Source organism: Cnephaeus nilssonii (genome assembly GCF_951640355.1).
Source record: "Cnephaeus nilssonii genome assembly, chromosome: 5".
Taxonomy (NCBI): domain Eukaryota; kingdom Metazoa; phylum Chordata; class Mammalia; order Chiroptera; family Vespertilionidae; genus Cnephaeus; species Cnephaeus nilssonii.
Genome location: NC_137076.1, coordinates 22,919,600 through 23,063,778, shown reverse-complemented (window position 1 = coordinate 23,063,778; position 144,179 = coordinate 22,919,600). Strand labels below are relative to the sequence as shown.

General features: G+C 41.0%; 5 protein-coding genes and 2 pseudogenes across 7 annotated transcripts; 6 read left to right on the top strand and 1 right to left on the bottom strand.

The window, feature by feature from the left end:
* Positions 1–4,892: 4,892 nt before the first annotated feature.
* LOC307100186 (olfactory receptor 7A5-like) lies at positions 4,893–5,813 on the top strand (the record flags this gene model as incomplete). The annotated part of the gene is made up of 1 exon (XM_079772538.1): positions 4,893–5,813. The coding sequence occupies one exon, from the start codon at positions 4,893–4,895 to the stop codon at positions 5,811–5,813; it is 921 nt and encodes a 306-aa protein (XP_079628664.1).
* A 15,626-nt stretch (positions 5,814–21,439) lies between these two features.
* On the top strand, positions 21,440–22,393 carry LOC307100531 (putative olfactory receptor 7A2; the record flags this gene model as incomplete). The annotated part of the gene is made up of 1 exon (XM_079772995.1): positions 21,440–22,393. The coding sequence occupies one exon, from the start codon at positions 21,440–21,442 to the stop codon at positions 22,391–22,393; it is 954 nt and encodes a 317-aa protein (XP_079629121.1).
* Positions 22,394–25,007: 2,614 nt separating this feature from the next.
* Positions 25,008–25,572, top strand: LOC307100530 (DCN1-like protein 1; annotated as a pseudogene). The gene has a single exon. The product of its transcript is annotated as a DCN1-like protein 1 (transcript).
* Positions 25,573–41,360: 15,788 nt separating this feature from the next.
* LOC307100529 (olfactory receptor 7A17-like) lies at positions 41,361–42,329 on the top strand (the record flags this gene model as incomplete). The annotated part of the gene is made up of 1 exon (XM_079772994.1): positions 41,361–42,329. The coding sequence occupies one exon, from the start codon at positions 41,361–41,363 to the stop codon at positions 42,327–42,329; it is 969 nt and encodes a 322-aa protein (XP_079629120.1).
* A 9,664-nt stretch (positions 42,330–51,993) lies between these two features.
* LOC307100184 (olfactory receptor 7A5-like) lies at positions 51,994–52,917 on the top strand (the record flags this gene model as incomplete). The annotated part of the gene is made up of 1 exon (XM_079772536.1): positions 51,994–52,917. One exon carries the CDS (start codon positions 51,994–51,996, stop codon positions 52,915–52,917), a length of 924 nt encoding a protein of 307 aa, XP_079628662.1.
* Positions 52,918–61,904: 8,987 nt separating this feature from the next.
* On the bottom strand, positions 61,905–63,542 carry LOC307100653 (GA-binding protein subunit beta-2-like; annotated as a pseudogene). The gene is made up of 2 exons: positions 62,476–63,542; positions 61,905–62,088 (listed from the first exon to the last, which is right to left on the bottom strand). The product of its transcript is annotated as a GA-binding protein subunit beta-2-like (transcript).
* A 15,008-nt stretch (positions 63,543–78,550) lies between these two features.
* LOC307100528 (adhesion G protein-coupled receptor E2-like) lies at positions 78,551–138,354 on the top strand (the record flags this gene model as incomplete). The annotated part of the gene is made up of 18 exons (XM_079772993.1): positions 78,551–78,617; positions 80,760–80,915; positions 107,063–107,116; positions 111,273–111,422; positions 113,383–113,439; positions 113,803–113,937; positions 116,124–116,173; positions 116,299–116,376; positions 116,770–116,947; positions 128,853–128,960; positions 129,148–129,368; positions 129,552–129,731; positions 132,263–132,460; positions 132,733–132,968; positions 135,703–135,769; positions 136,176–136,267; positions 137,958–138,126; positions 138,208–138,354. The coding sequence occupies 18 exons, from the start codon at positions 78,551–78,553 to the stop codon at positions 138,352–138,354; spliced, it is 2,343 nt and encodes a 780-aa protein (XP_079629119.1).
* Between the last annotated feature and the right edge of the window lie 5,825 nt (positions 138,355–144,179).

Sequence of the window (144,179 nt, the reverse complement as noted above, 5' to 3'; positions counted from 1 at the left end):
TATAATTAATAAATATTTTAATATGTTTTTATTGATTTTTTTTTTTTTTGAGTAAGAGAGAGAAACATCCATGACAGAGAAGTATTGATGGGCTGGCTACTGCACACTGCCTCCTGGGGATCGTGCCTGTGACCTGGGAACTTGCCCTTATCAAAAATCGAACTAACAACCTATAGGTGCATGGAACAATGCTCAACCACGTGAGGTACACTGGCCAGGGAAATTAATAAATATTTGATGAGGCTGTAAATGACAGCTCTTAGCTGGTGATATAAGTATAAAATTCCTCATTATTTTGACAAATGTGTCAGGAACCCAAAGAGTGTGGTGCCCTGGATTGCACATCAAAGAGCCTAGCTCTGCCATATTGAAAAGGAGAATAACAGGGGAACCAAGATGGCAGCATAGGTAAACACCTGTACTTGCTGCTTCTCACAACCACATCAAAATACAACTAAAAGACAGAACAACTATTATCCAGAACCATGGGAAAGCTGGCTGAGTAAAAATTCTACAACTAAAGAGGTAAAGAAGAAAGTGCATTGAGACTGGTAGGAGGTGTGGAGGCGCAACATGAGCTGGCATTCAGGTGCACTGCTTTTTTAATCGGAAGGGAGATACAAGCTCCTGCTTGCTCTAAATTCCAGTTCCAGGCAAGACTTGAGGGGATCCAGACACAATCAGGGAGAAACTGGACTGTCTGGCATGGGGACAGGAATGTGAGGGCACCTTTCTTTCAGATGGAGGTGCACGCAGCAGTCATGGTTCCTTCCCCGGGGAACTTTCCTGTGCAGGGCTAACTGGCAGCCATTGCTGTTTGCTCCACCCTGGTGATTCCCCGAGACCCTGCCCCACCCAATTTACAACCCCACCCAAGATTTGTGCAGCGGCTTTTGCATATGAATGGCCTGTCTTTTCTCAACCTAAAACCTGTCAAACAGGAAGCAGCTGGGTCAGGGAGCCCCAAAGCAATCAACCCAGCAACAGCAGCTTGCCTTCCTACACAGCTGGGCCTCGTCTGGGCACTTCCAAACCCAATACAAAGTGGAGGAATCTGCAGATCTCTTTGTAGCTCCTGATGGGTGACACCAGGCAGTGGCTGACTTTGCACCTCCTTGGAGATCCAAGAGCCAGTATACCCAGTGGGAAGTGTGAGACCATACCAGATTACAACTCTTTACATCCATAAGTAGTAACACACTCAATGGGCAGATTCAGTGAGCACCAAAGCCCCACTGAAGCAAGTCCTGCCCATAAGGGTGTCTCCTGCATAGCAGCTCTCCCACTGTAGTCACAGCTGGTCCCCACAGCCAATTGGCCTGGAGGTCAATCCCTCCCAGTGATACCAACAGCAATCAAAGTTCAACTACAACAAGACTGTGCACACAGCCCACAAAGGGGTGCACCAAGAGTGCCCACCTCAGGTGACTGGGGAGGCTGAGCCACAGGGCTCTGTAGGTAACCTACTACACAAGGCCACTCTATCTACTCAAGAAGACTTAGCAGCTACCCAATACATAGAAACAAACACAGGGAAGCAACCAAAATACAGAGACAAAGAAACATGTCACAAATGAAAGAAATGGATGAAAGCAAACTACTGGATATAGAGTTCAAAACCATAGTTATAAAGTTACTCAAGAATCTTCTAGAAACCTCTGAGGAACTTAGTCAGACCTTCAAGGATTTTAGTGAGAATTCCAGAAAAGTGGAAAAGGACCAGTAAGAAATTAAGCATACACTGATTGAAATAAAGAATAACAGAGATTCAACAGTAGACTAGAGGATCCCAAAAATCAAGTCAAAGATTTGAAGTTTGAGGAAGCAAAAAACACCCAACTGGAAGAGCAAAAAGAAAAAAGAATCCAAAAATATGAAGATAGTGTAAGGAGCCTCTGTGACAACTTCAAGTGTACCAACATCCAAATTATGGGGGTGCCAGAAGAAGAGAGAGAGCAAGATACTGAAAACCTATTTGAAGAAATAATGACAGAAAACTTCCCCTACTTGGTGAAAGAAATAGACTTACAAGTTCAGGAAGCGCACAGAACCCCAAACAACAGGAATCTAAAGAGGAACACACAAAGACACATCATAATTAAAATGCCAAGGGCAAAAAAACATAGAGAGAATCTTAAAAGCAGCAAGGGGAAAACAGTTAGTTACCTACAAGGGAATATCCATACAACTGTCAGCTGATTTCTCAACAGAAACTATGCAGGCCAGAAAGGAGTGGCAAGAAATATTCGAAGTGATAAACAGCAAGAACCTACAACCAAGAATACTCTACCCAGCAAAGCTATTATTTAGAATTAAAGGTCAGATAAAGAGTTTCACAGACAAGAAAAAGCTAAAGGAGTTCAGCACCACCAAACCAGTATTATATGAAATGCTGAAGGGTATTCTTTAAGAAGAGGAAGAAGAAAGAAAAGGTAAAGATAAACAATTATGAACAACAAAGTGACAACAAATACATATCCATCAACAAGTGAATCTAAAAATCAAATAAATAAAAAATCTGACAAACAGAACAAACTGGTGAATGTAATAGAATCAGAGGCATGGAAAGGGAGCAGACTGACAATTCTTGGGGGAAGGGGCTGTGGGAAGTGCGGGAAGAGATCGGACAAAGAGCTTACACCTATGGACGAGGACAGTGGGAGGGCGAGGGCCTGGGGTAGGGTGGGAACTGGGTGGAGGGGAGTTGGAGGGTTGGGGGAATGAGTAACATCTGTAATAATCTGAACAATAAATATTTTTTTAAAAAAGAAAGAAAAAAGAAAAGGAAACTAGCAATTTTCCAGAGACATAAGGTCAGTGTCCCCCCAAATCAGACTTCGAAGAAAAAGAGAAGTCAGGAATGGGGTAGGGTAGTAGGAGTTTCGACCTCTAGAAAGCAGAAGAGATCAAGACAAAGAGACATAAAAACTAAGTATTCTTGACTTACAACCTGGTCACCTGGGATTAGAGAATCATTAGGAATATTTTGTTCTGTTTATTCCAGAGGCCCAAAGGGAAATCATTTGCTTAGAAGTTGGAATAACACAAGGGAAATGTGCCTGATGAGCAGGTATGGAGAGAGCTGTAAATACCTCTCTGGTGCAATTCCTCAGCTTGTACAACGCTGGGGGACAGCACATGGCTGTTGCTTTTGATTCCTAAGCTGGTTCAGGGACTGATGCTTCACTCCTTCCTGCTGTCTCGTGTGGGGACAGAGCTTCAGTCTCATCATCAACCATCCAGGGAGCAATTCAGACTTCCACACAGAGACCTTCTTCTCAGAGACCCATCCAGGTGAGCCTAGGAGGCCAGTAGATACATCAGGAGAGGGTCAGTGAGGATTGAACCTGAGAATTTTAACCTGAGTCACCTGAGAGCCCAAACAGTGTAAGAGCTCACTGTGTTGGCATTTTGGGTTAAGGAATTAATTTGTAATTAATTTAGGTAACACAGTAAGAAAGATGTGTTTGTTGGAATCTGCATTATAAGGACCATAGTTGACAATGAAGTGATAAGAATGGGAGTCAAGTTGTATGACACTATAGAATGAGTGAGATGCATAAAATGATTGCAGTAAAATTAAAACATATCTGAGATTTATTTTGGGGGAAGAAGGTAATAGAAAATTAGGTGGGGAGAACAGTGCAGTGTAGTGAGAGTGTTTGTATTAAATTTCAAAGATGGTGTGCATTTGAGCATGTTTTGTGTTTATTGAAAAGATCCTGACCAGTCAGGGAGTTGGTCCCTTGCAGGTGCAATTTGTGAGACATTCATTGCAGTATCTTCTCTCATGCTGGGTATTCACATGAAAACAAGTACTTAATGAGTCTGAAGAGGAATACTAAATAGTTTTAGTTTGAATTAATTACTTTATTATTGGCAAGGCTGCATATATTCTTGGATTTGTTACTCATTTACTTTCTCTATTGGAACAATTGGCAGGAATTTCTACTCTACACTCAACCTTTTCCCACAGTGGTCATGCATTCTCCACTTTTAAGGAGAAATTTTGGCATGCAATTGGGAAATATAAATTGAGGACTGATCAAATTCTAGGCAAAGATACAGGGTGCTGAGAAAAAAGTCACTATAGTTATGTAGATGGAGAAATAAAGGTCACCCATTGTACCTTAAATCTTAATGCCACAGAGGCAGCATAGTCAGTTTACATTTATGCAGTGAGGCCTTCACTGTACCAGCTGGGAGAGGGTGGTAAATATTTTCAAATCTAATTAAAATTTCTTTTCTACCTCATGTGTGTTTTTAATATAAAATGCCCTTACTCAAGGAAGCTGAGTGACCATCTTCCTCAGCGCCTTTATACTGGCTGTTCCTTCTCCCTGGGAAACACTTTCCCTCTTAGTCTCTCGCTCAGTCTTCATTGAGGTGTGTGTTCAAGTGTCAGCCGTTGGCAAGTCTTGGCTAAACTCTATAAGAAAGAACATCCTCTATTCACTCTCTCCATTTGATGTGATTTACTTTTCTTTATAGCATCTTCACCATTGGACATATTATATTATCATGTTTACTTGATTATATTATTGCTCCATCATTAGTTTGTAGAATTTTGTTCTTAAGCATCCCATACCCTGAACATTGCCTAGAACATGGTCAATAGTCAATATATATTTCTCAAATGCATGAACGATATCCTCAGTAAAACAGCAGTTATACATTATGTTTAAAGAACAGGTTGATGTTAGAAAAGGAAATCCTAATGAGAAATGACAATAGAGAAACATTAATGAGGACTAGATCACACAATAGAAATGGAAATTATTTCCCTGACTCTAAAATATAAATGTGTCATTTATTCTCAGTTACTAATGATCGCTAATGTGAAAATTAGTTATTGATTTTTTTTTTAATTTCCTGGTAGTCACCTCCAACACATGGAAAGACGCAATGGTACACAAATTTCAGAATTTCTTCTTCTGGGACTTTCACAGGCGCTAGAACTACAGCCCCTCATATTTCGGCTTTTCCTCTCCATGTACCTGATCACTGTGTTGGGAAACCTGCTCATCATCCTGGCCGTCAGCTCAGACTCCCACCTCCACACGCCCATGTACTTCTTCCTCTCCAACCTGTCCTTGGTAGACATCTGTTTCACCTCCACCACTGTCCCCAAGATGCTAGTGAATATACAGACTCACAGCAAAGTTATCACCTATGAAGGCTGCATCACACAGATGTATTTTTCCATACTCTTTGCAGTGTTGGACAACTTTATCCTGACTGTAATGGCCTATGACCGGTTTGTGGCCATCTGCCACCCTCTGCACTACATGGTCATCATGAACTCCTGGCTCTGTGGACTGCTGGTTCTGCTGTCCTGGATCATGAGTGCCATGGTTTCCTTGCTACATAGCTTAATGGTGTTGAGGCTGTCCTTCTGCTCAGACTTGGAAATCCCACACTTTTTCTGTGAACTCAATCAGGTGGTCCAACTTGCCTGTTCTGACAACTTTCTTAACATTATAATGTACTTTTCAGCTGGACTGCTAGTTGGTGGTCCCCTTGCTGGGATCATTTACTCTTACTCTAAGATCATTGCCTCCATATGTGTAATCCCATCATCTCAGGGGAAATATAAAGCATTTTCTACCTGTGCGTCTCACCTCTCAGTTGTCTCCTTATTTTATGGTACAAGCCTTGGAGTTTACCTCAGCTCTGCTGCTACCCACAATGCACACTCAAGTGCAACAGCCTCAGTGATGTACACTGTGGTCACACCCATGCTGAACCCCTTCATCTACAGTCTGAGGAACAATGACATAAAGAGGGCCCTGCAAAGGTTCCTTGGCAGGTAAGCTTTTCAAGGGCCAACTGTACGAGGCTGAAGAATTGCCCAGGAATGCAGGTTTCAAGCATCAGAGTCAGAAGTCTGACACAAATTAATCCAGTCATTGGAACATAAGAAATTGGAAATACTCATTTATCTCATGGGTTAACATGAATTACTTTAGTATAATTTATTCTCTTATTACATATATCATTACAAGTGATTTTTCAATTGTTTTCCTGAAAGAATAGTCATGAATTATACTACCCCTAGGGACAAAACTATACTTGGCTACTAGTCATTTACATAATTTTACTGTAGAAGAAAATCTGAGACCACAGTTTTCACTTATATGTTCATCATTATTTCCTATAGCACCACCTTTACTGCTCTTCTTGATATTGTAGACTTTAACATGCTAGTATGTTTTATAGCTGGTCTCCTGGTTTTATAGACTTCATTCTGTTATTCAACTGTGTGTCTACATGCTTACCTTAGCCACTGGCAAAAATTGACTACTCAATACATGTTTCCAGGAAGTGTTTGCATGGATACATATATTTTAATAAATAGAGTGATCTAATATGGTTAGAGTCAGAGATGACCTTAAATGTGATGAAGCAAAAAACAGTCATACAATTTATTACTCTACAAAAATATTTTTCAGGCTGCACGTCATTAAAGTGTGGAATATTGACCTGGCCCAATGGCTGGTTAGATGGAGCATCCTCCTGTACACCACAAAGTGTTGTGTGTTTGATTCCAGGTCAGAGCATATATCTAGGTTGTGGGTTCCATCCCAGGTGGGGTGCATGCAAGAAGCCAATCTTTCTCTCTCACATTGATGCTTCTATCTATCTATCTATCTACCTATCTATCTATTCTCTATCATCTATCTATCTATCTATCTATCTATCTATCTATCTATCTATCTATGTCTACCTCTGTATCTATGTCTCCCTTCCTCTCTCTCTAAAAAAATCAATAATAAAATAATAGTAAAGATAAAAAATAAACTGTGGAATATGATGTCCATGTATAAGTTTCCTTATTTATTTGGGTGAAGAATTACGTGGATTTTGTTTTGTTTTGTTTTGTTTTTTATTCTTTTTTTATTTTTTTAATTTCTTTATTGATTAAGGTATTACATATTTGTCCTCATCCCCCCAATCCCATCACACACCCCTCCCCATGAATGCCCCCACCCCCCTGTTGTCCTTAATAACCACTGGTTAGGTTCATATACATGCACACAAATCCTATGGTTGATCTCTCCCCTTTACCCCCACCCTCCCCTACCCTCCCTCTGAGGCCTGACAGTCTGATCCATGCCTCCTTGTTTCTGGGTCTGTTCTTATTCATCAGTCTGTGTTGTTCATTATTTCCCCTAGATGAGTGAGATCATGTGCTATTAGAAAATACACTTATAAGAACTGAAAATGAGACAAGCAATAATGGTTATGCTGACAGGCAAATGAATCAGTCTGTAGTGAGTTTCTTTCTGGGCCAACAGTTCTTTTGAGACCCGATTTCAATGACCAACAGTTCCTTATGTATACATGTCAGCACTGACATTTCAGTTCTGGATGGTGGACAAATGGTGGTAATGCAGGTCCGACTCTCTCTGGTTTGGTCCTGGGCAACCTGCAGTGATGCACAGCTGCTAACTGCTAGTATGGCAAGGCGACATCAGCGTCTTCCATCTCTGGACTGATTCTCTTCTGTCTTCATGGCTGGAGTAGTCCTGTCGATTCCTCTCTGTTGCTGGAATTCACATGGTCTCAGAGTTGTTTTCTGAAAATATACAAACATATTCTCGACCAAAAGTTAATAAAGGAATATTTTCTATAAATTTGACTTTGGATCCTATTTCACTTTTTGCCCAAATGATTTTCCTCTGGCTTGTTTTGACACCTTGTTTGTTTGTCATGGGTGTCTTGCTTTTATCCTTACAATTAATTTTCTAAAGTATTAATTTTCTACATGTAATTTACTTACAGGATATTTTTCCTTACATGATATTCTTCTACTATCCCCCCCTTTTTTGATTTAAATGTTAGGAGACTTTTGAAAATTTTATAATGTAGTCTTGATGGCTTTTAAATTTTAATTTTTTGCACTATAATATTACTGTTTTAGGTTCATTACATGGTGCACAATTTTATCATGAGATGAACTACCAATAAAAATTTTAGTTAACACTTTAGGAACACCTTATTGTCCAGTACAATTAATTTTTCTAGAATATTCTCTTGTTTCAACTAGCCAATTTAAATTTGCCTGAAAACTTGACTACTATTTTACTGTCAAATGTATTACTCTAACAACAATCTTATTTTACCCTGTAAATATTAGTGGAAAGGATTATTTGCCTTCTTGAGTAGGTCCTGAGCATTCCTGGTGGTAGGCTGGATTTAGATATCGTAAACCCACTTCCCCACACCATGGGTACAAGACAACTCAAACAATTCTTGTTGGAGTGAGAGGGAAGCTGCTGTCGGCCAAGTCTCTGTCGGTCACCTGAGTCCTGATCTGAGCAGGGCATGGGAAGCACGAAGCAGCCAAGGGGGCAGGAGACCTCCCTCAGAAGGGGCTAGGGTTGAGGCCCCTGCAATGTTGGGGGGGTGAGGGTCTGTGCCCCACCTCTGTTGATCCCCAAATTCTCTCCTGATGGCCCCTCTGCGACTGTACATGGATTGTTTTATGTATGTGTTTTTGAACTATTTTCCTGTTTCTGTTTGAAATTTTTCAATACGCTTCATACAAATGTGACTCCTTCTAAGTGCTCTAAATTAAATATCTCCCCTTTTCTAAATTTTTCTCAAATCCACCAAATGGGGCAGTGAGCAAACAATCTAAATATCATATATTTACACTTAGGAATTCCTCAGGAATATCTTCAATCTTTATAATCAAAGGATGAATCACACATGCCTGGGAGGACCCCGCCCCCATGGGAAAACTCACGCAGGGCTCCTGAAACTTGCCCACATCTCTCTGCCTCTCATAGGCCAGAGCTGATTCCTCAGCGGCACCAAGGGCTGCCCCACACTGTGCATGAACTGGAGCCCATGAGAAGAGCCATCTATCCTCCATTGACTCTGAAGCTGGAGAAGGCGGGAAGAGGCCCAGAGGACACAACATGATCAAGTTTAACTTGTTGCAGAAGGATACCCCTGGTTTATGACCTTCACACAACCTAGTGAAAAACCAGCAGTAAGTTGCCTGTCTCAAAATGACTGGAAGTTAGATATTCTAATGGACAAATTTATTCCCCAATCCGGAACTATATATATGAGACAGTGTAAAAGGATCATTGGACAAGAAGAAGTTAGAATATCTATGCACTAGATACAAAGATCCTGAAGGTAAAAATAAAATTGGAATAGATGGCATACAGCAGGTCTGTGATGATCAGTGCGTGGAAGTTCAGAGCAGCAACACAGTGCAGGTTCTCCAAACAAGAGTTCATGCAGGGCATGACAGAATTAGGAAGTGACAGCACAGAGGCCCAGATACCCAAGATGGAACAGGGATTGAAAGGACCAGCATGATTTAAGGATTTTTACCAGTTTACATTTTTTTTATCCAGTTTACTTTGACCAAAGGACTTGTATGCATGCATATTAGCATAACCAATGGACACAGACACAAAGGAGGTGGGGCTTGCCCTCTAGGATGGGAATGGCAGGGGGGCGGGAAGTGGGGGTCAATCAGAGACAATAAAAAATAACGACTGTGATGCATCTATACAATGGAATACTACTCTGCTGTAAAAAAGAAAGAACTCTTACCATTTGCAACAGCAGGGAAGGATCTGGAGAGCATTATGCTAAGTGTAATAAGCCAGTCAGAGAAAGATAAATATCAAAAATCTCACTCATTTGTGGAATATAATGAACAATATAAACTGATGAACAAAAATAGACCCAAAGTCACAGAAGCACCGAATGGACTGTCAAACCTCAGAGGAAAGGCAGGGAGGGTGAGGTGGGGAGAGATCAACTAATGAACTCATATGCATATATTCATAACCAATGGACACAGACAATAGGGTGGTGAAGGCCTGTGGGGAGGTGGGGCCGGAGAGGGTTGGGAGAGGTTAATGGGGGGAAGGGGAGACATATGTAATACTTTCAACAATAAAGATTTTTTAAAAATATAGAAATCAACCAATGTAATGCATGACATTAATAGAAGGAATGGGAATAAAAATTCATGGTCATTTCAAAAAGAAATATTACCTAATAGAATGGACTTTCCTAAAGATTCAATCAGACAATTTCTATAAACTGATAAGCTCAGGTCATGTGACATAAAATATCTAAATGTATCTCTAATAATTAATAAACACTTTAATATGTTTATTGAATTTTTAGAGAGAAAGAAAAACAGAAACATCTATGAGAGAGAAGCATTGATGGGACTGTCTCCTGCACAACCCCTACTGGGGATCAAGCCTGAAAAACGGGCATGCCAACAACTTATAGGTACATGGGACAATGCTCAACCACCTGAGGCACACTGGAGAGAAAAACTAATCAATATTTTGTGAGGCTCTAAATAATGCCTTTTAACTGGTGATATAAATATATAATCTCTAATTATTTTGACAAATGTGTCAGGAAGCCAAAGAGTGTGGTACTGAGGATTCCATGTCAAAGGAGCGTAGTTCTGCCATATTGAAGAGGAGAATGGCAATTCTCTAGAGATATCAGGGCTGTGTCCCATCTCCAATCAGACTTTGAAGAAAAAGGGAAGTCTAGTAGGTCTTTCAGCCTCTAGAAATCAGGAGAGATCAAAACAAGGAGTCATAAAAACTGAGTACACTTGACTTACAACCTGGTCTCCTGGGATCAGAGAATCATTAGGAAAATTTTTCTTTCTGCCTATTCCAGAGGCCCAGAGGGAAATCATGTGCTTAGATATTGGAATAACACAAGGGAAATGTGCCTGATGAGCAGGTATAGAGAGAGCTGTAGATATCTCCCCTGTCAGTTCCTCAGCTTGTACATGCTGAGGGACAGCACATGGCTGTTGCTTTTGATTCCTAAGCTGGCTCAGGAACTGATGCTTCATTCACTCCTTCCTGCTGTCTCATGTGGGGCAGAGCTTCAGTCTCATCATCAACCATCCAGAGAGCATTCAGACTTCCACATGCAGACCTTCCTCTCAGAGACCCATCCAGGTGAGCCTGGGAGGCCAATGGGTAAAGCAGGAAAGGGTAAGTGAGGATGCAACCTGACAACTTTTACCTGAGTCACTGTGTCTAATCAGCCTAGCCCAGAGACAAGAGGTGTGCAGGGCTAGAGGCTCAGGGGAGGATGTGTTGCTTTCCAATGCCTTTCAGTGTTGCTGGCTACCTGCATAACTTGGCTCATTCCTTCTTCCATTTTCAAGCCAGCTGTGTAGCATTTTCAGTCTCTCTGAGTCCAATTCTTTTGTGTCTCTCTTCAACATTAACAGAACCACTGTGCTTACCTTAGTCCCACCTGGATGAGCCTGGCTCATCTTCTATCCTAATGTCAGGTGATTAACAAAACTGTTCCATTTGCAACCCTAATCCTCCCCTTGCTAAAAGATATATCATATTTGTGTGCTTAGAGGTTGGAGAAACAAGAGAGAAATGTGCCTGCAGAGCAGGTGTGGACATTTATAAATATCCCCTCATCTCCAGTCTCCCATCATGTATAAACTTAGGCTGGGAGGGCATGGTTATGTTTATTTCTCACTGTTATATTTTTGTTTGTAGCCCCAACTCTGGCTGGGGACTGATGCTGTACACCTTCCTGCTGTCTTGCCTGTGAACAGAACTTTAGTCTCTATCATCATCTATTCAGGGAGGAATTCAGACGTCCCCACAATGACCTTCCTCTCATAGATCTTATCCAGGTGAGTCCAAAACCCAGCTGACCCTGCATGAGAGAGAGGGTCACAGAGAATGGAAGCCAAGAACATTTACCTGTTGTCATCTGAGAGCTCATTCTACTTAGTCCAGAGGCAAGAGATTGCTGTTTGTTTGCTTGATTAATTAATGTATTTATTTCAGTGGATATATAAGAATTCATAGTGTGACTGCTCCTCACACTTTTGATGGTCTTTCATACTCGTTATCATTACATTGCAATCATAGCAATGCTATTAAAATATGTTTAAGTTATGAAATTCAAGCTGTGAATCTAATCGGGGTGATTTCCCCCCTCTTCCCAAGAGACATTGACCTATGTCCTAACAGATTTGTGACTGTCATACTAGAGAGGGGTGGGTGAAGGCAGGGATGCTGTAAACAACCTGCAATTCAAAGGACAGACCTCACCGAAACCGGTTTGGCTCAGTTGATAGAGTGTAGGCCTACGGACTGAAGGGTCCCGGGTTCGATTCCGGTCAAGAGCACATACCTTGGTTGCGGGCACATCCCCAGTAGGAGGTGTGCAGGAGGCAGCTGATCGATGTTTCTCTCTCATCGATGTTTCTAACTCTCTATCCCTCTCCCTTCCTCTCTGTAAAAAAAAAAATCAATAAAATATATTATTTAAAAAAAAAAAAAGGACAGACCTCAGCACAGGGAACAGTCTGTCCCAGAATGCCAACAGGGCTTAGGCTGAGAAACTCTGAGTTAAATAGCATCACTATTTGGATAGTATCATGTCATTTGCGAATAATGACAGTTTTTCTTCCTACTTTCCAATTTGGATGCGTTTTAAGTTTTCTTCTTCTCTGATTGCTGTGTCTAGGACTTCCAGTATTATGTTGAATAAGATTTGTGAAAGTGGACACCCCTATCTTACACAGGTTCTTAGGGAAAATGGTTTTAGTTTTTGTCTTTTGAGTGTGATGTTTGCTGTAGGTTTGTCATATATGGCCTTTTTATATAGAGGTACAATCCCTCTATTCCCACTTTGCTGAGAGTTTTTATCAAAACCTGGGTTTTGTGTTTTATCATATGCTTTTTCTGCATCTGTTTATAGGCTTCTGCTATTTTTGTCTTTCAATTTGTTTATGTGATGTTTGACATTTATTGATTTGTGAATATTGTACCAGCCTTGCATCCCTGGAATAAATCCAATGTGGTCATGATGTATGACCTTTTTAATATGTTGCTGAATCAGATTTGTCAATATTTTGTTGAGGATTTTAACATCTATGTTCATGAGGGATATTGGCCTGTAATCCTCTTTCTTTTTCTCATTTTGGAATTATGATAATGCTGGCCTCATAAAAAGAGCTTTGGAAGCTTCCATCCTCTTAAAGTTTTTGTAATAGTTTGAGGTCGATAGGTGTTACTTCTTCTTTGAATGTTTGGCAAAACTCCCAGAGGAAGCCATCTAGCCCAGGGCTTTTGTTTCCTGAGAGTTTTTTTGTTTTGTTTTGTTTTGTTACTGTTTCAATTTAATCAGTTGTTATTGGTCTATTCAGGTTTTCTGTTTCTTCCTGATTCAGTTTTGGAAAATTGTATGTTTCTAGGAATTTGTCCATTTCGTCCACATTGTCCCGACTGTTGGCATGTAGTTGTTCATAGTATTTTTTTACAATCCTTTTCTCTGTGGTGTCAGTTGGTACTTCACTACTTCTGTTTGTGATTTTATTTGGGTCCTTCTATTTGTTTCTTGATGAGTCAGGCTAAAAGTGCATCGATATTGTTTATCTTTTCAAAGAACCAGCTCTTGGTTTCATTGATATTTTACATTGTTTCTTTGTCATTTATTTCCACTCTGATTTACTCTGAGCTTTCCTTGCTGTTTAATTTCTAATTTTTTTAAGTTGTAGGGTTAATTTATTGGAAATTTTTCTTGGTTCTTGGGGTAGGCCTGTAGTGCTACAAACTTCCCTGTCAGGACTGCTTTTCCCGGTTTCCATAGATTCTGGGTTGTTGTATGTCCATTTTCATTTGTTTCCAGGAATTTATTTTTCCTTGATATCATTGGTAGTCCATTCATTGTTTACTAAAATGGTATTTAGCCTCCATGTGTTTGAAGGTTTGGGGGTGTTTTTTTGTAATTCATCTGTAGTTTCATGCCATTGTGATCTGAGAAGAAGCTTGATATGATCTCAATCCTCTTGAACTTGTAGGGACTTATTTTGTGTCCTAACATGTGGTCTATCATTGAGAATGTTCCTTGTGCACTTGAAAAAAAATGTATATTTTGCTGCTTTGGGTGGAATATAATTAATTAAATCCATTTGTTCTAGTGTGTTATTTAAGGTCGCTGTTTTCTTATTGAATTTTTGTCTAGAAAATCTATCCACTGATGTCAGTGGGGTGTTATAGTTCCCTACTATGATTGTATAGCTGTCAATCTCTTCCTTTAAGTCCTCTAAAAGTTATCTTACCTTATAATAGAGAAACATGCAAATTGACCGCACCTCCGCTATGCCCACGATTGGGCCGGCAGGAGGCTGGGGGCGGGACTCCGGGTGGCATATCTGCCGTTGAGAAGATCAAGATGGCGGTGCCCAGTGGCCGGGCCCATGCCGCCGCTCCCCGGGGTGCCTGGGGCAATCGGCACCCCGGGGGGCGTGGCCGGACCCATGCCGCCGCTCCCGGGGGTGCCTGGGGTGATCGGCACCCCGGGGGGCGTGGCCGGGCCCATGGGCACCCCGGGGGGGCGTGGCTGGGCCCATGCCGCGGCTCCCGGGGGTGCCTGGGGCGATTGGCCACCTAGGGGGGCGTGTCCGGGCCCCTCCCGCCCCTCCCGCCCCTTCCGGGGGTCCCGGGGTTGATCGTCCACCTGGGGGGGCGTGGCCCGGCCCCTCCTGCCCCTCCCGGGGGTTCTGGGGGTCGATAGGCCACCTGGGGGGGCGTGGCCCGGCCCCTCCCGCCGCTCCCGGGGGTCCCGGGGGTTCCAGGGGCCGAGGCTTTCCGGGCCTTGGGCACCAGCGGGGAGCCTGCACCGATGGCAGGAAACCACTGGGGGTCGGCTCCTGTGATCGGTAGCAGGGACGCTGGGTGCGGTGAGCCCAAGGCCAGGAAAGCCTGGGGCGGAGGCTTTCCCGGCCTTGGGCACCAGTGGGCAACCTGCACGGATCGCAGGAAACCACTGGGGGTCGGCTCCTGCGATCCTTAGCAAGGATGTTGGGTGCCGCAGAGCCCAAGGCCACCGCCCGGGGCCAAGCCCCGACCCTGAAAAAGGCAGAAGGCGGTGGCCACAGCCAAGGCCTGGGTCCCTGGTGCCGGCAGAAAACTGGTGCAGGCAGCCAGGTGAATGAAGGTCTATTGCACGAATCTTCGTGCAAACGGGCTACTAGTTTTTATATATTTGGTTTTCCCTATATTGGGTGCATATATGTTTAACAGGGTTATATCTTCTTGTTGTATCAATCCCTTTAGTATTATATAGTGACCTTCCTTGTCTCTTGTTATGGCCTTCATTTTGAAGTTTATTTTGTCAGATATGAATATTGTTTCCCAGGCTTTATCTTCATTTCCATTTGCATAAAAATTTGCTTTTTCCATCCATCAATCTCATCCTGTGTGAGTCTCTTGTAGACAGCATATATTTGGGTCATATTTTCTTATCCGTTCAGCTACCCTGTCTTTTGAGTCAAGCATTTCATTCATTTACACTTAAGGTTATTATTGATAAGTACCAATTTATTGCCATTTTAATTCTTTATGCCTATGTTTCTCTATTTCTTCTCATTATTGACGTAGTCCCTTTAACATTTCTTCCAATGCTTGTCTGGTGGTGTTAAACTCCTTTAGCCTTTTTTCTTGTCTGGGAAGCTCTTTACTTCATAATTGATTTTGAATGAAAGCCTTGCTGGATAGAGTAGTGTTGGTTTCAGAACCTCGCTTTTCATTACCTTGAATAAGTCATGCCATTCACTTCTTGCCACAGTGTTTCTGTTGAGAAATCAGCTGAAAGCCTTATGGAAGCTCCTTTGTAGGAAACTATTTATCTCTTGCTTCCTTTTAGATTATTACTCTGTCATGAACCATTGCCATTTTAATAGTATGTGTCTTTGTGTGGTTCTCTTGAATTCATCTTGATTGAGATGCTGTACTTCCTGAGTGTGTGTGAATTTTTCTTTTAACAGGTTATGGAAATTTTCTATCATTTTTTATACTAACTAGATTTATATCCTTTTATCGCTTTCTTTTCCTTCTCTACTTCTATGATGTGTATATTGTTACATTTGAAGTTTTCCCAAATTTCCCTTAAACTATCCTCATTATTTTAAATTCTTTTTTATTTTTGTTTCTCTGCATCATCCAGCTTAATTTTTATTCCTTTCAGTGTATTCTTAATGTCACATATGGTGTTCTTCATTTCTTTTAAATATTTATTGTTGAGAGTATAATGCCCTCCTTTTTTCCCCATTGACACCCTCCACTGGGTTCTTGCCCTGCCCCTGGCCTTCACCACCTTATTGTCTGTGTCCATAGGTAAGGCATATATGCATATAAATACTTTAATTAAAGTTTTCCCCTCCCCCTTCATCTCTTCCCTCTGAGATTCATCAGTCTGCTCTATATTCCCATGCTTCTATTTTATTCATCAGTTTATTTAGATTCTATGTTTGTTATTTTTATTTTTAGATTCTTGTTGATAGACATGTATTTATTGCCTTTTTATTGTTTATACTTTGTATCTTTTTTCTCTTTTTCTTCTTCCTCTTCTTAAAGAATACCCTTCAATATTTCATGTAATACTGGTTTAGTGGTGATAAACTCCTTTTGCTTCTTTTTTTTTTTTTTTTTTGTCTGTGAAGCTCTTTATCTGATCTTCAATTCTAAATGATAGCTTTGCTGGGTAGAATAATATTGGTTGTAGGTCATGGCTATTCATCACTTTGAATATTTCTTGCTACTCCCTTCTGGCCCGCAAATTTTCTGTTGAGAAATCAGCTGACAGTCATATGGGTGCTTCCTTGTAGGTAACTAACTGCTTTTTTAAATCTCTCTTTGTCTTTAATGCTTGGCATTTTAATTATGATGTGTCTTGGGGTGAGCCGCTTTGGGTTCCTATTGTTTGAAACTTTTGTGCTTTCTGGACTTGTAAGTCTATTTCTTTCACCAGGTGGTATTCTTCATTTCTGAATTGTTCTTATTCATGGTTTCTATGTCCTTTTTCATGCTGATGTGGTTCTCACTCAGTTCCTTGTAGTTCCCGTTATGTTCCTTGTAGTTTTCACTAAGTTCCTTGAGCATCCTTATAACTATTACTTAGAACTCTATGTTGATAAATTGCTTGCCTCCATTTTATTTAGCTTTCTTTCTGGAGATTCCTCCTTTTATTTCATTTGGGAATTGTATATTTTTTCCCAAGCTATTTCTTTGTGTTTGTTTCTATGTATTAGATAGAAATGTTATGACTCCCAGTCTTCATGGGGTGGTCTTTCAAAGGAAGGGTCCTGTAGGGCCCACTGGTGCAGCATCCTTTATCTCCTGAATTGGATGCTCTAGCAATGTCCCTTGTGTGTGTGTGTGTGTGTGTGTGTGTGTGTGTGTGTGTGTGTTGGGGGCTCTTCTGTTGTAACTGGGTCTTGATTGTTGTTGGGCCATTTCTGGGTAGGATCCATCCTCAGGCTGCCTGACTGTGAGGCTCAATCCCAACAACATTGTGTGAGCTTTTTTAGAGGTGCTGATAAAAAAATAAATAAATAAAACACAGAAAGTAAACAAAAATATACAAAGGAGCCCAACAACAAAAACAACTACAAAAGAAAGAGAAATGTAAACAAGAATAATAAAAGAAGAAAATTAGAAGAATACTATAAGAAAAAATGGAGGGAAAGAGTGTGAAAGGAAAGAAGGGAGAGAAAAAATATGAATAAAAAATACGGAGAAAATAGTGAAAAGAAAAGAGGGAAAAATAAGTGAAAGAAATAAAAAATTGAATTAAAAAAGAAAGAAAAATAAGAGATGTGAAAAAGAGAGAGAGAGAGAAAATAAAAACAAAGCAATATCAAGGAAATAATGAAATTAAAAAAAAACAAAGTGGAGTTCATCTAGGCAGATTTTAGTGCGCTCCTGGGATCTCCCTTTGTATCCTTCTCTTATGTTGCCTGAGGATGACTGTTTTGTATGTTGATTCTGGGCCTCCTGGTAGAGACTTTGGTGCTAGCCAACGTCAGAAGCTGCCCACATTTGGTTCTCAGCAACCTATTTGAAGCTTGAAGTGACCCCCCTTTTGTGGTTCCTGTACTGCACTTCACTGCAGAGGAGGGACCAGGCTGCTCTCCAAGGTCAGCTTTATAGTAGTGTGGGCCTCAAAGGTGGGTCAGCAAACATCCCATCTTCCCTTGTCCCGCCTACATAGGCCCACTTGCTATCAGATTTAGTCACTGAAAAAACTGTTTCTGAAAGGGCTGTTGGCAGAATAGGGAAGATGGGACCTCTGTATCTCCCATGAGGGGGAGGTGCCATTCAGACTTTAGAGAAGATGGTGGGTGTGTTCCCCTATCCCAGAGCCACACACCTGAGACTCTCCCAGAATACAGTGTAACCTTGGTTCTCAAACTTAATTTATTCCAGAAGGCTGTTTGACAAGAGATTTGTTTGAAAACAAAACCATTTGTTCTCCATTAGAAATAATGTAAATTGAATTACTTTGTTCCAGAGCCCCAAATGATTTCTGTTTTAACCATATTATATAGAGTACATATCTACAGTACTGTATAATCTACAAACAAGTACTTCTTTTCTTAATGTATTGAGGCATCCTTTACTAGCCTTAAAGGAATCACTGTCAGCACTCATTCCAGCGATGCAGTATTCATTTTTTCACATATCATTGCCTCCAAAATGCTGACACAGGCTAACTACTTTTCTTTATCCAAATCAACAACATTTTTTCTTACCTCTTCAATTGCCTATGATCTTTGTTTTGTGAGTACTTTCATGCCCTTAGCAACATCAGCACATCTGATGGCCTCTTTAGATTTTAAAATTGTGCTAATCATCCATTTCACCACCAACAAAAGCAAAAAAAAAACAACAAAAAACTACATGAAAATATTCACAGTACAGTAAACTTGACTCTCATTCTCTCATTTGTTTGTGTCTTGCAAGACGCTTTTGATCATGCACAAAATTTGTTTGACATTCAAGACATGGTTTCTCTAAACAACTTGGTAAAGTACTGAATTGTTTGAGTTGGGAGACATCTGAGAACCGAGGTTAGACTGTATTTCTCTAACCTTGCAGGGTGAATCCACTCATAGGCAGGCCAGTGGGGTCTGCTGGAAGTCAGTAATTTCTATCAGCTCTTCCATGAGGGGGAGGTGCCAGTCAGGTTCCCAGGAAAGTTTGGAGAATGGCCTCACCCCAAAGCCAGTCACTGATGCTTCCTGAGCATGACCAGGCCTGTAGGTTGGGCCTCTGCAGCTGAGGAGAGGGGCTTGCACCTCTCAGGAAAAATGGCTGCTGCAGAATTGGGGAGGATGACTGAGCACTGGTATCCTGGAAGCTATTCTCCATGTCTCTCCCCAGTGCTTCTAATCCCAGACTCTTCTCAGGTGACTGCAGTCTGCACCACCCTCCCTCCACTGAAGCCAGGCTGCGTGGCTGTTAACTAAAATTCTGTGATCTGACCCTTTAAAAAACAAAGTGGCTTCCTCTGTGGAAAACAGTATGGAATTTCCTCAAAAAATTAAAAATGGAATTCCCATTTGATCCCACTCCTGGGAATATATCCTAAGAAATGAGAAATAACAATCAGAAAGAATATATGCACCCCTATGTTCAAGGCAGTGCAATTTACAAAAGCTAAGATTCAGAAACAGCCCAAGTGCTTATCAGCATATGAGTGGATAAAAAAGCTATGGTACATTTACACAATGGAATACTATGCAGCTATAAAAAAAGAAAGAACTCTTACCATTGGCAATCATGGGGATGGACATGGAGAGTACTATGCTAAGAGAAATAAGCCAGTGAGAGTAAGACAAGTATCACATGATCTCACTCACATGTGGAATCTAATGAACAAAATAAACTGACAAGCAAAACTGATCCAAGGACATAGAAGCATGGTACATACAGACTTTTGAACCTCAGCGGGAAGGCAGGGGAGGGTGGGTGAGTGGGAACAGACCAACTAAAGAACTTATAGGCATACTAGAGGCCCAGAGCATGAAATTTGTGTACGGCGGGTGCGGGGGGGGGGGCAGCAAGGGGGGATGTCCCTCAGCCCAGCTTGCACCCTCTCCAATCTGGGACCCCTCGAGGGATGTCCGACTGCTGGTTTAGGCCCAATCTCAGGGATCGGGCCAAAACTGGCTGTCGGACATCCCTCTCACAATCCAGGACTGCTGGCTCCTAACTGTCCCACCTGCCAGCCTGGTTGCCCCTCACTGCCCCCCCCCCCCACATGCATGGTCGCCCCACGCAGCCTGTTGTTCAGTCATTTGGTCATCCCTCACTAACCCCCCTGCTGGCCTTGTCACCCCACAAAATCTGCTGTTTGGTTGTTAATATGAGGGCGTCCTGACCAATTTGCATATTACCATTTTATTAGTATAGATATGCATAACCGATGAACACAGAGAATACGGTGATGAAGGACTGGGCTGGAAGACAAGGAGCAGGCTGGAAGAGGTCAATGGGGGAAACAAGGGAGCATATGTAATACTTTCATCAATAAAGATTTTAAAAATAAGAAATATATAAGTAAATAAAAACAAAGTGGCTTATCTCCAGCAGGCTCCATCACCCTATGCTGGTAGAAGCCCTGCTGCTTTTCATTGATGGATGCTATGTGGGCAGGTGTTCCTGGCTCTGGCCCTGGAAGCTGGGGAGCCCAGCCTGGTGCACAGGCCTCACTACTCTCAGGGGGAAACCCCCACAGCTGAGATATCCCTCCTCAACTTGGCCTGCCCTGTGGGAGTGGTGCCAGCCCCTCCGAAACCACAACCTTCCTGTCACTCTCAAGGTGGTTTCTACCCTTCCTTCTTTAAAAGTCTCCTCTTCAGATAGTCTTCAGTTGGTAATTCAGGGTGAAGAATCCCTAATTTAGTTTTATTGCCAGTTTGGTTGTGGGAGGAGCTGCAAGAATAATCCGCCCACATGCTGCTATCTTCAAACTCCCGAGCCTTCATTTTCTAAAACACCATCTTCCTCAGGGCCTTTGTACTGGCTGTTCCTTCTCCCTGGGAAACACTTTCCCTCTTAGTCTCTCGCTCAGTCTTCACTGAGGTGTGTGTTAAAGTGTCAGCCATTGGCAAGTCTTGGATAAACTCTATGAAAAAGAAAACCCTCTATCCACTCTCTCCAATTGATGTGACTTACTTTTCTTTATAGCATCTCCACCATCAGATTTGTTATATTATCATTTTTATTTGATTATATTATTGCTCCACCATTAGTTTGTAGACTTCTGTTTATCAGTGTCCTATACTCTGAACAGTGCCTAGAACATGGTCTATAGTCAATATATATTTCTCAAATGCAGGAAAGATATCCTCAGTAAAATATCAGTATACATTACATTTGAAGAACAGGTTGATATTACAGAAGGAAATTCTAATGAGGAATGCCAATAGAGATACATTAATGGGGACCAGATAACACAACAAAAATGGAAATTATTTTCCTGATTCTAAAATATAAATGTGTCATTTCTTCTCAGTTACTAATGCTTGCTAATGTGAAAATTAATTATTCATTTTTTCCTTTTGTCTTTTTTTTTTTTTGGTAGTCACTTCCAACACATGGAACTAGGCAATGGTACACAAATTTCAGAATTCCTTCTTCTGGGAATTTCACAAGCACTGGAACTGCAGCCCCTCATATTTGGGTTTTTCCTCTCCATGTACCTGGTCACTGTGTTGGGAAACCTGCTCATCATCCTGGCCGTCAGCTCTGACTCCCACCTCCACACGCCCATGTACTTCTTCCTCTCCAACCTGTCCTTGGTAGACATCTGTTTCACCTCCACCACCATCCCAAAGATGCTATGGAACATCCAGACACAGAGCAAAGCCATCACCTATGAAGGCTGCATCACCCAGATGTATTTTTACATCCTCTTTGCAATGTTGGACAACATAATCCTGACTGTGATGGCATATGACCGGTTTGTGGCCATCTGCCACCCCCTGCATTACATGGTCATCATGAATCCCCAGCTCTGTGGACTGCTGGTTCTGGTGTCCTGGATCCTGAGTGTCCTGAATTCCTCACTAAATAGCTTAATGGTGTTGGGTCTGCGCTTCTGCTCAGACTTAGAAATTCCCCACTTTTTCTGTGAACTGAGTCAGGTGGTACAAATTGCCTGTTCTGACACCTTTATTAACAACATTACAATGTACTTTTCAGCTGGACTGCTAGGTGGTGGTCCCCTTGCTGGGATCCTTTACTCTTATTCTAAGATCATTGCCTCCATATGTGTAATCCCATCATCTCAGGGGAAATATAAAGCATTTTCTACCTGTGCGTCTCACCTCTCAGTTGTCTCCTTATTTTATGGTACTAGCCTTGGAGTTTACCTCAGCTCTACTGCTACCCAAAATGCACACTCAAGTGCAACAGCCTCGGTGATGTACACGGTGGTCACACCCATGCTGAACCCCTTCATCTACAGTCTGAGGAACAATGACATAAAGAGGGCACTGCAAAGATTTCTTGGCAGGTCAGCTTTTCCAGGGCCAACTGTACTAGGCTGAAGAATTGCCCAGGAATGCAGGTTTCTAGCCTCAGAGAAAAAAATCTGACACAAATTAATCCAATCTTTGGACCATGAGGAACTGGAAATATTCATTTAGCTCATGGGTTAACATGTATTACTCATTTATAATTTGGTCTCTCATGACATATATCATTCCAATTAATTTTTCTATTATTTTTCTGAAAGAACAGTCATGAATTATACTACCCCTAGGGACAAACTATACTTGGCTACTAAGGTCATTTACATAATTTTATTGTAGGGGAAAATCTGAGACCAAAGTTTTCACTTGTATGTTCATCAATATTTTCTATAGCACTACCTTTACAGCTCTTCTTGATATTGTAGACTTTAACATGCTAGCATGTTTTATAATTGGTCTCCTGGTTTTATAGTATTCATTCTGTTATTCAACTGTGTGTCCACATGCCTACCTTAGCCACTGGCAAAAACTGACTACTCAATACATGTTTCCAAGAAGTGTCTACAAGGATACATACATGTTAATAAATAGTGATCTAATATGGTTAGAGTCAGAGATGACCTTAAATAATATGAAACAAAAAACAGCCATACAGCCCTAGCTGGTTTGGCTTGGTGGATAGAGCATCAGCCTGCAGACTGAAGGGTCCCAGATTTGATTCTGGTCAAGGGCATGTACCTTGGTTGGGGGCGCATCCCCAGTAGGAGGTGTGCAGGAGGCAGCTGATCAATGTTTCTCCCTCATTGATGTTTCTAACTCTCTATCCCTCTCCCTTTCTCTCTGTAAAAAAATCAATAAAATATATTTTTTTAAAATAACAGCCATACAATTTATTACTCTACAAAAATATTTTTCATGTTGCACATCATTAAAATGTGGAATATTGACTTGGCCCAATGGCTCAGTTGGATGTAGCATCTTCTTGTACACCACAAAGTGTTGTGTGTTTGATTCCAGGTCAGAGCACATATCTAGGTTGTGGGTTCGATCCTAGGTGGGGTGCATACAAGAAACAGTCAGTCAATCTTTCTCACATTTATGCTTCTATCTATCTATCTATCTATCTATCTATCTATCTATCTATCCATCCATCTACCTACCTACCTATCTATTGTCTATCATCTATCTATCTATCTATCTACCTCTGTATCTATGTCTCCCTTCCTCTTTCTCTAAAAAAATCATAATAATAAAAGGTCACAGGTGTCATGACCAAAATGACCAAATGACCGGGGCACCATGAAATGCATGGAGCACCTCTCATTCCCTACCCCACGGCCCACAGGCTCTGATTGCAACAAGGCTGGTGGCCGGCAGGAGGGTGGGGCAGTGGGCTGGTGAGTGTGATGAGGCAGGCGAGCTGAGGTGCACGCAGGTGGTCGGGGCCAAGCATTTTTGTGCACTGGGCCTTTAGTCAATAATAAAATAATAGTAAAATAAAAAATAAACTGTGGAATATGATCTCCATGTGTAAGGTTCCTTATTCATTTGGGTGAAGAATTACATAGAGTGTTTTTTCTGAACTATTTTCCTGTTTCTGTTTGAAATTTTTCAATGTGCTTCATACAAAAGTGACTCCTTCTAAGTGCTCTAATTAAATATTTCCTCTTTTCTAAGCTTTTTTCAAAGCCACCAAATAGTGAGAAAACAATCTAAATATCACATATTTACACTCAGGAAGTGCTTTACACTCAGGAATATCTTCAACCTTTATAATCAAAGGATGAATCACACATGCCTGGGAGGACCCTGCCCCCATGGGAAAACTCACGCAAGGCTCCTGAAACCTGCCCCCATCTCTCTGCCTCTCATAGGCCAAGGCTGCTTCCTCAGCTGCACTAAGGGCTGCCCCACACTGTGCATGAACTGGAGCCCAGGAGAGGAGCCATCTGTCCTCCATTCACTCTGGAGCTGGAGGAGGAGAGAAAGTCCTGGAGGACACAACATGAACAAGTTTAAGTCATTGCAGAGAAATAACCTGGGTTACTTTATGATCTTCACACAACCTAGTGAAAAACCAGCAGTAAGTTGCCTGTCTCAAAATGACTGTTTAAGTCTGAATCTTACAGATGTGGATTAAATGTATATATTTAATTTACTAGAAACAAAAACAAAATTATTCTTTTAATTGCTAATATATGCCAGAGACATTCATAAATTTACAATTCCATCACAGTACATCATGATATTTCTTTTAAGTACCATTTGCTTCTTAATATTCTAACACTTTTCATTTGTAACATGCTGTTGTGGTTTTAAGCTCAACACTTCATAAATCAATTCCCAGTTGTCATAAATACTCTAGAGTATTAATAAGATGCAAACTCCTATCAAATATTATTAGGATTATCTATGCTAAATTTATGCTTTATGATATTTTACAAACTTACTAATATCACTTAATGTTTCCTGATAGCATCATTATAGAGGATTGGTACTTTTTAAAAAATTTAAACATACAATGAAAAGCAGACATATTTTATTAAATAACTGGAAGTTAGATGTTGCAACAAACCATTTGTTTCCCAAATCCTGAACTGTATATAGGAGACAGTGTAAAAGGATCATTGGACAGGAAGAAGTTGGAATATCTATACACTAGACACAAAGATTCTCAAGGTAAAATAAAATTGGAATAGATGGCATACAGCAGTTCTGTGATGACCTGGCACTCATGCCCAGCCAGCATCATTGGGTTGATCATTGCGTGGAAGTTCAGGGCAGCAACACAGTGCAAGTTCTCCAAACAAGAGTTCATGCAGGGCCTGACAGAATTAGGAAGTGACAGCACAGAGGCCCAGATACCCAAGATGGAACAGGGATTGAAAGGACCAGCACGATTTAAGGATTTTCCTAGTTTACTTTTTTTTTATCAGTTTACTTTTAATTTTGCAAAGAATCCAGGACAAAAAGGTTTTAGATCTAGAAATGGCCATGCCTGTAACTTAGTGCTTAATGAAAGATTTAAATTCTTAGACTTATGGAATAAGTTTTTGTTGGGACATCATAAACAATCAATGCCAAAAGATACTTGGAATTTTCTTTTAGGCTTCAGTGTAATGATTGCAGATGACATGTCTAATTATGATGAAGAAGGAGCATGGCCTGTTCTTACTGATGACTTTGTAGTATTTGCATGCCCTGACATTGCTGGGACAAAAAGTACAACAGTGTATGTTAAAGGAACCTTCTAGAATGTACATGGTCTGTATATTAAATACAATGAAAAATTGCATAGTCCATTTCTGCTGGCTGGACTGAACTGAAGATCAATCCTCATAATTCAGACTGAGAGTTCAAATGAAAGTTTAGGATACATCTTGGAGCATATCGTATTCCACTCGTCTAATGGTGGGTTATGCTTGTATTGTAGTCTGGGCCTCTCTAACCATTTAAAACTCCAACATTGTTTGTTTCATCTTATATCTGTGGACCATCCTAGTTTGTTCTCCCAGAAGATTTATGGTGATTATTTTGAGGTTTCCATTCTTGCGCAAAGCACAATGCTGTCTTCATTAGAAACCAGTTTGGCCTAAGAATTAAACATGAACATTACAAACAATTTCTAAAAACTTCTGAAATATATGCCTTGGTTTATTTGCCAAGACTATGCTGATAGCACTTCCAATGGGGTGATATATTTAAGTATACCAGATCTGGAATGGTGTCTTGGTGTGTATTTGGGGCAGGGCGGGGGGGGGGGGGGGGGGTGTTATTTCCTGGCAAATCACACATAAGATTGATGTGAGTAGAGAATCTGAAAAAAAAAAGTCAAAATAACCAAAGTGAAAACTAAAAAATAAAAAGGATGAATCACACAGGAGTTAAAACCCTGCCCAGTCATGTAAATAAGAATCACAGATTTTCCTGCACAAACATGCATGTCCTCCCACCCTGTCCTGACTACCTGGAAGGGAACTCAGTGGAGGCGCTTTTATACAGTTATCTGAAATGCATTTGAATAACAGAATGATAGTGAATGCTGTCCTCAAATGTCAGTACAAATGCCAAAAGTAACAAGTAGCAGAGTATTGTAATTTACCTCAGTTCTCTTTTATTGGCGTATCAATTCACTATTGCTATATAACAAGCCATCCTAAAATCAAATAGCTTGATATAATTCCTTTATTTTCCAATGGGTTTTGTGTAGTGGGGTGGTGTTCTGATCTCTGTTGGTCTCCTCATGAGTCTGTAGTCAGCTATGGGTCAGCTGGGGTGTCTCTGCTGATCTTGGCTGGGCTTTCTAATGTACTAGGGGCTCAGCTATGGTGACTGATCTAGGGAGGGCTTGGCTGGAATAAACGGGCTCTGTCTACCAGTCCTCTTCTTCTCTGGAAGCCCCCCCTGGATTTGTTCACATGACTCAGCCAGGGTTCTTAGTGAGAGCAGTGAAAATGCACCAAGGCCTGGTAAAGCACACTGTCACTTCCACCATATTTATTTGACCAAAACAATTTTAAAAAATCCTAAGTCCAGCCCAGATTCAAAGGTGGAGAAGAAGACTACACATCTGGATGGAAGAAGCTCACAGTCACATTGCCACAGACATGGAAACAGAAAATAATTGGGACCGCCGAAACCGGTTTGGCTCAGTGGATAGAGCGTCGGCCTGCGGACTCAAGGGTCCCGGGTTCGATTCCGGTCAAGGGCATGTACCTTGGTTGCGGGCACATCCCCAGTAGGGGGTGTGCAAGAGGCAGCTGATCGATGTTTCTCTCTCATCAATGTTTCTAGCTCTCTATCCCTCTCTCTTCCTCTCTGTAAAAAATCAATAAAATATATTTAAAAAAAAAAAAAAAAAAGAAAATAATTGGGACCACATGTGCAATAGTCTATTACTTGGGTACATTTTAATTAAAATGCCAAGGGCAAAAGACAAAGAGAGAATCTTAAAAGCAGCAAGAGAAAAACAGTTAGTTACCTACAAGGGAGTATCCATACAACTGTCAGCTGATTTCTCAACAGAAACTGTGCAGGCCAGAAGGGAGTGGCAAGAAATGTACAAAGTGATGAATAGTAAGAACCTACAACCAAGAATACTCTACCCAGAAAAAGCTATTATTTAGAATTGCAGGTCAGATAAAGAGCTTCACAGACAAGAAAAAGCTAAAGGAGTTTATCACAACCAAACCAGTATTATATGAAATACTGAAGGATATTCTTTAAGAAGAGAATGAAGAAGAAAAAGATAAAGATAAAAAATGATGAACAACAAATACATATCCATCAACAAGTGAATCTAAAAATCAAATGAATAAAAAATCTGATGAACAAAATAAACTGGTGAATGGAATAGAATCCGGGGCATGGAAATGTAACAGACTGACGATTCTCAGAGGGAAGGGGGTGTGGGGGGTGCAGAAAGAGATTAAACAAAGATCTTATATGCATGTATGCAGTACCTATGGACACATACAATAGGGCGTCAAGGGCCTGAGGTGGGGTGGGAACCAGGTGGAGGGGAGCTATGGGGGGTAAAAAGAGGGATGTCTGTAATAATCTCTACAATAAAGGTTTTAAAAGAAAACTTTAAAAAATACATCATCCTGGCCTGGTACAAGTATACCTCGGAGATAACATGGGTTAAATTCCAGACCACCATAAGAAAGCATGAATTACAATAAAGCAATTTGTAATCTTTTTACTGATGGAGGGTACTGTCTTTCTATTGTAAAAAAAACACACACACACACACACAAAAAAAAAACAAGATCTGTGAAATGCACTAAAGTGAACTTCAATAAAACCAGGCATGCTTCTATGTGAAAAAAATATATTAATAAATACATACATACATACATACATACATACTGTGGTACTTCTACACAATGGAATACTATGCTACTGTAAAAAAGAAGGAACTCTTACCATTTGCAACACCATGGATGGACATAGAGAGCATTATGCTAAGCAAAATTAGCTAGTCAGAGAAAGATAAATATCACATGATCTCACTCATTTGTGGAATATAATGAACAACATAAACTGATGAACAAAAATAGATTCAGAGACATAGAAGCTTCCAACCGACAGTAAAACCTCAGGGGAAAGACAAGGGAATGGGGAGAAGGGGGTTAAAGATCAACCAAAGGACTTCTATGCATACATGTAAGCATAACCCATGGACACAGACAGTAGGGGGTGAGGGCATGTGCTGGGGAATGGGAGCAGCCGTGGAGAGGTTAATGGGGGGAAAGCAGACATATGTAATACTTTAAACAATAAAAAATTTAAATTTAAAAAAAGAATAAATTACAGGGCAAGAGACTTAGAGAGACCACACACAGTTTTCTTTTCCGTTTACCCCAAACAGCAGCCCGGTGAGAAGGAAAATGTCTGATGTTTTAAGTATATTTTTATTAATTTCAGAGAGGAAGGGAGAGGGGAGAGAGAGAAATGTCAATGATGAGAGAGAATCCTTGACCAGCTGCCTCATGCACTTTCACTACTGGAGATTGAACCCCCAACCCAGGCATGTGCCCTTGACCAGAATTGAACGCAGGAATCTTCAGTCTGCAGGTCAAACCGGTTAGGGCTCCTTTGCTGATTTTAATCAGTATCCTCTCCCTATAATATACTGTGACCTGGAGTATAACAGCTTTCTAGGTTATTCGTCTGAATGAATCATTCATCCGCAGCCCAAGCCAGCATTCTCCCAGCCAACCTCTTTTGAGATCTTCATCGCCCTTGTCAGTGAATGATAGGTTCTTGTTCATTTGTTATTTCCTCTCTCTCCTCTGGACTGAATGGAAAGCTGAAACCTTGTCTACAGCTCTCCTAAGAGCAGAAGACCAAGGTGGTCAGGGATCAGGTCCTAGCTCTGCCACTGTCTGGCGGTGTGGCCCTGGGTGAGCAATGTCACCTGTCTGTTCTGCAGTCTCCCTATCTGTAAAACAAGAACAGGAGCACAAGTTCCTCATTCATAGACCAGTGGGAGAGGGATGGGCTGTTTTGTTAAGGCCCAGAAAGGCCTCTATAAGCACTAGCTTCTAAGTTCTGGTCACTTCCCAGTAGGGAGAGTTCAGTTCAGGACAAATGAGCTAAGACAGCCCCTCTGAGGCCTTTGACATGAAGAGGCAGGAGGAAACCAGAGAAGCCCAGATGGTGGAGAGGAGGACAGGAGAAGTGCCAGGAAGGGCTGGACATCCAGAGCCATCCCTGTGGCTCTGGTCCCACACTGGCCTGCCAGGGCTATTTGGGACTGCCCCAAAAGCCAGGTCCCTGGTCACCACAGGGGAGGAGGTCCTGGGGAGTGGCAGAGCTGAGTAGGAAGGAAAGGATGGGGAAAAAACAAAATCTACCATCAGAGCTCCTAGGAGAAAATGTGTGGGAAGAACTGGAAGGTGGGTGGTCAGAGCACTGGCGCTGTGGCTGCAGCAGGCAATGGAGGGCCCCCCAAAAAAGGCTATTCTGGAAAGCGGCCAGTCTGGCCTGGCCTGGGAGGATGCCACCTTTCTGCTTAATGTCCTGGAGATGCTTTTGGGCTTCTGGACACAGCCCTACCCACCCCCGAGGGAGGAATGTCCCCCTCCCCACCCCTGCTTCCAGCCTCTTCCACATAAGGCTTTCGTGGGTGCTCATGCCACATGAGTTCAGGACAAAGGAATCAGAAGCACATGGTCTGAGTCTCCAGGGAGCAGTCGTTCCAGAAACAAGACTGAAAGGAAGAGAACAGAGCCAGAGGGGGAGTACTGGGGTGTGGACTTGAGAGGCAAAGGGAGGAGGTTCCTGGCTCTGAGTAGGCTATGCCCCTCTCAATACCCACACCGCCAGAGTTCTCACCTCAGGACCACGCCTTAGCTGGGGATGAGGCCACTGTGCACCCAAGTGCAACCTGGGCATCTTCCTCTGCCTCTCTGGGCCTCAGTGTCTTTCCTAGTGGCCCCAGCGTTCAGGTCAAAATACTGGAGTCATCTGTGTATATCTCTGTGTCTGTTCATCTCTACACCTTGACCCCTGCATCAGCAAACTCTGAGGGCTCTACTTTCAAAATCCATCCAGAATCCACCCACTTTTCACCTCCTCCATGGCCTACCCTGGGCCAGCACCATTATTTTCCACTTGTACTACTGCAGAGGTCTTTCAGCTCCCACTCCACCACTACCCCACAGGCTGCTCCCCTAACAGTGGCCAGAGGGTAACCTCGACTCAAGAACCCTTGGTGGCTCCCACCTCACTCAAAACAAAAGTGGAACTCCTCCTCAGGACTCACAAGTCTCTATAAGTCCTGCCCTGTCCCCTTCCTGCCATTATCTCCATCTACTGTCCCCTCACTATTTCCTCCAGTCCCACTGGTTTCCTACTGTTCCTGTCTTCGTTGTTTATGTTGAGTAGTGGATACAAACAAGCGAGAGAGGGGGGGTGGATTGCATGCACTCACCTACTTGCAAAAATTTATTTGTAACCTCAAACAAATACTGGTGAGACATAAGGGGTCATTCCCAGACATGCACAGAGAAAAGAACCATCTGAGTTGACCCTTCCAATCTGAGGTGCAACAAGACAGGACTGGGCCCCGTTGTTTCAGCTCCCAATCATAAATGTGTCATTTTCATAGTCTTTGTAATGCCACATGTTTCACATGTTTGTGCTTTCTGTTGGTGATGTCACTGTTGAAATTGGCCCCCAAGTATTGCGTTGAAACACTCGCTAGTGTATCTAAGTACAAGGAGGCTGTGATGTGACTTATGGAGAAAATATGTGTTAGAGAAGCTTTATTCAGACATGACTTATAGGGATGTTGGCCATGAGCTCAATGTTAATGGATCAATACTACATATTAAATTAAATGTTTTTAAATAGAAATACATGCTCTGATACCAAGTCTATATTCCTCCTTCATCTTCCACATTCAAGGACCATGGCAATTGCATTAGCCTCACCTATGTACTTATTGCCAATTTTAGTTGACAAAATATTTTTTAAATCTTTATTGTTGAAAGTATTATATATGTCCCCTTCCTTTTTTCCCCCATTGACCTCTTCTAGCCTGCCCTGCACCCCAACCCAGGCCTTCACCACCCTATTGTCTGTGTCCATGGACTATGCATATATGCATACAAGTTCTTTGGTTCATCTCTTCTCACCCACCCACCCTCCCACGCCAGTTGACATACAATATTATATTAGTTTCACTTATATAACTTAGTGATGCAATGTTTATATAAATTAATCACTACAATAAGTCAAGTAGCCATCTGTCGCCATACATAATTATAGCAGTATTATTGGCTCTACTCCCTATTCTGTACACTGTAGACACATGATTTATTTAATAACTGGATGTTTATACTTCTTCATCCCCTTCCTCTTATTCCCCCCAAAGCCTCTCCTCTTTACCAACCATCAGTTTGTTCTCTGTATCTATAAGTTTGTTTCTGTTCCACTTGCTTGTTTTTAAATTCCACATATAAGTGAAATCATATGAAATTTGTTTCTTTTGTTTGAGTTATTTCACTAAACATAATACTCTATATTCATCCATGTTACTGCAAATGGCAATATTTCATTATTTTTATTGCTGAGTAATATTGCATTATATGCCACATCTTCTTTATCCATTCATCTATCAGTAGACACATAGGTAGCTTCCATATATTGGCTATTGTAATCAATGCTGCAATAGAGATAGGGGTGCATATATCCTTTGAAAGTATTGTTTTCATTTCATTCAGGTATATACTCAGAAGTAGAATGCTGAGTCAGATGGTAATTCTATTTTTTAACTTTTTGTAAAATCTCCATATTGTTTTGCATACTGGCTGCATCAATTTGCAATCCCACCAACAATGAATGAGGGTTCCTATTGTCCACATCCTCACAAACACTTGTTGTTTGTTGACTTTTTATGATACCCATTCTGGCATGTGTGGGATATTATCTCCTTGTGTTTTTGATTTGCATTTCCCTGATAATTTGTGATGTTGAGCATCTTTTCATGAGTTTGTTCGTCATCTGTATGTCTGTTTAGAGCAATGCCTGCTCAGGTCTTCTGCCCATTTTAAAATTGAATTGTTTGTTGTTTATGTTGAGTTGTATGAGTTATCTATATATTTTGGATATTAAGCCCTTATCAGATATATCATTTGCCAATATCTTCTTCCATTGAGTAGGTTGCCTTTTTGTCTTGTTGATGTTGATTTTCTGTGCAAAGCTTTTTTATTTAATGTGGTACCATTTGTTAATGTTTGCTTTAAATACCTGGCTTATTTTATCTTAAAGTCAGCTGATTAGCAAACATATCCTATCTACTACCTTAATCCTCCCTTGCTATGAAAAATGACATGTTACAATTTTCTGGGGCTAGGATGTGAGCATCTTTTGGAGGTGCTCACTCTGCATACTATAAATCTTTTTCAGTAATATATTATTTGTTTCTCAATGACATTTACATAAAAGAATTTAAAAAGGCATTTTTCAGGCGTATATTATATGACATCATTAATAAACCCTTATATAAAATAAGTGAACAATAAATTTATAACAGCCTCCTGAATGAGTGACTCCCTTATTTGCTCAAAATTACATGCAACTGAGATTTTTTAAAAATTCTAAAACTACCTGCACCTGACCCTAACAGAGAACCACAGCCTTCTACTCAATGAGAGGTCCTCAGACCATGGCCTGCAGCATGAATATCACATGGGTGATTTTTTTTTCTTTATTGATTAAGGTATTACATATGTGTCCTTATTCCCCCATTACTCCCCACCTCCCATTCATGGCCCCACCCCTCTGTTGTCTGTGTCCATTGATTAGGCTTATATGCATGCCTGTAAGTCCTTTGGTTGATCTGGGTGATGGTTTTGATTCTCAGCATCTCAAGCCCACCAGGAACTGATAATTCAGATTCTGTATTCAAACTAGACTCCTGGGTGACTCATATGCACAGTGAAGTTGGAAAAGGGTTTAGACTATATTTTCTCACCTGTTCATGCTGACATTTGAGGTAAGATAACTACTTGTGTTGGGTATTGTCAGTGTTCAGCAGCATCCTTCAGACATTTCCAAATACACCTGAGGCAAGCTCATCTCTGTTTGAGAAGTAGAAGCACCCTGACAGAATTCTGAACAAAGCCCCATGTCTTATCAGTTTAAGCTGTGAGCAGATCAGTAAACTCCTTCTAGCCCCATTTCTGCAATGGGGAAGAGAGTTCATAGAAATACTCATACAATGGACTTTTCTAAAAGTTAAATCAGATAATTCCTATAAAATGGTAAGCTCTGGTGATGTGACATAAAAATATCTACATGTAGCTCTTATAATTTATAGATATTTTATGAGGCATCAAATGGCATCTCTTAACTTGTGATATGCATATAGCATCCCTAATTTTTGACAAATGTGTCAGGAAGCCGAAGAGTGTGGTGCCCAGGACGGCATCTCAAACGAACGCAGTTCTGCCTTGTTAAAGAGGAGAAAAGTAACTTTCCAGAGATATCAGGTCTGTGTCCCCCCCACAAATCAGACTTTGAAGAAAAACATGATGTCAGGGATGGGATAAGGTTAGGCCTCTGAAAAACATGTAAGATCAAGACAAGGTGCCCTAACTGGTTTGGCTCAGTGGATAGAGCGTCGGCCTGCGAACTGAAGGGTCCCAGGTTCGATTCCGGTCAGGGGCATGTACCTTGGTTGCAGGCTCGATCCCAGTAGGAGGTGTGCAGGAGGCAGCTGATCGATGTTTCTCTCTCATCGATGTTTCTAACTCTCTATCCCTCTCCCTTCCTCTCTGTAAAAAAATCAATAAAATATATTTTTAAAAAAAAAGACAAGGCGTCATAAAAAGTGAGTTCATTTGACCTCTGTCCTGGTCTCCTGGGATCAGAGAATCATTAGGAAAATTTTCCTTTCTGCTTATTCTAGAGCCCCAGAGGGAAATCACCTGCTTAGAAGTTGGAATGACATGAGGGAAATGTGCCTGATGGTCAGATATAGAGAGAGCTGTAACTGTGTCCCCTGTGCAGTCCTCAGTTTGTACAAAGCTGGGGGAAAGCACATGGTTGTTGCTTTTGATTCCTAAGCTGGCTAAGGAACTGACTGATGCTTCACTCCTTCCTGCTGTCTCGTGAGGGGACAAGAGCTTCAGTCTCCATCATCAACCATCCAGGGAGCAATTCAGACTTCCACACGGAGACCTTCCTCTCAGAGACCCATCCAGGTGAGCCTGGGAGGCCAGTAGGTACAACAGGAAAGGGTCAGAGAGGATGGGACCTGGGACTTTTACCTGAGTCACTGTGACCCTAATCAGCCTAGTCCAGAGACAAGAAAGTATTGTGTCTATATTCTTGGTTAAGTAACTAGTATGTAATTAATTTAGTTAATACATTAATAAAGATGTGTTTGTTTGAATCTGCATTACAAGGACCTTAGTTGAGAATTAAGTGATGGGAATGGATGTCCAGTGGGATGACTCCATAGAATGAGTGAGATGCATAAAATGATTGCAGTAAAATGAGAATACATCTGAGGAGTTTTGTTCGGGGAGACGAAAATAGAGTATTAGTTGTGGAGAACAGTGCAGTGGAGTGAGAGTGTTTGCATTAAATTTCAAAGATGGGGTGTGTTTGAGCATGTTTTATATTTACTGAAAAGACCCTGATCAGTCAGGGAGATAGTACTTTACAGAGCAGTTCATGAAACAGTCATTACAGTATCTCCTCTCATGCAGGGTATTCACATGAAAAAAAATATTATTTAATAAGGCTAAAGAGGAATACTAAATAGTGTTACTTTGAATTATTTTATTCCTGGCAGGTTGCATATAGTCTTGGATTTGTTGCCCATTTACTTTCTCTGTTGGAATAATTGGCAGGAATTCTTACCCTACATTCAGCCTTTCCCCCCAGTGGTCATACATTCTCTACTTTTAATGAGAAAGACTGGCATGCACTCAGGGCATACAAACTGAGGACTGGACAACTACTAGGCAACTACTGGCATAGGGGGGCTGAGTAAAAAAGTCACTATAGTTTATAGATGGAGAAATAGAGGTCACCCATTGTTCCTTAACTCTTAATGCCACAGAGGCAGCACAGTCAGTTTACATTTATGCAGTGAGGCCTTCACTGTCCCAGCTGAGGGAAAGGTGGGTTGCAGGGGTGGGGTTGTGGGGCGCAAAATCATCAAATCTTTTAAAATTTCATTTCCATTTCATGTGAGTTTTTAACATGAAATGCCCTAAACCAAGAGAAGTTAATGAGGGAAGAGGCTTAAACTCAGTTCTGTCAAACAAGTTTTATTGAATAAATGTCTATATTACAATCCTACAGCTGCTGGGAATACTAGTTGTTTTAAGGAACTAGTATTCCCACACTAGTTGCTTAAAACAAAGCTATGCTCTTACAGTCTGGATGTCGGAAGCTTGAAATGAGTCTAAGTGGCTAATATTAAGGTGTGTGCAGGGGTAGATAGGGTCCTTCTATAGTAGGCATGGATAATGCCCTCTCCACAAACATACACACACACACAGGCCTTATATGGCTTGAGAAATCATTTGGTCAGGCCCTGCCAAGACATTAGGGGTGAGTTAATTAAAATAGCAAGCTAATTTTTAAGTTGATAGTTTTGTATGCCTCTGGAATGATGTTATAAATATCCAAATGGTCCTTGGCAGAAAAAAGGTTCCCCACCCCTGTTTAGAGGCTCAGGAGAGGACCTGTTTCTCTCTGATACCGGTTAGTGTGCTTGGCTGCCATCTCTTGGCTCATGTTCCTTCCTCCATCTTCAAGCCAGCTGTGTAGCATTTTCAAAATCTCTCTGAGACCAACTCTGTTGTCTCTCTCTTCAACGTTAACAGAACCACTGTGCTTACCTTAGTCCCACCTGGATGAGCCTGGCTCATCCTCTATCCTAAAGTCAGCCGATTAACAAGCCTGTTCCATCTGCTACCCTAATCCTCCCCCTTGTCATATAAATATCATATTCGGGTGCTTGGAAATTGGAGTGACAGGAGGGAAATGTGCCAGTCTCTCAGCTTGTGTAACCTTAGGCTGGGAGGGCATGGTTATGTTTATTTCTCACTGTTATTTGTTTGTATGGAGACCCAATTCTGGCTGGGGACTGATGCTGCACACCTTCCTGCTATCTTTCCTCTGAACAGAACTTTACTCTCTATCATCAACCATTCAGGGAGGAATTCAAACATCCCCACCATGACCTTCCTCTCATAGATCTTATCCAGGTGAGTCCTAAACCCAGCTGACCCTGCATGAGAGGGTCACCGAGAATGGAAGCCAGGAACATTTACCTGTTGTCACCTGAGAGCCCATTTGTCTTAGCCCAGAGGCAAGAGATTGCTGTTTGTTTGCTTGATTAATTAATGTATTTATTTCAGTGGCTACCTAAGAATTCATAGTGTGACTGCTACTCACACCTTTGATGGTCTTTCATACTCTTTTATCGTTAATTTTCTATTACATTAATGCTACTAAAATGTGTTTAAATTATGAAATTCAAACTGTGGTTCTAATCGGGGGTGATTCCCCCCCCCGCCCCCCAAGAGACACATTGAGCTATGTCCTGACAGGTTTGTGACTGGCACACTGCAGAGGGGTGGGTGAAGGCAGGGATGCTGTAAACAACCTTCAATTCACAGGACAGACGTCACCACAGAGAACAGTCTGTCCCAGAATGCCAACAGTGCTGAGGCTGAGAAACTCTGAGTTAAATAGCATCACTATTTGTAATACTTATAGCTGACTTCAGGTTGTTTTCCAAAATTGTAACACTTTCTGCCAGTAAAATTAGAGTACCCCATTTTGCTACCATTTAAAAAATTCAACCCCAGGCCAGCTGGCATGGCTCAGTGGTTGAGTGCCCAGGGCAGGGCACATGCCAGGGTTGCTAGTTCCATCCCCAGTAGAGGAAGGGGGGTGGGGTGCAGGCGGCAGCCAATCAGTGATTCTCTCTCACCATTGAGGCTTCTGTCTCTCTCTCGCTCTCCCTTCCTCTCTGAAATCAATAAAAATATTTTTTTAAAGTTCCAAACCCAATCAACGTGACTGCTCTTTCAGTTTTTTTCCCAGGCTAATAGCTACAAAAGACATTTCTTGTTGTTTTCTCAAACTACTACATAATTTCTGCAAACCATTTATTTTCCCATTTTTGTATAGCATTAAAAATTTTTCTAGAAATTATTCTTTCTCAATTGACTTTTGTAGGACATTTCTTACCATAAAATTTTTAACATTTTATTTAAATATATCTATTTTCTAACCACTGAGTTTCTTGCTTTATTAAGTCATTTTTGCTCACCTGTAAATTTTATATGTAGTTTCTAGTGGTCATCAAAAATGTATTGTTGATTCTTACACCGAGTTTGTAATCCCTATGACATCTTGCAAGATGTCAGAGGGCAAGGACCAATTCAATATTCTTTCACATCAATAGCCATTTATGCCAGCTTTCATGTAACAATTCAAATGTTTTTAACTATATTGAAGTATAAGCTTGCCATATGGTAAAATGTTCATGTGCATTGAAACCTAATTCCAGATTCATTAAATGAATCATAGTTGAACATATGCTATGTGCCAGAACATTCTAGGAATGTTATGCATTATATACTTTTAGATCTAGGTCTTTACAATTTAATAGTCAACCCATATTGATATTCTTATTTGATTGTATTTTATGTCTTGTTTCAGTTAGTGTTTAATTCTCCATTTAATTCTGGGTACTATTGTTATTTTGAAACTACTCATTTTAACCTGGTTTCATTATCTCTTCTTTTTTTTTTTCATTTTATCACTGTTCACATTCTTAGTTTTGTCTCGGTGTAAGTGCACATCTATTCACATACCTTTGTGAAAAATCCAAACATGAATAAAGCAGGTGAAGTGTCTGCTCTTTTGATCATGCAGTATGACAGTGAGGGCAGAGAACAATGAAATAAATGTGTGTTTAAAATATTGTCCTCAGGAAGAATCATATGAACAAAGCTATTCAGTATAAAGAGATAGAACTGTCATGGTGTGGGCAGGATTTATAAAGCATGGGTCTGGGGAGGTTTTGCATGTAAAATGAAGACCAGACCAGGACCAGAGTGTGCTCACAGGGTGTGTCAAAAAAGATGAAAACTGAAAGCCCAAAAATAACATAGGAAAGGTGCCACATAAGAAAAGGGAGAAGGGGCTAACCTCATCCCCTATCAGACCACATAAAAGCAAATTGGTCAAGTGACTATGAATAGGTACAGAAAACAAGTCTTCCACTGCTTGATAACAAAAATCCAACTCTTTTCACACTTTCAGTGTGTGGGGTGTTGTTTTATTCCTTTACTCATTATAAAGGGGTACAATAAGGAAGATAATTTTGTCTTTTGGACAAGCTTATTCTTGTTTACTTATTTTTCTGACATCAATGGAATGTGTTGAGGGTTTAAATACCGCCAGACCCAAGTATATTTATCTTCCTCGCCGTCCCTCCAGGACCACCTGAGTTTATTAAAGATCTATTTCATTATTTTCTCCCCGATCTCTCTCTCCTTTCCATTCATTGAACAGATTTCGTTATGTTTTTCTAAATATAGAGCAGAAAATGGCCATCCCAGTATGGAACTCCAAGTTTATTTGTCTATGGAAGGTTTGATATTCGGAATTTCTAGAAACCATTTCTATATTTGACAAGTTAAACATCACTGATCTGGCCAACTTGGGTTGTATTTATTCATAGTAGAATCAGTGTGGCTGGCCTGAGACAGACATGGGAATACCTACCTAGGAGGCCATGGTGGTGGTGGTGGTGGTGGTGGTGGTGGTGGTGGTGGTGGTAGTGGTGGTGATGGTGTGTGTCTGTGTGTGTGTGTGTGTGTGTGTGTGTGTGTGTGTGTGTGTGTGTGTGTGTGAGATTTGTAGATGTGAGCAGTTCTCAGACCAGGGGTAACTGCACTCATATATTCCAAGGTGGCTCTTACCATATGGGGCCAGAGCTCAATCAAGAGAAGGTACTAAGAAGGGGATCTGTTTCTATTCCCAGGACCTTTGTGACAAGAATAATAGAGTGTAAGAGGCCGTGTGGACAAGGAAGTCCCTGTGCCTGAGGTGTCAGCAGTAGCAGACAGGCCACCTCACTCCTCAGCGTGTCTGACACCACTTCTCATCACTCTCCCTCATGCTCACCCACCTTGCAAACTTGCTTCACTTTTTTGGACTTGAACATTAGAAACAAGCACCTTCCTCAGGGCCCTTACACTGGCCAGTCCCTCTACAGGGCTCACACTTTCCCACAGAGCCGTGTGTCTCTCTTCCTCTGTTGTATTAAAGAAAAAATTATCAGGGCCAAAAACTTTCCTTTTTTAAATATATTTTTATTGATTTCAGAGAGAAGAAGAGAAATGGAGAGAGATAGAAATATCAATGATGAGAAAGAATCATTGATCAGCTGCCTCCTGCAGGCCCCCCGCTGGGAATTGAGTCCACAGCTCAGACATGTGCCCTGACCAGAAATCCAACCATGACCTCTTGGATCATAGTTCGATGCTCAACCACTAAGTGACACCAGCAGGCCAAAAGCTTTTTTTTTTTAAGGAAAAAAAATATTTTTGAGCCAAATTCCAGCCAGGAAAAGTGTTGGAGCATAAAGTTTAAACCACCAGCAGCAGAGTGAAGTACAAAAGACATGTCCAAGTCCTAGAGTTTACCGGCTCTTTACACTTCATGTTTAAGGAAAGCTCTTTTGAAGACTTACATTGGCTACGGATCCTGGGTGGGGTGGGAGCAGGTAAAGTGGGGGAAGTTCTTGAATAGGTACTAAGGAAAAATATTTACTACTTTGATTGGTTACAGGCAGCAGTCTTGAAAGCTCACGGGCATGCAGGATGCAGGGGCATCTAATGCTCTCTACAGAAGTTGATTCAAGTTCCAACATACATTCAGGAATGTAAGTAGTCTTTTGTAAGTGGGACACAGCTTTTAACTGGTTGACTACTACTGTTTTTCTCAAACTCTCTAGCCCCAGTGTATTTAATTTAGAACATCACAGAACATTCCCCTTTTCACTTATTTGAGGTCTCTGTTCAAATGTCACCTTATTTGCAGACCTACCTACAAACCCATGAAAAACATAACTCCCTATTCATTGTCTCTTTTAGATGTGCTTTCCTTTTCTTTTTTAATTACTTTATTGATTAAGGTATCACATATTTGTCCTCACCCCCCCCCATTCCCACCCCAAACCCCTCCCCACGCATGCCCCCACCCTCCTGTTGTCCGTGATCACTGGTTAGGCTCATATGCAAGCACACAAGTCCTTTGGTTGATCTATCTCCCTTATCCCCACCCTCCCCTACCTTCCCTCTGAGGTCTGACAGTCTGATCGATGCTGTTCTTGTTCATCAGTCTATGTTGTTCATCATTTCCCCTAGATGAGTGAGCTCATGTGATACTAGAAATACACTTATAAGAACCGAAAATGAGACAAGCAATAATGGTTATGCTGAGAGGCAAATGAATCAGTCTATAGTGAGTTTCTTTCTGGGCCAACAGTTCTTTTGAGTCCCAATTTCTATGTCAAACAGTTCCTTATGTATACATAACAGCAATGATATTTCAGTTCTGGATGGTGGACAAATGGTGGTAATGCAGGTCCGACCCTCTCTGGTTTGGTTGCTTTCCTTTTCTTCATACCACTGCCAACATCTAAAGTAATTTAATATTTTATTACTTGCTTCTACATTCTTTCTCCCTCATTGGACTGTAGATACTTTTGTTCTCACAACCTGGACAGTGCCTAAAACATAGTCAGCACTCAATTTATATTCCTGAGAAACATGAAGAAATTCTCATTAAAACTTTAGAATACATGAACCCCTCAGATACATAGGTGATTGGGACAAATATTCCATATTATCGATGGCACTGGATATCCCCTAAAGGGGACCATAAAATTTTAAAAGTAATGTCTAACCTGCAAAATATAAATTGTCACATTTTAGTGAAAATCAGTCATGTTACTTTTATCTTTCCTGATAGTCAACTCCACCACATGGAACCTTTGAATCTTACACAAATTTCAGAGTTTGTTCTTCTGGGATTTTCAGAGAAACCAGAACTGCAGCCCCTCATATTTGGGCTTTTCCTCTCCATGTACATGATCACTGTATTTGGAAACCTGCTCATATTACTGGCCGTCAGTTCAGACTCCCACCTTAACACGCCCATGTACTTCTTCCTCTCCAACCTCTCCTGGGTAGACATCTGTTTCACATCCACCACTGTCCCAAAGATGCTGGTGAACATCCAGACACAAAGCAAAGCCATCACCTATGCAGGATGCATCACCCAGATGTATTTTTATATACATTTTGTTGGGTTGGATGTTTTCCTCTTGACTGTGATGGCCTATGACCGGTTTGTGGCCATCTGCCACCCCCTGCACTACACTGTCATCATGAACCCTCGGCTCTGTGGACTGCTGGTTCTGATATGCTGGATCATGAGTGTCCTGAATTCCTTGCTACAATGCTTAATGACATTACGACTGTCCTTCTGCATGAATTTGGAAATCCCTCACTTCTTCTGTGAACTCAATCAGATGATCAAACTTGCCTGTTCTGACACATTTTTAAATAACATGGTGACTTATTTTTCAGCTCTTCTGCTTGGTGGTGGTCCTTTCGCTGGGATTCTTTACTCATATTCTAAAATAGTGTCCTGCATACATGGAATGTCATCTGCTCAAGGGAAGTATAAAGCATTTTCTGCTTGTGTGTCTCACCTCTCGGTTGTCTTCTTATTTTATTGTACAATCCTAGGAGTGTACCTCAGCTCTGCTGCTACCCACAATGCACACTCAAGTGCAACAGCCTCGGTGATATACTCTGTGGTCACACCCATGCTGAACCCCTTCATCTATAGTCTCAGGAACAAGGACATTAAACAGGCTCTGAAAGCATTCTTTGTGAAGGAAACTACAAACTGGCCAGTTGTCCTAAGACTGAAGACATGCCCATGATGGCAGAGGTCAAAGGCTCAGAGTCAGATACTGTGATTACTTTCCTACTATGGAAGTAGAGTTCGCTTTTTCCATTGATTTCTTGGAATTTCTATTTCTCTGACCTCATCTCCTCTATTCAGTTTATGTAACTCAATTAAGTTTTCTGCTCTCTCAGATATCCAGCAGCTTATCTCTTTGCTGTTTTCCTAGTTTCCCAAATTTATTTCCATATGGATCAGATATTTGGAAAATCCCATTTACCTAATGGACAACATGGATTTTTTTAGAATAATTTTTCTCAAATGACATACATTATATTGCATCAAATAATTTTTGTACCTAAAAGAATCATCCTGAATGATATTCCTATGGGGAAAAAACTACAATTAATGAACCCCACTGGTGTTGCTCGGTGTTTGAGCCTCAGCCCATGAACCTTGAGGTCATGGTTGGATTCCTGGTCAGGGCACATGCCCTGGTTACAGGCTTGATCCCCAGTAGGGGAAATGCAGTAGGCAACAAATCAATGATTCTCTTTCATCATTGATGTTTCTATCTCTCTCCATCTCCCTTCCTCTCTGAACACAATAAAAAAATATTTTTAAAAACCACACTTAATGACCAAGGAAATTCATACAATTATAAAAGAGAGGAAAATCTGAGACTTGGGTTTTTCACTTTTATGACTGTCATATTTTGTATATCACTGTCTAAACTGCTCTTCCTGATAATGTAGACTCTGACATACTTGTGTTTAATAGCTGCTCACCAGGTTTAATTCTCATTAGAGTTGTGTTCTTTTTCATCCCAGTGTTCACAATCCATTCCTTAGCCACTTGCAACATATTTATCAAATCCATGTCTCCAAGAGGACTCTTAACTGAAAGATAAATGTTAATAGTTTGACCTAATACCACCTTAAAATCACAGATTAATTTCAAAATGATAAAGCACATTTTAATCACATATTGTATTACTATGTAAATATTTATTCTTCATGCTATACATCTATTCATTGGAGTATGGAGGGATGATGCCCCTTTGTAAGGGAGTTTATATATACAGTATATGATTGAATATTAGCTGGTGTTTTTTATGTTTTATTAAATTATCTTTATGTTTCTTCTTGAAAACTTTCAGTGCCGCCTATAATATCAATCTTTTTACAACTATAAAGAATATAAAACCCCCTTTCTGAATTCCTTGCTACAATGCTTAATGACATTATGACTGTCCTTCTGCATGGACGTGGAAATCCCTCACATGGAAATTCCATAAGCGTGGAAGAGATGGTGAATGACCATTATCAGTTTCATTGGTTATATATTTCTATTACGCTCATGATTCTTTAATGATCAAAGAATGACTCAAGAGAGAACTTGCATTCTTGTTTAGTCATGTAAATCAGGATCAACAGTTTTCCTACACAAACTTACATGTTCTTTCTACCTTTCATGGCTATAGAGAAATGAACTCTCAATGGTATTTTTTATTTATTTTATTTTTTATTTTTAAAATATATTTTTATTGATTTCAGAGAAGAAGAAGAGAGAGAGAAACATCAATAATGAGGGAGAATCATTGATTGGCTGCCTCCTGCACGCCCCATACTGGGGATCTAGCCTGTAACGTGGGCATGTGCCCTGACTGAGAATCAAACCAGTGACCTACCTAGTTTATCAGTCAATACTCAACCACTGAGCCACACCGACCGGACAAGCAAAATATTTTTTAAATTTAACTTTAGTAAAGTAGCATACAGTAAAATTGACTTTTTTGTTGTTGTAAAGAGTTTATATATGTGCTGCAATATATAGAAGGATTTTTTTAATTTTTAAGAATTAAAATTTTTTATCTTTCCACTATTGTCAGAGAATTGGGTCCTAGTGTTCTTTTTTTTTAATTGTTTGAAAATTACCATATGACTGAGCCATCATTTGTAAATATTTTTATGGATATTTAAAAGGACAGTATCTTTGCTGCTTGTTGGGCATCAACAATATTCTAGGATATCTAATATATGTAGTTCCATTGTTATTAATCTCCTTACTCTTCTGACTTAATTTGTAAACTGAATTTCTTTTTCTTCTTTTTTTTGTGTTTTTTTTTTTTAGAGAGGAAGGGAGAGGGATAGAGAATCAGAAACATCAATAAGAGAGAAACATTGATCAGCTTCCTCCTGCACACCCCCTACTGGGCATGTGCCCGCAACCAAGGTACATGCCCTTGACCAGAATCAAACCTGGGACCCTTCAGTCCGCAGGCCGATGCTCTATCCACTGAGCCAAACCGGTCAGGGCTGAATTTCTTTTTTTAATTCTTTATTGTTTAAAGTATTACATATGTCTCCTTTTCCCCCCTTTGACCTCTCCCCAGCCACTCTCACCACCACCCCTCAGAACAATCCATCACCCCCCTAGTGTCTGTGTCCATTGATTATGCATGTATACAAGTCCTTTGGTTGATCTCTTACCCTTCCCAGCTTCTCACCCTCCCCTGCCTGCCCTCTGAGGTTTCATGATCTGTTCAATGCTTCTCTCTCCCTGGAGGTATTTTTGTTCATCAGTTTATATTGCTCATTATATCCCACAAATGAGTGAGGTCATGTGATATTTATCTTTCTCTGACTGGCTTATTTCATTTAGCATAATGCTCTCCATGTCCATCCTTGCTGTTGTGAATGGTAAGAGTTCTTTATTTTTTATAGCAGAGTAGTATTCCATTGTGTAGATGTACCACAGTATTTCAATCCACTCATCTGCTGATGGGCACTTAGGCTGTTTCCAAATCTTAGCTATTGTAAATTGTGCTGCTATGAACATACGGGTGCATATATCCTTTCTGATTAGTGTTTCTGATTTCTTGGGATATATTCCTAGAAGTGGGATTACTGTGTCAAATGGGAGTTCCATTTTTTAATTTTTTGAGAAAACTCCATATTGTTTTCCACAGTGGCTGCACCAGTCAATAAGAGTTTTTAAATGCACTTGTATGAAATAAACTAAAATAACACAGTAATCATGAATGTCATCTTCAAAAATGAGAACAATAATCTTCACTAGATTATTACTGTCCTCATTTCTGTTCACTTTATTATATCAGTAAGTTATTTCTATATGACAAGCCATCCTACAAGCAAATTATCTATAACAGTAAAAGTGTAATATGCTAATTACACAGGACAGCTGAACGACCTTCCGGATGTCATTCCAGACATCCTTCCAGACAAAGCTGCGGTGGTGGGGGCTGAGGCAGAGTTGGTTAGGGGAGATCAGTCAGGCAGGCGAGCAGTTAGTGGTGATCAGGCAGGCAGGCAGAGTGGTTACAGGTGATCAGGCAGGCAGGTGAATGGTTAGGGGCAATGAGGCAGGAATGCAGAGTGGTTAGGGGTGACCAATTAGGCAGGCAGAGTGGTTAGGAGTGACCAGGCAGTCAGGCAAGTGGTTAGGGGTGATCAGGCAGGCAGAGGCAGTTAGAAGCAATCAGGCAAGCAGGGGAGTGGTTAGGAGTGATCAGGCAGGCAGGCAAGTGGTTAGGGGCTATCAGGCAGGCAGGCGAGCAGTTTGGGGCATCAGGCAGGCAGGCAGGCACAGTGGTTAGGAGCAATCAGGCAGGCAGGCAAGTGGTTAGGGGCAATCAGACAGGCAGGCAGAGTGGTTAAGAGTGATCAGGCAGGCGGGCAAGTGGTTAGGGGAAATCAGGCAGGTAGGCAGAGTGGTTAGGGGCGATCAGGCAGGCAGGCAGGCAAGCAGTTAGGAGCCAGCGGTCCCAGATTGCAAGAGGGATGTCCAACTGCCAGTTTAGGCCCAATCCCACACGGATCCCTGTGGACATCCCCTAAGGCAGTGGTCGGCAAACTGCGGCTCACGAGCCACATGCGGCTTGCGAGGTGCGGTTTGCCACTCTGTTGACTAATGAGTTTGCCGACCACTGCATAAGGCATTACCCTTACCCAGAAGTTTTGACTTCAGGTTAAAGACATTAGTATATTATTAAAATGTTTTTTAAGTGTTTTTCCCTAAGGTGGTGGTCGGCAAACTCAGTCAACACAGCGGCAAACCGCGGCTCGTGAGCCGCATGTGGCACGCGAGCTGCAGTTTGCTGACCACTGCCCTAATGGGTCCCGGATTGCGAGAGGGTGCAGACCGGGCTGAGGGACCCCCCTCCCCCCGACCCGCATGCAAGAATTTTATGCACCGAGCATCCAATATAATATAATGGCATTATTACCAAGTGAGATTGTATGGTGGGGCGTTGTTCTGAGCTCTGCTAATGTCTTTAGGAGTCTGTAATCAGCTGTGAATATCTACATGTATTTCTAAGGCTTATTCATGACGTTGTGTATGGCCATGGTGCTCTTCTCATTTGAAGCAATATATGATCAGTTTACCCTATTTCTATATCTAGTTTTATCTTCTATTTCAAAGAAAAGAAAGACTACAGAATGTGAATTGCTTTATTTTACTTCTACTCTCCCTATATCCATGGCACTCTGCTCATTTCGCAGGTAGAAGAGATTCCTCCTACCATTTCTCAGTGTGAATCAGTTACCTGAGCTATAGATCCTATTTTTTTCCTTCTATGTTATTCATTGAAGTATAATTACATAATATAAACTGAACATTATTAAAATGTACAATATGATGCATCACAGCCATACAAAAATGACAGTCCATACTTCATATTTCCATTGGTGTGTAAGTCAAGAAACTGCACAATAAACTTTAATTGCTTATTAATGCAATTGATAAACATTTAACACACCCGAGGCTCAATTTCCTTACATCTGAAGGTAACGTGGAACAGTAAACATATCTTCAGACAAATGTTGCAAGGAATACATGAGATATGTGGACATATTTTGTTAAGCCCAAATAAAATGTTCAAAGGCAATGTTATATGTATGTTTATGTGTGTTTATTCACCTACAATTTAATTTTAAATAAACATACACATATATACACACAAACGCAGACTTATTTATAATATCATACTTTATGTTGAAAGGAAAGTTTTTAAAAGTTTAAGAGGAAATAAATGGAAAGAAAGAATGTTTGAATTAATATAAAATGAAAAGATGTAGAAATTTAGACATGGAGATTTCAAATAAATGGTAGACATGAATTTAAACGATTAATTACTTTTCCTATGTTAATACTTCAAATGCATCAAAATCTGAAGCACATTTACATTTATGCAATAAGAAATTCTCTACCAGCTAAAGAGGCTGAATATCTCCAAATTGATTACAAATTTCTTCTACTTAAGAAGGGATTAAAACACAAAATGCTTTTACCCAGAGGAGGCTAAATGAATGAAGTGAGACACTTAATCTCAGTCCTGAACAAAATTTTATTGGATAAATGTCTGTATTTAATGCTAATGTAAAGCTACTACCTGAGTGGTTTAAAACAAACACACTTACGCTCTTACAATTCCTGAGGTCAGAAATAGGAAATGGGATTCAGTGGACTAAAATCAAGATGTTTGCAGGGTTGGTTTTTTCTGGAGGCTACAGAGAAGAATCTATTTACTTTCCTACTCCAAGCTTAGATTATAGTGCAAAAATTCTAAGTATTCTATATAATAAAAGCCTAATATGCTAAGTGTCCAGTGGTCCTGTTGTCCGTTCAACCAATCAAACCGTAATATGCTAATGATATGCTAAGGCTGCTCAACCGCTCACTATGACGTGCACTGACCACCAGGGGACAGTCAACCAGTCGCTATGACGTACACTGACCACCAGGGGGCAGATGTTCCAACCAGTAGGTTAGCTTGCTGCTGGGATCTGCCTGATTGGGAATGAGCGAGATGGCCGGGCACATCCTGGAGCCCTCCCGCAGTCCATCCCCAGCCCCAATCATGTACCTGTGGGGTTCCTTGGCCTGGCCTGCATCCTCTTGCAATCCAGGACCCCTTGGGGGATGTTGGAGAGCCAGTTTCAGCCCAATCCCACAGGCCAGCCCAAGGGACCCCACTAGTGCACAAATTCATGCACCGGGCCTCTGGTATTTTTTATAATTAACAAATATTTAATAGTGAGGGACTAAATGACAGCTCTTAACTTGTAATATACTGTAAGGTTTAAATGTAAGCACATTGACCTGAGGTGTTTTGGCTAATGTGTCATGAAGCCCTTTGTGTAACACTCAAAGTTTATAGCAAAGGAAGTTGGTTCTCCCCCTTGTTTAAGAGAAAAGGAGAATTTTATGTAAATATCAGGGCCTGTGTCCTTACCACAAAGCCAGTATTTGGAGATTAGAGTTTTCTAATCCAGACTAGAAATATATTAAATCAAAGTTGGGATAAGGTGCTGGGAGGGTAGTCCTCTGGAAGTCAACAGATTTTATGAGGAAGAACTAGTAGACACTGGATTAACTTGACTTCTAAGCTGGTCTTTTGGGAACAGAATCTACAGGAAAATATTTTCTTCAGTCCAGCCCACAGGGAAATCAGGTGATTAGGAGTTGGAGTAACAAGACAGAAATGAACCTAATGAGCAGACATAGAGAGTGGTAAATACCTCATCTCCAGTCTCTCAGCGTGTGTGACCTTGGGCTGGATGGGACCTGTTGTTGCTTTTAGAATCCTAAGTTTATCTGGGAGACCTGTGCTTGCCTCCTTCCTGCTGTCTTATCTGGGCAGAGAGCTTCAGTCTCCATCATCAACCATCCAGGAGGTTGGACTTTCCCATGGAGACCTTCCCTTCAGAGTTCCCAATCAGGTGAGTCCAGAGGTCCAGTAGGTACTACAGGAAAGGGTCAGAGAGAGTCAAAGCCAAGCACATGTACCTGAGGTCTCTTGACAGGCACCAGCCTATGGTTGTTTGTTTGCCCGTTCAACTAATTAATGATTAATTTATTATGCTAAAAATAAGTGAACCTGGAACTCAGTAACACATGCATAATTGTTGACAATTAACTGATGGAAGCCCAATTGAAGGTGGCAATGGGAGGCATAGGTATTTTAAGTAAAAGTAGAACATGTACAATGAGTTTTGCAATTAAAAGGAAGTAGAAAAAATAAAGTGCTAGGTACGGAGGGATGTCCAGTAAAATGAGGGCAGTTCTTCTTTACTTTTATCATAAGGTCTATTCCACTAAATGTCCATATTGATGAGAAAGATCCTTATCCAATATATTTCTTTCAAATATTACCTTGCAACAGTAGTTCATGAGACATATATTCCTTTTATTTCCTATTATAAGTGCACATATATTCACACACATTTGTGAAAATACAAAGGTGAACAAAACAGGTGAAGCCCTGCTTGTTTGGATCTGGCACTGTGATGGTGAAGTCAGAATACAATGAAAAATGTTTGCATGACAATATGATCAGGCTAAAATTATATTAAGAAAGTTACTCAGTGTAGAAGGATGGCTTCTCAGGGCACGTGCGGGATTTAGTGATCACGTCCTGGGAGGCCTTTGTCCATTGGATGAACCAGAATTAGACTTTGCTCAATATTTGTCAAAAATGAGAATAAAACCCAAAGTCAAAGAAAAATAATATGCCACATAAGGAAAGTGAGAAAGGGGCTTGTCTCATCTGCCATCAACTATATAAAAACCAACTGGTCGCCGAAACCGATTTGGCTCAGTGGATGGAGAGTCAGCCTGCGGACTGAAGGGTCCCGGGTTCGGTTCCGGTCAAGGGCATGTACCTTGGTTGCGGGCACATCCCCAGTGGGGGGTGTGCAGGAGGCAGCTGGTCAATGTTTCTCTCTCATCGATGTTTCTAGCTCACTATCCCTCTCTCTTCCTCTCTGTAAAAAGTCAATAAAATATTTAAAAAAAAAAAACAACTGGTCAACTACATATAGAAAGAGCACAGGAAAAATCAGCTTTTCACTGCTTGATGTTCAAAATATTCAACCTGTGCAGTTTTTGTATATTTCTTTTTGTGAGTATTGATTTATTTTTTGGTAATTTTTCACTTGGGATAGTCAATCTGTAAGGTGTTTCATAGTATATATGTATAACTTCCTCTGTCTTTTGGAGAAATTTATTTTTTCTCATTTATTATTTTTGTTTGGCTTCAAAGGGGTGTAACTAGGCTAAGCTTCCAGAATCCAAAGATTTTGCTTCCTCATCATCTCTCAGGGACCAGCTGAGCTCATTAGATCTCTTTTGTTCCTCATGTGCATTTTATTGCTCTCTCCTGCTATGTTTATTTAACCTATTGTTTACATTTCTTTAAATACAGGACAGAAAGTAGACATACCAGTATGGAACCCTAAGCTTATTTGTCCATGGGAGTCTCACGGAAGGAATATCTAGGTACTATTTCTAAATTCTTTTTGGAAAAGATACTTGATCTGGACAGCATGATGGCATATACTCATAGTCTACATAGAGCAGGAGGGAGTGAGAAAAACATGCAAATAACACAGAAGAAGAGGCCATGGTGTGCTGTGTTTGGTTTGTGTGTGTGAGTGTGTGTGTGTATGTGTGTGTGTGTGTGTGTGTGTGCGCGCCTTGTAAATTGAGAGCAGTCCTCAGAGAAAAGGTGCCTGAACTCATTTATTCCAATGTGACTATTATAAAGAATAGGTAACAAGGAGGAGATCCTTTTCGATTCACTACAACCAGATTAATAAAGTGCAACATTTACCTAGTGTGCACAAGGCACCCTCTATGACTTGAAGTTTCAACAGCAACATGCGGCTACCTTGTTTCTTAATATTCTCTGACACCACCTCTTTTCCTACCCTGCCTTGCTCATTCCACTGGACACATGGGGTCCTTTTGAACTTTGGTTTTCTAAAACAACCATCTTCCTCTTCCTCAGGGCCTTTGCACTGGCTGTTTCTTCTGCCTGGCAAACAATTCCCTCAGTCTCCCACCTAGTCTTGTTTGAGGTGTCTAAGTGTCACCTGTTGGCAAGTCTGGGCTAAATTCTATTTAAAAAGAACACCCTCTATCAACTCTCTCCATTTAATGTGACTTACCATTTGATATGTTATATTATGTTTTATTTTATTATATTCTTTCTCCATTATTAGTTTGTAGAGATAATTATCTTTCAGCATCCCATACTGTGAAGACTGCCTGGAACTTGGTCTATAGTCGACATACAGGTTGTCCCCAAAAAATGTATACACACTGATAGCTGAATTTTGAAAATAAAGTGCACTTTAATAAACACTACCTTTATAATTATTCAAAGTGTGGGTATGCATTTTTTGGGACACCCTATATATACCTCAAATGAATGAAAAATACCCTCAATAAAACAGCAATATACATTATGTTTGAAGAACTGCTTGATGGTTAAAAAAAGGGGGGGGGGGAATTCTAATGAGAAATGGCAACAGAGTTGACTTAATGGGAACCAGATCATACACCAAATATGGAAATTATTTTTCTGATTTTAAAATATAAATGTGCCGCCCTAGCTGGTTTGGCTCAGTGAATAGAGCATCAGCCTGCAGACTGAAGGGTCCCAGGTTCGATTCCAGTCCAGGGCAAATGCCCAGATTGCAGGCTCCATCCCCAGTATGGGACGTGCAGGAGGCAGCCAATCAATGATTCTCTCTCATCATTGATGTCTCTATCTCTCTCTCTCCCTTCCTCTTTGAAGTCAATATGTGCCATTTATTCTCAGTTACCAATGCTTGCTAATGTGAAAATTAGTTATTGATTTTTTTCTATTTCCTGATAGTCTCCTTCGACACATGGAACCAGGCAATGATACACAAATTTCAGAATTTCTTCTTCTGGGACTTTCACAGTCACTAGAGCTACAGTCCCTTATATTTGGGCTTTTCCTCTCCATGTACCTGATCACTGTGTTGGGAAACGTGCTCATCATCCTGGCTGTCAGCTCAGACTCCCACCTCCACACGCCCATGTACTTCTTTCTCTCCAACCTGTCCTTGGTAGACATCTGTTTCACCTCCACCACCATCCCAAAGATGCTGTGGAACATCCAGACACAGAGCAAAGTCATCACCTATGAAGGCTGCATCACCCAGCTGTATTTTTATACAATCTTTGCAGTGTTGGACAACTTTATCCTGACCGTGATGGCCTACGACCGGTTTGTGGCCATCTGCCACCCCCTGCACTACATGGTCATCATGAACCCCCAGCTCTGTGGACTGCTGGTTCTGCTGTCCTGGATCCTGAGTGCCATGGTTTCCTTGCTACATAGCTTAATGGTATTGCGTCTGTCCTTCTGCTCAGACTTGGAAATCCACCATTTTTTCTGTGAGCTCAATCAGGTGCTCCAACTTGCCTGTTCTGACATCTTTCTTAACAACATTATGATATATTTTTTAACTGCACTGCTGGGTGGTGGACCCCTTGCTGGGATCCTTTACTCTTACTCCAAGATAGTCTCCTGTATATGTGGAATCCCATCAGCTCAGGGGAAGTACAAAGCATTTTCTACCTGTGCATCTCACCTCTCAGTTGTCTCCTTATTTTATGGTACAATCCTAGGAGTGTATCTCAGCTCTGCTGCTACCCAAAATGCACATTCAAGTACAACAGCCTCAGTGATGTACACCGTGGTCACACCCATGCTGAACCCCTTCATCTACAGTCTCAGGAACAATGACATAAAAAGGGCCCTGGAAAGATTCTTTGGCAGGTAAGCTTTTCAAGGGCCAACTGTACTAGGCTGAAGAAGTACCCATGAAGGCAGGCTTCAAAGCCTCAAAGTCTGATGTTCTGACACTAATAAAGCCAATCTTTGGACCATACAAAATTGTAAATTCTCAGTTATCTCCGTTAACTTGAATTACTTTAGCATAATCTTTTATGACATATATCATTTCAAGTAACTTTTCTATTGTTTTCCTGAAAGAATAGTCATGAATTATACTACCCCTATGAACAAAACTGCATTTGGCTAATAAGGGCATTTACATAGTTTTATTGTAGAGGAAAATCTGAGACCATAGTCTTCACGGTGTACATCTACTTATTAAAGTGTGGATATGATGTCTATGTGTAAGGGTTCTTATTCACTGGGGTGAAAAATTACCTGGAGAGTTTTATGCACTTTCTCTGAACTATTTTCCTGTTTCTGCTGAAAATCTTTCAATATACTTACTCCCTAGAAATTTGCCTCCTTTTAGTGCTCTAAGTTAACTATCTCCCCTTTTCTAAACTTTTTCAAATCCACCAAAGAGACAGTGAGTGAACAATCTCAACATCATATAATATAATCTCCTTTATACTCAGAAATATCTTCAGTCTTTATGATCAAAGGATGAATCACACAGGAGTTGAAATCCTGTCCAGTCATGTGAATAAGCATCACACATTTTCCTGCACAAACATGCATGTCCTTCCACCCTGTCCTGACTATCTGGAAGGGAGCCTCAGTGGAGGCTCTTCTATACAGTTGTCTGAAATGCATTTGAATAAGAGTGATTGTGAGTGCTGTCCTCAAATATCAGTGCAAATGCCAAGAGTAAGAAGCAGCAGATTACTATAATTTCCCTTAGTTCTGTTCATTTTGATTATTGTACCAATTCTCTGTTGCTATTTAATAAGCCATCCTAAAAGCAAGTGGTTTAATATTATTCTTTTATTTTCTAATAGGTTTGTGTAGTGGGGAGGTGTTTTGACTCTGCTGGTCTCCTAAGATGGCATATGATCTTAGAGAAGAGAGTGAGAATAAATATATGTTTAATGAGCAGATGTAGTCAGCTATGGGTCAGCTATGGCTCTGCTGAGCTGGGCTGGGCTTTCTAATATATTGGGGGCTCAGCTATGGTGACTGATCTAGGGAAGGTTTGGCTGGAATAAATGAGCTCTGTCTGCATGTCCTCTCCTTCTCTGGAAGGCCCCCCTGAATTTGTTCACATGGCTGAGCCAGGGTTCTGAGCGAGAGCAGTGGAAATGCACCAAGGCCTGGTAAAGCACACAGTCCCTTCCACCAAATTTAATTGGCAATAACAGCTAAAAATCCTAAGTCTAGCCCAGATTCAAAGGTGGAGAAAAAGACTACACCTCTGATGGGAGAAGCTCACACTCACACTGCCAAAGACTTGGATGAATGGGAGCCCCCGCTGCAAACATTCTACCACTTGTGCAAATGTCCATTCAGTGAAGTTTTATTTCTACATCCGCCCTGAATGGCTGTATGACCTTAGAGAAGAAAGTGAGAGTAAATATATGTTTGGTGAGCAGATGTGGAAATTCTACACTAGCAGGTCAAGCCCTCCAAATATAAACGTGCCCCCTCTGCCACTTGCCTCCCACTTACCATAGCTAGGCTGAAAAGAAATAAAGCTTTTTCCTTCCAGATGTCTCAACTCCAGGGACTGAACTCATTGATTCACAGAGCTAAAGAGCTGTTGCTTTTCTGATCACATCTTTTTAGGGCACACTCCTGTAGACATTGCTTTTCTTTTTACTGACCTGCTCTTTCCATATTCATCATGATTTCCAATCTGATACTTATATTTCTTGGGGGTGGAGATCCTGATGGAAGTAGATGGCATTTGAAATGCACATACAACAGAGAAAGAGGAATTTGAAAGGGGAGGGAGAGTTGCTGTGTAAGTTCCACTGGGAAGATCCTGAATATGAGCGTTGAGGAGAGAGAAGAATCTCTGGAGACTGCCAGGTAACCAGCAGGGGTGGCAGTAAGTTATGTAGCAAGTGCCTATGCCAGCTTCCCTTCCAGTGGAAGGCAGGTTTTATGACCACTAAGTCTTAACTTATGTAGGGGAAAAAAAACCCTCTAAATTCTGCACCTGGTCTCCTTATGGCATTTTATTTGTCTATTTTACCAATTATCTTCTGGAAATCTTCTAATTTGCTCTTTAGCTCTTTGGAGAAGGAAACACACCCCCAAAATGAAATGAGCATTCATTGTTGAGTGTCCTGCCTGCTTAGGATCATACCTGGAAAGAAGGAGTCCAATGGGATGAGAGATACACATGGAGGTGCAAACACATCTCCCAAGGGTCAAATTGGCACAAGGTTGCATTCTGCTTTCTCTCTCACCTCATGAGAATCAACTCTCTCCGGAATTAGAGAGCCAAACGAGTGCTTCGCTAACGAGGCTCATGGGAATTCAGCCCCTAAAGCCTCAGACACTGTAAATGCTTCTACTATACTCTCTCAAGTCTCATTTACTAATATCCGGTGGTGAGCAAACCCAACAGGACTTCCAGAGGTCTCATGAGTGGTTCCATCTACCTTCCCTTTCTGCAGACAGGAGCTTCAACTTCATCCGTCATCTAAGGAAAAACTGGGTCCATGAAGTCACACTGTTCCTTGATCATACCTAGGTAAGCCACAGTATCTTCACGGTGTCAGGGGATGTGGCAGAGCATAATGGACTCCTTTATTGGTAGTGACTTTGGGGGCATCAACAGGGATGACAATTAAATAAATATTTGATAATATAGAGCCCTGCCAAGTTAGTGTCCCTCATCTGAGTGGGAGATTCTGAGCACACTAAAATGTCCTTTCTCTTCAATGGGTTTCCTCTGGTATTAACTCTCACTCCTGAGGCCTCCCTTCCCCAACAGCATTTCCTCTTGTTTCACTGCTTTTTCTTACTCCCTCGTTGGTGGAAATATCTGTTGACCATTCCACAGTGTGTCCTTCAGGTGTTCAACAAATACTGATTCAGTGATGACAGCATGGCATGTAGTAGACTGTGTTCTAGGGTTAAAGAACAGAATACAACATTGTGATTTCTTTTTAGGTGCATGAAGTTTAAGGGGAAGAGATGTGGGAATAAACAAAGACAATATCCTGAGATAGAAATACAATTCTGGTAAAGTGATCAAAAGGTAGTCAACTCTTTCCAGGGACATTAATGAAGGCTATAGACAAGCTTATAATTATACTGAGCTTTGAAGCTGTAGTGAATTCTTCCAGTGAATATAGAATAAGAGGCGGTGGGGAAGTAAATGTAGAGGTTAATTATACTATAAATTGTGCTTAGAAAACACAAATAGTTCTAATATCTAACCAATAATGAAGACAAGGAATGAAAAGTGAAATGCGAGTTGGGCCATGTGGCAGCCTGATAACAGAGACTTTACATATTTTTTTAATGGTTAAGACTTTGATATTTTATTAAGAAACATCTTTATTTTAAATGACAGTACAAAAGTTGTGTATATAATATAGATCTGTATAGGTGTATATACACACAAATGCTCATTCACCACTACATACATATACACAAACCTGCTCATCAGAATCAAACCCTATTTTATTAAAATTCTAAATAAAAAATAGAAGTATATTTCTTCCTAAAACATACTGTACACAAAGCTGTCAGACAACCTGAAGAATGGAGGACATTTTAAGAAGTATCTAGGCACCCTACCCACAGTCTTCCTCTCCTCACCCTCCCAATACCCTACTCCCACACCCCCATCCTCTGCCCCAACACAAATGGCCTTGACAGGTCAGCATACAGGGCAAAGCCAGAGAAGGGAGCTGCTATCATTACTGATAGAACAAGATGCCTGAAACCAACTAGGAAGCACAGTATTATAGAGTATGACCTAAATTCTCAGAAACAAACCACTTCAGAATAAACAGAAAGTATGTAGTAGGGATAGAGGGGAGTGGAAAGAGGAAAGACAAGGCCCCTAGATTAGAAATGACTTATTAAGTTCTAGTTCCTGGGAAAGACTCAACGAGATAAGAACAATGGGGTCACAGAAACAGAAGTAGGACGGGAAAGAGGAGACCGAGAGACAGGTAATCACAATTTCCTGCCATTAACAAACCAAATGGCTACTACAGAGTCTAGGAATGTCACCCCACCCTTGAATCCCAGAGAAGCTCAAAAAAATAAAACAAAAGGCAGCACCAGAGGCTCAAAGCTACTTAATTCAAATTCGTATTCTTCTTGCTCAGTATGTTGGCATAGGAAAGAAGAGTACTAACTCAGAAGGGGAAAATACTCATCACATAAAATGGAGATAGATAAGAGCCTAGAACAGCAGAGGGGTGGTCTTGACATGCATTCCATTCTTAAGCTCCTTTTCTGGCCACACAGAGATGTCTGCACAGGAGCAGGGAGGTGTAAGAGACTGTCCACGTGCCAGTCCGAACAGCTGCCCCAGGAGTGGAAAGGAGGCGTGCTTTGTGGGAGGGCAGCTCCATCTCTACCTCAGCACGGCTCTGAATCTATTAGCTCACCCGGTGTCATCATACTGTGTGCTAACCACATCTCTGTAAAGCCAGGGACCGGTTCTCGCTGGGGCCTCGCTCCTTAGGTTTCTTATTACTACCTGTTAGAGCACAACTCTCAGGGAAGAGCCAGAGCAATGTTTTTTCTTCCTCAAGCTCTTCAGTGGTTACAAAAGAAACCCTCTCTCATGCATTTAATGAAATAAAATATATCCAGGTTATACCAGGTACTTGAGAGCTGAACCTCAAATAAAGAGAAAAGTGAGAAAATACGTATACATTTATAAACATACACATTAATATACACCCAGCAAAGGGGCATTAAAAATGCCCTGGTCATGCCCCCCTGGCATGGCTCAGTTGGTTGAGCGTTGTCGTGCGCACCAAAAGGTTGCCGGTTCAGTTCTGGGTCAAGGCACATACCTGGGTTGTGGGTTTCATTCCTGATTGGGGAAGCATATAGAAAGCAACCAATCAATCCCCCCTTCCTCTCTCTCTCTCCTTCTCTCTAAACATATTCTAGGGTGAGGATAGGAAAAAAAGGCCTGGCAGGAGGAGACCAATCGATGTTTCTCTCTCTCTTCCTTCCTCTCTCTCTAAAAATCAATTAAATATATATACACACACACACAAACACACACACACATACATACCCCTGGTCATACGATACCTAATTTCAACTGGGAAGCCCTCTGGTGAGTTCTTTCTTTTATATCAGTATAAAGAAAGAAAGTAATTCTGTATACCATATATTTCTAACATTATTGAGCAGACACACGAATTTTAATAATGCAAGGGTAAGGCTGAAGAAAGGGGAAAGGCAAAGCCAAGAATAACCGAACACAGATGTGAAAGAGAAAAAGACCACCCTTTAAGGCACTGAATTAAAAACATAAAAAACCTAAGGCCAAGTTTTCCAATATTTTAGTTAAAAGACCTCAACTCTGGCATTACAATGAAGAGATCCCACAGAAGTACTGATAGGAAGAGAATGTACACTTATACACTTACAGTAATTTTCCTGAAGTTAGGAACAAGAACAGAAATGATTTTTTTTCTTCTCTATTTGAGGGGTAGGCTTAGGATCAAAATGCAAAGGTAGAGTGTAAAAGTCTTATATTAATACTGATATCATTAAAGCAGCTTTATTTTAAAGTAGGCAATCATCCTAGGCTCCAGGTTCCTTCTATTCAAGTACCAACTCTGAACCACTTGACTGTTATTTGATTCTCTGTAATCCAACTGTGCCAAAGGCTAGTTGAAATCCCCTAACCGAGAAAATCTAGCAACCTTTTCCCAATTTCCATGGCTGATCCCGAAAGAAATACAAAATCATAAAATGATATTGCCATTAATGCATTTAGTTTTAACTTCTAACTACTTTAAGGGATTCTGACTTACCATTCTCTCTACATCAATACAACTGGAGACCAAATCTTATTTCCCTTCTCTGGGATGTTAAAAGCTCTATTCCAAGTAAATAAAAACAAATACCTTTTTGCTACTCACCCCTTTCCAGCTATTTCCCTTCTCTCTCTCTCCCTATCCCAACCCAATCTCAGAGACCCCATCATAAAAAATTACTTGGGCTGTATTCAATAGTTTGTGTGTAGGAATGACAGCCTCCTATAGAAAGATAGAACAGATAAGCAGTTCCCCAAAACAGTAGGGACTCTGTATGCTCAAAAGGGAGTGTTGGATGGAAGCTCCCCACTGCCAATCAGAAGCTACCTAGAGAATGAGGTGGCTGGACCTGGATATTTTCTGCAGTGTTCACCTCCACCCCATAACAGGGCAGAAAAAAAGAAATTAAAGTCAACATATACACTAAGAACATAAACAAAACACATCTAAAATGACACTTGAGCCGAAACCGGTTTGGCTCAGTGGATAGAGCGTCGGTCTGCGGACTGAAAGGTCCCAGGTTCGATTCTGGTCAAGGGCATGTACATTGGTTGCGGGCACATCCCTGGTGGGGGGTGTGCAAGAGGCAGCTGATCGATGTTTCTAGCTCTCTATCCCTCTCCCTTCCTCTCTGTGGTAAATCAATAAAATATATTTTAAAATAAATAAATAAGTAAATAAATAAATAAATAAATAAATAAATAAAATTTAAATTTAAAAAATGACACTTGATGCATCTATAGTTAAACTAAGGCTCTGAAATGGCACACAATAGCAGCTTATTGTTAGCACCTGGTTCACAAAAGGACAGAAAAAACACACACATCACAAATAGAAATGGGACAATTTGACAGCAGATACCATAATTTTACCCTCACCCTTACCTAGCCTCCTCCACTGCATTTCTCCATCATCCCCAACAGCCCAGAGTCATCTCTGGCCACCTGAGAAATGCTTGGAACTCAAGTCCATTGGGAAAACCAAGTTAAGGTGGCTAGTCATCAAGATTAATTTGAAAACTGACATTTTTGCCTAGAAGCCTCTAATAGCCAATTCTGTTTGTGAAATTTGGTTTGGGGAGTTATGTTTTCAGTATATTTTGAGCCCCAAATGATTTTTCACCTCTGGAAAATTGTGGCAAATTACTTCACTAATCAAGGTAAAGAGAACCCTATTAACAGTCAAGTTTTATTCCAAATTAAAAATGTATGTTTTCCGTATGATCGCTAATTAAGAAAACCATTTTCTGAACAGTCATTCAAATGTTTACTTGGCACATCTCCCTCTGGTTTCATCTTGTCATTTACAACAAAGTAAGTCAAGAATGATGGGGGCCCAGATCCTCTGAAATGTAACCTCTCCACCATCTTTCTCTCTCCATCTATATTTACCTTTCTTTTGAAAAATCTCCAAGCTGGCACACAAAGAATCCAAGCAATGAAACACTTTTCAAAAGTGTCTAGGCAAAGGGAGCAGGCATAGTGGGAGAGAAGGGAGTAAGGCAGATGAAGTATCTAGCCAGCATCTTTGGTTCCGTACTCCAGGCACTGATAGTTCTTACTCCCTTTGCCAGCACACACTGAGCATCTACAAGGCACAAAAGCTCTCCATAAGGTCCTACCTTAAAGAAACAGGGCAATCTGCTAATCCCAAATCAAATGGCAACAAAACAACACAACATCTTTAACATTCGTCTCTCTCCCTCCCTTCTTTTATTGAGGATACCATGTAAACGCTACAGAAAGGCACATTTAGAAAACTCAACAAAATTTTATAAAATGAAAGGATTGCTATTTGTAGGAGCCCCTTCCACGTACCGCGTGGTTCAGGGTTCCGGTTCAGGGTTCAGGTTCTGGAGAAGGTCGCACACAAATGAAAGAGACTAGAAAAGTATTAACTTGGCGATATTGGGGAGCCAGGTGGGAGTCCACCTCTAGGGGGAGGACTACTACTGCTCTGGCCTTGCTATCCCTTTTATTAAGGTTATGGGATACACCCATATCCTTTAGGCAGGAAATTCCAATAATAGCCAATCAGCAAGAATTTACATAAGACTAACAGGTGGAGGCTGCTTCAGCTACCAATGTCTCAACTAAACAATGGGTGATTAGCTCCGACCATTCAGAGCAATTAAGGTTGTCCAGCCTTCTGGATTCCCTGTTCACATTTCTCTACTAGTGACAATGATCGGTTTCCAGCAGCTATTAAAGCTTCATATTGCATAAATAAATGTTTGGAAGCAAGTTATTCTAACAACAGACTATCATCCTGATTGCAGTTTTGTAAAATGCAGCCAGAGCAAAGTTTGTATCTCAACACCAGATTGCTTCATAACCCCAACGAGCCTCTTTCTGGCCACTTTCCAGCATTGTGAAGCACAGCCTGGAGGGTTTTGGATTTATATACACTTCTTCACATGAACGACTTTTCCTTCCAGTTTTAAAAAATTATATTTCAGTTTCTTAAACTGGCAGCTGAGCTATGGACACGCAATGAATTTAGTCAGGCAATCACAAATTCCTTTCAGTGAAATTAACTGAATAGTGGGGATCGCTTGCTTCTTTGGAAGTGGAATATATTCCTTTCTCTTCCCCAAAGCTTGTTCCTAACCTCCCTCCAAATTAGTTTTCTTCTGTAACAGACATACATCATAAATCTAAGGCAAATTGAAAGGTCACTTGATGGTGCAAATATTAAAGGATCTGGGTGGGTCCATATTAGGAATGTTATCTTAGAAAAATCTTTTGACAGAAAGTACTAGTAAAATATTTTGATAAAAAGTCAGTTATTTCAACAACCAACCTACCTACAACATGCAGCATCCTTTCACCTCTATGCTTAAAGCAATGATGTAAGCTGGGAAATTTGGTCCTTATTTTTTTGGCCTCTCAAAAGAAGTGTTCCCTAAATTTGGCTTTGATTTTTCCAATTGCATAGAGAGCCTCCTTGAGCCCAAGCATTATACCCTGCTATAGTTTCCTTCTTAAGAAAATTCTTAATTTTTAAACAAGGTTTGTCCTCTGTGTTTTCTTTTAAAAGGGGGGAGAGGGAATGGACATAGTACAAATTGTGGCCCTTGTACATTAAGATGAAGCAGTTTCTATGGAAACTCCACGATGAGGCTCTGTGGTCCTTCCTGCCCCAGTCACTTCCATCTCTCTCTCTTCCATCTCCCCCTCTGTGACTACTACAGCATCTACCTCAGGCACCTCTTCAACCATGGTGAAATCAACTCCATTGGGCTATTGTTGAAGCATCCATCTTGTATGAAAACTGCTGTTTGAAATTTTAACCCTGCTAATTGGCTTCTGTAAATTCTTGCTTGCTAAGACTACTCCCACTTCAGCAAGGCCCTTAAACCTTCCCCAGACAAGGTTATCAGTGCTGACACCAGGCTAGGCCTCTGGCTGAGGTCTCAAGGCCCAGCACATACGGGCTCTTTAAGAACTTGCAAAAGTGGCCGGAAACACTCCATATTTGGGAGACTAAGAAGGTAAAAACATATAAATAGGGAAAATTCCTGCATGTTGGGGCCCAGAATTTGAGAGACATTTTCCTCTGGACCCACACGGAATAAATGTAACTCCATCTCTCTGGTATTGCTTTGTTCTTCTTCGGTTTTCTGTAACATTGTCAGGCCATGGCCTCCAGCTTGAGGCGGTACTGTTCTGCCTCCTGCTCTTTCTTGAGGAGCTGGTTTCGGTATTCCTGGCCTCTTCGAATGGCCTCCTGGAGCTGCTGCTGTAGTAGCTCTCTTTTAGTGCCTTCCTTGTTTTCCTCCACACTGTTTGTCATCTCTTCTATCCTTGGTTTCTTAGTCAATGGCAGCTTCTCTACTTCTTCCTCCTCTTCTTCTTCAAGATAGTCTCCTCTGCAACCTGACCAGCGGGTACAGTTAGAACTTGCTGTCCATCTTACACAGTTACAATAAATGGCTGGCCAATGCCTCCAGTAAGGATTGCAGTTTGGATATTACCCAGAGGCACTCAGTCAGTCACTATGGTGATCACCCTCTGGCCTCCACTCCCCATCACTTGCTGGATTGATGAGTCAACAGAATTTCCTTCTATGATTTCCTCTGAATTAGCTGAGGTTGTTTTGGTGTTGGTTGAAGAAACAAGGCTATCAAGGTTGACAACTTCTCCTAACGTGAAGATAAATGGGGTAGCCACAGTCACAGGGTTGGCTCTTTCGGGATTAGCATTCACCTGATTCTGCATTGCTTCCTGAAGAATGACCAGAATCTCAGCATTGTTCTTCTCCAGGGCTATGTCAAAAGCAGATTTATCAAACTTGCTGAAAGCATGGACATCAGCTCCATATTTGATAAGTAGCTCTACAACATCTCCATGGTGTTATCCTGTGGCCCAATGCAAAGCTGTCATCTTCAGCATATCCTTGGCATTCACATCTGCACTATTCCTAACAAGCAGTTCCACGATGTGTGCATGTCCATCAGCTGCAGCCATGTGCAAGGGGGTCCTGTCCACTTTGGTTTGGGCATCCCTGCTAATGCCTGCTCTAAGGAGTACTTCTGCTGTGGAATAATGACCATACTGGGCTGCAAGGTGGAGGGGTGATGTTCCAATCCAGTCTGTGGTGAATGGGGCACCACTTGCCGTCAATGTCCTCACTTCATCATCTTGGCCTTTCTTGCTGCTTCTAGCAATCTCTTCCCCAAGTCCACCAAAGACATCTTTATGCATAGGAACAGAAGTTTTCAGGAAGCTCTTTGTCCGGGACGCTGCGAGTAGTAGCGCTTTTGCCGAACCCACCAGTTTGGTGCTGTCTCCTTCTCTAGTTTAGACTTCCTGTCAGTGACGGTTACTTTTTGGCCTTTTCATATATGCATATTTTGGGGGCCTTTAACCCCCCTCGTGGAGAAATGGAGGCCAATACCTTATATTTTATTAGTTACTGCATTGATATTGCTTCTTCAATCACTGGAGTGACTGCAGGATTATAGCCACTGATATCCATGATCAGGTTCACTTTGTGGGAAGATCACCCATGCTGATGTGAGGAATAAAGAATTGCTGATTTCAAAGCCATACATAGAGGGTGGTAGTGGAAAAGGCAGTCTAGATTTTGATAGGAGGTGTGAATGAATCCGTTGGGCAGTTGAAACTGTGTATCCAAAAATTCAATGATTAATGCTGGGCACAGACAAGCATTTTCTATTCATTATTTTACTTAATTATTTCAGTATCTCTACAAATAGGTACCATGATCCCTATTTTATGGGTACAGAATGTGAGACTGACACCGGTGGCAATGCTTACAAAAGGCACGCAATGGGATCCAGAGTCAAGCACAGAGCTCACTGTTTCCAAGGTTCTCCATTCATAGTTCACTAATATTTCTAATTTTATTAAACTTTATTTTTAAAACAGTTTTAGATTTATAGAAAAATTGCAAAGAGTTTCCCCAAACTCCATGCCAAGTTACCCTTATTTAATATCTCCTGTCCAGGATATAATGTTACATTTAAAGGTCATTTCTCCTTAGACTCCTCTATGCTATGATCATTTCTCAGACTTCCCTTACTTTTTAAATAATATTTTTATTTTCAATTACAGTTTATGTACAATATTATATTAGTTTTGGGTGTACAACCCATTGATTAAACAGTTATATCACTTACTAACTGTTCACCTCCATAAATCTAGTATCCATCTGATACCATATATACTTATTACAATATTATTGACTGTATTTCCTATGCTGTATTTTACATCCCCATGACTATTCTGTTAATACCAATTTGTACTTCTTATTCTCTTTGCCCTTTTACACACTTTCCCAACCCCGTCCCATGTGGCAACAATCAAAATGTTCTCTGTATCTATGAGTCTGTTTTTGTTCTGCTTGTTCATTTATTTTGTTTTTGAGATTCCACATCTTTGTGAAATCATCTGGCATTTGTCTTTCTCTGTCTGATTTATTTCACTCAGCACAATATCCTCTCTGTCCACCCATGTGGTTGCAGATGGCAAGATTTCATTCTTTTTTATAGCTGATTCATATCTCATTGTATATATATGCAATCCTTTATCCATTCATCTTTTGATGAACACTTAGGATGCGTCCATATCATGGCTACTATAAATAATGCTGCAATAAATATTTGGATGTACATGTCTTTTTATTTAGTGTTTTTGGTCATTTCATATAAATACTCAGAAGTATAATTGCTGGGTCATTCTTTGTCACTTGTTATAAAGTCTATTTTGTCTAATATAAGTATTGCTACCTCAACTTTTGTTGTTAATTACATTTTCATGAAATATCTTTATCCATCCGTTTACTTTCACTTTGTGTGTATCTTTTAATCTGAAGTAGGTCTCTTGTAGACAACATATGTAAGGATCTTGTTTTGTTAACCTTTCAGCCACCATATGTCCTTCTATTAAAGTATTTAATCCATTTTCATTTAACGTAATTATTGATAGGTATTTATCACCATTTTATTATTTACCTTTTTTCTTCTTCTTCTTAAAGATCCTTTAACATTTCTTATGATACTGGTTTGGTGGTGATGAACTACTTTAGCTTTTTCTTGTGTAGGAAGCTCTTCATCTGTCCTTTGATTCTAATGATAGCCCTGCTGGGTAGAGTGATCTTAGCTGTAGATCCGTGCTCTTCATCACCTTGAAAATTTTGTGCCAATCCCATCTGACCTGGGAATTTTCTGTTGAGAAATCAATTGACAGTCTTATAGTAGCTCTCTTGTAGATAAATAACTGCTTTTCTTTTAAGTTTCTCTCTTTGTCTTTAACCTTTGGCATTTTAATTATGATGTGTCCTTGTGTCGACCTCTTTTAGCTCATCTTGTTTGGGACTCTCTATGCTTCCTGGGCTTGTGTCTTTTACATTCACCAGGTTAGGAAAGTTTTTTTTGTCATTATTTTTTCAAATAGGTTTTCAATTCCTTACTCTCTCTTTCCACCTCTGGCAGCTCATGATGTAAATGTTGGTATACTTGAAGTTGTCCCACAGGCTCCCTTAACTGTCTTCATTTTTTTTTAATTCCCTTTTCCTTTTGTTGTTCTAATTAAATGTTTCCTGCTTTCTTATCTTTCAAATCACTGATTTGATCCTTTGCTTCATCTACTATACTGCTGATTGTCTATAATGTATTCTTTATTTCAGTTATTATAGTCTTCATTTCTGACTGGTTCTTTTTTATTATTTCTATTTATTTGTAGAAGTTCTCACTAAGTTCATCTATTCTTCCCCTACATTCATTGAGCATTCTTACAATCAGTGTTTTGAATTCTGCATCTCCATTTGTTTAGTTCTTTTCTTAGTTTTGGTCTTTTCTTTCATTTGGAACATGTTTCTTTGTCTCCTCATTTTGGTTACCTCCTTGTGTTTGTTTCTATGTAGAGCTGTTACATCTCCAAGTCTTGGTAGAGTGGCCTTATGTACTAAGTGTCCTGTAGGACCCAGTGGCACAGCTTCCATAGTCACCCACTGTCATCAATGGATAGATCTTCTAGAGAAAATATCAACAAGGAAACAGTGGCCTTAAACAACACACTAGATCAGATAGATTTAATTGATATCTACAGGGCATTTTATAGCTGCAGAGCATACATTCTTCTCAAGTACACATGGAACATTTTCAAAGATAGACCACATGTTAGGACACACAAAGAAAATCCCAATAAGTTACAGAAGATTTAAATCATATCAAGAATCTTTTCTGACCACAATGGCAAGAAACTAGAAGCCAAGCACAATTTTTAAAAACTCAAAAACATTCAAATACATGGAGGCTAAATAGAATATTATTAAATAATGAATAGATTACCAGTAAGATCAAGGAATAAATAAAATATTACCTTGAAACAAATGAAAATAAACACACTACCACCCAAAATCTATGGGGCACAGTGAAAGGAGTTCTAAGAGGGAAGTTCATAGAGTTCAAGGCCTACCTGAATAAGCAAAAAAAAATATCTACCAAACAATCTAACATGACACCTAAAAGAATTGGAAAAAGAACAGCAGGAAAAGCCCAGAGTAAGTAGAAGGAAGGAAATAATAAAGGTAAGAACAATGAATTTGGCAATGTAGCAGGATACAAAATTAACACCCAGAAATCTATGGCCTTTTTATACACCAATATACTCACAGTGAGAGAAATGAAAAAAACAATCCCATTTACCATTGCACCAAAAAAATCAAGATACCTATGAATAAATTTAACTAAAGGGGTAAAAGACCTGTACTCGGAAAACTACAGGACATTTAAAAAAGAGATAGAGGAAGACATAAACAAATGGAAGAACATATCATGTTCATGGATTGGTAGAATCAACATCATTAAAATGTCCATGCTACCCAAAGGAATCTACAGATTCAATGCAATTTCCGTTAAAATACCGACGCATATTTCAAAGATCTAGAACAAACTCTCTAAAAATTCATCTGGAATAAAGAAGACCCTGAATAGCCACAGCAATCCTGAGAAAGAAGAACAAAGTTGGAGGGATCACAATACCAGATATCAAGCTATATTACCAAGCCACGGTTCTCAAGACTGCCTGGTACTGGCACAAGAACAGACATATAGACCAATGGAACAGAACAGAGAACCCAGAAATTGGCTCAAGTCATTATGCTCAATTAATATTTGACAAAGAAGGCAAGAGCATACAGTGGAGTCAAGACAGTCTCTTCAATAAATGGTATTGGGAAATTTAGTCAGATACATGCAAAAAAATGAAACTAGATCACTAACGTACACCATACACAAAAACAAACTCGAAGTGGCTAAAGGACTTAAATGTAAGACAGGAAACCATAAAAATCCTTCAAGACTCCATAGGCAGCAAAATAGCAGACATATGTCATAGCAATATCTTTACCGACACAGCTCCTAGGGTAATGGAGACTAAGGAGAAAATAAACAAGTGGGACTACATCAAAATAAAAAGCTTCTGCAGAGCAAAATAAACCATCAACAAAACAACAAGAAAGCCCACTGAATGGGAGAACATATTTGCCAAAGATATTTCAGATAAGTGTTTAATCTCCAAAGTTTACAGAGAACTCATACAACTTAACAAAAGGAAGATAAACGATCCAATCAAAAAATGGGCAAAGGATCTAAATAGACACTTCTCGAAAGAGGACATACTGAAGGCCCAGAGACATATGAAAACATGCTCAAAGAGAGATGTTGTTGTTTTGATTTGCATCTCTCAGATGTAAATCTGAGGGATTTACATCTGAGAGATGCAAATCAAAACAACAACGAGATACCATCTCACACCTGTCAGAATGGCTATCATCAACAAATCAACAAAGGACAAGTGCTGAAGAGGATGCGGAGGAAAAAAACCCCTCCTGCACTGCTGGTGGGAATGCAGACTGGTGCAGCTACTGTGGAAAACAGTATGATGTTTCCACAAAAATTTAAAAATGGAACTCCCATTTGACCAAGTAATCCCACTTCTAGGACTATATCCCAAGAAACCAGAAACACCAATCAAAAAGGACATATGCACCCCTATGTTCATAGCAGCACAATTTACAATAGCTAAGATTTGGAAACAACCTAAGTGCCCATCAGCAGATGAGTGGATTAAAAAACTGTGGTACATCTACACAATGGAATACTACACCACTATTTTTTTTTTTAAAGGCACTTTTGGAGCGGCGAAGATGGGGACCGGCAGGAAGGTAGGGAGGGAGAGTGTGTGATCGAGTGAAGGAGTGATAGAGGTGTGTGTGGACGTGTATGGCTGTGTGTGTGAGTGAAATAGGAACAGTTAGACCCTGCAGTTCTTCCAGAGGGCTTCCAATCCAGGCAGTCTTGGTTGGCAAAACCCTGCGGCTGCTGCAAACACTCCGGGGAGGACACCAGTGGCACAGAAACCCCGCCATCTTTAAGAATGGAACTGCTAGAGACTAGAATCCTAACCTCACCACCACCCAGTCTGGTCTCGGAAACAAACCTGGACACTACAGCCACTCTGGTAGAAGACCTGCCACCCAAGCTGCAGATGCGCAAACCCTGAGACCTCCACCTCCAAAAGTGTGCCGCTGAAAGCAAAAACAACTCCGAGACCATGTGGATTCCAGCAACAGAGAAGAATCGACAGGACTACTCTAGCCATCAAGACAGAAGAGAAGCAGTCCAGAGATGGAAGATGCTGACGTCGCCTTGCCATACTAGCAGTTAACAGCTGTGCGTCACTACAGGTTGCCCAGGACCAAACCAGAGAGGGACAGACCAGCATTACCACCATTTGTCCACCATCCAGAACTGAAATGTCATGGCTGACATGTACACATAAGGAACTGTGTGACATTGAAATTGGGTCTCAAAAGAACTGTTGGCCCAGAAAGAAACTCACTACAGACTGATTCATTTGTCTGTCAGCATAACCATTATTGCTTGTCTCATTTTCGGTTCTTGTAAGTGCATTTCTAATAGCACATGATCTCACTCATCTAGGGGAAATAATGAACAGCATAGACTGATGAACAAGAACAGACCCAGAAACAAGGAGGCATGGATCAGACTGTCGGGCCTCAGAGGGAGAGTAGGGGAGGGTGGGGGGTAAAGGGGAGAGATCAACCAAAGGACTTGTGTGCAAGCATATGAGCCTAACCAGCAGTTAAGGACAACAGGGGGGTGGGGGCATGTGTGGGGAGGGGTGTGGGCTGGGAATGGGGGGATGAGAACAAATATGTGATACCTTAATCAATAAAGAAATTTTAAAAAATAAATAAATAAAAATTAAAAAAGGCACTTTTACCATTTGCAACAGCATGGATGGAACTGAAGAGCATCATGCTAAGCGAAATAAGCCAGTCGGAGAAAGGTAAATATCATATGATCTCACTCATATGTGGGATATAATGATCAACATAATTTGATGAACAAGAATAGATCCAAAGACAAATGGCATTATAAAATATAAATGTATATAGAGAACCTTAAAGATTCCACCAAAAACTACTAGAACTGATAAATGAATTCAGTAAAGTAGCAGGGTACAAAATAAATAACCAGAAATCAGTTGCATTTTTATATACCAATAATAACAGAAAGTTAACAACCAAAGGACTTGTATTTATGCATATTAACATAACCAATGGACACAGACACTGGAGCAGTGGGGCCTTGCCTAGTGTGGGAATGGCTGGCGGGGAGGGGGTCAATCAGGGAAAAAGGAGACATATGTAAAACTTTAGACAATAAATTAAAAAAAGAAATAATATACATTATAAAATATAAATGTATTATAAAAATAAATTTAAAAGAGTAACCAAAGCTAATAAATAAATAAATAAATAAATAACTGTCAGAACAGAAGTAAATGACATAGACACTAAAAAAAAAAATCAATTAAACCAAAAGCTGGTGTTTGAAAGGATAAACAACATTGATGCACTTTTAACCAAACTCTTCAAAAAACAAGAGAGTGGACCCACATAAATATAATCAGAAATGTAGGAGGAGAAATAACAACAGACATCACAGAAATACAATTATTGTAACAAAATCATCTGATCAACTCTATGTCAACAAAATAGACAACCTGGGCAAAAGGGATAAATTCCTAGAAACATACAATCTTCCAACACTAAATCAAGAACAGAATAAATGACTAGACCAATAACAACTAATGATATCGAAACAGCAATCAAAGACCTTCTAGCAAACAAAAGGCCTGGACCACATGGGTTCACAGGCTAATTTTACCAAACATTCAAAGAACTACCACCTATACTCCTCAAACTATTCCAAAAAATCCAATAGGAGGGAAGACTTCCAAGCTCTTTTTCCAATGCCAACATTATCCTAATACCAAAACCAGATAAAGACCCACCAAAGAAAGAAAATTATAGGCCAATATCCCTGATGAACATAGATGCTAAAAGCTTCAACAAAAATATTAGCAAATCGGATCCAGCAATACATTAAAAAAATAATATATCATGATAAAGTGGGATTTATTCCAGGGATACAAGATTGGTATAATATCCACAAATCAATAAATGTGCCACATCACATAAACAAAATGAAAGATAATAATCACATGACCATATCAATAGATGCAGAAAAATCATTCAATAAAATCCAGCACCCATTTATGATGAATAGAGGGAACATACCTCAATGTAATAAATTCCATATATGACAAACCCACAGGTAGCATCAAACTTCATTGGCAAAACTAAAAATGTTTCCCTTCAGATTAGGAACAAGACAGGGATGTCTGCGATCACCTCTTATTCAACATAGTACTTGAAGTCCTAACAATAGCAATCAGAGAAGAAGAAGAAATAAAAGGCATCCAAATTGGAAAGCAAGAAGTAAAACTGTAATTTGCAGATGACATTATACTGTATATAGAGTACCCTAAAGATTCCACCAAAAACTACTAGAACTGATAAATGAATTCAGTAAAGTAGCAGGGTACAAAATAAATAACCAGAAATCAGTTGCACTTTTATATACCAACTAGAAGCCCGGTGCATGAAATTCATGCACGGCAGGGGGTTGTCCCTCAGCCCAGCCTGTACCCTCTCCAATCTGGGACTCCTGGAGGGATGTCCGACTGCCCGTTTAGGCCCGATCCTACCAGGATCGGGTCTAAATGGGCAGTCGGACATCCCTCTCACAATCCAGGACTGCTGGCTCCCAACTGCTTGCCTGCCTGCCTTCCTGATTGCCCCTAACTGCTTCTGCCTGCCAGCCTGATCACCCCCTAACCACTCCACTGCCAGCCTGGTTGATGCTTAACTGCTCCCCTGCCAGCCTGTTTGCCCCCAACTTCCCTCCTCTGCCAGCCTGGTCACCCCTAACTGCCCTCTCCTGCAGGGTTGATCACCTCCAACTGCCCTCCCTTGCAGGCCTGGTCCTTCACAACTGCCCTCCCTTGCAGGCCGGGTGCCTCCCAACTGCCCTCTCCTGCTGGCCATCTTGTAGTGGCCATCTTGTGTCCACATGGGGGCAGGATCTTTGACCACATGGGGGCAGCTATATTGTGTGTTGCAGTGATGATCAATCTGTATATTACTCTTTTATTAGATAGGATAGAGGCCTGGTGAACAGGTGGGGGCCAGCTGGTTTGCCCTGAAGGGTGTCACAGATAAGGGTAGGGGTTCCCTTGGGGTGTGGGGCGGCCTGAGCGAGGGGCCTGTGGTGGTTTGCAGGCCGGCCACGCCCCCTGGCAACCCAAGAGGAGGCCCTGGTATGTGGAATTTATTTCCCTTCTACAATTGAAACTTTGTAGCCTGGGGCGGCAGCCATTTCTGTGGCAGTTAATTCACCTTCTACAATTGAAACTTTGTAGCCTTAAGCGGGTGAGCCCGGCCAGGGTGTGTGGAAAGCTTTGCTTCCCCTGTTGCCACCGGCAACCCTGGCCTGCTCTCTCAAGCTCCATTCTGCCGCCATTTGTTTGAATTTGTTTACCTTCTATAATTGAAACTTTGTAGCTTGAGTGGAGGCTTAGGCCTGCAACGGCTATGGAAAGCTTGGCTTGCTCTGTTACCTGGGAAACCTTGCTCTCTGTGGCTGTAGCCATCTTGGATTGGGGTTAATTTGCATACTCGCCCTGATTGGCTGGTGGGCGTGGCTTGGCTGGCGGGCGTGGCTTATGTAGTGGAGTGATGGTTAATTTGCATATTACCATTTTATTAGAGAGGATAATAAGGTATCAGAAAGTGAAACTAAGAAAACAATCCCATTTACAATTGCATAAAAAATACCTTGGAATAAAATTAACCAAGGGTACAAAACACCTATACTAGGAAAATTATAAGACACTGAAGAAGGAAGCTGAAGAATATACAAATAAGTGGAAGCATATATTGTGTTCATGAATAGGAAGAATTAACATCAATACAATCTCTAGATTACCCAAAGCAACCTATAGATTCAGTGCAATTCCTACCAACATACCAATGGCATATTTCACATAACTAAAACAAATGTTCCAAAAATTTATATGGAACCACAGAAAACCCTGAATAACCACAGCAATCTTGGAGAAATCATGTTACCTGATATCAAACTATACTGCAAGACTATAGTAATCAAAACAGCAAGTTACTGGCATAAAAACAGATATAGAGAGTCCAGAAATAAACCTATGCCTTTATGGTCAATTAATATTTGATGGAGGAGGTAAGAACATACAATGGGGTAAAGACAGTCAATTGCCAGTTTGTGCCATGAATTATCAGTGCCCTCTTTACTACTGGTAATAGAGTCATTCGCATCCTTAAACCTAATCATGTTTGAGAAACTCCAGAACAAATTTAGAAAACTTACACTGCCTGGGGTGGTATAGCTCAGTGGTTGAGTGTTGACCCATGTACCAAGAGATCACTGATTTGATTCCTGGTCAGAGCACATGCCCAGGTTACAGACTCTACCTTCAGTGGGGGCTGTGCAGGAGGCAACTGATCAATGTTTCTCTCTCATAGATGTTTCTATCTCTCTCCCTCTCTCTTCCTCTCACTCTAAAAATCATTTTTTTAAATATTAAAAAGAAAACTCACACCAGTGTAAATAAATTATTGAATAATTAGATAGATAGGTAGATAGATAGATGATAGATAAATAGATAACTGAGGAGAGACACATCTTCCTTGCCAAAGAATTCCAATCATGCATACAGGTAGTCTGTGCTCAAGGAAGTGGAGAATAATTTACTACTAGTGAAGTGTGGGCAACACATAGTAGCTTTCTTACAAAAAGTCAAGTATGAAAAAGAAAGAAAAAGAGTAACTTTACAGTGGAGAAATCTGACAAACAATACCTCAGTCATATGGAGTCAACATGAAGATTGGTAAATCATGATGATAGTATGCATCCTCGATAAGAAGTGATAGAAAATGGCAACCTCTGTGAACTTCTCCCCCAACAAAAATGTATAGCCCCAGTCTAATTGTGTGATAACCATCAGACAAATTTCAATTGAAGGAAATTTTTCAAAATACCTGAGCAGTGATCTTCAAAACTATCAAGTTACACAAAACAATGAAAGTCTGAGAAACTTTTAGAACCAAGTGGGGCCTAAAGAGAAATGATGTCTAAATCCAATGCATTCTGAAGGACAGCTATTAATAATAAAGGAAAGTAATATTTTTGCAATTTTCTTATAAATATAAAACTGTTCAAAAACAGTTTATTAAAAATAAAATTATTAGTGACTTGCAGAAGTCTTGGAAATAGTGATCTCTGAGCCTGACTCCAGACTCTGTTGCATGCTTCTTCTAAATCTCACATGCTTCATTGACAAACTCAGAATGATACATTTTACATAGAATTTCTGAAAGAATTAAACAAAATAAGCAATACAAAATGGCCACCTATGTCTAGAATTAACAGTACATTTTGGATAACTATTTAAATGCTCATAGATTCATCTCCCACCTCCCAGTTCTACTTCCATTTTCTGTTTCCACCCCTCTCTTTATGACCTTCACAGCAGCAATAATGTGTTCCTCCCATTGGCCCAGGTGACCACCTCACAGGAAAAGTCTGATCATAGACATCACCTGATATAAACTCTTCTCTGATTCTGAAATTAATTTCAGAATTATGTGTCAATTCTGTCACTAGAATGTAAGGCTCTCTGCTAATGGGCAGCTCTTTCCTCACCAGGCCCAAATTTCAGTTTTCATCCCTGGCCTCACATCACTGGCCAGATAGTAAATACTGTTTTTCATTTCCTAAACACAATACCCAGTTTATTTAATCGCCACATTTACTGAAGTTCTTCTGGAGTACTCTCACATTTTCCTCACCTAGAAAAACTCCACATCTACGTCACAGCTCCGGACATTTATAAACTTGACTGAGATGCCTTCACTAATCTTTCCAGGCAAGGTCTACTATTTTAGGACTCACTTCCCCAAAATCAAAGTACCATATCAGGATAATGCCTTGCTTATATTTATCTGTCTCTTCCCCAATTTAGACCACAAGCACTATGGGAGAATGTACAACATTTTATTAACTTCCTTATTCTCAGAATATGTTGGTGCCTATCATGCAGTAATTTCTCAGTAAATATTTGTGAATAACTAAAAAAAACAACTAGGTGAATGACCTTAAAAAGAGATATCTATAACAATAGGAAGAAAAGGGAAACAGTGAAACAACAGAACATGTAGTTAAGAGAGGAAGCCCCTGGAATTGACAACTAACATCGGAGGAGACAGGTGGGAACAAGAAGGTATTCTAGCATATCCAGAATTTGGAATTTAAATTTGCCAGGATTTGTATCCTCAAACTTTACTTTTTATCTTTTTATATCACAGGAAGTTACTACCAATAAAGAGTCCGAAGCACCATTACCACAATTTAACAAAAGGAAGATAATCCAATTAAAATGGGCAAAAGACCTAAATAGACACTTCTCATAAGTGGACATACAGAAGGCCAAGAGGCATATGAAAAAAAAAAAAACGCTCCAAGTCACTAATCATCTGAGAGATGCAAATCAAAACGCCAATGAGGTACCACCTCACACCTGTCAGAATGACTATCAACAAACGACAAGTGTTGGCAGGGATTGGAAAAAAAGGGAACCCTCATACACTGCTGATGGGAATGCAGACTGGTGCAGCCACTGTGGAAAACAGTATGAAGTTTCCTCAAAAAATTAAAAATGGTACTCCAATTTGACCAAGTAATCTCACTTCTAGGAATATATACCAAGAAATCAGAAACACCAATCAAAAAGAATGTTCATAGCAAAGCAATTTACAATAGCTAAGATTTGAAACAGATGAGTGGATTAAAAAAACTGTGGTACACCTACACAATGAAATATTATGCAGCTGTAAAAAATAAGGACCTCTTACCATTTATGACAGCATGGATAGACCTGGAGAGCATTATGCTTAGCGACATAAGCCAGTTGGAGAAAGATAAATATCACATGTTCTCACTCACATGGGGAATCTAATGAACAATAGAAACTGACAAACAAAAATAGATCCAAAAGCATAGAAGCTCTGAACAGAGTGTCAAACCTCAGAGGGAAGGCAGGGGAGAGTGGGTGGGTGGGAAGAGATCAACCAATGAACTTGTATGCATATATGCATAACACAGGAACACAGACAATAGGGGAGGTGAAGGCCTGAGGTCAATGGGGGTGGAGTGGGCTGGGAAAGGTCAATGGGGGAATAAGGAGACATATGTAATACTTTCAACAATAAAGATTAAAAAATAATATTAAGAAATAAAATGTTATTTAAGTGGGATATCAATACCAGCTTTATTAACTTGGGATTATGATATGGAGACAAACAATTTTGCGGAACTTAAGAAAATTAAAAGCAAAAAATTAATATAATATTGAAGGAATAATAGAAATAACTAAATTTGCATGATTCGTTGCCATTCACAAAAGAGGATATGAAGGATATTGTTTTTTAGGTATTTCTAGTAGACCATATAATGTGTCTATTCCTTTATCTGTTTTATCTCATTGAATTCTCCAAACAACGTCATGAAAATAACTATTCCCATACTACAAAAACCTTTAGGGATGTGTGTGCTAGATATGATAAAACCACTAACTGCAAGTTTTCTCACCTTCCTATCTCAACAAATTCTTGTTTGACTGGAATCCCTAGAGTGAAAGCAATAGGGAAAAGCAAGAATGCAAAAGAGTAACTCATAGGACTCAAGACCCAGGAGAGAAAGCTCTCAGTAAATATGAGCTAGGCAGTAGTCTTACTCTTGCTCAAACAGCACTGGACTGTCTCATTGGCCCGGGACCAACATATTTACCATTTTAGAAAGATCCTCTACATAGAGTCAGCATCAGTCTTTAATCATCAGGAATTAAGAAACATCAGCAAGGAGGCTGGCAGTCCAAATAGCGGTAGTTAAGCAAAGAATAAAAAGCAGAATAGAGAGATCTGGTAAGTTTAAATTGGGTGGGGGGAGGGGAAGAAGGCATCCCAGTCAGCCCTTTCCCAAGCTGTACAGTTCTACAGTACATGTCATTGGCTTCAACAGGAAATATTATTGATTCACAGCTCGAGATAAAACTCCCCCACTGCTCAGGCTTCGTGTTTCTACACAATGTGGAGATTTTTTGCATTTTATCCAGGTTGGTATAATTGGGAGGATCTTTCATTAAAACCATGAGAGTGCTCTTTATCGCTTGGAGAAACATCTGTGTCTTCTGTTTGATTCCTAGCTTGCTCTTACATTAGTCCTAGGATAATGACCAAAAAAAAAAAAAAAGGCAATGTTTTGTTCTATTAACCTCTCAAAGAAGGAAGTGGTTTGAACTTGAGCCAGGGGAAAATGTGGGTTTATTGTGGGATTTCTTAATTTATTATCTACTAGAGGCCCGGGACATGAAAACTCATGCACTGGAGTGGGGTCCCTCAGCCCAGCCTGCCCCCTTTCACAGTCCAGGAGCCCTCAAGGGTGGGAGGTGACCCAGCAATCAGGGGAAGGCGACACGCCATCACACCTCTGCTGCTGCCACTGCCAGCAGCACAAGCCTCAGACAGCCCTGGTTATCTGAGCCTCGGGCAGCCCTGGGCGACTGGGCAGCCACCATCTGAAGCTTGCCTGCACTGTGGGCTGGCCCTGGATGGCTGGAGGGCTGAGGGGACTGGGGAACTCCAGAGGCAGGTGCGTGGAGTGGCCAGGCCCATGGGCCTGGCCTTCCAGCATGCCTGCCGCCCCACAAGGTTGAAGGGATTGGGCGCCACCATCTTGTGGCTGTGGGTTCCGCCATCTTTGAGGGCGGGTCACTCAATTAGAATATTCCCTCTTTATTGGCTGTGGCCACCACCATCCTTTGCAACAGCATGAGGGTCAATTGTAGGGAGCGGTTATAGGGTTAAGCCTTGGACTGACCTGCTGGCAAAGCTGCAAACAAGTCCCAGCTTAGAGGGCACAGCCCTCTTAGCATAATTAAGCTTGATCTTGTGAGGCTCCCTAGATCTTTCCTGGGTAGCTAATGGGCTGTGGAAGGTGCAGCAAATACTGCCAAAACAAGTGAAACTCACAAGAACATTGTAACTATGGTGACCACTACCTTGTTTACCTCTGGCTATAAAACAAAGGCTCAGCTTGCCGTCTGGATCTGTTCTGCGATCTCAGCCAGGCACAGAAGATCCACCTAGACCCAGCTAATTCTCTTTGTCTGTCTTTTCTTCATCCTTCACTGGCCCTCCCTCAGGCTTGCCGAACGAACCCTTGGCGGTGCTCGTGTGGCACAGTCAATTAGCATATTCCCTCTTTATTAGATAGAATAATTTTTGTTGTTATTAACTATAAATAATTTTGTTGTTAGAATATATCCTGAGAAGTAATAGGATGCCTATAATTTGCCTCAAATAATCCAGTGGGTAGTGAGTAAAAGTATAGATGAAATAAAAGTGGCCATAAATTAATGATTGTGATAGCAGGGTGATTGATATACAGGGGTTCAGTTGCCTGTTTTTCTACTTTTCAGTATGTTTGGAATTTTCTACTAAACAGTAAAAAAAAAATCTTAAAGATCCTGAACTGTAAAGAACTAAGATTAGTATCTGAGTAAAGACAGCCAGATCCAAGAAGTTGCTTCATAAATTGTATTTTGTAAAATGGGTGGGAATAGATGATCTAATATGTGTGCCTCTTCTTTTCCATCTATGTATATTCTGATCCCCATACTAAAAGCCTATTGCTAGCAATACCTTGGGGGGCTTATGGAGAATAAAATGGAAAATCTTTGTCCCCCAGGGGCCTGTGAAGAAGTCTGGGACCTGTCTAGAGGTAAAGCTGGATGCTGTTAAAAGCCATGGAGCTGTAGGGAGAGGCCACTTAACCAGGTGGTAGAAGCTATTTCTGGATCTCACTTCTCAGCCATATTCACCTCCTCTCTCTCTCTCTCTCTCTCTCTCTCTCTCTCTCTCTCTCTCTCTCTCTGACCTAGGGCTCTGGGTCCTGCTAATATCATTAGGAGCTATTCCCAGAAGTCTGAAGGTATGTTCAAACAAACCTCACCCACCCATACAGCACTAACAAGGACTTGTCTTTTGGGAATGATCTTCTTAGGCTTTGAGAAATTGACCCTTCTTCTTTCCCAAACTTCCAGTATCAAGGGCTCCTCCTTGTACGAAGACAGGCATCTCTTCTCTCTCCTTCCTCCATCTCTTTGTTCCCAACTGGCAGCTGGTATCTTCTGAGGGATGTCCATTTCCCACAGCTCCCTGTGCTTGGTGTCCATGGCATGCCCACTGTACCAATGCCACTTTCTGTCGCTGTGATGCTGGATTCACTTCTCTGTCTGGACAGGCCATCTTTAGCAACCCCTTGGAGGTCTGTACAGGTAAGAGGCTGAAGGATAATAGAGTCATCAGAAATTTGGGGGAATCAAGAGACCTCAGCCCTTGAAGCAGCATTAAAGTGTGTTGCTAAGAGTAGGAGAAAGGAACCAGAAACAAGGCAATCGGTTCTCGTGGTCAAGGGGTATATACTGGTATTAACAGCTCCGGCTTTGGAGCTGGACTATCTGAATTCCATCTGACCAGGTGTGAGTCCAAGCAAACTGTCGAACTTCCCAGTGTCTCAATTTCCTTATCTATAAATCGGGGATAAGAATGTAAATTCATCTAGTTCTTGTGTGCTTTAAATTAAGTAATATATATAAATGGAATCCATAGAGACAGAAAGCAAATGGTAGATGCCAGATGCTGGGGGAGGGGGACATGAGGAATGACTGCTTAAAGGTGTTTTATTTCAGAGAGATAAATATGTTTTGAAACCAAATAGAAGTGGTGCCCAACACTACGGATGTGTTAAATACAACTGAATCATTCAGTTTAAAATGGTTGATCTTATTATGTGAGTTTTCACCTCAATAAAAAAAGATAAATTAATACATGTAAAAACACTTAGGATGCTGCCTTGCACTTGATGGGAAGTCAATACATTTTGTTGTTGTTGTTGTTGTTGTTGTTGTTGTTGTTGTTGTTAATTACTCAAAGACAGAGGCAGTATGGTGAAGGAGGAAACTATGGAGAGTACACCCAAAAATCAGAGATTTGGAATGTTCTGCAAACTCTAGCACTAGTTTGCAGGAAACTCCCTTTAACCCAGAATCTCAGTTCCTCCATCCAAAAATAACCACCACAATCTCTTGCCAGTATGGTCATTTTCCATTTGTAAAACGCAATTTCTGCAATTAAAATGAACTTCAACCACATAATATCTAGGTAAGTGGTTACTATTATTATCCCCCTCTTAGAGGGAAGGAAACAGAGACTTTGGAAGGTAACATGCTGGTTATAAAGCTGCAATTCAGATATGGTTAACTTAAAGTTCAGAAAGCTCTCAAACACTGTCGCTTAAGAGGCTCACAGCATCCCCAGGAGACCGTCAGTGCCTATGCCATATTATAAATGAAAAAACGTGGGCCCTGAGAGGTGACGTGTCTTGTCCAAAGCCATACACCCGGAAAGTAGGAGAACGTGGATCCACATCTCAAACCACAGCATTCGGAGTTGATCATGAGTTGGATGAAATATGAAATACTCTTACTATGGAATATTCCATAGGTATGAACATTATTTATTATTTTGATATGGAAAAGTAGTCACAAAATATTTTTAGTCACAAAATATTTTAAAATCCTGGAAGAATTTGCCTAAATCAAGGCTGTGGTGTGATTCCATGGGAGGTAGGGAAAAGATGAAAAGATTGCATTTGTCTTTATAATTGGTGAAGCTGAGCAATAGGTACATATTCTCCCTGTTTAAAAGAAAACTGTTTCCATCTCAGTGGTTGCATATTTACATGTGCCTTGCATTTTTCTGTTTAAAATGAAAACACAAAGGGTAAAATCATTTCAATCTGGTTGCTGCCCATCTTAACCAGAATTTTGGCCATCCCTAGCAGTTCCCACTTGTGTTCCAGATATCAACGAGTGTGGTCCACCGTTACACGTGTCTTGTGGAAGCTCCGCAGTTTGTCACAACGTGGAGGGAAGTCATTATTGTGAGTGCACCTCTGGGTACCAGCTCCTTTCAGGAGGCACCAAATTCAAAAGTGAGAAGGAGAACACTAGTCAAGGTAAGTAACATGGTCCCTCCACCTGTCTCCCCATGACACTCTCACACTCAACCTCCTGCTGTCAACTTTAAGCCTGTCTGTCTGAGAGCCCAGGAGAGAGCACCCGTGGGTCTATTGGGGACCCATTCCTCCCATTTCCTGTTCTTGTTAGGGTACTTTCTTGCAACTGATATGCAATAATTAAAGATTGGAAACAAATGACACAACATTCATTAATAGAGACTAGTTTAACATATGACAGCCATTCAACATATGTTTTAGAACCTTTTCATGACTTCCTTTTTCCTCTTTATGAACAGTTCTTTGAATTTTAACACAGGCCCAGACTTGGGTTACTACCACCATCAGGGTCCAGAACAATTAGTTCCATTATCTCAAAATGCTCCCTCATCTTGCAAATTTACAGTCACCTCTACCTCTACCCCCTGACAACCTTAACCTATTTTCTTTTGCCTATAATATTGTCTTTTGAGAAATCATATAACAATGAAATAATACAATGTGTTTTGAGTCAGGTTTCTCCCATTCAGTGTAATGGCTTTTAGGTTCATTCATGTTGTTTTATGTACCAATAGTTCATTTCTTCTTCTTGCTAAGTAATATTTCATTGTATGGCTATATCACACTTGGTTTAGTCATTCACCTATTGAATGGCATTTGGGTTGCTTCCAGTCTTGGGTGATTATGAATAGACCTAATTGAGAAAGCTCTTGATAAACTAAATTGGACTGCTTTCCAAGTTCTGTTTTAAATGCTTCAGAATGGTTCCTACAGTTTGCCAATAGCCTTTCTTCTCCCTGATCTTTCTTTTTAGTCATTTCAAGAATTTCTTTATAAATACTGACTGTCAAACCTCAGAGGGAAAGTAGGGGAGGGGTAAGGGGGAGAGATCAACCAAAGGACTTGTATGCATGCACATAAGCATAACCAATGGACACAGACAACAGGGGGGTGAGGGCATGAGTAGGGGGGGCCCAGTGGGGGGATAAGGACACATATGTAATACCTTAATCAATAAAGAAAAAAATAAAATAAATGTATTTTTTTAAAGAGCCAAAAAAAATTCAGTTTAATCTTAAAACTCTTCAAATCCCTTTTAGTAGTATTAAGACAATAATTTCATCAGAGGTATAATTTAATTTTCTGCCATTGCTCTGACCTCTATCCCAGGGACAATAAATAGAACTGTGAAGTATAGCTCCTGTCTCCTGAAGCCTTTTCGCCAGTGGGCAGACAGACTTGTAGACAAGTGCCACATAAAACAAAGAATGAAAAGGAACACTCACTGTGCATAAACCATCCACTTCATGGGTAGATACTGTCTTTCTCACCACTATATTCCAGTGCTAGGTACTTGAAAGGCACTTTAGAAATATGCATAAATGGATAACTTGAAAGAGCTCTGTTGTTATAGTAGTCAGAGCTATGGTCAGACCTTGGCCCTGACACTTAGCCTTGATTTTGGCCAAGTTTTTTTAAATCTCTGGTCTTGGTTTCCTCATATGTAAGTCTGGAATAATTATATCTACTCTCAAAGAGATTGTTTTTTAAAAACTGAATATTAAGTTGTTTATCTTATAGAATAGAGTACATATACTTTTTATTAAAACATAATTGACATATCTATAATAATAAAAGGGTAATATTCTAATTAGACTCGATGTCCTTCTGGATGTCATTCTGGACGTCCTTCCTGATGAAGTTGGGGCCCGGGTGCCTGTGGGTGGCCCAAGAGAACTCAGCCCGGGTCCCAGGTGCCTGCCGGTGGCCAGAGGAGGGTAGCAGCCTGGGTCCCAGGTACCTGCCGGTGGCCAGAGGAGGGAAGTCCGGGTCCTCGGTGCCAGAGGGAAGCCAGTGCCGGCAGCCGGGGGAAGGAAGGCCTATTCTTGCACGAATTTTCATACATTGGGCCTCTAGCAATATTGTATTAGTTTTAAGTGTACAACATAGTGATTCTACATTTATATACCTAACAATGTGATTACCACCCAAGTCTAGTAACCATCTGTCACCATGCAAAGTTATTATGATATTATTGACTATATTCCCTGTGCTGTACACTATATCCCCATGACTTATTTATTTTATAGCTGGAACTTTGTACCACTTATTCCTCCTACTACCCTCCCCCCTGGCAACCATCAGATTGTTCTCTGTATCTATGAGTATTATTCTGTTTTGTTTTGTTTATTTGTTTTGTCTTTTTAGATTCCACATACAAGTGAGATCATACAGTATTTGTCTTTCTCTGTCTGACTTATTTCACTTAGCATAATACCTTCCAGGCCCATCCATGTCATTGCAAATAGGAAGATTTCATTTGTTTATTGCTGAATAAGTACCACTCCATACACTTTTAAGAAAATATTAATATGAGAGAACCAAGATGGCGGCATAGGTAAACACCTATACTTGCTGCTTCTCACAACCACATCAAAATTACAACTAAAAGACAGAACAACTACCACCCAGAACCACGGGAAAGCTGGCTGAGTGGAAGTTCCACAACTAGAGAGGTGAAGAAAGTGCATTGAGACTGGTAAAAAGTGCAGAGGCATGAAAAGTGCTGGCACCTGGATGTGCTGCTCTTTTAATCAGGAGGGAAATACAAGCTCCCACTTGCTCTGAACTCCAGTTCTGGGTGAGTCTCTAGGGGACCCAGACACATACGGGGAGAAACTGGACTGTCTGGCATCGGGACAGGAATGCGAGGGCGGCTTTCTCTCAGAGGTGCTCGCAGTGATCATTGTTCCTGCACAGGGGCATGGGATGCAGAGACCAAGGGACCTCTCTGGTGTAGGGCTGACTGGCAGCCATTGCTGTGTGCTCTGCCCTGGTGATTCCCAGAGGCCCCGCCCCTCCCAATTTACAACCCCACCCAAGCTGTGCGCAGAGGCTTTTGCATATAAATGGCCTGTCCTTTCTCTGCCTAAAACCTGTCAAACTGCAGTTGGGTCAGAGAGCCCCAGAGCTTCCAAAAGAAGGCCCAAGGCCTAGCAGCAGCAGCCTGCATTGCTTCACAGTTGGGCCTCGTCTGGGCACTTCCAAACACCATACAAAGAGGAGGAATCTACAGATTCTCTGTAGCTCCTGCTGGGTGGCTCCAGACAGTGTCTGACCTTGCACCTCCTTGGATATCCAAGAGCCAGTGTACCCAGTGATCAGAGTGAGACCATACCGGATTACAACTCTTCACATCCATAAGAGACACACTCAAGGGGCAGACTCAGTGAGCACCAAAGCCCCACTGAAGCAAGTCCTGCCCCATGAGGGTGTCACCTGCGCAACAGACCTTCCAGTGTAGACACAGCTGGTCATCACAGCCAATTGGCCTGGAGGTCAATTTCTCCCAGTGATACCAACAGCAATCAAGGGTTAACTACAACAAGACTGTGCAAACAACCCACAAAGGGATGTACCAAGAGCGTCCACCTCAGGTGACTGGGGAGGCTGAGCCACTGGGCCCTATAGGACACCTACCACATAGGCCACTCTATCAACTCAAAGAGACTCAGCAGCTATCCAATACATAGAAACAAACACAGGGGAGCAGCCAAAATGCTTCAAGACACAAATGAAAGAAATGGATGAAAGCAAAATACTGGATATAGAGTTCAAAACCACAGTTATAAAGTTATTCAAGAATCTTCTAGAAACCTCCGAGAAATTTAGTGAGGTCCTCAAGGATATGAAAAAGGACCAATCAGAAATTAAGCAAACACTGACTGAAATAAAGAATAATATACAGAGATCCAACAGCAGATTAGAGGATCCCAAGAATCAAGTCAAAGATTTGAAATACAAAGAAGCAAAAAACACTCCTCTGGAAAAGCAAAAAGCAAAAAGAATCCAAAAATATGAAGAGTGTAAGGAGCCTCTGGGACAACTTCAAGAGCACCAACATCCGAATTATGGGGGTGCCAGAAGAAGACAGAGAGTAAGATATTGAAAACCTATTTGAAGAAATAATGACAGCAAACTTTCCCTACCTGGTGAAAGAAATAGACTTACAAGTCCAGGAAGTACAGAGAACCCCAAACAAGAAGAATCCAAAGAAGACCACACCAAGACACATCATAATTAAAATGCCAAGGGCAAAAGACAAAGAGAAAATCTTAAAAGCAGCAAGAGAAAAACAGTTAGTTACCTACAAGGGAGTACCCATATGACTGTCAGCTGATTTCTCAACAGAAACTATGCAGGCCAGACGGAGGAGCAAGAAATAACCAAAGTGATGAATAGCAAGAACCTACAACCAAGATTACTCTACCCAGCAAAGCTATCATTTAGAATTGAACGTCAGATAAAGAGCTTCATAGACAAGAAAAAACTAAAGGAGTTCATCACCACCAAACCAGTATTACATGAAATGCTGAAGGATATTCTCTAAGAAGATGAAGAAGAAGAAAAAGGTAGAGATAAAGAATTATGAACAACAAAGTGACAACAAATACATATCTGTCAACAAGTGAACCTAAAAATCAATGAATTAAAAACCTGATGAACAGAACAGACTGGTGAATGTAATAGAATCAGGGGCATGGAAAAGGAGCAGACTGACAGTTCTCAGGGGGAAGAGGTTGTGGGGGTTGGGAGAAGAGATTGGACAAAGAGCTTACACCTTTGGATAAGGTCAGTGGGTGGGGAAGATCTGGAGTGGGGTGGGAACTGGTTGGAGGGGAGCTATGAGGGGGGGGGGGAGAAGAACATCTGTAATCATCTGAACAATAAAGATTAAAAAAATAAAGAAAAAATAAAATATTAATAGATTTAGATTATTTAATGACCTTTTAATGCATTAATCATTTCATACTATCCATTTTTATCATTTTTGAATAATGTTTTAAAGTATTTGAAATAACTTAGAGACAAGGGTATTTAGTATTTACAAAGAGAAAAGTAAAATATTAAATATTTCAACATTAAGAAGTGTGTTAACAATATATTTTCTTTGAAATGCAGGTTCACTTTTTTAAGATTTATCTATTTATTTAAATTTATTGGGGTGACATTGGTTAATAAGATATAGGTTTCAAGTGTACAATTCTATGCTGCTTCCTCTGTATATACGCATCAATCTTATTGAGAGCATTACGCTGTTGATAAGCTATTCACCATCCCTAGAGGAGAGAAACCTCTGGTCTTCAATTAAGGGAGACTCCTCTCACTTCACTGTCTAAGTTACAGACAGAAGAAGCTACAGTAAATATGGTCCAAGCTCCACTCTGCTGGTCTCTACATTACCAAAGAGGATCACATTTCTCTACTAATTGGAAAAAGAGAGGAATATAAGTTTGTACCTAAATACATTTGAATACACCCACACTTACTCAACACTGTAACCACAATGACATAGTTTCCTCATTTCTCTGAGAAGAATAAACTTCCCCTAAGTCAGTGATGGGCAACCTTTTGAGCTTGGTGTGTCAAACTTCGCCAAAAAACTGAGCATAACTTGGGTAGTGTGTCACTTTGAGGAAAAAACATTATTTCGCGATATTTATAGTTTAAATAACATAAATGTGTAATTGTTATATATAATTGTATTTAATAAACCAAAAACTAAATATTTAACTTACCTGCTTAGTGACTTCTTTGTTCATCCATCAGTCGGTTTCTTTTGTTGGTCTTGATATTATTTAGCTTGTGTGGGGTGCCATGAACTAAGATAAGTGAGGGGGAGGGGGAATTCTTTAACTAACCTGCCTATTAGTGACTTTTTTTGTTGCTGAATTTCATTGGCTAAATCTTCAATTGAAGGTTGGTATTTTGTACACTTCAGACCCAAACAAGCACTACTAACTTCATCTGTCAATCTGTTTCTTTTGATATTATTTAACGCTGAGAATAAGGCCTCACAAAAGTATGTAGAGGGAAAAATTGTGAGTAAAGCCATTGCTATATTTTTTCAGGGTGCTAAAAGTGTCTGGTAGTCGGTTCCAGGCACTCCAAATTTCCTGTTCGTAGTGGCACTCCTCTTGATTCGCCAAGCGGCACCTTTCCAGATTCTCAAGCTTTGACCTCAAGTCGACAAACACCTGAACCCAGATACTGTCTTGAAATTCTGCAAGTTGCATCTCCAAATCATCAATTTGCATCCATTGGAAACCATTTAATTCCAAACTACTGTAGACTACTACATCAGGATACTTAATTATTTTCATGGTCTGTTCTAGACTTCTAAATTGACTAAATCTATCACTAAACTGGTCAAGTAACGAGTCTAAAACATGCTGGTACTTCATATGCAAGCGTTCCATTTCATTTTGTACAGCTGCACTGGCCTTCTCAAAATACTTTGTTACTCGAGGAAAATACTTATAAGTTTTAGTTTCTACATCTCGCTTGAAAATTTTAACTTTACTTTCAAAAGCTTTTATGTATCCAAACATAACGTCAATACTTTTGCCAAAACCTTGTAACTTTAAGTTCAGTTCATTAATATGAACAGAGAGATCTGTAAAAATCATCAGGGTGTTGACCCACTTATCATCATTAAGCTGAGGAAAGTTTCCCAGATCCTTATCGTCAAGAAATACCTTAATTTCTTCAAAGCACTCCACAAAGCGCTCAAGAACTTTGCCTCGGCTCAGCCATCTTACATTATTGTACATCAGCAGTCCACTGTAGGTAGAATCAACCTCCAGTAAAAGTGCCAAAAATTCTCGCTTGTGAAGGGGGCAAGCAGCTATTAAATTAACTATTTTTGTAACAACTGACATTAAGTCGTTTAAGTCGGTGAATCCTGCCTTGGCACACAAAGCCTCCTGATGGATAATACAATTAAAAGGCACAATCGGATGTCCAATAGCTTCTGTAAACAATTTGACAAATCCGACTTTTTTCCCCACTATATTTGGTGCCCCATCTGTCATCACTGACACAACTTTAGAGATATCAATGCTTAGGTCACGAAATGTTTGTATAACAACCTTACATATTTCGCTTCCTGATTTACTTGTTGACACTGATACTAACTTTATCAACTCTTCTCTCATTGTGAGACCATCAGAATATCGACCAATAATGGCCAACTGAGCATGTGATGTGACATCAGTAGTTTCATCAAGAGAGATCAAAAAATATTTACACTTCCTTATGTCTCTCTTTAATTGATGTACGTTTGTGTTCAGTCTCATTATTCGGTCTTTTATGATATTTCTACTGAGTGGTAACTCAGATATTCTCTTAATAATTGCATCTTTATTCTGCATATCGTGAAATAGAACTGGTGCACATCTTAGGAGAGTTTCTTTAATAAATTCTTCCTCACTGAGCACTTTTCCATGCTGAGCTATAGAGTGAGCAATGCTCAAACTTGCAGATGTTAAGTTTGTAGAGCCTTTCATAAATTTAAAGATGGAATTAGATTGGCTCTTATAAAGGTATAGCTGCCTGGAAATGTATTCCTTCCTTTCATCCTCACTTTTTTCCAAGAGCTGGGAATGATTAGTTTCAAAATGTCTATTTATATTCCACGTTCTGCTTACTACCATTTCAGTACATAGAATGCAAAACGATCTGCCATTTTTTTCTATAAAGCCATACATCTCGGTCCATGTCTCTTGAAAGGGTCGGCCACTGCTACTACCACTTCCTTTACTTAATCTTAGTTTTTTATTTTTTGGGTTCTCCATCAGGGGGGCAGTGACAGAAGATAGAATTATAGATAGCTTGTTAGGCCTGCAGGCAATTAGGGGTTAACTAGCCTAACTAACCACAAAATGGTGCATATAACTGTCTTTTAGGAAAGGGCAGGGTTAATAAGCAGAAATAGGGGTTAATAAGGATGCACAACAGTAATAGTGGTGAAATGGAGTCTGCACTATGGAACAAGATGGTGTTCCTTATGTGAATTAAAATGGCTGCCACTATTTCTAATGGCGGGAAACGGCACCCATAGCATGCCACAAACCCTCGCCTCTCCCAGCCTCCCCCTCACTTATCTCAGTAATGATGGATTAGAAATCCATGACACCCCAGAACAGTAGATAATGGTTGCTGTGGTTAACTGTTATTTGGTTACTGGTAATGGCAGGGCCCCCAGAGATGCGTCCCCGGCTGTGTTCTGCTGCTCCCTGCTCTGCCGGCGAAAGTGAGGGCAAAGATCCCGGCTTAACCGGAAGTCCCAGAACTAGACGCTCTGTGCTGGACTTCTGTTGTTTTGGCCTACAGACCTCCGGCACAGAGTGTCTAATAGGGGAGGATGAAACATTTGCAACTAGAGTCTTGGAGTTAGAGTTCTAACTCCAAGACTCTAGTCGCAAATGTTTCATCCTCAGGAGCAGCAAATGTTTCATCCTTGGCATGTGGCCGCCTCAGCATCCGCGTGTCATCAGAAATGGCTCCGTGTGTCAGTGCTGACACGCATGTCATAGGTTCGCCATCACTGGCCTAGCAGAAGAGTAGGTGTACATCTTGGCAGTTATCAATAATATATACCTCAGTGTCTACTGTTCTACACACATTGTCCAGCATTCAACCAAAAATTATAAAAGCAAAAGCAATCCATGAAGAAATCAACAGAACCAGCTTAAAAATAAACTAACAGACACTGAATCTTAAATAACTATAATTAATATGTAAAAAGCTCTAGAGCAGTTCTCACGTAGGGGACAATATTGTCCCAAGGAACACTTGGCAATTTGTGGAGACATCTTTGGTTATACAGATGGATGGGTTCCAACTGGAATGTAGTGAATGAAGGCAAGGAATTCTGCTCAATATTCCACAGTGCACAGAACAGCCCCAGCCAAAGAATTTATACAGCCTACAAATGTTAATAATGCTGAGCTTAAAAAAATAAAAGATAAAAAATAAAAAAATAATAATGCTGAGCTTGAGAAACTCTATGCTAAATTCCCTTACATTATGCAGGTGCTAAAAATAGGTGTCTTCCTTTTTACTATTCGAAACAGGAAAGTTTCTATAGCAACATATAAGATATAAATAAAAAATAAATTTTAACTGTAAATTCATGTTCTCTTCTGTTCCCCTCAAGGTTAAGAAAACCCTGTTTTACTGGGAAAAATGGACAATATTATGAACATATGGGAAATTTCAAAACAAATAGAAGCCACAATTTAAAATTTCACTAACAACATTCTTTTAATCAAAATCCAAAGACACAAGGAAAAAACTTACAAGATTCACTACTTAAATAAAAGTATCTAGATGATAAGACACCATTTTTAAAAGTCGGAAGTGATAGAAGATGATTTGACTTTGACTTTGGGTGGTAGGCACACAATGCAAAATACAGATCACGTATCATTGAAATTTAGCTCCAAACCTATATAATCTTATTCACCAATGTCACCTCAATACATTTAATTTTTAAAAATTTTGTCTGAAAACAAGATAAAATATTTGCTTGTTAATAAGAGATTCATATCTGCATCACACAAAGAAATTGTAAAATTCAATGATAAGGCTAACAAAATATTAGAATACTTAAAATAGTCTTCCCATTCTCCAACTCTCCAATTCCTTTCCAAGCTCTACATTCTTCCAACTTCTTACGAGTACATCTACCACTCATGGAACTTCTATTTTCCAAGTTCTCATTATCCCAAACGACTAAGCCTTGAATTTACTAATCCTGTTCCTTGATTCCTGGACACCAGATACCACAATTTCAATTTCTCTGAGTATAGATCCACTATCTGGGATTTCAAGATACAGTAAGCCTATGAATGGTTCTCATGCTTCTCTCTCAGTCATAAATTTCTGGTTTCCAGATTCAGAGGACACCAGCATCCAAGAATCAGTAGCAAGGGGGTGAATCCCATATAAGGTCTTTTTTATCTACTAGACAACAAAAAATTGTCTCTGCTCTTAAAAGCCTCTAAAGTAGGATGCTCAAATTGAAGACTGACCTCAGTATGTTCACTGCAACATCGAAACAGGGAAAAACACAAACCACTCAAATGAACTATTAGTAAGACATGGCAAAATAAATAGTTATTTCAAATTTAAGGAATGCTGGCTCACAGACACAAAGACTGGAAGAATTCTATGTTGACACAAAAAAATCTCCATGTACAATATAAAGTGAGGTAAACTTGGGTGCTTTTAGTGCAATACTATTTAACTCTAAAAGCATAAGTTTTTTAACATTTGAATATTTCCTAGGATATATTCTTATTTAACTTTTATAATGAAAACATAGATTCTATGTCTATCAGAGAAAATGATAATTGGTGATGGTAGAAAATACCTATTTAAGGGAGATTGTATTAACATAAAGATCATCCAGGTATCTCTTGTGTTTGCAGTATTTTTTACAAGAATGTATTCATGTTTTACTTCTTATATGAAACAAATTTTTAAAAATTATTTTAATAATGTGCCCTATTCATATGAAGGCAAGAAGATAGTTGCTGAAAAGAAGTCTAAGGCATAGTGTATTCCAATGCTAATTCTTAACTTGTGCTGTCATACCCACAATGCTTCTTGAAATTTCTTCTGCATACAAAACATCTGGTGTTTTTGTTAAGTTACAGATTCTCATTCAGTAACCATTGGGCCTTTACCTTTGGCTATGAAGCAGGACTTAACTTTGGGGCAACCTTATGGTTCACATGTTCAATATTCATTTCAGCCCAGACAATGTGGCTCAGTGGTTGAGCGTCGACCCAGGAACCAGGAGATCACAGTTTGATTCCCAGTCAGGGTACATGCCTGAGTTGCAGCCTAAGTCCCCAATATGGGGCATGTAGGAGGCAGCTAATCAATGATTCTCTCTCATCATTGATGTTTCTATCTATTTCTCCCTCTCCTTTCCTCTCTGAAATCAATAAAACTGTATTTTTTTAAATATACATTTATTTCAAAAAACTCTCAAATTGATACCTGAATTCACTCACAATTCATTATTCCACCTCCCATAACAACCCAATGCAATGAAAAGGAAGAAAAAGAGGTACAAGTACTTGAAAGAAAGGCACAAAGCAGTTATTATTTGTAAAAGGCATCATTGTCTATCAAGAAAACTTAAGAGTTCTCCAAAAAATATTGAGAGGTCTGTAACATGCCTATATAAAGATCAACATCCAAATGCAAAAGTTTTTAAACAAAAACAAACGCATGGTTTCAGACAACAGATTGGTGGTTACCAGAGATGAAGGGAGGGGGGAGGACAAAATGTGTAAGGGGAGTCAACTGTATGGTGATGAATGAAAACTAGAATTTTGGTGGTGAGCACGCTATAGTGTGTACAGATATTAAATTTTAATGTTGTATACCAAAAATTATATAATGTTATTAATCAGTGTTGTACTCAACAAAAATTTTTACTTAAAAAAATTATAAAACAATGCACTGGTTTTTTATCAACAGAAATCATGTCAAAATACAAGGGGACCAACTATAACTTATTTTCATTTTGTTGCATATGGCTTTCCAATTCTCCCAGCACCGTTTATTGAAGAAGCTTTCTTTTCTCCATTGTGTGTTTTTGACTCCTTTGTCAAAAATTATTTGCCCATATACCTGTGGTTTTATTTCTGGGCTCTCAATTCTGTTCCATTGGCCTGTGTGTCTGTTCTTGTGCCAATACCCATGCTGTTTTGATTATAGTAGCTCTGGAATATATTTTGGAGTCAGGTAGTTTGAAACCTCCTACTTCATTCTTTTTTCTCAGGATTACTTTGGCTGTTTGGGGTCTTTGTTATTACATAAAAATCTGATTTTTTTTTTAGTTCTTTTTTTTAATTACATTGGGATTTTGATGGAGATTGCATTAACAATTCCTTTCCGGATGCCCACCTGAAAAACTCAAAAATATTTATTCACAAAGATATCTGCACCTCTATGTCCATTGCAACTTTATTCACAGTGGTCAAGACATGGAGACAACCAAGTGTCCTTCAATAGAGGATTAGATAAAGAATGTATGGTACATATATACTATGGAATACTACACAGCCATAAGAAAAGATTAAATACTGCCATTTTTGACCAACATGAGAACATTATGCTAAGTGAAATAATTCAGTCAGGAAGCTAAGAACCCTATGCTTTTACTCATATGTAGGATATAAAACTGTGACTCAGAGACACAGACAGACAACAGTATGGTGGTTACCAGAGGGAAGGGTGTCAGGGGATAGTAAAAGTTTTAAAGGGAACTAAATATACGGTGACAGAAGATGATTTAACTTTGGGTGGTGAGCACACAATGCAATATACAGATCATGTATCATAAAAAATAAACACTTGAAATCTATTAACCAATGTCACCCCAATAAATTTAATTTAAAAAATACAATAGGAAACCCATTTAAATTTTTAAAACAAAACTTCAATAATAACTGGAAACATTCATACAAGAAATGCAAAAAGTTCTCAGGGACAGTACTATAAAGTATAACTAAAAAATCATGACCTACATAAAGGTAGAATTACTAGTATACTGATGAGATGAGAAAATGTTAATGTTATAAGAAAGCTATTTAATCCAAATTAATCTACACAGTAAATGCAATCACAATGGAAGTCCCAAGACATTTTTTACAGAACTTAATAAAACTGTAAGTTTACATAGAAGAAAAATGTGAAAGAAGAGACAGACAGCTGTAAACAATAATAAGTAACCAAATGTTCACATTGCCCATTTTTTTACCCTCTGTTGTGTCTTGACCATATTTAAATCAGGTTTCTCTTTTCATACAGGACAGGCCCCTGAATTCTGCTTGCCCACAAGCCTGAACAACCACACGCAATGAAAGTACAATATGCTGCTCTCAGCAGTTTCGCTTGGGAACTAGCTGACTCATAGAAAACCCATTTCCTGTCCAAATCTCTGATGATTTCCCCTTATTGTTCAAGCTTCCCCTCCAAAAATTCTGCTAATTTTTTGCCGATTTTCTTCTTTACCCTATAAAAGACAAATCTTCTTCTACATGATTTTGAAACACAGATTTCTGAGGACCAGAGAATTCTCCCTATTAGAATAGTATTTCTAATTAAAGTCTCCCCTTATCCAAGTTCACATTTGGATTTATTTTATATAAAACAGAGATTTGCCTCAAAACAAACAAAAAAAAAAACAGAACTATGGCATTTTTTAAAGTGTGGTATTATTCCAGGAATATAGAAATGAACCAATGAAACAAAATAAAAATAAAAATCCTATGTAGCAATATAATAATTGAAATGGCATTTCAAGCCAATGTGTGAAAATGACATGTAAAGTGAGGGGAATAACAATATTCTCTCCAATAAATGGAATCAGGACAATAGTCTGTTCATTTAGGAAATATTATTTACTGAACAATTTTCTGTTGTATTAAAATATACCAAAATTATTTTTTTCCTGTTTGTAATTTATTATTGTTGCCAATGGGAATGGGATACTTTCATAAAGTCATCAGAAAAGCATGTTGGGGGACTTAAGCACTGGAGAATGAGGTTTAGTGGTAAGATTTATTGGGGTTGTGAGAAACCAAGATGGCAGCATAGGAAAACACCTAAACTGCTGACTCGCACAACAATTTTAAAACTACAACTAAAAAACAAAACGTCTATCACCCAGAACCATGGGAAAGCTGGCTGAGTGGAAGTTCTACAACTAGAAGGAAAGAGAAAAGAGCATTGAGACATGCACAAGTGCTGAAAAGCTGAGGTACAGAGGCACGTGAATCGGGCTGGTGGTGGGCGATTGGATATACTGCTTTTTTTCAACCCGAAGGGAGACAAGCTCCCGATTACTCTGAAATCCAGTTTCTGGGGAGACGTGGGGGACCCAAACTCCTATAGGGAAAAGCTGGACTGTCGGCCATCGGGTCAGAAAGTGAGGGTGACTTTCTTGCAGAGGTGCGCCCAGCAATCATTGTTTACTGCGCTGGAGCACGGGATGCGGAGACTTGGAAATGCGGAAACACAGAGAAGGCTGACTGGCAGCCATCGCTGTTTGCCATGCCCTAGCCTAGTGATTCCCTGAGACCCCGCCCCACACAATCTACAAACATACCCAAGCTCCATGCAGCGGCTTTTGCATATAAATGGCCTGCCCTATCGCAGCTTAACCAAACAAACTACAGCTCCAGTCAGACAGCTCCAAAACCTCCAAACCCCAAGCAAAGAGAAGAAAACTGTAGTTCTTGCTGTAGCTCCTGCTGGGTGGCCTCAGACAGTAGCTGACCTGCACCCCATTGGAGATCCAGAAGCTAGTGTATCTAGTGGTCTGTGTGAGACAACACCATATTTCAACTACTCTCATAAGGGACACATTCAAGAGGCAGATTCAGTGAACACCAAAGCCCCACTGAAACAAGTCCCGCCCCATAAGCGTGTCTTCAGCACAGCAATTCTTCCGTTATAGACATAGCGGGTCCTCACAGCCAATTGGCCTGGAGGTCAATTCCTCCCAGTGACACCAACAACAATCAAGACTTAACTACAACAAGGCTATACATACAGTCCACAAAGGGGTGCACCAAGACTATCCACCTCAGGTAACTGGGAGGCCGACCCACTGGGGCACATAGGAAACCTAGCACACAAAGCTACCCTACCAACTCAGGGAAGCAGCGAAATGAGGAGACAAGGAAACAGATCACAAACAAAAGAAATGGAGGAAAACAAATGACTGGATATAGAGTTCAAAACCACAGTTATAAGGTTTTTCAAGAATTTCCTAGAAAAGGCTGATAAATTTAATGAGACCCTTGAGGACATGAAAAAGGACCAACTAGAAATTAAACATACACTGACTGAAATAAAAAATATTATACAGGGACCCAACAGCAGACTAGAGGAACGCAAGAATCAAGTCAAAGATTTGAAATACAAAGAAGCAAAAAACACTCCTCTGGAAAAGCAAAAAGCAAAAAGAATCCAAAATGTTGAAGATAGTGTAAGAAGCCTCTGGGACAACTTTAAGCGTACCAACATCAGAATTATGGGGGTGCCAGAAGAAGAGAGAGAGCAAGATACTGAAAACTTATTTGAAGAAATAATGACTGAAAACTTTCCCCACCTGGTGAAAGAAATAGACTTACAAGTCCAGGAAGTGCACAGAACCCAAATCAAAAGGAATCCAAAGAGGACCACACCAAGACACATCATAATTAAAATGCCAAGGGCAAAAGACAAAGAGAGAATCTTACAAGCAGCAAGAGAAAAACAGCTAATTACCTACATGGGAGCACCCATATGATTGTCAGCTGATTTCTCAACAGAAACTATGCAGGCCAGACAGGAGTGGCAAGAAATGTTCAAAGTGATGAATAGCAAGAACCTACATCCAAGATTACTCTACCCAGCAAAGTTATCATTCAGAATTGAAGGTCAGATAAAGAGCTTCACAGATAAGAAAAAGCTGAAGGAGTTCATCACCACCAAACCAGTATTATATGAAATGCTGAAAGGTATTCTTTAAGAAGAGGAATAAGAAGAAAAAAGTAAAGATAAAAATTATGAATAACAAATACATATCTATCAACAAGTGAATCTAAAAATCAAGTGAATTAAAAATCTGAGGAACAGAATAAACTGGTGAATATAATAGAATCAGGGGCATAGAATAGGAGTGGATTGATAATTCTCAGGGGGAAAGGGGTGTGGGGGGTATGGGAAGAGACTGGACAAAAATTGTATACCTATGGATGAGGACAGTTGGGGGGGGAGGTAAGGGCAGAGGGTGGAGTGGCAACCGGGTGGAGGGGAGCTATGGGGGGGGGGGAGAAACAATTGTAATAATCTGAACAATAAAGATTTATTAAATTAAAAAAAAAGATTTATTGGGGTTGAAATAAATGGGTGTGGCCAGGTTCCCAATGTCTCATTTCTGTCTGTCCCACAGTAGAAAAAGTCCAGCCTTGTCTTCATCAAGCCCAGAGAAAGGCCAGGGTCCAAAAATTCTGCATGAAAAAAAAAAATGAAATTCTGCATGATTTGTTCAGTCCAGTTCGGTCCCTGTCCCCATCTGGCTATCTTAGCTTCTGTTCCCAGTTGCATTCTGGCTGACATGTGTTGTACCCAGGCCTGCACTTGGAGCCCACACAGACTGCCACATGTCCCAGGTGGCTGCTGGGGCTTTGTGGCTGCTAGGGGAAGACAACGCACAAATTAACGGGGAGAGCACATGTTACCGAGGGAGAGGGAGAGCTTTGTTAAGTTTGGGTTATATTATCTCAGGCTTGGGAAGGACTGGGCACCCTTTCAAAATCAACTTCCCAATCTTTTGTGGGCTGGCTTTGGATCCTCCCCTAGTCAATCCATTTCCTGGATCCTCCAGGGTTCTGTTTTCCTTATCCAATCCCATCCTTTTCCCAGGCTCTGCCCCTAATGCTTGCCATCTTAGTTCCTACTGTGTGTGCCTCAAAGAGGAAGGGCCTCCCCTTGTGCCATCTTCACTTTTACACAAGTATTTACCTACCCCTGTGACATTTTGACTTCTACTGGGCATGCACCCAGCAGAGAAATTTTCCCTTTTTTGTTTATCCTTCTCCCCTTTCCCCCAGTCATCTGGGCAAATGGACTGGTTGTATCCTGGGGAGATTGGAAAGCCTCTCTTTCCTCCCTACTTGGAGGAGAGAGGGGTGTTCATTCCCTTGGTGGTGAAATGCTGCGATTCCCCTGGTATGCCTATGAATGCTGCAACTTCCTAGCGAAGCAGACTTATTATCTGTTCAGCTCCCTAATTTATTATGCTCAGTGATGTCTGAGTCCCACCCAGCTGGAGTGGTTCAATTGGCTGAGTATTGTCCTGTGCACCAAAAGGTTGCCAGTTCAATTCCTGGTCAGAGGACATACCCCCAGTTGTGGCACATATGGAAGGCAACTGATCTCTCTTCTCTCTCTCTCTCTCTCTCTTACTCTCTCAAAGAATGTCTTCAGGTGAGGATTAAAAACATTAATAATAATAATAAAAAATATAATAATAATGTCTGATTCTCTTTGCTCCTTTCCTTTATTAATATCTAGCTACCTATGGTAACACTATTACGTCTCATCTCTTTTTTCTCTTATTTTATTTGTCAGTTACAGTTCACATTCAATGATAGTCTATATTTGTTAAAACTTTAGAAAAATGAAGGATAATATCCTAGGCAAGACTAAAGCAAAACTCATACAGTAAATAATTGAAAAACTGGACCAAAATAAAAGTTATGGCACAGTATTCTCAATTTTTTTGTTACAGTTGTAATGGGAAGGATATTTGCTCGGTTTACTATTAATGTTAGCACAGATATGAGACATCATCAAGTGAGACTGGTGTCCAAAGATACTCCTGTCCATGGTGACCTAAAACTCTGCCGTGAACAGGGTGTACCCGTTATCCTGGACCTAGTGCACAGCATTCAACTCTTTGACTGCTGGCATCTTCAGTGTCTGTCCTCCCTGGCAACATAGTTATGGGTTCTTTTCCATGGGACAGCTCTGAGCTAGGCCATTCCATTAGTAATCGGATTTCAGTCTGGAAGGGGCAGCTAGATTGTATCTTGTTTCCCTAGCCAAAGAAGTAAGGGGAAGCTTAGCAAAATATAAAATAGTATTTCAACCGTAACTGCCCTACTGCAACCAAACACCACAGAGAAAAACTGGCCAAACCCTTATCCTCATCAGCAAAGGTCAAGTGGGAAGTCCAGAGCTCTACCTTAACCCACCTGTAATGAAACACCCACTCTCACCCCAATGGGCTTGTAGCAGAGAAGCAGCTGGGACTTTCACCACACCCAGTAGTAAGGAGCTCCTCTCAGTCATGTCAGTAGAAGCCATGTGAGGAACATTTTACAAGGCCTCCTATATCCCCAAGAAATGGTAGTGTCAACAATATTGTGAGGGAGGGCTTCCAACTCCACCCAGCAGTAACAAGGTATCCCTCCCCCACTGGAGTGTCAGTGGAACCAGGTGGGGAATCTGGATTTTCACCCTTAGTTCCAGCAACAAGAAGACAGCCCTTTTCCCCCTTGGCATGATGTCAGAGTAGCCTTCCAGAACAAGATTTTATTAAAATCCACGGATTTAAAACATAATACCCTAAATATCCAGTATACAATAAAAAATCATTATAATATCAAGAACCAGGGATAGCTCAACTTTAGATGAGCTCAAATTAGAATTATTTGACAAGTATTTTAAAGCAGCCATCATAAAAAAATGTTTCAATGAGAAATAGCAAACAAACTTTTTTGAAACAAATGAAAAAATAGAAAATCTTAGCAAAAAATAAAAATAGAAAACCTTGACAAAGAAACAGGTGATATAATGAAGACCAAAATGGAAATTTTAGACCTAAAAAACACAATAACTTAAGTGAAAGCTCTACTGGGCTTCCAGTCAAGATGGCAGTGTAAGTAAATGTGGTACTTGAATTCCTCCCACAACTACATCAAAAGTACAATTAAACTACCAAACAATCATAATTCAGAACATCCTGAAATTGGGCTGAATGGAAGTCCTGCATCTAAGGATTTAAAGAAGTTACACTGAGACTGGTAGGAGTGGCAGAGACATAGAATGGGCTGGTCCCACACCCACACGTGGTGGTTTAAAAATGGGAGGTATATCTTGGCTGTAGAAGCCCCAGCTAAGGACCAAGGGGTCTCAGCCCCACACCAGACCCTCCCAGACCAGGGTTCCAGAGCCATGAATAGAAGTCCTCATAACTTCTGGCTATAAAAACTAGTAGGGATTTGGGCTAAGTGAGGCAAAAGTTCCAGGAGTTTCAGGCATTCTTCCTAAAGAGCCCATGCACAGCCTTACTTGGATTCACTCCCTCTGAGCTACAGTTCTGGGACAGCAGCTTGAAAGAAACCAGGGAGATACAGGGAGGAACTGAATTTCCTCAGGGTAATTTGGCATCAGGGTAAGAGCTGCAGGGACAGCTTTCTCCCAAAGAGAAGTGCTGGCATTGGCCATTGTTCCTTTTCTGAGATACCCACACACGCACACAGAGCAGGCAGGCCAGCACCATATCTGAGTCTCAATCAACCTGGTTCACACTCTTCTCCTGCCCTGGTGATTCCCTGAGACCCTGCCCCACCCTGTTTCCCAGACAATCCAAGCCATTTTCAGAAGCTTTTCCATACAACTGGCCTTTCTTGCCTCGTGCTTCAACTTTCCTAAAATCTCTCAAACCAAAATAAAAAATTACTCAGCAAAGCTATCATTTAGAATTGAAGGAGAGATAAAGAGCTTCCCATACAAGAAAAAACTAAAGGAGTTTATTACCACCAAACCAGTATTACATGAAATGTTAAATGGTTTACTTTAAGAAGGGGAGAATCTAAAATATAAAAAATAAAATGGTAATAAATAGATAGTTATCAACAACTGAATCTAAAAAGTAAAATAAAAAAAAACAAGTGGAACAGAAACCAACTCATAGATACAGAGAACATTTTAATGGTCGCCAGATGGGAAAGGGGTTAGGGGATTGGTGAAAAAGGTGAAGGGGTTTAGAAGTGCAAATTGGTAGTTACAGAATATCCATAGGGATGCAAAGAACAGTATAGGGAATATAGTCAAAAATATATTGATAACTATGTATGGTGTCATATGGGTGTGAGATTTATTGAGATGATTATTTAGTAAGTTACATAATGTGTAATCACTGGGGTGTACACCTGAAAATAATGTAATATTGTATGTCAACTGTAATTGAACAATCAAAAAATATTTTAAAAAGGAAATTCTAATGGATGAGCTTACTAGCAAAATGAAGATAAAAGGGGGTTAATCAATGAACTTAAAGACAGAACCATATAACTTATCCAATATAAACAAGAGACAAAAAATATACTACAAAAAAAATGAAGAGAGATTTTGGGACCTGTGGTACTATAACAAAATTTAATATTTCTGTTACTGAATTCTACAGGGAGATAGAGAACATGGAACTGAAAAATCATTCAGAGAAAAAATGGATAAAAATTTATCAATTTTGACAAAAACATATACATTCAAAAAGCTGAGGAAACTCCACACAGCATAAACTCGAAGAAATCTAGGCCAAGGTACAACAAAATCAAACTTCTGAAAACTAAAAACAAAACAAAAATCTCAAAAGCAGCAAGGGATTAAATAAATAATGATATTCATCCATAAGGAGAAAACAATTCAAATATCAGCTAATTTTTCATCATAAATTATGGCTACCAGTAGCACAACATGATTCAAGTTTTGAAAGAAAAGTGTTAACAACCCAGGATTCTATATCCAGAAAAAAATATTCTTCTGGAATTAAGTGGAAATCAACAATTTTTTATTAAAATTTACCCTTTCCTTAATTTTTGTCAATGTTAAATAGCATGTGGCATTTTAGAATGAACTGTGCCACATAAAATTTATATGTTGAAACCCTAACCCTCTGTAACCATATATGGAGATATGGTCTTTTAGGAGTAAAGGTAAATGAGGTCCTAATCCCATAGAATTGATGTTCTTAAAGGAGAAAAAGAGACACCAGAGATCCTGCCATCACCTATATCTTGTACATTTAGCCTCCAGAGCTGTGAGAAAATAAATATCTGTTGTTTACGCTATCTGGTCTGTTTTATTTTGTTATAGCAGCTCTGGACAACTAATAGACATAGAAAAAAGAAAGTGTAAAAAATGTAAACAGGGAAAATTAATATAATACCATCACACAGACTACAGGAAATGTGTGCGGGGTATGTTTTTCTTATTTATAAAACATATCAGAAATATTTTCTTATATCAGTAAGTATGAATCTAAGACTGTTTTGAGTATTGTTGAAGAATGAAAAACACCTTAGTTTTAGACCAACTAGGATTTAGGGATGTTGGGGTAACATGGAGGAGATCTTTGTGGTGATTGAATATGTATCTTGATTGTAGTGGCAGTTACAGGAAACTACACATGTGATAAAATGTCACAGAACTATACACACACATTGTACCAATCCCAATTTCTTGGTTTAAGTATATGGCTATCATTACATAAAAATGTCATCTTTCCAAGAACCTGGGCGAAGGGTACACAGGACCTCTTAGCATTGTTTCTGCAACTTCCTGTGAACATATATGTATTTTAAAATAGCAATAAGACATTAACTTTTGAAAGTCCCTGAAAAAGTTACAATAAAATTATCATATGATCCAACAATTTAATTTCTGGGTATCTTTCTGAAGAAAATACTAACTCAAAAACAGATATATATCCTAATGTTAATTGCAACATTATTTACAACAGCCAAGATATGGAAACAATCTAAGTGCCTATTCATGAATGAGAATATTATTTAGCCATTAAAAAATAGAATGAAGTGTTGCTATTGATGACAACATGGATGGAGCCGGGGGTCATTATGCCTAGAAAAGTAAATCAGACAGAGAAAGTCAAATATCATATGATCTCACTTATATGTGAAATAAAAAATTTTAAAAAATAGTTCATAGATACAGAGCACATATTGGTTACTGCCAGAGTTGGGGGGTGAAGAGAGGGAATGGTTAAATGGGGTGAAAAGATACAAACTTCCAGTCATAAAATAAATAAGCCATGGCATGTAATGTACAGCATGGTGACTATAGTCAATAATAAAGTATTGCATATTTAAAAGTTGCTAACAAAGTAGAACTTAAAAGTTCTCATCACAAAAAAATTATAATTATATATGGTGATGATTGTTAACTAGACATTATGGTGATCATTTTCCAGTGTATACAGTTATTGAATTGTGATGGTGTACATCTGGAAGTATATTATGTAGGTCAATTATACCTCAATAAAATATCTATTAATAGATAATAAAAAAGGGGGGGATAGTAGAACAATATCATGTAAGGAAAAATATCCTATAAGTAAATTACATCTAGAAAATTTGTACTTTAGAAAATTAATTGTAATGCTAAAAGCAAGACACCCATGAAAAACACACATGGAGTCAAAACAAGGCAGAGGAAAATCATTTGGGCAAAAAATGAAAAAGGATCCCAAGTCAAATTTATAGAAAATATTCCTTTATTAACTTTTGGTCGAGAATATGTTTGTATATTTTCAGAAAACAACTCTGAGACCATGTGGATTCCGGCAACAGAGAGGAATCAACAGGACTACTCCGGCCATGAAGACAGAAGAGAAGCAGTCCAGAAATGGAAGATGCTGAGGTCGCCTTGCCGTACTAGCAGTCAGCAGCTGTGCACCACTGCAAGTTGGCCAGGACCAAACCAGAGAGGGTTGGACCTGCATTACCACCATTTGTCCACCATCCAGAACTGTAATGTCAGTGCTGACATGTGCACATAAGGAACTGTTTGACATTGAAATTGGGTCTCAAAAGAACTGTTGGCCCAGAAAGAAACTCACTACAGACTGATTCATTTGCCTTTCAGCATAACCATTATTGCTTGTCTCATTTTCGGCTCTTATAAGTGTATTTCTAGTAGCACATGATCTCACTCATCTAGGGGAAATGATGAACAGCATAGACTGATGAACAAGAACAGACCCAGAAACAAGGAGGCATGGATCAGACTGTCAGGCCTCAGAGGGAGGGTAGGAGAGGGTGGGGACACAGGGGAGAGATCAACCAAAGGACTTGTGTGCATGCATATGAGCCTAACCAGTGGTTAAGAACAACAGGGGGGTAGGGTCATGCGTGGGGAGGGGTGTGGAATGGGAATGGGGGGATGAGGACAAATATGTGACACCTTAATCAATAAAGATATTTTTTAAAAAATAAATAAATAAAAATAAAATAAAAAAGATAATAAATAGATAATTCTGTTCACTCTGACCTAAGGTCCTATAGGGGCAAAAAGACCAGTAGAGTGACTCTTCATTTGGGGAGGTCTTTGAATGCACAGTATCACATTTTCCTATGTAAAAACATATAAAAATCACCCTCAAAGAGGCTTCCTGTACAGACTTAAAATACTATGTAAATCCTTGAAAAGAAGAACTGGGGTCCCTGAGAAGTTAATTATTGGGCAGATTGTAGGAAAGAAAGAATCCAGATCAACAATTTCTTAAGTTACTTCCTCTAGGACACAATATATACTCCAAACAGAAAGTGTTTTTAACACACACAGACTGAGATCAGACATCCTCAGTGGCTGGACTTGCATCTGCACCATGAGAGACAGATGTCTAAGAGTGCTGCCAGGTAGGTAAGATTATAACAATGACCACAGACAAGTAAAGCTATCTGGGAACTCTCTACCCAGTTTGAAAATATTATCTGTTTTTGCTTGATACCTGACTTGTTTTTCCCAGTATCTCTATAAGGTACAAATGGAAGAAAATTTAAGGATATTAGCTCATTTATAATAAATCTCAAAGGAGAACGTTAGTGAAATTTATTCCTAGGGCATACTCAAGGACTTAACAGACACTTCCCATTTAACCACTCGTTTTAGTCCAGTTTCTTCAGAGAAGCAGAATCAATAGGAGGGAGGGAGGGAAGCAGAGAGGGGAAAAAGGAGGGAGAGAGGGAGGGAGAGAGGAGAGGAGAGAAGGAGAGAGGGTGGGAGGGAGAGAGAAAGGCAGAAGGGGGGAGAGAAATGCATTATTATAAGGAATGAGCTCATGAGATTGGTGGAGGCTAATATGTTCAAATCCACAGGGCAGTCCAGTAGGCTGAAAACCCAGGGAAGAATTGATGTTGCATCTGAAGTCCAAGTCTAAAGGCAGTTAGGGCATTAGCCAGTTTGGCTCAGTGGACAGAGCGTCAGCCTTCAGACCAAAGGGTCCCGGTTTGATTTTAGTCAAGGGCACGCACCTTGGTTGCAGGCTCCTCCTCGGCCTGGGCCCTGGTCAGGGAGCATACAGGAGGCAACCAATCAATGTGTTTCTCTCTGTCTTTCCCTCTCTCTTCCACTCTCTCTAAAAATAAAATTTTAAAAGGGCAGTTTGGAAGCAGAATTCCCTCTTCCACAGAAGAGGAAGTCAGTCTTTTTTCTCTTACGGTCTTTAACTGAATGGATGTGGCCCACCCAGATTATGGAGGACAATCTGATTTACTCAAAGTCTACTGATTTAAATGTTAATCTAATCTAAAATAGATCCAAAGTCATAGAAGCACAGAACAGACTGTCAAACCTAAGAGGGAAGGCAAGGGAGTGTGGGTGAGTGAGAAGAGATCAACTAATGATCTTATATGCATATATGCATAACCCAGGAACACAGACAATAAGGTGGTAAAGGCTTGGGGTGGGGGGTAGGGGTAGGCTGGGAGAGGTCAATGGGGGGAAAGAGGGACATATGTAATACTTTCAACAATAAAGATTTTTTTAAAAACATGCATTCACAGAAACATCTATATATATATATAGATGTTGCTACATCTATATATATATATAGATGTTTCTGTGAATGCATATATATATATATATATATATATATATATATATATATATATGCCTTAGCGACCGGAATGACCAGTCACTATGATGCGCACTGGCCACGAGGGGGGCAGATGCTCAATGCAGGAACTGCCCCGTGGTGATCAGTGTGCTCCCACAGCCAACCTCCCATGGCAGGCCAACCTCCCGCAGTTCCTACCCCCCGGCCGGCAGGCCCCAATCACCTGATTGGGGCCGAACCCCAGGCTGGGACAGGGAACCGGGAGTGGGTGGTGGCAGACATAGCCCCTTTCCTAGGGGGGCCGAGGGCCGGCTCCCTCCTTGGGGCTGGTGGCCAACCTCCCGTGCCCTGTCCCTCCCCCAAGCTAGCAGGCCCCGATCAGCCCACCACCCACCCACTGCAGTGGCGGGGCGCCGACGATGGCCGCATTGGCATCCGGTGTCCTTTCCTTCCTTGCCCAACCTGGTGACCATTGCCTCCTCTCTGGCCCAGCCCTGATCAGTCTGGCCCGATCCACCCTGATTGCTGGCCAGGCCTAGGGACCCCACCTGTGCACAAATTTTATGCCCCGGGCCTCTAGTAAACTAATGTTTGAGTAGATGTCTGGGTACTGTAGTCTAGCCAAATTGATACATAAGATTAACTATCATATATCTTTTTTTTTTAAGGGTAGATAATCAAACTATCTGAAAACTCTATTATGCTAAGAAATACATCATCATTGTGTGTGTGTCATGGCATGATTTAAAGGATAGGGAATTAGTAAAAATCAATATTAACGAGGTCAGCCAAAGGCTGGTTAGTCTTTATTTCCTTCAATGCTTAGGATAATAACTGTTACCTAGTAAGTTCAGATTTTCTATTAGGTTGTCCCCATGGGTTGTAATTTGCTTCCTGGTTTTTATGAAACATAGCCACATTTATCATTATCTGATTTGTGGTACATGACGTTTTTTAAGAATGGACACATTTTAGAAACTTCTCGTAAAAGCACACAGAGCTGGATTTTCATAGGGTTCACTGGCTCATATGGATGAAAGGATGGACTCTAAATATGTGATCCAGTTATTGCCTGTAGGGTAGGTTTCATTCCTCCGCACCTGTAGTGGTTTTCAACCACAAAGCCTCTTCAGTGACTCATTCCTTAGGGCTGAACCGGAAGGAAAAGGGCAAAGGCTGTGCCCTCAGTGCTCTGTGTGAGGGCCAGGAGCTCATGTGGAAGGAACCAAAGGAGCCATGGGTGCTATACCTGGAGAGGCCACTTAACCAGGAGATAGTGACTCTACCTGCAGCTGCCTTCATTCTCACGCCTCACCTCTCATTAGCCCCCATCTCTCCATTCCACTCCATTCCAGGGTTCTTATCCCTGCTGGCACTGTGAGCTAGGGCTCACACTTTGGGAGTCTAATTCTAATACCCAGCTCCTTTTGTATACCCAGAAAATGTACATTTAACAGGGGAAATGATCCTGGAAGAGAAATCCTCAGATTTCTACCATTGCCAGAGAACAAGAAACTGGATCTGGGCAGAGGGATCTTTAATATCTACCCCCTCCATTGACACAGGTTGGGGTTTCTAAGATGTGTCCCTATCAGCATCCGTCATGTATGTTCTGTCCCCTGACCTGTGGCACCTGAGGATCCATGAGGACTGTACCTGTTGGTGACTGGTTTCTCAGGTCATTCTGGGAGGTGGTGGGGGAAGATTGAGTCCTCAATTCCCAGTAAAGTACACAAAGAACCTGCTGGACGCCATGGGCTGCAGGGCAAGAACCACCTCCAAAGGAAGCAATGGCCACGCAGCCAGGTTTTGACATTGGAGATTGACTCTCTTTTCTTTGTCTTCTCTTCGTGTTCTTCTGTCCCAGAACTGTCAGTGCTGCTGTTGATGCCATTGGTTGCTGCAGCACAGAAGGATGGGGGTAAGTCTGCCCAAACAGATGCCCATTAGTGATACTAAGCTGGGGGGGAGGGGGAGGTGCAGGCTGTGGTCTGGGTCCTCTCACCAGTTGGGAGGGAAGGAGGCTAATTCTGCAAGTGAGGCTTGGAGATGATCTTCTGGAGATAAGAAAAGCTGTTTTACCTCCCTAAATGCCCGGATTTTTTTTTTTCTCTATTCCTCTTCCAATAGCAGCCATCCCTCCCTTCTCTCCCCTCCTCTAGTCTTGAACCCACAGTTGTCCATGGCTTTATCCATTCCTTGAGCCTTCTGACCATGGTCTCCACCTCACTGTTCCACCCCACAGCCTGTATTCGATGGTGCCCTCCGAACCCTCCGTGTGTCAATGCCCACGCCTGTCACTGCGCACCGGGATTCAGTGCTGCATCGAGCAGCGTCTTCACCAGCGGCCACTTGAAGAGTTGCAATGGTACAGAGGTTTCAGGGAGAGGGGTGGAGGGACATAAAGAGATTATGGGGGTATATTGTGGAGCGTCCAGAGCAGCACAAGCATTTTGTCAAGGATTAGAGAGAGGAGACAGGGCAGGGTAGTATGAGGAAGTGGGCAGGTAGGTTTTTGTGAATAGTAAGAAGGGTGGTTAGAGCTTCCACAATGGATATGGGCTGTGTGGGTTCAAACTCTAGCTTTGCCACTACTGTTAAGTGGCTCTCTGACCTTTAGGAAATTATTTCTCCTCTCCCTCAGTTTCCTTGTCTGTATATTGGGGATAATTATTGTACCTACCCCACATGGATGGTGTAAGACTTCATCGTTACCTGCATGGAAAAAAAAAATTTAAGATGAGTGCAGAGAAATTGTCAATAAATATGAGCTATTACCATTGTTACTGCTGTTACTGCCGATTATTATTTTCATAGCACAAAGAAAGAAAAGAAATAGTGGAAGCAACAGGGGGAAAGAAATACCCAGAGCCTGGAGTCTCAGGCTCTCCTACTAGCTCGAGCTCACCAGGAATCCTGCCCTGGTTTTCCACCTCATCCTCACAGCAGAGCCAGGACGCAGGCAGAGCTAGGGTTTTTTCCCCCACCTTCACCCATTTGCCCCACTTCTGGCCACCACCAATCTGTTTCTGTATCTATGTGCTTGTGTGGGGGGTTTTAATTTCACATTTAAGTCAGATTATTATATTTGTATTTTTCTGTCTGACATTTCACTTAGCTATAATGTCACATAGGACATCATTTCCTTCTTTTTATGGCTGAATAATATTCCACTGTAAACATATACAACATTTTAAGTATCCATTTATCCGCCAGTGGTCTCAGGTTGTTTTTGTATCTTGGCTATTGTAAATAGTGCTGCAAGGAACATGGAGGTGCAGACATCTTTTCAAGATTTAATATTATTTCTTTCTGAGAAATACCCAAAAGTTCAGGTGAATCATGAATCTTTAAATATTTGAGGATTTTTTTATAGGGGCTGCCCCAATTTAAATTCCCACCAATAGTGCCTAAGGTCCCTTTTCTCCACATCCTCTCCAACATTTGTTATCTCTTGTGTGTTTTTTTTAATAATAGCCATTCTAAGAGGTGTGAAGTAGTATCTCATTGTGATTTTTATTTGCATTTCTCTGATGCTAGTGATGTTGAACACCTTTTCATGTACTAGTATCTATTGGCTATTTGGATTTCTTCTGTTTGGGGGGGGATTTTAGGGGTTATGTCTTTTTTGAAAAACACTTATTCAAATCTTCTACCCAGTTTTTAATCTGATTGTTTGGGTTTCCTGCTATTAAGTTGTATGAGTTTTTAAACATTTTAGATGTTAACCCTTATCAGAAACAGGATTTGCAAATATTTTCTCACAATTGCAGGTTGCTTTTTCATTGCAGTGATGGTTGTCTTTGCTGTACAAGAGCTTTTTAGTTTGATGTAGCCCCCTTGTCTATTGTTGCTTTTGTTGCCTTTTTTATGTCAAATCTAAAAATTCATTGCCAAGACAGATGTCAAGGAGCTAACCTCCTATGTTTTCTTCTATGAATTTTATGGTTTCCAGGCAGCATCATTTTTTGAATTACCAAATTTGGGCTCCAAAAGATTTAGTGAGTTGCCAAAGTTTGGCAACTAATAAGGTGGCAGCACTAAGGTCTAAAGCTAAGGGGGTTTTATTCTTCAAGAAAATTGGATCATAAAATGAAATCATAATACTAAAAATGGTTTAAGTGGAAAATTTATTTATGTGCATTTAACCACCATAAATATGAGGGGAGGAGATAAAATTTTACACCAAGAAGTACTCTTCATCTACTCAAAATACTCTTAATGCATATTAATTGGTTGTAAATGAAAATATTCTTAATATATTTGAACAGATGATAAAAATATACCCCTAAAATTTTTCAGTAGTCTGTATAGGGGACTTATGGGTGATTATTTTACTTGATCATTATTTTATTTTCTTTGTTTTCTCAGTACCCAATGTTATTTCATATTTGTGGAAAAGTAACTTTTATCAGGAAAAGAAAAAGATGTTGTTGTCACTAGTACCCAGCCCATCCATGACAGTAGTGGTATTCCTAAAGGTTTCTTTGTGCATTTGCACGTGTGTGTCTCATGGGAAATTGTAGACTGGGTAGACATGGAGAGAAGATGCTACTAAGGTACCTGGATCCCAGCTCCCTTCTTGAGGGCACTTGTCAGATTGAGGAATTTCCCGCTGTCGTGTCCTTCCATTTCACACCTTATTTCCACTTTTCCTCAACTCTACTTCACCCCATGTCATCAAACTTAATGGCAGGTCTCCAGCCATCACTATCATCTGAAAAGAAGAGAAAAGACGTATTGCTCAGGTGGGGGCTAAACATGAATGCCACAGATGTGAATCCCTCCCAGTTCCTCTCATGTCCTGGTCTGACTCCATAGCCTCAGCCTTAAAAGGGAAATTCATGAATTTAGAAAAGAAACTCTGACCTGGGGGAGACTAATTGACTCCTCATGATCCCAATGAGTCCTTTCCCTAAAGCCTTTTTTTTTTAATATATGTTTTATTGATTTTTTACAGAGAGGAAGGGAGAGGGATAGAGAGTTAGAAACATCAATGAGAGAGAAACATCGATTAGTTGCCTCCTGCACATACTGGGGATGTGCCCGAAACCAAGGTACATGCCCTTGACCAGAATCAAACCTTGGACCCTTTAGTCTGTAGGCCTACGCTCTCTATCCACTGAGCCAAACCAGTAGGGCAGGCCCTAAAGTCTTTGGTCCCCTGTTTGTAATGTACAGGGTCAAACTTTCTGTCCCTACACTTTTTATTCATTTGGTTCTTATTAAGTTGCTGTTGTTACCCAGTGGTGTTTAGCCACTGCTCAATGGACCCCTGAACTACTCAAATGAAACCTGGCTCATGGGCACCTTTCTCTCAGGTTTAGAGAACATGGAGAGATAAGATGCCAGAGAATACCCCCATGACTTAGCTGTGAGCACCTTCATGCTGGTTCTTCATTTCACATCCCCTACTGCCTCTGATGACAGGGGATCTTACCCAGGGTGGAGATAGGAAGACTCTCCCAGAGATATCCTGGGCATCTGTAAAAGGCTGCCATTGGGAGCTGGGGAACTGCCAGATGGGGAACTGACAAGGAGGGTGGGGTATACTTGGGCCACTGTGATTAAAGTGAAGTGGAAGCTGTCAATGGGCAGGGGCTGACACCTGGCTCTGTCTCCAGGTGTGTGATGAGTGCCACGTCACCCGGTACAGCCCCCACCCATGACTCCCTCCACAACCTCAGCATTGAGGATGGCCATCAAATCCACTGTCACCCTAACTGGAGGCCACCCCCAAGTCGCCAATGATGCAAATAGCATCACAAATGAGGATTTGGAGTCCTAATCAGTGTCTCCATCTACCCCTCAAAGCCTGAAGTAAGGGATTACAGACCTCCTTTCAACCCCATCATGACACAGCAGAGTGTCTGAATGTAGGTGCCTCAGAAAGTAAAGATGGGCCGAGGGGTCAGTAGGCTCTGGAGCAGCTGATTCTGCCCAGCCCCATCCTAGGAGTGCAATCCTGGACCTGTGTTCTGTCCAGCCCCCATGACAGGGTCATGCTGGAGGGCAGGGTCTCTGTCCAGTAGAAACTTTTGCCTTTGAGAGGTGACATTTTGTCTATTGTGTTCCAGACATCAAGGAGTGTGGACCAAACTCAAACTGGTCCTGTGGATTATATGTAGACTGCCAAGACTTCATGGAGTCCTTCTGCAGATGCAGCCGAGGCAACATGCCTGTTTCTGAGGAAATGTTCCACATTGATCCTGACGACCCGTGTGATGGTGAGAAGGATCCCATGTCTTTCACCTTCTCATTCATTTGGTTTGGGATTCTCAACCCTTTCTCCAGGTCATCAAAGAGGTAGCCTGGGCACTTACGAGGTCACCCACCCTCTCTAAACCCCAAGGCTCTGAATGCCCCCACCAAGTGCCACTTATACAATTTTAGAACATCCTCTTGCTACTTGGCATCTTAATTTCATAAAACAAAGAAAGGGGTATCATTTAAGATACTTCAAGAGCTCACAGAGTACTGCATTCCAGTGCAATACCCATCCTTTTCTTCTTCATCAGAAACTGCCAGGATGAGACCTTCCCCCACTAGAGTCCACACAGGCTTGGCCACCCCAGGACCACTCTGAGACCCCTCAGGCTTTGATGAACCCTGTTCAGAAATGTGGGAGTGGGAAGAGTCAAGGGTCAGCCCATGTGACCCAGCTGGCCCTTCCCTGGCCAACAACTACACCTGGTGAAACCCCTACTTGCACCCTGACCCCACTTCTCAGCCGCTCAGCCGCATCTATTTTCCCAAGCAAGGCTCCACCCTGATCCAATCCAATAAGTTCAGTTCATGGGCCTGTGGGCAACTCAGATAAATAGGACCCAGGAGGATGTTGTGTTGGAGGTGGGCAGGGTGAAATAAACCACCCCACACATACTCAGAAAGTTAGGTAAATGGAAGAGGCTCCTATCTGAATGAGATTGAAAACAAGAATGTAATTGGACATCATTGCCCCAGGCCTGACCCTCTCCTGTAGAGGTCAACTCAGGCCACAGGGGGACCAAAACTGAGCCCCTGTCAGCAGGACCTACAAGTTAGTATCCCTGATGGAGATCAAAAATCCAGATGACAGAAACAGCTGCCACCCCTCGCTCATCAGCATCTGCTCCCCTCTTCAGCCACCCAGCCCTTACCTACTGCTGGCCTTGCTCAGAAGTGGATTCTCACCACTTCCTGCCAGTCCAGGGAATGCCTTTGTGGGAATCATAAGAGGCACCTTCACCACCCCAAGCCTGCATGGCTGGACATCAACCCTCATTGTCTACCATGGCCTGGCATCTACTGTCTGGGTGGCTCTTGCTTATCTGGCATCATCTTCATTCTCCTCACCCCTTCCTCCAAGCCCCTTGAGGAGTCAGGTTCATGGGTGGGTCAGCTTGAGTCTCAGAGTTAGCATGGAAGGGAGAACTCTGTCCTGCCAGCATCACCCGGTTCCAAGGAGAATTAAGGCAGAGAGCAGTTGTCCTGAAGGAGGCAGGACAAAGGCCATCACTGGGAGCCAAGCTGGGTATTGCTCAGGGAACACATTTCTACTGCATTTGGCTCCTAGGAAAGCCCACCCTGGCCTCTGTCCAAATCCTCAGGCTGAGACACAGGTAAACATGATGTCCCCACCCCACCTGGGAGCTGCCAGGTAAGCGAGTGCACAGGGTAAAACACAGGGAGAACTCAGGACACTTCCATCCACATCTAGACAACAGAGCATTGAAGCCACAACATTCATCCATAGGAAGCCTCCATGTGAATAAGAACTGGCCCCTAGGAGGAGAGAGTGGGGCCTTTTCAAAGCAGATTTATGCCATTGCCAAAGAACAAAGAATGTGGACATGGGAAAAGGCAAACCAACCTAAGGACTTTCTCCTTCAAGATATATCCTCTCCATTGGAAAAGGTTGGAGTTTCTAAGATGTGTCCCTGTCATCAACTGTTTGTATGTTCTGTCCCCTTACCTGTAGCACCTGAGGTTCCCTGACTATCAGTGACTGACTCCTTGGGGAGTCCCAAGAAATGGAAGGAAAAGACAGAGTCCTTGATTCCAAGCATAGAAACCTCAGAGAAGCTGCCAGAAAGTTGTGGGCTGCAGGGCCAGAGCCACCTCCCAGGTGGAGTGGCCAGGTGAACAGGGGTTGAAATTGGAGCTCCACTTCCCTATCTTGATCATCTCTCTGTATTTCTGCCCCAGGACTCATTTTTCATCATCTCTTTTTGACATTGGATGCTGCAGAGGAAACGGTTAAAGGTGAGTCTGCCCAGCCAGGGCAATTAGTGACATAAGCTGGGTAGTGCTTGTTGGGATCTAGGTCCTCTCACTAACAAGGGGAAAAGGAGGCTTACTCTGAAAATGAGGCCAGCCAGGGTCTTCTGAAAATAAGAGAAGCTATTTCTTCCTCCCTAGATGTCTAGAATTTTCTGAGCTCTTCTAAGTCCAGTGGCAGCCATAACTCCCTCTCTCCCCACTCTGGCATCCACTGTCTGCGTGGCTGTTGCTTGTCTGGCATCATCTTCATTCTCCTCACCCCTTCCTACAAGCCCTTGGATCCCCAGCTGGTAGCTGACTTCTTCCATTTCATGGGCCTTCTAACCATTCTCTTCATACCCACAGCCTCTACCCCAGAAGACTGTGCTTGGTGGTGTCCTCTGAACTCCAAATGTGTCAATGCCACTGCTTGTCGCTGTGCTCAGGGATTCAATTCTTCATCTGGAGAGATCCTCACTAGACGCGTCGAGAGATGTGATGGTAAGGGGCTAGGAGTGGGCATGCAGAGATTATTGGGGGAGGTTATAGGGCATCCAGAACTCTCACCACTGAGAGCAGCACAGAAGCACTTTGTCAAGGATTAGAGAGAGGAGACAGGGCAAGGTGCTATGAGGGAGGTGGGCAATCACGTTTTTGTGATTAGTCTATCAGATCCACTACCCATTTTAAAATTGGACGGTGTAGTTTTGTGAGTTTTGTCTGTTGAGTTAAAAGAGTTCTTTATATAGTATTTTGGATGTTAACTATTTGTAAGATATATGATTTGCAAACATTGTCTCCCAAATTGTAGTTTGCCTTTTAATTTTTTTATAATTATAAAGACAGTGTTTATTAAAACACATTTCATTTTTAAAATGTAATTGAGTCTACAGACATTGTATATGTATACATATACAGATATTTATATTTATATTTATTGTATCTCTTCTTGTCCATGATATTTGAGGTCATTTGGCTCACTTTCTCAGGCATAAAAAACAACCACAAAAACATTAAAAAGCTGTCCTGGACACCCACCCTCTCCATAACTCAAGGCTGAGAACTCTCCTCAGAGTGTCACTTCTGGATGTTTGGAACCCTCACCCCCACCCACCTGATATTTTATTTTCGAGAGAGTGATGACAATTAAGTTACTTCAGGAGCTCACAGTGTTTTGTGTTCCAATGCAATATCTGTCTTCTTTGTCATCACCAGTGACTTCCAGTACGAGAACTTCTCCCACCAGAGCCCCTGTGATCTCAAACATTCCAGGTGGACTCCCAGTCAATGATGGATTCAGGGATCCTGTCCAGAAACATGGGGGTGAGGAGATTCAAGGGTGGGTCCACCTCCCCTAGCCAGCCCTGTCCCTGGCCAACAACCCTGGCACCCTGACCCCAATTCTCATCTACTCAGCCTCCATCAATGTTCCTACACAAGGGACCTCCCTAACCCTCCCCATAAATGTCAGTTCATGACCTGAGGACAACACAGAATATCAGGACCCAGAAGAATGTTGTTTCAGGTCTTGGCAGCACGACATGGACCCCACCACACAAACACACTCTTGAAAATTCAACTAAAAGGGAGAGGCTCCCATCTGAACCAGGCAACAACGGAAAGCATCTTCAGGACCCACGGACTCAATCTGAACCAGACCACAAAGGATGGCCTCATCAGGGACCACGGAGTCCCTCAGGGAAGAACAAAGGTCTGTGTCCCAGGTGGGATGTTAAGGGGCCAGAGGATAGAAACATCTGCTGCCCCTCACCCATCAGACCCTGCTCCCTCTCCAGCCAGCCAGCCCTCACCTTCACTGGTCTTCCTCAGATAAGGATTCTCAACACTTCCTGCCAGTCCAGGGAATGCCTTTTGGGAGTCAAGAAAAGTACCCAGGGATGAGTGACTGGAGGTCAGCTCCCAGTGTCCAACCTGGACTTGGTGTCACTGTCTGGATGACCCCATCCTGTCCAGCATCTTCTTTATTCTCCCTGCCCCCTTCCCTATAGCCTCATCCTTGAGAGCGGGAGTGGGGAGTGAGGGAGGTTGGGGGGAGGGATGTCTGTCACGAGGGCAGTCCATCTCTATCAAGATGTCTTAGTGTTAGTGTGGAGGAGACAGCACTGCTTTGACAGCGTCAATGGGATTCCAAGGAGAACTCAGTCAGTGAGGAGCTGCTCTGGGGAAATGAGAACTAAGGCTATCACTGGGAGGCAAGTCATTTCAGGTCGTGACCAGGAAATGCCACATTTCCCGTGCCCTGGATTCTCAAGAAGGCATACTCTGTCCTCTGTCTAAATGTTCAGGCTGGGACACAGGCAGCTGTGATGTTCCCCTACGGTAGCTGGGAACTTCCCAGGAAATTTAGGGAACTGGGGGTAGCAGATACGTAGGACTCAGGCTGATTCCATCCACATTTGGACAAAAGAGCATCGAAGCCACCACATTATTATGCTACGAGGCTTCCATGTGACTAGGAAAAAGTGCCCACTAAGGGAAGGGGGGACAGTGGAACCTCCCAGGTGCTTCTATTCCCAAACCAGGGTCCGTAAATTACCAAATGACAATCTGGGAAGGAACCTGGCCTGGGCCCCAAGCCCTAACCCCAACACACACACACACACACACACACACACACACACACACACTCACATACACCTAATGAACTGCCCTTCTATCTGCACCAGGGACCTCCTCCCGCCCCAGGATTCCACACCCTAGAATCAACAACAGCAAGGTGAGTGACTCCCGCAGGGACAAAGAGGCAGGGAATACCTCCGTGCCACCTGCAGCACCCACCTATTTTCCCCAACTTTCCCCATCTACCTGTGAGGCTCTCTATCACATCTCCCTTCTCCCCAGAGGCTCTCCCCCTTGTTACAAAAACTTGATGATTTGGACAGAGACATCAAGTCAGCCTCGGATCCGGACAACATCCAGGTAAGGACAGGACCTGGGGGAGGCACGTGGAGGCATCCCATAGAGAACTGGGAAAGCCTTGGTTTGGGAAGAGACACAATGGTGCCCTGCTCTGAGTCCCCACTTCTCCTAGGGCGGGTGGGGAAAGCAGACATGCAGGTACTTGTAACTCACTGTTAGATCCTCATACACCGACTAATCCCTTTCTTGCTGTTCCTGCCCATTCAGTTTACATCACCCTTGGCATTCATGAACAGGACTGACCTCTAAACGGCTGGATTGCAGGGGCAATCCGGTGCCACCTTTATCCCCAAATACATAGTATCTAGAATCTGTTTGCTGGAGCTGAGTGGGCAAAGTCTTCCTGTAGCCCCTCTAGTGCATGGGCCAATGGCTCTGTGTCCATACCCCCAGGACCTCATACAGGAGGTGGATGACCTGCTGGAGAGCCCTGGGGACCTGGAGAACTTGACCCACTCAGAACAGAACTATGTGGCCACTAACCTGCTCCTCAACATGGAACATGTCGTCAGAAAGCTGAGCAAGGCCCCACCCAATGAATCGCTGACCTTTAAAGCAACTGGAGGCACAGGTAAGTGCCTGGGTCTGCCCCCAGGCTCAGCTCTGTCCATCCTGCACCTCATTCCTCTCCCAACCTCACTGGGGCTGAGTGACCACTCATAAACAAATTAAAGTAAAAGCTTAAAAAGAAATGAATAAATTTTGCTAATGAAATAAGTCAGACAGACAAACAAATACTGAATGCTATCACTTATATGTAGAATCTAAAAAACAAACTCATAGATACAAAGAATAGATTGGTAGTTGCCAGAGGCAGGGGGTGAAGGGCTGTTGAAATGGGTGAAGGAAGTCAAAAGGTACAAACTTCTACTTATAATATAAACTAGAGGCCCAGTGCATGAAATTCGTGCATGAGGGGGAGGGTGCCCCTCAGCCCAGCCTGCACCCTCTCCAATCTGGGACCCCCTGAGGGATGTCTGACTGGTCAGACATCCCTCTCACAATCCAGGACTGCTGGCTCCCAACTGCCCTCCCCTGCAGGACTGGTCCCCCCAGCTGCCCTCCCATGCTGGCCTGGTCACCCCCCAACTGCCCTCCCCTGCAGACCTGGGTCCCCCCCAACTGACCTCCCCTGCAGTCCTGGTCCCCCCCAACTGACCTCCCCTGCAGTCCTGGTCCCCCCCAACTGCCCTCCTCTGATGGCCTGGTCACCCCCAACTGCCCTCCCCTACAGGCCTGGGTTCCTCCCAACTGCCCTCCTCTGATGGCCTGGTCACCCCCAACTGCCCTCCTCTGATGGCCTGGTCACCCCCAACTGCCCTCCTCTGATGGCCTGGTCACCCCTAACTTCCCACAACTGCCCTCCCCTGCAGGCCATCTTGTGGTGGCCATCTTGTGGTGGCCATCTTGTGTCCACATGGGGGCAGCCATCTTTGACCACATGGGGGCAGCCATCTTGTGTCTTGGTGTGATGGTCAATTTGCATATTACTCTTTTATTAGATAGGATAAATCATGGGGATATATATGTACAGCATGGCAACTACAGTTGGTAATACTGTATTATATATTTGAGAGTGTCTGTGCAAGTAAACCTTAAAGGTCCTTATCAAGAATTTAAAAATTTAGTAACTATGTATAATGACAGATGTTAACTAAATTTATTGTGGTGATCATTTTGCAATATATATAAATATCGAGCCACCTGTTGTACATTTGAAACTAATGTTATGTCAATTATACTGCAATAAAAAAGAATGAATAAAATGACAATTAATATACATTTTCATTATAAAATTAATTATGAGCAATGAAATAAAGATAATGAAAATTTTAAGATGAAATACAAAAGGCTTCAAAAGAGAACAATTTACTTAATTTTAAAGAATATAGATTTAGCCCCAGCCAGTTTGGTTCAGTGGTTGGAGCATTGGCCCACGCACCAAAGGGTGTGGGTTTGATTCCTTGTAAAGGGCTCATACCTGAGTTGCAGATTCAATCACAGGCCCTAGTCAGGAAGGTTGCGGGAAGCAATCAATCAATGTGTCTCTCTCACATCAATGTTTCTCTCTCTCCCCGCCCCCCACCCCTTCCACTCTCTCTAAAAATCAATGGAAAAAATATCCTCAGGTAAGAATTAACCCTTTGCACTCGCTTGCTTTTTTCTCGATTCCTGCTACCGATGCTAACCGTGTTGAGTCACACTCGACATCCGAGTGCAAAAGGTTAACAACCAAAAAATAATATCCTATCTAATAAAGAGGGAATATGCTAATTGGCCATCACACCCTCACAAAGATGGCAGTGCCCACAGCCAATAAGGAGGGAATATGCTAATTGACTACCACGCCCTCAAAGATGGCAGTGCCCACAGCCACAAGATGGCATTGCTCAGCCCCCCAGTCACCCAGGGCCAGCCCAAGGCACAGGCAAGCCTCAGATGGCAGCTGCCCAACCACCCAGGGCCACCCAAAGCCTGTCGGCAGTGGCAGCAGCAGAGGTGTGATGGGGCATCGTCTTCCCCTGATCGCTGGTTGCCTCCCACCCCTGAGGGCTCCCGGACTGTGAGAGGGGCCAGGCCGGGCTGAGGTATCCCCCCTCCAGTGCATGAATTTTCATGAACCAGGCCTCTAGTATATTTAATATTACTTGAGCCCTAGCTGGTTTGGCTCAGTGGATAGAGCATCAGCCTGTGACCTGAAGGGTCCTGGGTTTGATTCTGGTCAAGGGCACATGCCCAGGTTTCAGGCTCAATCCCCAGTAGGGGGCATGCAGGAGGCAGCTGATCAATGATTCTCTCTCATCATTGGTGTTTCTCTCTCTCCCTCTCCCTTCCTCTCTGAAATCAATATATATATATATATTTTTTAATACTACTTGAGATTTAAAATAATTTGTCTTATTGAGGTAAAATTCACATAACATAGAGTTGACCATTTTAACCAAAGTGTACAATTCAATGACATTCAGTACATTCAGAGTTGTGATCATCACTTCTAAAATATTTCTAAAATATTTCATCACCCCAAAAGTAAACACTGTACCAACTAAACAGTTGCTCCTCATCCCTCCCACCTCCAGGCCTTGGCAACCATTTATCTGTTTTCTGTCTCTATGGATTTGCTTATTCTAAATATTTAATAGAATTGGATCATTAAATTTGTTACCCTATAATTTAGCTTCTTTCACCTAATGATATTTTCAAGATTCATCCATGTTGTAGCATGCATTGTCAACTGGTGGTCCTTGGGGCCAACAGGAATCCCCAGTTTGGGGTGTGGTGAAGAAGGAAACTTTATTCACTACAAAATATTTCAATTGTGATACAGCACAGCTGTGAAAGTAGCAAGGCTGTGGAAGAGCCCAATTTTGATACAGCATAACTGTGAAAGCACAGCCATAGAACAGACCTGGGGCCAGGCCCCTCTCAGGGTAGACATCTCTGTTTTGCTCCTCAATGGTCTGCTCTGCTTGGTGAGACAGCAAGACATCTTTGCTGCTTCAGCTCAGCCAGGGAGACACAGTCTTCATTCTAGAAGGGAAAGTAGCTGGCTTGTATGGACAGAAGTCCTCATCCCAGTTTCTGATTGGTCCATTCTTATGCAAATGAGGATGCCAAATCCTCCCAATTTGATTGCTCCAAAAGGCACTGTCCTGATTGGTCAAAATATAGCTGCTCTGATTGGTCGACACTGTGCAGCTCTGATTGGATGGGGAAGCCTTAGTCCTATTGGTTGAAATAGGATTCCAGGATACCTTCATAGGGGTTGGCTGAGATGGCAGGCAATTTAGGACAGAGGCAGGCAGTTTAGCACAGAGGTTTCTTGGTGAAGTGCAGTTTGCATGAGTCGTGGCTATGAAGAAACAGCTGCTGGGCCTCTGCTTTTTTTTTTATTTGAGCCCAGTTAGCCACCAGGAACCCTTCTTAGTAGGTGTGTTTTGTTCTCAGGGTTCACAGTATCACACTTCTTTCCTTTTTATGCTTGACTAATATTCCATTGGATATGGATATATCTCCTTTTGTTTACACATTCATTCATTGATGGACATGTGGATTGTTGCCTCCTTTTGACTATTGCGAATAATGCTACTATGCATATTGATGTACTTGTTTTGTATGAATAACTTTTTCAGCTCTTTGGGGTATATAACTTAGGGTGAAATTTCTGACATGGTAATTCTATATTCAACTTTTGTGGGAGCCACAAAACTATTTTTCCAAAATGGCTACTTTTCCATTTACAGTCCCAGCAGCTATATAATAGAGTTCCATTTTCCACATCCTCAGAAACACTTTTTACTTCCATTTTGTTTTGGTTTTATTATAGCCTTTCTAGTATATGTCAGGTGACATCTCATTATGGTTTGATTTTGCATTTCCCCAATGACTAATGGTGTTTAATATTTTTACCTGTCACTTTTGAATATTTGTGCATGTTTTTTGGGTAAATGTCTATTCGAGTTCTTTGCTTATTTTTAAATTCAAGTGTTAGGCTTTTGGTTGTTGGGCTATAAGTGTTCTTGATATATTCTAATGGAATGCCCTATCCTATATAATAAAAGGGTAATATGCAAATCAACCGAACAGTGGAACTTCCAGTCGCTATGACACTCACTGACCACCAGGGGGGCAGTCACTCAACACAGGAGCTGCCCCCTGGTGGTCAGTGAGCTCCCACAGGGGGAGCGCCACTCAGCCGCAAGCAGGGCTGATGGCTGGCAAAGCACAGCAGCGGTGGCAGGAACCTCTCTGCCTCCGTGGCAGCGCTAAGGATGTCCACTGCAGCTTCAGTTGGACATCCCCCAAGGGTTCCCAGACTGTGTAAGGGCGCAGGCCGGGCTGAGGGACCCCCCCCTCCCTCAGTGCATGAATGTCGTGTCCCGGGTTTCTAGTGAGATACATAATTTGCAACTATGTTGTCCCATTGCATAAATTGTCTTTTCACTTTCTTTGTAGACTTTTTACCTAATGAATAGATGCTTTGGGTATGATGAAGTCCATTTTATCTTTTTTTTTTTCTTTTGTTCCTTGTGCATGTGGTGTCATATCTAAGAATCCATTTCCAAATTCAACATTATGAAGATTTGCCTTTATGTGTCCTTCTAATTGTTCTAGTTTTAGCTCTTAAATATAGGTCTTCAACTCATTCGAGTTAATTTTTGTTTATTGTATGAGGTAGAGTACCAACTTATTTGTGTGTGTGTGGATAGCCAGATGTCCAAGCACCATTTGTAGAAGAGACCACTCAATCTACCTTGAAGGATTTGGGCACCTCCTGGTGAAAATCAACTGACTATAGATGAATGGGTTTATATCTAAACTCTCATTTCCATTTTAATGGTCTAAATGTCTATCTTTATGCCAGTAGCATACTGGTTCTTTCTTTTTAGTGTAAACATAAATTTTATTCATTTATTTACTACTTTTTTAACTTTTCAATTAGAGTTGACATTTAATATTTTTTATTAGTTTCATAGTGGTTAGATACATATAATTTATGAAGTGATCCCCTGATAAGTCTAGTACACACCTGGAACCATATATAATTATTAAAATATTATTGACTATATTTTCTATGCTGTACTTTACATTCCCATGGCTATTTTGTATCTATAAATTTATACTTCTGTATATATATAAAGTATATTGATTGATTTCAGAAGGAAAGGAGAGGAAGAGAGAGATAGAAACATCAATGGTGAGAATCATTGCTCAGCTGCCTCCTGCACACCCCACACTGCCACAACCCAGGTATGTGCCCTGACCGGAAATTGAACCGTGAACTCCTGGTTCATAGGTCTACGTTCAACCACGGAGCCACCGCAGCTGGACCCTTATTCCTTTTTTTATCCTGGAATCTATTTTGTTGGATATAAGCATTGGCTACACCTGCTTTTCTGTGGATGCCATTTGCTTAGAGAATCATTTTCCATCCTTTCACTTTGAGTTTATATTTGTCTTTGCAAATTAGATGTGTCTCCTGAAGGCAGCATATGATTGGATTTTTTAAAATATACTTTTATTGATTTCAGAGAGGAAATGAGGGGGAGAGAGAGATAGAAACATCAATGATAAGAGAGAAGCATTGATTGGCTGCCTCCTGCACGCTCCCTACTGGGGATCGAGCCGGCAACACAGGCATGAGCCCTTGACCAGAATTGAATCTGAGACCTTTCAGTCCTCAGGCTGATGCTCTATCCACTGAGCCAAACCAGCTGGGGCTATGGTTGGATTTTTTTAAATATTATTTTATTTTTTCCATCATCATTTATCCCCTCTATGCCCTCTTCCACTTCTACCCACCCCACCCCCCACAGTCATCACACTGTCAGCCATGTTCATGAGTTCTCTCTCTTTTTTTTTTTTTTTTTTTTTTTTTGCTCAATCCCTCCAACCCTCCTAGGAATTGGGGGCTTAGGGTATATGGCAGGTGCTGATTGGTGGTTCAATGTACAGTCCATATAAGGTGTTCAGGAATGTCCGGCTGCAGGTGGAGTTTACGTCATACTCCGTCCATCAGTTGGGGGAAGGGAGGATCTATCAGTTTCATCCTCAGGAGCAGCAAATGTGTGTCATCAGCGGCCGCGTGTCATCAGAGACACGCGTGTCATAGGTTCGCCATCACTGGCTTAATAGTTCATTTTGTTTATTAAATTCTACATATGAGTGAAATCATATGGTACTTTTTTTCTCTGACTGGTTTATTTCACTTAGCATAATGTTCTCCAGGTCCATCCATGCTGTCGCAAAGGATAAATTTTCCTTCCTTTTTATGACAGGGTAGTATTTCGTTCTGTAAATGTACCACAACTTTTTTCCCCAGTCATCTACTGATGGAAGTGCTTCCAAATCTTGTCTATTGTAAATAATGCTGCAATGAATATAGGGGTGCATATATTAAAATTAGCATTTCAGGTTTCTTTGGATAAATTTCCAGAAGTGGAATCGCTGGGTCATAAAGCAGTTCCACTTTTAATTTTTTGCGCTAATTCGGATTTTATTTTTGATCCAATCTGCTACTCTGTGCCTTCTTATTGGTGAATTCACTTCATGTACATTTAGGGTGGTTCTTGGTGTGTGAGGATTTCCTATAGCCATTTTATCTTTTGTTTTCTGGTAGCTCTGTGCCTCCACTGTTTGCTTGTTTTTCCTTGTGTTCCTGTCTGTTGTTTTTGTTTGGTGGTATTTCATAATTTTTCCCTCTGTTTCCTCCTTCTTCTAAGTTATGTGTCTCAGTTTTGGGTTTTTATGTGTAGTTGCCATTAAGTTTACATAAAAGAATTTTCATATATACAGCAGTCTTTTCTCTTTTTTTAATGCATCTAATCTCCATGTCATTAATTTTTGACAGTTTTAATACAATGTGCTTTGGAAAAGGCCTTTTTGAATGGAGATCAGTAGGTGTTCTGTTTACTTAATTCTTTCCATCGTTTTCCAGTAGGTGGTGCTGAATCACAAGTTTTTTCGTTCTCCTGAATTGCTCTGGTTTTTTTCAGATCTCTGAGGGGTGTCGGGAAATGGCCTGTGCTCCCTGGGAGGGTTGGAGAAGCCTTCCTAGTTTAGATACCTCCGTCTTAGGAGAATAACCCCACCCGGCGGAAGGTGGTAAACGATGGGATGAAATCCCAGTGCTGCCCCCTGTACCCAGACACTGCCAGCAGTGCACTGTGATGTGTGGGGGTGGGATGAGCTGGGGGAAGTTGGTCGCTTCCTTTGTTGCTTTGCTCCCCCAGTCATGCTGACTGGCAGACCTCTGCGGCATCCACTCTGTGTCTCCACTCGACCCTGGGATTAGTTGAAGAGGGTGCGTGACGCTCAGGTAGAAAGTGTTTCTGTAGTACCGATTCTTGGGTTTGCAAATAATGTGCTTTGCAACCCAACACCCATTGCTACAGCTTTTTCTGGGGCCTGCTGGGAGAATGAAAGGAGAGCTCTGGTGAGTGGAGGCAGCCAGACCCTGTGGCTTCGCTGACTAGAATGCCATTTGCCAGACAACCGTGGCCGTGCCTCTGTGCTTCGTCCCTGCCCTGGTCACTGAGATCAGCTACAGCTCATCCTGTCCACTCCTGCAGGATTCTCACGGAATCTGCCTGCTCCTCCCAGCTGAAGGGAGTGCCCGCAGCCACCTGATTCCTCCCCTCTCTGAGCTGAGCCTCGCAGAGAGCTCCAGGCAGCAAGTTCCCGGCTTCTTCTCTGGCCCATCTCAGCTCTTCTCCTTTCCACCTTCCCACTTTCCTCCCACTCGCCCACCTTCAGATGTTTCAATGTGCAGATCTCTCAGACAGGTTTGTGCGTTGGGCTGGGAATCCTTTGTTGAATTATAGCTATTCAAATATTTGAAACTTCAAGGAGAGAGGCCAAGGAAATCTCTCATGCTGCCATTCCTCTGATGTCACGTCCAACATTGGTATTTTGATATGGAATACATTAAATCTATACATTGCTTTGGGTAGTATGGACACTTTAATGATGTTAGTTTTTTCCATCCATACGCATGGTATACGTTTTTATTTATTTCTATCTTCCTCCATTTCTTTCTACAATGTCTCATAATTTTCTGAATACAAGTGTTTTACCTCCTTAGTTAAATTTATTCCTAGGCATATTTTTATGCAATTTAAATGGGATTGTTTTCTTAGTTTCCCTTCCTGGCAGTTCATTACTGGTGTGTAAAAAATGTAACTGACTTCTGAATATTAATTTTGTATCCTGCCATTTTTACTGAATTTATTTATCTGTTCTAGTAGGTTTTTGGTGGAATTTTTAGGATTCTTTCTACATGCCATCTGCAAATAATAACAGTTTTACTTTTTTGCAGTTTGGGTGCTTTTTATTTCTTTTTATTCTCTGATTGCTGTGGCTAAGACTTCCAATACTACGTTGGGTAAAATGTGGTGAAAGTGTACTAGTATATCCTTGTCCTATTCCTGATCCTAAGGAAAGTACTTTTAGCCTTTTCCCATTGAGTATAATGATAACTGTGAGTTTGTCATATATGGCCTTTATTAAGTAGAGGTATGTTCCCTCTATTCCCACTTTGCTGAGAATTTTAATCACATATGGATGCTGGATTTTGTCAAATGCTTTTTTCTAAATCTATGGATATGATCATATCATTTTTATCCTTCATTTTGTTTGTGGTGTGTCACATTAATTGATTTGCAGATATTGAACCAACCTTGCATACCAGGATTAAACCCCAGTTAATCATGGTGTATAATCTTTTTAATGCATTGCTGAATTCAGTTTGCTCATATTTTGTTGAAGATGTTTGCAGGAATATTAGCCTATAATTATTTTTGTAGTGTCTTTGTAATCAGGTTAATGGTGGACTCATAAAATGAGTCTGAGAGACTTCCCTCCTATTGAATTTTCTAGAATAGTTTGACAATGATAGGTTTTAATTCTTATTTGACTGTGGCAAAATTAATTTGTAAAGCCATCCAGTCCAGGACTTTTGTTTGTTGAAATTATTTTTTTAATCACTGCTTCAATTTCATTACTAGTTATCAGTTGTTCAGATTTTATTTATTCTTTTTTTAATAAATCTTTATTATTCAGATTATTACAGTTGTTCCTCTTTTTTCCCCCCATAGCTCCCCTCCACCCAGTTCCCACGCGACCCCCTGCCGTTACTCCGCCCACTGTCCTTGTCCATAGGTGTTAAATTTTTGTCCAGTCTCTTCCCACATCCCCCACACCCTTTTCCCCCCAAGAATTGTCAGTCCACTCCCTTTCTTTGCCCCTAATTCTATTATATTCACCAGTTTATTCTGTTCATCAGTTTTTTTATTCATTTGATTTTTAATTTCACTTGTTGATAGATATATATTTGTTGTCACTTTGTTGATCATAATTTTTATCTTTACCTTTTTCTTCTTCTTCCTCTTCTTCTTAAAAAATAACCTTCAGCATTTCATATAATACTGGTTTGGCGGTGATGAACTCCTTTAGCTTTTTCTTATCTGTGAAGCTCTTTATCTGACCTTCAATTCTAAATGATAGCTTTGCTGGGTAGAGTAATCTTGGTTGTAGGTTCTTGCTATTCATCATTTTGAATATTTCTTGCCACTCCCATCTGGCCTGCATAGTTTCTGTTGAGAAATCAGCTGCCAGTCATATGTGTACTCCCTTGTATGTAACTAACTGTTTTTTCTCTTGCTGCTTTTAAGATTCTCTCTTTGTCTTTTGCCCTTGACATTTTAATTATGATGTGTCTTGGTGTGGTCCTCTTTGGATTCCTTTTTTGGGGGGTTCTCTGTGCTTCTGGACTTGTTATTTCTTTCACCAGATAGGGGAAGTTTTCTGTCGTTATTTCTTCGAATAGGTTTTCACTATCTTGCTCTCTCTCTTCTTCGGGAACCCCTATAATTTGGATGTTGGTACACTTGAAGTTGTCCCAGAGGCTCCTTGCACTATATTCATATTTTTTTATTCTTTTTTCTTTTTGCTTTTCTGGTTGGGTGTGTTTTGCTTCTTCATATTTCAAATATTTGACTTGATTCTTGGGATCCTCTAGTCTGCTATTGGATCTCTGTATATTATTCTTTATTTTCGTCAGTGTATGCTTAATTTCTAATTGGTCCTTTTTCATATCCTTGAGGGTCTCACCATATTTCTCAGAAGTTTCTAGAAGATTCTTGAGTAACCTTATAACCGTGGTTTTGAACTCTATATCCAGTAGTATGCTTTCCTACATTTCTTTTATTTGTGACATGTTTCTTTGTCTCTGCATTTTGGTTGCTTCCCTATGTTGATAAGAGTGTCTTTGTGTGCTAGGTGTCCTATAGGGATCAGTGGCTCAGCCTCCCTAATTACCTGAGGTGGACACTCTTGGTGCACCCCTTTGTGGGCTGTGTGCACAGTCTTGTAGTTAAGCCTTGATTGCTGTTGGTATCACTGGCCAATTGGCTGTGAGGACCAGTTGTGTCAACAATGGGAGAACTGCTGTGCTGGAGATACCCTTATGGGGCAGGACTTGCTTCAGTGGGGCTTTGGCGCTCACAGAGTCTGCACCCTGAGTGTGTCTCTTATGGATGTGAAGAGTTGTAATCTGGATGGTCTCACTCTGACCACTGGGTACACTGGCTCTTGTATCTCCAAGAAGGTGCAAAGTCAGCCAGTGCCTGAGGCCACCCAGCAGGAACTACATAGAGATCTGCATATTTCTCCTCTTTCTTTGGGGTTTGGAGGTGCCCAGATGAGACCCAGCTGTGAAGCAATGCAAACTGCTGTGGAGCCTTAGGCCTTCTTTTGGAAGCTCTGGGGTTCCCTGACCCAGCTGTAGTTTGTTAGGTTTAGATTGCAAAGGGCCAGTCCATTCATATGCAAAAGCCTCTGTGTACAGCTTGAGTGGGTTGTAAATTGGGTGGGGCGCAGTCTCAGGGAATCACCAAGATGAGGGGACAATTTGCATATTATCCTTTTATTATATAGGATATACACTGAGTGGCAGGATTATTATGCGTTCAGAGATCATAATAATCTGGCCACTCAGTGTATGTTAGATATTGGTCTGCAGTTTTTTTTTCTTGTGATGTCTTTATCGGATTTTGTTTTCAGGATGGTGGTGGCCTCATAGAATTATTTAGATAATTTTCCTTCCTCTTCTATTTTATGGAGAGTTTTACAAAGAATTAGTGTTAATTTTTCCATAAATGGCTGGTAAGAATTTACCAATGAAGCCATCAGTTATGGGCTTTTTTTTGGGAAGCTTTTAATTAATGGTTCAATCTATTTACCTGTTATAGGTATGTTCCAATTTTTTATATCTTAATTAATTCCATTTGGGTAGCTTGTATGTCTCTAGGAATTTCTTCATTTCATCCAGGTTATCTAACTTGTTGAATAATTGTTCATGATATTCCCTTATAATAATCCTTTGTAAATCCACATGATATATATGCCATTATTATATACACCAAATATTATGTGTTATACTATTATCATGTTTACTAACTACATATATATATGGATTCCATATATATATGGATTCGTGCACCGGTGGGCTCCCTCAGCCTGGCCTGCGGGGATTGGTCCAAAACCAGCAGTCCAAGGCCGCCTGCTGCTCCTGCCTGCGGCTCCCACTCATCCCAGCCCCACTGCACCTGCTGCGGGCTCGCGCCCAGTCAGTCGCAATCAGGAGAGGCTCATGCTGCCACAGCGGTGAACCCTGCATCTGGCGCCTGTAGGTCAGCTGAGCTGCCACTCCCATTGTGGGAGCGCACTGACCTGCATTGAGCGTCTGTACCCTGATGGTCAGTGTGCGTCATAGTGACCAGTCAACCAGTCATTCAGTCATCTGGTTGTCCAGTAGCTTAGGCTTTTATATATAGAGATAATATATATTACGTAATATATAAATATATAATACATTTATATAATCTATTAATTATATATAACATGGTATTATAGCAACCATTGCAGGTTCAATTACTAATCTAACAACCCCACAATGTAACTCCCACAATTCATAGAACTGTCTCTGAAGATAAAGAAGCAAGGAGACAGGCAGGTCACCTTGAGTGCTAATCAGGCAAAGATGGTGCTGGACTGGGATGCAGTACAGGAATCTGATGATTCAGGTAAGGCTGAGATGGGGAGAAGTTCACTGAGGTTTCACAGTGGGACAAGATACCCAAGGGTGGAATAAATGGAGAATTAAAGTTTAAAGGAGAGTGTGGGCTATGGTGGGGTCCACAAGAAAAGAGTCTACCTGAAGAAGGGGTCCTGTGAGCCCCTCAAGATGTCAACCATGGTCTTTTCCTATAGGTCCGTCTACGGTGGGCCTTTTGTCCACACCAGGGATGGGCAAGTTGATGGCTGAAGCCCCCCTGGTTCTAGAAGCTGAGGAGCAGTCAGTTCTGCATGAGACACACACGGGCCTGTTGCAGGAAGTTTCCCCCGTCCTGCTCTCAGATGTCATCTCCGTCTTTGTGAGCAATAATAACACCCAGAACCTAAGCTCCCCAGTCATCTTCATCTTCAAGCATGTGAGTCTTGGTGGGATGGGGCTATAGCTATAAAATGAGCCTGATTGCTGGGAATAGACTTGAGGTTCTGGGGGCTCTCCCATGGGTGCATCTTCTCCCCAGGAAAGCCCATCACCAGCAGGATTTGGGTCAGCATTTCTGAGCACCAGAAACACCAGCTCACACTTTGCCCTGTTCTTACAGGCAGTGACCCCAAGGCCATGGCAAAAGGTATTCTGTGTCTTCTGGGAGTCTGGCCAGAATGGAAGTGGTCATTGGTCCACCAAAGGCTGCTGGAGGGTGGGCACCAGAGACACCAGCACCACCTGCCAATGCAGCCACCTCAGCAGCTTTACCGTCCTCATGGCCCACTATGATGTGCAGGTGAGAGCCCTAAAAGGGGTTGAATTCAATGTCTGTTGCTATGTAGTAAATTCCCACAAATGTAGTGTCTTTAAAAAGACACACACAGGGATTCGTTAACCTGCAGAATCCTGAGGTCAGCAATCTGGCACGGCAGACCTGGGCTGTCAGCTCAGGGTCTCACAAGACTAGAATGATTGTGTGAGCCAAGCCTGTAATCTCATCTGAGTTGTGCAGTTCTCCAAGCTCCCTGGTTGCTGGCAGAATTCAGTTCCTTGCAGTTGTAGGACTGATTTCTCACTTGCTTGCCAGCTGGCAGTAGAGGAGCACACTCAGCTCGTCGGGGCTCCCTGCATTCTTTCTCATGTACCCCTCCCAAGGCTGCTCACAGGGTATCAGTATTGCTGACTGGGAGCCAGCAGAATTGCCCTCACATTAAAACACCCTCAAACTTTGAATCAGTTAAGGGCTCATTTGATTAGGTCTGACCCACACAAGATAAATCCCTCTCTTCAAGTTAGTTGACTGTGGACCTGCAAAATGCCTTCCCAGGAGCACCTAGATGGCATTTGGCTGAAATCCTGGAGGCATTTATATGTACACATGCCGGTGGGGTTATGATTGCCAAACTGGAATTCTGCCTACCATGGGGCGGGGCGGGGGGGGGGGGGTGTTCAGGACAGGGGCTATCAGGGACTTCAGAAAGGAAGATTTGGTGATGACAAAGCTCAGAGGTACCAGGGGATCCAGTGAGTACAGCTGAGTCAGTAGCTGTGTGTGCCTCCTCTCCTGTCCAGTTGATCTGCCTCTGGTCCACCAAAACCAGAAACTGGCTCAGGTAACTTCAGGCAATGGGGCATTTACTGAAATAAATGTGGCACCCACATGAAAAGGATAATAGCCAAGTGGCCAGAACTCATAGAAGCCTCCAGAAGTGTGAACAACACTCCAAGACCATGTTTCCTCCGGCCACGTCGCTAGGTAACACATATTCATGGTTTTATTTACATACTGTTTTACATTTATTGAAGACTTAAAATATTTACATTTCAAATTCAAACAGAATGAGAGAGAAACCAGACACTTAGTTCCTCTGGCCTCAACCGGTCAAAGCTGTTAGTTTCTCCTGCATTTTTCTTTGGATATTTTATACATATAGGGTCGGGAAAAAGTAGGCCTACGGTTGTTTGTATGGAAAATAATACAATAATTAACAGATAATAGTACACGAATAAACTCTGTTTTTCGCATACTCACAACTGTAAACCTACTTTTGCCTCACCCTGTATAAAAATAATGCATGTGTTGGTTCCTTGGTTTTTCTCTTCTCAAAGACCTGGTGGAGTGTGTGTTTTTTTCACTGTTGTGCAAATTGTGTTTTATTTATTGCATCTAGGAGAATTTTCTATTCCAGCCTACAAAGAGACACCTCATTATTTTTATTGCCACACAGCATTTTATTTTGTGAATGCTCCAGAAATTACACATCAAGACCTCTTATAGTGGGGTTTTGTTTTGATCATTTGCTAATACATAATGTTGCAATTGTTTACACACACTTCCTTCTTCTCACGTGACAACCTGTAAGCTTAGCCATGCTCAAAAGCCTAAAGAAAAATAAACCCTATCCCTGGCCCATGTGGCTCAGTTGGTTGGATGTTGTCTGGTGCACCAAAAGGTTGCTGGTTCGATTTCCGATCAGGGCACATGCCTGGGATGCAGGCTCCATCCCATAGGGGTTGTGCAGGAGGCAATTGATGTTTCCTCTCATATCAATGTTTCTCTCTTTATCACCCTCTCCCTTCCTCTCTCTCTAAAATTCAATAAAAATATTTTGTTTTTATTGATTTCAGAGAGGAAAGGAAAGGAAGATAGAAACATCAGTGATGAGAGAGAATCATCAATCACCTGCCTCCTGTACACCTCCCTATAGTGGGGATCATGCCCACAACCCGGACATGTGCCCTGACCAGGAATCAAACCGTGATCTCCTGGTTCATGGGTCAACACTTAACCACTGAGCCACACCAGCTGGGAAATTTTTCTTTCTTTTTTGTTGTTGTTAATTCTCACCTGAAGCTATTTTTCCATTTTTAGAGAGAGTGGAAGGGAGAGAGTGAGAGAGAGATAAAGAAACATTGATGTGAGTGAGACACATTGACTGGCTGCCTTTGCACACCCAACCAGGGGTAGGGATCAAGCCTGCAACTGAGGTACGTGCCCTTGACCAGAATCTAACCTGGGACCCTTCAATCCACAGGCCAACGCTCTTTCCACTGAGCCAAACTGACTAGGGCAAAAATATTTTAAAATAAACCCTTAGAGTTCCAGGACTTGATCTTAAGGTCTCTTCTATCCCTCAATTCTTCCAGGGTCTGAATTAATCCATTTAGGACCCATAAAACTCTAAGATTACCCACAAACATCACAAATTTAGGTGGCTCCTGCATTCCTGATTTTGTTACATCGAAAAATAAAATTAAATATGGTGGGAGAGTCATTAACCCAGCCCAGAAAAGTATAAGTGATATCTCCTCTCTGCTGGGTTCCAGGAGGAGGATCCCGCCCTGGCTGTGATCACCTACCTGGGGCTGAGCCTCTCTCTGCTGTGCCTCCTCCTGGCGGTCCTCACCTTCCTGCTGTGCAAAGCCATCCAGAACACCAGCACCTCACTCCACCTGCATCTCTCACTCTGCCTCTTCCTGGCCCACCTGCTCTTCCTCACGGCCATCGACAGAACTGAGAACAAGGTACTGACACTGTCCCAAAGGACATCTGTCCTCCCTGTGGGATGTGTTCATGGCGCCATGCTGCACTGAACATCTTAACATAATGACCTTGTGTTTTAGGAATGTTAGAGGGGTGAGTAGCCAATTTCACAATGACTGACCCAACTAGAAGACACCCCCTTTTTTGAAATTTCCTTCATATACATCAGAGTTCCCCAAAAAAAGTATAGGAGAGGTCATGGGTCCACACTTCACCTGACAATCCCACCTGCTGACTCTCACTGCTCCCCCAGGTGCTGTGCGCCATCATCGCGGGTGCCTTACACTATCTCTACCTGGCCTCCTTCACCTGGATGCTGCTGGAGGGCCTGCACCTCTTCCTTACCGCTCGCAACCTGACGGTGGTCAACTACTCCAACGTGAGCAGGTTCATAAAGAAGTTCATGCTCCCTGTGGGCTACGGAGTCCCAGCTGTTATTGTGGTCATTTCCACAGCTTCCAGGCCTCACCTTTATGGAACACCTGCCCGGTAAATTAAAGTTCCCACTGTCCTCATCTTCTCCACATGACCATGGTCAGCAGAGAACCAATGTAGCACTTTAATTTCACTAGAATATTATAGGTATAAAAAAACAGTAATAACCACCCAAAGACATCTTCCTGGTTTCATGATTGTATTCCTTGAAGTGATTGTTTTTAAGAATTTAAAATTTCATTGTTTCAAATGTTAATTATATAGTATGTTAACAATTATATGTTTATATAATATTAATTGTGCATTACATTCATTACCTATACTTTTATAATAATGAAACATTAACAATCATAAATTAATACATGGTTAAAATAAATAAGCTGATTTTTCTCTTTTAGATTTAATTATTTTAAATATTAATTATAATTATACTAGGGGCACGGTGCACAAAATTCGTGCACGGTGGGGGGGTCCCTCAGCCCCGCCTGCACCCTCTTCAATCTGGGATCCCTCTCACAATCCAGAACCACTGGTTCCTAACTACTCACCTGCCTGCCTGCCTAATGCCCTAACTGCTCCCCTGCCTGCCTGATCACCCCTAACCACCTCTGCCTGCCAACCTGGTCGCCCCCAACATACATATGGCTGGGATCCCTCAGCCTGGCCTGTGCCCTCTCGCAGTCTGGGAGCCCTTGGGGGATGTCCTCGGGAGAAGTGGGGGTGCGAGCCTAAGCCAGCAGTCAGACATCCTTAGCTCTGCTACGGAGGCGGGAGAGGCTCCTGCCATAGCTGCTGCACTTACCAGCTGTGAGCCGAGCTCAGGGCTTCTGGCTGAGAGGCACTCCCCCTGTGGGAGCGCACTGACCACCAGGGAGCAGCTCCTGCATTGAGTGTCTGCCCCTGGTGACCAGTGTGCGTCATAGCACTGGTTGCTTCACCTTTTGGTTGATTTGCATATTAGCCTTTTATTATATAGGATTAAAGACTGTTACATTAAAAACTATTGTACATAATTTTAATCCTATCTTTTTAATCCTATCTTATATATCAGTAAATGTATATTAATATAATACTCATTGCACTAATTGAGGGGACTGCTTTAAATATTCTAGGAAGCAAAATGGGAATGAAGGGATGGCATTGGTTGGTGTAACCTACTTCTCTCAATTAAAAAAAGGGGGGGAGTGTTATTTAGATGATTAAATTGTGATGACCAGAGCTAAGATTTAGAAATCACTTTGGACATGCAATCTATATTCCCAGTATTTTTCATGTATCAGCTCAAGTCATTCTCCCAACAACCCACTTAGATAGAACTGGTATTATATGAGTTTTACAGGTGAGGAAATTGAGGTACAGAGATTACTGACATGGTCCAAATCACACAGATGGTTGCTGGCAGAACTGGGATCAAATACAGACAATCCGGCATTTACCACATACTCCTGTGTTGATATAATTAATGTTCACCACCATCGGAGTAGCCCTGGTCAGATGGCCTTCCTATCTAGCTTGCATAAAAGTCAGCAAACTGTAAAGGGCTGCAACTTTGCAGATCATGTACTCTCTGTTGCCACTACTCACCTCTGTCCTTGTAGCACAAGAGCTGCCATAGGCGATATGCAAGAGAATGAGCCTAATTGTGTACCTGTAAAGCACATTTACAAAATCAGGGGGCGACCCCATTTGACCCACAGGGTGCGGTTTACCAGCATTGTCTTAGTAGGGTTGGCTTTGAGTCTTCTGGCGGGGGGGTGGGGGTCTAGCTAATTTCATGGTAGTCACACCTCCCAACTCATACACAAGTATCTCACATGGGATCATTTGCAGTTCTATCATTTCTATCAGTGTGGCCTTGATTTACTATGTTTCCTTAAGCATTAGATACCAACCTGTGATCACTTGAGTCTCAATGTTGTCATGAGGAATAAATTATGTAATACACATGAGCCCTACCTTAGTACTGTTATCAGGTTACTGTCATCATCTTTTTTTACTATCATCTTGCATGTTCCCAATTTTTTCACCTTCTATATACCTGCTCATCCATTCATATCTCAGAATAAATACAATCAGTTCTCTCAGGGAACCCTTCCCAACTACCTGAACCTCCTATACCACAGAGGAGGCAAGCTGTCTAGCTATGTGTTCTCGTAGCTCCTCACACTTGACCATAAAACTCATCATCTTGATTGTTTCTATTGTCTAATTAGTGACCTCCCTGAGGACTGAGACCAGACTATCTCAATTGCAGTTGGGTCTTCAGGTCAAGCAGAGGTCCTGATACAGAGGAGACACAATATTTTTCCAATAAACCGTAACTTAATTTACTTATTGGTATTTATCTTTTCATGTAAAAATGTATATTTTCTTCTGCCAGCATGCCTGACAGACATTTTTAAAATAAATTTATCTTTTTAAAAACCACATTATTATGGCATGATTGATTTATACAATGCTATACATAGTTAAGGTCTGTAACCTGATGAGTTTGAACTTAACTATACAACCAGGACCAGCATCACCATCAAGGGCATACACAAAGTTTCAGTTATGAAAGAGTAATAAGATAAGAAGATCTATTAGAGTATGTGGCCTAATTAACAATATTGTATTGTATACTTAAAACTTAGTAAGAGGATAGATCTTACCTTAAAGGTTCTTATCAAAAAGAAACAATATTAGCAATAGGAGGAAGAAGAAACTATGGGTGGTGAAGGATATGTCTACCAAGTCTTTATCCACAAAGGCAAATAGATTCTTCAGTCTCTTTCCATCTCTCTTTTAGATGCTGGCTCAGCACACAAAAGGGATTTATATGGACCTTCCTTGGCCCTGTCTGCACCATCTTCTCTGTGAGTAAAGGATGACATGAGAGCATGCTTCCTGCCCAGCTGAGGGTCCATCAAAGAGCAGGTGTATAAGGAGGGTTACAGGCAGGATGAGAAATCCTTAAAGTTTGCCCAGGACTGAGGAGGCATACAGGAGGAAAAATTTCTGTTTTAAAACCAGGATAAAGGGATTTCCTGAGACATATCACTTTCAGTGCTAAAATGTGGAGATTGCCATAAAAACTGGGACAAGTTGATCACCCCAGTTACAGGACAAGCATAAGCCTGAGTTACTGGATGTTTGGTCCCTTTTTCTATGACTGCTATGAAATATGAAAGCGTCTTACTTGCTGAGTTAGGTATTGGATGAGCCAGGAGGAAGGAATACAGATATGGAATATATTCAATATGCCTTGTGGGGTTTCCACAGATTAACTTGGCTTTCTTTCTGATGACCATCTGGATTCTGAAAACCAAGCTCTCCTCACTCAACAGGGATGTGTCCACCCTCCAGAACACGAGGTGAGAGGGATCAGAGGGGCACACCACCCCATACAAAGCATGGTCCAGGAGCAATACCCTATGGTTCCAAGCTCCTGGTGTCCTTTCATGGGGGATTCTGAGGGGTCAGGAGAGAGGTGCAGCCACCCTCTCTGGAAACCAGCTCAGGTCCTGTTTGCTGCTGAAACCCAAGTCAAAAACATTGTTTCTCCATAACTCCTGCATGAAATTACCTCAGCCACAGAGAAAATTGACTTTGTCTGTTAAACATGAATTACTTCTATGGTCCTATGAAGAAGGTCTCAGCACATTTTTATCTTTATAGAACACTTAGGAAATCACATAACTGTTCCCAGAACCCAGCATGCACATTCATGCCCACACCTTCATAGATGCTCTTCCCTCTGCCGTCTCCACTCCTACACCAGAGAAAATCAGGTTCTTTATCCACGTATCACATCTTGTGAAAGGCTAGTACAGAATGAATGGCCTCTATTCTAGGAAAACCATGCTCACACTCAGTTCATGAAGAGTGAAAATATAGGAATAGTGTTGGATGGGACCTGGGCAGAGGTACCTCACACATAATAAATATGTTGTTCTCATCTTTCCATGAGACTATAAGGTTTGTGAAAACAGAAATTATCTGTGTTATTTTTAATACCCAAGACTCAGCACAGAGAATCAGGTACACAGAACATCTCCAGTAATGACAGTTGAATGAAATTAGGGACATTCATGAAACATCATTATCTTTTTGAAGCCCACATTATGAATTATCACTACAGCAGAACCTCGGTTCTTGAACTTAATTCATTCTGAAAGGCTGTTTGAGAAGCAGTGTGTTGGAAAACAAAATCGTTTTTCCCTGTTAGAAATAATGTAAACTGAATTAATTTGTTCCAGACCCCCAAATGGTTCCATTTTAACCTTTCCTGTACACAGTACATGTCTAATGTACTGTTTGATCTATAAACAAAACTTGTTTTCTTAAATTTATTGAACCACTCCCTGCTAGCCTTAAACTAATCATTTTTAGCACTCGTTCAAGGGTATCTTTCTAGAGGTCAGTATGCAGCATCATCACTTTTTCACGTATCATTGCCTCTGAAATGCTGTCACTGGCTAACTGCTTTTCATTTAACCAAATCAATAACAATTTTTCTACCTCTTCAATTGCCTTCACTGTTTCATGAGCACTGTCACAACCATACCAACATCAGCACTCTTGATGGCCTCTTCATGTTTTAAAAGTGTGCTCATCATCCATTTCACCAGCAACAAAAATAAATAAATAAATAAATAAATAAAAATATTCACAGCACAATTTCTTGAGATGTTAACAAGGCAAGGTTTAGCTGTAAACTGACTCCTATTGGCATATTCTCTCCTTTGTTTGTGGTCTGAGAGACACTTTTTGTCATAATGATGTATCAGCATGAAATGGTTATTAGGTCAAGAACTGAAGTTAACCAAGACATTTTTTTTTTCATGAACAACCTGGTTGAGAACCAAATTGTTCGAGATGGGAGATGTTCAGTCGAAGTCAAAATGACATGATAAACTCTGATAGCATTTCTGTTCAGAGGATCATTGAGAGTAGTTATCAAAAGTGATCACAACTCAGTCATGCATCCTTGGGGTAGAGATGAGGATAACCTTAATTCTGTTGTTCTGGGTGCACCACGGACCTCTCTTTTCCTCCCACCAGGATGTTGACATTTAAAGCGATGGCTCAGCTCTTCATCTTGGGCTGCACGTGGTGTCTGGGAATCCTGCAGGTGGGTCCAGCTGCTCATGCCATGGCCTATCTCTTCACCATCATCAACAGCCTGCAGGGCGTCTTCATCTTCCTGGTGTACTGTCTCCTCAGCCATCAGGTACTATTGTCTGGCTTCCACCCAGGATTTTCCACTCTGTCCTCTCAGTGAGCTGACTCAGAGCATGCTTTGCTTCTGTAGGTCCAGGAGCAATACAGGATATGGTTGAAAGTGGTCAAGGAAACTAAAGCCGACTTTGAGAAGTACACACTCTCCAGCAGGGCTATGTCTGAAGTCTCCAAACACAATGTGGTAAGATCACATATTGCTCCCAGAGCACTTCACTAGCGGATCCACTTGAGTAGCTCATGCCCATCACACTGGACAACCTGACATATAGCCGGTGATGCCCTATGATGGCTCCCACTGAGTCTACTTGTGGACCCACCCCAAGGCATTTCCATGTCAACAATGGAGGTCTTCCTGTACTTCCACTCACTGTGTTGATGTACTCACCTTGACCTTTGCCCATGATTCTCTTCTCATGTGTGTAAAGCACTCACTTTGTGAGACATGGTGCATGTGGTTTTTTATTTTACTTAGTGAAAAGACACAAAACATTTCCTCATAAGCAGAGAGAGAAGCTATGGTTGATCAGCTCAACAAGCAGGAACTAATGATCTGAAGCTGTGATGCTCAAACTGCACCGTCACAGCACCATCCTTTATCCCAATTCATTCCATGCTACCCTCTATATAAAGAACAATAAATACGTGGCATATATAGTTATAAAAGCTGGTCAAAATAAGTGTTAGGTTCGATTTGAGACTTTCCTTAAGAATCTACAATTGTTCCTGGAATTTTCAACACATACAAATAATGCAAAGCCAGGAAGGAGATTCACAAAAGGCTGAGGAGGGATCCCAGCAATAGCAATGAACATATGTATATTCTGGTTTATAAAGTTTTGTCTCGTGATTTTTGTTCACATGTTCTTCACATCAGCTCTTGAAGATAAGTATTATTATGTTCCCATTTGGTAGGTAAAGAAAATGGGACTCATAGGTTCTATATGGATTGTGCGAGGTTTTCAGACAATTCACTTTTTCTCCCAACTTCCATGGACCCACCATGCTGCCTGCCAAGCCTTATGCATATTTATCATCCACTTGTTTGTCCAACCCTCTACAACTAATCCTTCCAAATTCCCCATTCATCAAGAATCTCATTCTTCTAATTCTTTCCTTTCCGGCAGATGTTTCTACCAGTTTCTTCCATAGCAAATCAAGTAAGCAGGATGAAACAAGGTCAACTTTGTGCTCTCAAAAACACAAGGCATTGGACATCTGGTTCATTCTCTCCTCATTCCATCTTATTGCCACAGACAAAAATGTGCTTCTGACTTTTTTAAGGCTAGTCCTTCTATTGCATTTTGGTTCCCAACACTCTTGACTGTTCCATAACTTTACATAACTCTGAACCTTGCACAGTCTCACCTTCTCAACAGCATCATTGCATCCACCTTCATTGCAACATGCTAAATCTCTGTCTTATTAAAAATTATTAATGTTATACATTTGATCCCTCCCTCTTCTTCCTCAAACACTCAAAACTGGTATGTGCCTCCATCATTGCACCAAACAGCTCTCTCTTAAGCCTCCAATGACCTTCATATCACTGGATGAAATAAATATTTTTTGGTCCTCTTAGTACTATTGGGTGTTGTAGTTACTGCCTCCATCATGAAACTTCTCTTTTGTTCCTGGTTCCTAGATCTCAACATCCCTGGAATTCTTCCTAATTTTCTGGCTGAACTGTCTTCATCTTCTTTAGATTTCATTTACTCTATCCAGCTTTGTCCTAGAAACACTCCCATTATCTATATATATAAAAGGCTAATATGCAAAGTGTCCCCTCAGGAGTTCGACCAGGAGACCGGGAGTTTGATCACTCGCTATGACGTATGCTGACCACCAAGGGGTGGCACGGAACAAAGGAAAGCCCTGGCCGGCAGCCAGAAGGCCCCAAATGGCCCTGATCGCCAACCAGGCCTAGGGACCCTACCTGTGCACAAATTCCATGCACCAGGCCTCTAGTCATACTATACTCTCCTTATAGACAATCCTGTCTACAGGGACTCAATGAATTATGCAGAAGGAAATAATAGCCAAACAGTTTCTCTAGTCCTGAATTACCTTTGAGCCCCAGATGATAATTTTCAATTACTTACTTAGTACCTCTACTTAAATATCTCAGAAGCAATCCAACATGGCCATAAAAGAATTTATCATTTTTTCAATAGCTTAATCCTCTTCAGGGTTTCTCATCTCTTTCAATGGCATCTCCATTCATCTCATTGCACTAGTCAGGACCTGAATATTCATTAATATCCTCTTTCCTACCCTGTTCCACCCCAAAACAGTCCATTGCTAAATCATATTAATATTTCCTCCTCAGTACTCATAGATCTGTTCTGTTAACACTGTCTCCATAACCTCCTCCCTAAATCCAGCTATCATCTTTCCTTAGCTGTATTGCAGAATCATCCTAACTGGTTTTCCTCATCTATTCTCTCCTGCAACAATTGTTCACATAAAACTCGGAGTTATCTTCTCAAAACAAAAATTTTATATTCCACCACCTTGCATAAAAATCCCCAAAATGGTTCCCCAATTCCACGAGGAACAAGACCAAAATATATAAGGGTTCCAATTTCCTCCACATCCTCACAAAAACTTGTGGTTTCGTTTTTTGCTTTTGCTTTTTTTAATCCTCATCCTAGAATAGATTTTAGAGAGAGAGGGAAAGAGAGAAAAACATCAATGTGAGAGAAAAACATCGAGCTATTGTCCACCATATGTGCCCTGACTAGGGATGAAACCTGCAACCTGGGTATGAACCCTGACTGGGAATCAAACTCAAGACGCTTCAGTGCACAGGACAATGATCCAACCAACTGAACCACACTGGCCAGGGCTAGTTTTTTATACCTTACTTCGTATACAGTGCATTAGGCTTTTGGTTTGTATTTCCCTAATGTCTAATAATGTTGAACATCTTTTCACGTGGTTATTAGCCTTTTGCATATCTTCTTTGAAGAAATAGCTATTCAAATCCTCTTGCCATTTTTAATTCAGTCATTTATCTTTTATTGATAAATTGTAAAAATTCCACATATGTTCTGGACACAAGTCCCTTGGCAGACATATGATTTTCAATTTTTTTCTCCCATTCTTTTGATTGGTTTTTCACACTCTTGATCCAATTGATGCATAATTTTTTTTTTTTACTTTGTGGGAGTGAAATTTATCTATTTTTTTGTTTACTTGTGCTTTAGGTATCATATTTAAAAAAGAATTGACTAACACCCATAAGATTTATAGATGTTTTCTTTCAAAACATTTATAGTTTTAGTTATTACATTTAGGTATATGATTTATTTAGAATTAATTTTTAATGGTTTGAGGTTTTTACAGTGTGATGTACACATTCTTTTACATGTGGCTATCCAGTTTTCCCAACATCATTTATTGAAAAGACTGTTCTTTCCATCGGTGAATTGTCCTGACATCCTTGTCAAAAGCAATTCACAATAAATATAAGGTTTTATTTTTGTACACTTAGCTCTCTTCCATCATCTATCTTGATTACTATAGTTTGTAGCAAGTTTGAAATTTGGAGAATTGACTCCACAAATTTGTTCTTTTTTATCAAGATTGTTTCAGCTGTTCTGGACCCTTTTAAGTCCCATATAAATTTTAAGATGTGCTTGTCAATTTCTGAGAAAAATTTAACTGAGATATTGATAAGCATTGTGTTGAATCTATAGATCAATGTGGAGGTTCTGCAATCTTAACTAGTAAGTCTTCTGATCCATGAATATGCAATATTTTTCCATTTCTTTAGGTTGTTTGACTTCTTTTGACAATCTTTTATAGTTTTCAGAATATACGTCCTGCACTTTTTAATACAGTATCATTTTTATCCCTTCCATCTCAGGAGAACGAAATTAACAACTAAACCAGATGATCCTGTTTCCTGGAAAACACTGAACTGTCATCCTTTGGGCAAAGAATATAGAAAATACTTTTTGTGTCTGTTACAAGTAACTCTTCATGGCACCATTGTGGGAGAAAAGTATACAGGAAATGTTTGACATTCAGTTGCTAGAAAATTGGGGCCTTCTGGTCCACACAGCATGCTCAGCTCAATCCCAGCACAGTCAAGGAGCTATGACCCAATTCCTCAGTTGTCTTGGGTTAAACCCACCACTTTAACCTGTTTTTCTACAAAAATGTTCCTTAAGTTAAATATATATAACAAGGAAAACCATCATCAAAGGTCTATCTTATAATGACATAAAAGAGTAAAGTAATGTTCAGTCAAATACCTATATTTGGCCTCACAACCTACATGCCTTGACTTCTTCACTCTTCATTTCTAAAGACTTACTGATTTTTCATTTAAAAATATTTCTCTTACTCACCATGTGCTGTACACAGATCAAGACAGATCCAGTTCCTGATTTCACAAAGCTCATATGTAAAGAAAATGTTAGAGTAAAATCAATAGAGTTTCTACATCCTTGCATTTTATAAATTTGAGTGGTGTGCAAGGTGTGTATTGCTACAGTATATTGTGTAGTTGTTTTTATATATATTATTTCATCTAGGCAAAACCCAATCCAGAGCAATTTCACCTGGAAGAAATTCCCTATGGGTTTCCACGGACCACATTTGTATAATTTGAACATATGGGAAATGCCTATAAATGGGCATAACATTAAAAACATCCATGAGTCCATAGTGATACCTAAAAATATCAGCTAATAATTGCAAAAGATGAGATAAAATTAGAAAATCATGATTTTGAAATACCAAGTAAATGGCCACTAAAACAAAATGTAAAAGGCTGTTGGAGGACAGGCTAGTCCCACACTGCCAAAAATACCACCTCATATATTACTGATTAATTACAAGGGCCAAAGTGCACATTTACAATAGGGAGATCTGACAGTCACCATAAGACCTTAATGATCAGCTTAACTTTATCGATAGTGGGCAACCTAACATTATCTCCTGATAAGATGTGACTTTATAACATCCTGTGTGTGTAAATAAAGAATTATTGACAAATCAGTCTAACCAAAATCTAATCCAGCGTTTCAATCAAGGGTTGGGAAACTATAACATGCAGGCTAAATCCAGGCATCTGCCTGCTTTTATAAATAAACTTTTACTGGAACACATCCACAGTCATGTGTTGATGGATTTTGTCTATGCCTCCTTTCATACTACAATGTCAGAGTTAAGTTGTTGTGAAAGACACTGCAAAATCCCAAAGCCAAATATTTACTCACTGGCCCATGAGAGAAAAAGCTTGCTGAGACCTGTTCTTTCAGACCTGAGTATTAGTATTCATAAAATACATGGAACAGAATAACAAGTTAAATAACATCATGAGGAAACAATCAGGCAAATCAAGAACATAGTGCATTCAACAAGCCATGTGATCTGGACTCTTCTAAAGTCAGTATCCTTTAAAAAGAAAGTCAATTATCATTTTAAGACTAAGGCTATTCTAAAAAACAGATAAAAGCAACATAACAATCAAATCCAATGTCAATCTAAGTGGTATTCTTATTCAAATACACAGCTATAAAAATATATTGGAAGCAATTGAAATAATTTGAATATGTATCCATTATTAAAATTATTAATAAATATCTAATCACTACATTGCAATATAATATTGTATGTCAACTATAATTTAAAATAAAAATTTTAAAACTTAGTAAATTACTAATATTCTTTGGTGTTTGTAATAATAGTATTCTAGTTATGTGGAGAATATTCTTTAGATTCTTCAATATTTGATAAATACCAAGGTTTTAGCAAGAAAATGTATGTGTATGTAATGTGACACTATATAATTGTTGACTCTAAAGGGTATATGAGTGTTTCTTATACCATTCCAAATTCAATTTAAAAATTGTAAAGGTATCATAAAAGTAAATATATTAGTTATTAATTTATTAATATAAATTCCTAAGTGTGCAGAAAATGTCTTTTCCTCTGCACAAAAGTAATTTTGTAAATAAGTATCTTATAAAACTATAAATTTGCATGGTTATATGGTAATGGATTTAAAATCCAAAAATGATAAAACAATAT